The 144,179-nt window shown below is 41.7% G+C and overlaps 3 protein-coding genes across 14 annotated transcripts; 1 reads left to right on the top strand and 2 right to left on the bottom strand.

Moving 5' to 3' along the window:
* Positions 1-28,583: 28,583 nt before the first annotated feature.
* LOC114232845 (uncharacterized) lies at positions 28,584-70,461 on the bottom strand. Of its 4 annotated transcripts, XR_008557529.1 has the most exons (7): positions 69,649-69,811; positions 61,322-61,471; positions 40,885-41,008; positions 40,539-40,622; positions 39,923-39,975; positions 29,406-29,491; positions 28,584-28,821 (listed from the first exon to the last, which is right to left on the bottom strand). XR_008557529.1 is itself a non-coding variant. In XM_054723476.1 (3 exons), exons 1-2 carry the CDS (start codon positions 70,441-70,443, stop codon positions 61,372-61,374), a joined length of 714 nt encoding a protein of 237 aa, XP_054579451.1. In that variant the 5' UTR covers positions 70,444-70,461; the 3' UTR covers positions 48,969-49,003; positions 61,322-61,371. The 4 variants fall into 4 exon arrangements, 1 of the variants encoding a protein (XP_054579451.1); XR_003618962.2 differs by lacking the exons at positions 39,923-39,975; positions 40,539-40,622; positions 40,885-41,008; XR_008557530.1 differs by lacking the exons at positions 39,923-39,975; positions 40,539-40,622; positions 40,885-41,008; positions 61,322-61,471; positions 69,649-69,811 and adding an exon at positions 54,365-54,444.
* Positions 69,996-128,299, top strand: CREB1 (cAMP responsive element binding protein 1). 7 transcript variants are annotated; one of them, XR_008557528.1, is made up of 10 exons: positions 70,135-70,196; positions 92,198-92,319; positions 99,294-99,440; positions 100,176-100,217; positions 108,872-108,972; positions 111,546-111,688; positions 115,924-116,106; positions 117,973-118,123; positions 123,304-123,865; positions 128,051-128,299. XR_008557528.1 is itself a non-coding variant. In XM_054723471.1 (10 exons), the coding sequence occupies exons 2-10, from the start codon at positions 92,206-92,208 to the stop codon at positions 123,325-123,327; spliced, it is 981 nt and encodes a 326-aa protein (XP_054579446.1). In that variant the 5' UTR covers positions 70,135-70,196; positions 92,198-92,205; the 3' UTR covers positions 123,328-123,397. The 7 variants fall into 7 exon arrangements, 6 of the variants coding, with proteins under 6 accessions (XP_028006949.1, XP_054579444.1, XP_054579446.1 ...); XM_054723471.1 differs by lacking the exon at positions 128,051-128,299 and adding an exon at positions 122,723-122,798 and having other exon boundaries at positions 123,304-123,397; XM_028151148.2 differs by lacking the exons at positions 70,135-70,196; positions 128,051-128,299 and adding an exon at positions 69,996-70,080 and having other exon boundaries at positions 123,304-124,212.
* Positions 100,964-141,278, bottom strand: METTL21A (methyltransferase 21A, HSPA lysine). Of its 3 annotated transcripts, XM_054723474.1 has the most exons (5): positions 141,262-141,278; positions 140,265-140,441; positions 138,504-138,615; positions 132,349-132,665; positions 100,964-101,154 (listed from the first exon to the last, which is right to left on the bottom strand). In XM_054723474.1, exons 2-5 carry the CDS (start codon positions 140,409-140,411, stop codon positions 101,005-101,007), a joined length of 726 nt encoding a protein of 241 aa, XP_054579449.1. In that variant the 5' UTR covers positions 140,412-140,441; positions 141,262-141,278; the 3' UTR covers positions 100,964-101,004. The 3 variants fall into 3 exon arrangements, with proteins under 3 accessions (XP_054579449.1, XP_054579448.1, XP_054579450.1); XM_054723473.1 differs by lacking the exon at positions 141,262-141,278 and having other exon boundaries at positions 140,265-140,544; XM_054723475.1 differs by lacking the exons at positions 100,964-101,154; positions 141,262-141,278 and adding an exon at positions 118,134-118,200 and having other exon boundaries at positions 140,265-140,544.
* Positions 141,279-144,179: the final 2,901 nt, after the last annotated feature.

Here is a 144,179-nt window from a genome sequence, read left to right as displayed (position 1 = left end):
GTAGAGAGGAAGTGGGTTGGCACAGTTTTGAGTAGTGTGTTCATGTACCCTCTACCTTCTCTTCCTCGGTATATCTATATCCTTTCTCCACACCCATGATCTTCTGAAGGCCCTCTAGTGGAGAATAGTAGGGGTGAAGGAGAGCATGAAAAAGATAGAGCAAAATAAACTAGAATAAATAAAATGGTTGCTCTCCTTACAGCTGCTAAAAGAGATCAAAACAGAAACTTGCTCTGGTTTTGTTGTTGTTGATGTGTCTATTTTTACCATCAAATTGGTATGTCATGGGGAAACATTAGTAAAACTTCAAGCAGTATGCAATAAATATCATTTCCCTGACATTAGCCTGCCTTGATATAGAGGCAAATTCCTAAAAACCTGCAAACTCTTCTCTCAAGATTAATATTCTGGGACTCTCCTACTGGGAAACAAAGCCATTCCCTTGTCCTCAATCTTACAAAATATGCACATAGGCATGTTGCCACTGACAGTCTCAAGTGGACTGACCCGCTGGCTTTCTTTTTATCCGTTGCTTCCTTATAAAAATGACATGACCCCTAGTATCAGCATGAACACAATTGTGAATGGGACATACCCCTGGGATTCTGGATCCTCCAGGAGTGTCCCATAATGCCCCTGTCAGTTGTTTTGCCCTTGGGTGTCTAATTTAACTGACAAATCTAAAGAATCACAAGGAGGCAGCCATGTCCCCAGTGACTTCACAGATGGGAACCCTGCCGTGAGTAAGTTATTCCAGCAAGTTTGACATTAGCTTATGTTGAACATTCTCCTGACAGATCTGCTCATTTCTTAATAGCATAAAACAACTCACTGTTAGGAGGCATGAGTCTCCCTTGACTTGACAAATACCATGTCCCCATTTCTAGCTGTTTTTATAGATGTCCTAAAGGCATCTGAGTATGGCATTTTATATTTGGCAGACACTGATCAACAACAATTTTTTCTATTAGTCTTGGAAGCCTCAGCCTTAAATGCACAGGATCGGATTCCAACAAGTGACGGATATCCAACTCTGTAGACAAGTGCATTTTTAGGGTGAATTGAGGGAGGGAGAGCTTCCATACTGCCCGAGCACATGTGGGCACATTTTGCAAAATCAACTTAGCTGCAAATTTAACCTGAAATCAAATCATGTCTTGGCATTATGCCTAGCAGGCATTATATAGTTGTTAGTTTCAATCACAAGAACAATTACTTCTAGTTATGGTGCAGATCAGTTTTAAAAGTCCTCAGGCCAGCAAAGTCTTCCTAGGATGCAGCCTGCTGCAAAAAATAAAAATCTGTTGATGAAAGAAGTGTAATATTTTATACTTTCAGCTTTTATTCATATTTTGTCAGTCAATTGGTAACAGGCACAGAGCCCTGACACTACACCACGTGCATGGTTCCGGTGAGAGTACAGATGAATGAGGATGATATGTCCCACAGAGTCAGAAAGTGTGAAGTCTACAGGACAGTCAGACTGTACTGAATAAGCATATCCAAAACTGGAGAGAAAATACAGACCTCTATGTAAAGATGAGCTAATGAATGCAAAGGACTTAGTTCCGTGCCAAGCAGGCTTGCAGGAAACATTAAGTGAGGGGTTGTTATCATTCATGTTATTTTATTAGAAAACTTAAAGTCATATGTACATAAATACTGAGAGAGAGCAAACTCATGTTAGAAAGGGGTGAGTTCTGATTAGATTATAAAGATTTGAAGAGTCAGGTTGGGGCAGAGAAAGCTATCTAAGAAAATAATCCAAGAAAAAACACACAGCTGTGCATGTGAACACACACCCCATCACAGAATTCAAAGGACAAGGACAGTGAAGCTCCAGGTAGGTCATTCAAATACCAACTGTTATCTGTAAGATGTAATGAAATGTAAACATCTGGCTCTTTGCATAATTTTGATCAAAGGAGCATAATATGTTTTGCATACATATGGAGGAAAACCAACTGCATTAGGATTTTCACCAGGGAAGAACTATGCAGGTGTCAAACTAGGACACTGCACCATTCCCTACCTTCTAATGACAAGGAGGTGGAGGTACAAATTTAATTTGGGTGAGTAAGTGAGCCGTCATGGGGTGCCCAGCAGAAGGTAGAGGCCACCTCAATCAACATACTGGGTGGGAACCGAAGTGAAGTCAAAAGAAAGAGGAAAGAGAGAAGGACTTCTCTCTGGGCCCACGTTTTATGCTCATCACTCACCTTCTGTTGACACATTTTTGCTGGCACTCACTCTTGGCTCCAGGGTTGGGCATATGATCCAGGTCTGGCCCATCCATGTATTTTTTTCTCACTTGGTTCAAGATGTGGTCAAGACACAGACCAAAGAGCACCAAGACTTTTTCTGGGACAGTGAGCGGTGCTGATCTCTTTCTGCTGGCGTCACTTAGCTGAATGCTGACGTCTTTTGTGTTCCTCCAGCCACTATGTGGGGAGGGCATATCTGGGAATAAAGTCAGCACAGACAAAGCAGAACTGAGAAGATGGAGCAAGACAGACAGATACCTGACACCATTGTTTGAGCAACTAAGCCCAGCTGAGCGTCTGGACTTTACCGTGGACTATTCAGTTGCTTGGTTCAAAATAAGTTGAGGTGGATTTTTGTCCCTTGACATAGAGTCTAATAAAATGGTTTAAGTTACCATGTCAATGCAAATGACTTGCAATCTCTTTACCTCTCTGTTAACCCATTTCTAGTTGCCTTTACTTTTTAAAATTATGTTAATTAAACCTTCATTGTTAGAAGTATTACATATGTCCCTTTTTTCCCCCATTGACCTCTTCTAGCCTGCTCCCGCCCCCTATCCCAGGCCTTCACCACCCTATTGTCTGTGTCCATGGGTTATGCATATATGTATACAAGTTCTTTGGTTGATTTCTTCCCCCCCACCTTCCCTCTGTGAATTAACAGTCTGTTCCATGCTTCTATTCTCTGGATCTATTTTGTTCATCAGTTTATTTATTTTTTTGTTCATTAGATTCCACTATGAGTGAGATTTTGTGATACTGTACTTAACTTTTTCTGACTGGCTTACTTGAAATAAGCCAATCAGAGAAAGATAAGTATCCAGTTGCCTTGAGAGCATCTAAACTGGAGACAACTTCTCACACCACGGCTTGCATGTGTTTAAAACTGAGCTCATTGTGATTTTGACTCTTTCTCCAACTGTACTTTATCTCCCCCATGCTCCTCCACCATGCCTCTTTTTCTCTGAGGCATGTGATCCAGGGTTGGAGACATGGTAAGAAAGCCTGTTTTGACTAGTAAGCATTTCTTTACTCCTTCTGTTAGCAGCCTCTCCTCTCCTTTGGGTATTAGCCTCTCCCACGCTCCACATGGATTTGGTGGCTCTTCCACTCTGAGTCGGGGCACCAGCCTCCTGAAAATTATAATTGGCCCAGGGGTGGGCACATGACCCAAGCTAGTTGCTGTCACGTGTGACCTAAATAGTCTTTATAAGTAAAGTTTCTGCCATCTCCTCCTCTGCCTACCTATAACCATCCTGCTCCACTTTCAGGTCCTATAGTTTTGGGAATTATTTTCTATCCACCCCCCCTTTTTTTACATCTAAATTCGCAACATTTTTTCCTAATCATAAAGAATAAATTTTCAATGTTGAAATGTAAAAAAATAAATACAAGTTACTACTTCTAAGGGTTCATGTGATTAGATTGGGCCCACCTAGATAATCCGCATCTATAACCTTAATCGCATCTGCAAAGTCCCTTTTGCCATGTAAGGAAACACATTCACAGGTTCCAGGGATCGGGGCTTGGACATTTAGGGGGCCACATATAGCTTCTCAATTTTGTTCCTCATCACTTTCTCCACTCCAAAATAATTCATACTTTTGATGGTAAAAGGCTACTACTGAATTTGGGGATTCTTTGATTTGGTCACCAAGCAGTGTATTTGGTTATGAAGTGGAAATATTTCATCAGGTTTTCCCAGACGTTTAACATAAAACATCCTCCAAGGCAATTTTTACTCTCTGCTCACCAATCAGCATTCTGATTAAAATTAATCTCCCAGGGAATTTGATATCAGGAAGGGACTTCACAGGATAGAGAATACAAATAATTAAGTCAATAGAAATTAAAATGCATATTAAATATAAGTATAAATTAATACTTAAATGTAAATTATAAATACCTATTAAGATAAATTAAATATAAATTTAGATGATGGCATTATGATGCCAACTGGAATTGGTAATATGAGTCAATAACCCAAAGAAGGATTATGTCTAGGAGCACGTAAGTCATCCAGAGACCTAAATCCTGCCCCTTTTGTATCTATACTATCTTGGTTTTCAAGCAGCCATACTTTTGACATTACCATTTGACACTGTAGGGACTCCAGAATGTCCCCCTCTTACCTTCTAGGTTCTTTGGCTGGTCTAATAATTATATCAACATAAAATAGATTAACAGAAGAAAAACAAATTTAATTTCTTTTGTATAGGAGCCCCCAAAATATGAGACTCAAAGACATCGGGCAATTGAGGCTTAGACGCCACCCTTAGCTAAGGAGCTTCAAAGGGGGAGGAGGGCAACTCACAGAACAAGAAGAGCAGATGTTTGGTAATTAGATGCTACCCCTGCCACGCAGGTAAGTGTTTCAGATTAGGTTACCTGTGGTAATAGCTCTCTTCCTGGGCCAGTCCCCCTATCGAAATTCTTTTAGGCAGTTCAAAGAGTCTGTTGGAACTTGATTGCCTTCAGTGCAAAGTAATCCACATGCCAAAGTGGCACCTTTAGGGACAGCCTAGCCAGCTCCCCTTCAACGCCAAAAACTACTTGTTCTTACTTATCACGGCGAAACTTCTGCAATGGGTATCCCCCAGCCGCTGCTTCCTCGCCTCCTATCAGAAGTCTTGGAATTGTGATACTTTTATTACGGTATTATTTTCTTCTTTTTTTTCCCTTCCCTTTTCTGTATTTTTTGTTTGTTTGTTTATGGCTATTTATCACCGTATTACTTTTATCACTCTGCTAAAATTTGTGCACTCTGTGTAGATTCTTAAATCAGCAGATTAGGAAGAGAAGCAGGAGGTCAACAAGGAAAGAAGACTCAGTCACCAAAACTCAGCCGCAGCTGGACCCACGAACACATCCTAGAACAGGTCAATGCCCAGGCCTTTCATCAAAGCTTGATTTTCATTAGATTCCCCTCCAAGTTTTTCTTAATCTAGGCTTCCTGCCCCGTGTTAATTATATTTCTGACCCCAAACCAACACATGAAGAGGCTGCCTGTTGTGATGGAAAGTGTGCTGGACTAGATGCCAAAAGCTGGGAGGTTTAGGGCCAGCTTGGAGCTAACCAGCTGTGTGACCTTGAACAAGTCATTTCATCTCAGAACTGTTGTCCCCTCAATTCTTTAATGAACAGTTAACAAAATTATGTCTATGATTTCTTCCCAGTCAAAGCAATGCCATCCTTTGATCCTGATTCCCTTTTTTCTTGCTATTAATATAAACCATATATATAACAACACAGTCTACAATTTTTATAAACCAGGCTAAGTTTTTGCTACTATTTATTACTAAACATAAATTACTATTCATGAGCTATGTAACACTAAAAACTGTACTCTATGCAATTTCAAAAACAATTTGGTTCCATTTATTTGGGATATGATTCCGTAAATGAGGTATGTCACATACCACTGTGAGCGTGAACGTTGGTTTTAAAATCCAGCAAATAGAAACTGGATCTGAAAACCGGAGCTAAGATTGGCTGGGTCCATCATCTTTATGAGAGTAGAGGGACTTAGAAGACACCATTTGCCTAACAACTGGGCAGATAATCTGGAGCCACAGGGCAGGGGGTGGTAAATTGGTGGGAAAATTAAAGATACATTTTCCCCAGCTGTTTGATTTTTCACGCTGTTGAGTTTTGAGGTTACAGTATGTAACTCAAATATGAAACATCATGGGGAGAAAGAGAACTCATTTAATATTACGTTAGTTGTGGAATTATAACTAGGTATAAAGCAAAGAAAGTAGTTATCTATTATTCATTCCTTCTGAATAGACATTTCCTGTCTGTGAACACAAAGCATGATTAGAATTCACTTTCTGAAACTCGGAGATGCTACAAGATGATCTGACCTTGTGTATGATAATGGAGCTTCTTTAAACATTGACGCTTGTCTGTCCTCCTTATATTGCACCCCTGAGAATTAGACCTACCCTGGCCCCATGGTGGGGGGGGGGGAGAATTAACCTACCCTGGCCCCATGGGGGGGGGGGGGGGGTTCAATGACTTGCCCAAGTCATCAGAGGTTCTGTCTCATTAGGCAATCCTGAACAGACCTTACCACAGGCACCAGTCAGGTTAGCTATCTATGTATCTATATGTGATTACCTATATTACATGAAGGATTTCTCTCACTGTTATCAGAGCCCACCAAACCAGCATGTCAGATTGACTGGAAACTAACATACTTCCTTGTTCATTCCAAGTGTCTCTAGCTGCTGAGTGAAACTGAAGATGGCTTCTCTTGAACAAGGTGACACAAAAGAGTTGTCCTGGCTAGAGACGCTGTACAGAACATAGGTGTGCCAGACATAGGTAAGCCTCAGGCTCAACTGCTAAGTCAAGAACTGTGTCTCGTGACCAAGGCCTTTGAAAGGTTAGCCTCTGGGGTACACAGGCAGGCTAAATAGCCATCTCAGACAGCGGATAAAGAAAATTTGAATTTATTGGAGAAAAAGGGGGTGGGAGATGGAGATATCCAAAGGGAAGGACTACACAGAGAAAAGGGGGTCTTGGAGACAGGTTCAGGAGGTTAGCCCAGGACAAGCTGCCACTGCCCATTGCTCCCCTGGTTGCCAGATCCGTGGGGTCCCTGAGAGGTTGGGGGATATGTGCCTGTGGGGGAATGGCGCCGGTGTGTGTGCTGCTTGGCAGGAGAGCACGCACTGGGTCCTTTGTCCTGACCATATTTATCTCTCTCTTGCAAGTAGAAAACTTAGGGGAGGTCTCATGGGAGGTCTTAATAGAATATTCATCAGCTTTCCAGGTGTGCTCTTTCAGGGTCATGGTCTCCACTGATTGGTCAGTGCCAGGGCAGGGGGTCATTAGTCAATGTAGCTGGTCCTGAGACAGCCATTGTCTGGTTTTGCTGCCTTTCTGGGCCTGGAGCTGAAATACAACTGAGGCCTAGATCTTACCTTTAGGAAGGAAAAGGTCAGGGGGTATAAAGTGCATGACCAGTATCATGCTAGGGGAGGATAGGTTACCCTGGGGGTGAGGTTCTTGTTTTCCCAGTGTTGCCCCTTGCTAGGCATTGGGCCTTTCTGCCCTGGTGAGTTTCTGTACCTGGCCCATCGTCCTTGCTCTAGGGGCCTAACAGCCTTTATCTGAATTGAAACATAAAAACCTACGCTGCTAAGAACCTCAATAAAGAGATAATACTCCCATTGGTTTTCTTCTTTTGTTTGTTTTCTCCAATTAAATTATGCACGAAATCAACTTTAAAATTCAGTCAAATTTGACTTAGAATCTAATATACTCATTTTCTAAAAACTATTAAATAAGAACATCATTTCATTGAATTGCTGTGTCATCCAGTTCAAGCTTTCCAAAAATTAATGGCTAGATAGACAGCTAGATGGGTAGATAGATGGATAGGTGGGAGGATGAATGGATAGGTGGATAATGGATGGATGATAGATGAATAGACTAAATGGATGAATTCCCTTTCCTGGACTATAGTTATTGGATCCAACCTCTAAGAGTACAAAATGTAGCTGCTCACTTGTTAAAATCCTGCACTGATTAAAAAGTGAATGCAAATTGTCTCTGATGAGCTTTTTATCATGTTCATAAGAAGGAGAAGTCTGATATAAAGTAGTAAAACAAGAATAAACAAACCTATAATTTGGAGCAGCAGCTCTGGGGACAATAACAAGGTTTTCCAATCTCCCAGATCATAATTAACAGTGTAAAGAATTAAAGGGAAGTTCAGGAAGGAGTACTTAAACCTTTTTGTAAATTTAAAAACAAGTAATGATCTCCATTGCTGTTCTCCAGGTTTATTCAAATTTGGACAATTAGGACAATTAAATATAAAACAGAGACAGTTCTAAAGAGGGAGCTGCAACAAAGCAGAATAATTGCTGGTACCGGCTATCAAATTTACATAAAAAAAGATTAAAAAGCTGATTTACATTTAAAAAACAAGATCAGGCAACATCTAAAATAGATAACACAACCCGCTGAGAAAAGCTCTTTTCATCAATAAAGGAGAAGCAAAGGTGATTATCCATAACAAAACTAATCTTCTATATTGCTTTAACCACCTAAAACCACTTTAACTGTTTATTTGGGAACCGTTATGTAGGGTGGGGGTGGGGGTGGAATTACATGTAAAAGTGCCTAATCTCCAGGTTGCAAGAAAACATAGACACCCTCAAGATCCTGCTCACACACTCTCTGTTCATCATTTGCCCTCTCCTCTAGATTCTGGTTTCTCTTGGTTATCAAATTCTTCACCAATTGCAAATCCAACCATTCTAGAACTTGAAAATTAGCCAGGTAATTGGTTTAACAGATGCTTCCAGAATATCAGTTTTGTTTATTGTTACAGCATCTCGTGAACAAAGTAGATAGTAAAGCCCTTTCCTTCCTGGACTGAGCATCTACATGGCAGATTGAGCTTTAATATTAACAGAAAGAACATAATTACTTCAGTTTTAATATGTGCTATCACCAGCACATTATTAATATTTACTATTATGTGATTTTTCAAGAATAGTTATTTATTTATTAGTTCATGATTTGATCTTGAGGAATCAAAAACACTTTAAATTTAATGACAGACTTTAACCAAGATAGGAATCACAGGGACCTGTAGGAGGAGCTCTTGTGCACTATTTTCGTCTAGAAAGCCCTACAGGAAGAACTCTATGATCATAACGGCCCTCTGCCCCCCAAATTCCCATTTCCCTTTAGAAAAGAACTTCCTTTCCTTTATTTTCAGAGGGACTTGCAATGGCTCACCCTGGCTGTACCTACCAGTTTGCAATCCTTTCATTTTTCACAAATAAATGTGTTTGTGGTTTTTTGGGTTTTGTTTTATGTGGGTTTTTTGTGTGTTTTTTTTTTTTTTGCTCAAAGAACACATGGCTGACTTTTTGTTTGAGGTCAACAACACTTAACACAGATCTCAAAATTGGGGAACCAATTGCCATATATATATATATATATATATATATATATATATATATATAGTTGTTCTTAAAACTTCTTGTTAAACCACCCCAGAAATTAAGAAAATTACAATTATCCTAATCATGAATTTGGGTTGATTAAGAAAACTAGAAAGAAGCTAAAAACTGGGAGAAAGTCCCATTCAGTCCATTAATAAAGAAGCAATGAAATGCTGATGATATTAAGAGCTGTCATGATAACAAATGACAGGGATCAGAACACACTACCCTAAGTATGCCTCCTTGTTATAATGAACACAGGCCTCCCTTAGAGATACTGTGGATTCGGTTCCAGACCACTGCAAGAAAGTGAGTAGTAACCCTTTTGCTGTAACCTGCAACCATTATACCCATTCTTATTCCTTTTGCCCACTTCCCCAGGTAATCTTTGTCCTTCTACCCAATATAAGCAGCTGGTTATGGAGGGGAGAGGGGATTGAGCAGACAGACTTTCATGGATGACTTACTACTCTCCCATACTGCCAGCATTATTGGAATAAATGCTCATATATAATTCAACCTGTCTCTGCTTAATTGGCTCAAATAGTGACGAGCAGCCTGGACCCATTGGTTGTCTTGTTTCAAACTGAGAGGTGCCCTCCCTATATCCAGAGGAAAGAAGCAACCTTATCTCCGAATACAGAAGGATGCTAAGAGGAATCTGAATAGGCCTTGCTAACTTTCCCTCAGTTTACACCCTTAGCCCTTGTCCTAGCACATCTGCCCACAACTTTCCACTTTTCATTAAATCTAGTATAAACACTCAGGTTTAACTATTTCTTCAGATCTTCATTTACTCATGAAGGCTCCTGTGTCACATAAAACTTATATTACAATATTAAACAAATATGTATGCTTTCCTCTTGTTCATCTGTCTTTTGTTACAGATGAAAGCCTAGAAGAAGAAAAAATATTTTTCTTTCCCACACAACAAACCAAAGATCAAGCAACATGACTAAAAAACAAAATCCAAACTTAGGACAAGAAAAGAGAAGATAGATTGTTTTACAAATTCTCTCAAAATTTGTCAATACACTTCTCTTGCCCCCATGTCTTAAAATTATGCAGAGAGGAAGTACAGTCAATAATATTGTAATAGCTATGTATCAAGTCAGATGGGTATGAGATTTATCGGGATGATTGTTTTGTAAGTTATATAATATCTAATCACTTGGGTGTACACCTGAAACTAACATAATAATGTATGTCAACTGTAATTGAAAAAAAATTTTTTTGAAAAGTGTCTACTGTATGATATCTACATGAAATAGTTCCAATTGCATGTATTTGTGAATCTAATAGAAAGTATTTGTATGTCTTAAAAGACTTCAAATATCTGGCCAAGCTGGGCATCACTTCTTGTTCTATCAAATAAATACTTGTTCCCATTCATTTCTATTATAAATAGAAAATATAGTCCCACATGAAACAACAAAAGAGAGCTTATGGCCAAAAAAGAAAAACAAAAAGTCATGATAAGAAGGTGATCAGCACTATGGCCTCTCCTGAATTGTGGGCCCCAATGTATTGAACTCCCCAGAAAATAAGAACATCTTGTACTTTTACAGTGGAAAGGCATTGGTTAACACCTCCCCCTATCATGTCTGTAAATTGGTAACTTCCTACATCTGATTTATTTAAAAGTAACATCTACTCAAAGTACCACAAAAGGTAGAGGACAAAATAAATTGAAAGATAGGCCATCAACCCTCGAACACACAGAATGAAACAGCATAACAAGAACTCATGTAATAATAATACAACTCCAAAACTTTAACTCTCTCCTAATATCCGTGGTTGTACTAATGCATCGCCTTCCATGGGAATAGTCCTAAAACACTCCCCATGGATGAGAGAAGCCTGGAATTGAATCCAAGAGAGCCAGTGAGCTAAACTGGATTATACTTTCAGTTGTGCCGCTAATGTTCTCTAGGACTTGGGGTCAGTGGCTTAACCTCAGAGCATCTTCGCTCATCCATCGGCAAAAGAGCATCGATGGCTTTCCTGCCAAGCTGTAAGAGAAAATGAAAAAAAAAAGGAACTAGAAACTGCAGGTTGCGCTGAATCCCTTGGATAAAGGTTCTATAAATATTTACTACTGTTGTTGTTATTTCAGTAAAGCATGCTTCAGCCCAGACACAACTATTTTGACTACACATGCAGTGCAACCAGGGAGAGAAGACAAAGATTGCTTTCATTAAGTAGCAATATGAACTTGCATCTAGTCAGCATTCGCCCATGTAATAGTTTTAAATGCCCACAGTATCCTAATATGTATAATGTATAAAGGACAGCCTGCACTTTAAGAGGTGTGTAAGGTAAAAGGGAAGGAAGGACACAAACATACAGAATAAGAGATAAAAACATAACAAGAAATGCTATCAACAAAAGAACAATGTGGATGAGCTCACTGACAATGAGTGGAAGAGGCCAAATACACATACATACTGTATGATTCTATTTATATGAAGCTCAAGAATAGGGATGACTATTCTGCTGTTAAAAGTCAGAACAGCGGTTGCCTCTTACTAGTGGGTGGATGATGATGAACTAAGAAGGACCATGGGGTGCTGGAAATGTTCTAGATCCAGGTGAAGATACATATGTAAAAATTCATCAAACTGCACACTTAAGATGCATGCCCTTTATGTACGTTATTCCACATACATAGGTTGATTGAGTATAGCTCTGCAGAATTAGAACAAGAGGATGTCAGAGAGGCACAGGAGTGACTGCAGTGGTTAGAGGTGGGGCAGGGTCCCTCAGAGAATGTTCTAGGAGTATGGTTTCTATGCCACGAGGGACTTGATTTGGCAAAGAGGAAGGGAGAGGACATTCCCCTCAAAGGAATAGCAGGAGCTTCCCAGATAGTCCAAGACCATCTTCCCAAGTCATTAAAAACACCACAGACCGGGGCAGGCTAGAAAAGGTCAATGGGGGGAGGGGGGAGGAATGTGTGTGAAGGGGACATATGTAATACTTTCAACAATAAAGATTTTTTAAAAAATACCACAGACCTACAACTACAACAAAAGTTCAAGGATAAAATTTCTTTTTTTCCTTTTTTTTTTTTTGTTAATCCTCACCTGAGGATATTTTTTTCCATTGTTTTTTTGAGAGAGTGGAAGGGTGGGGGAGAGACAAAGAAAGAGAAACATCGATGTGCGAGAGACACATCGATTGGTTGCCTCCCACACTCGTCCGGACAGGGGCAGGGATGGTGTGCCAGCCTCACAGAGGATCTAGGCTGGGCAGAGTCCGCCACGGTAGCTATTTGAGCATCACTCCCATCTTTAAATCAGCAGTTAGTTCCTGTTGGCAGTTAGACCAGCCCATTACCTTCACACTGTCCTCATGATTTTCACAGCCAACATCTAAAAAATACCGTTTGGTTTTCCTACAAAAGAAACTTCATCTTATATGTATGGCATCAGGTGGGTACTAGATTTACCAGGGTGGTCACTTTGTAAGTTACATAAATGTCTAATCACTATGTTGTACGTCTGAAACTAATATAATTTTGTATGTTAACTGTAATTGAAAAAAACATCTTTGCCATTCATGACAAGGAAACACTAGTCGCCTATTAAACCTGGTGTTTAAAAAAAAAAGAAATCTCATGTTAATACTAAAGGTACAGATTGGTTTTGGTGATACTTCTTATCCCCTGTATTAGAGGCAATAATAAAACAATGTGATTGTAACGCTAATTACACGGCAATAGGCTCAAGTTTGTCTTCAGAAATGAATCTCCTTCAGATCCCAGGAAATTTGGGGGTAAGAGAGACACAGAATGAACGTTCAGGAGGGAGACAGAAAGTGTCTTCTCTCAAGCCATAAATCATGGAAATTGAATTAGATCATCTCAAATTGAGGGACAAAAAGCCAGTTACAGATCCATTTCACGACACCGGCTGACATGGATTCCATTTGTGACTCACTGAGTAGCATTACTTATTCTGAGTGCTACTGTGACAACGCAGGCTCTTCACATGAAGACAGGTAACGCTGCAGGGGGAGGAAGGAGAGAACCAAGTCCCACGGTTTGCTAGAAAGCAGACCTGTTAAATTCTGCTTTTTGCACGGCTCAACATTTAGACGATCCTATTCTTTCCGGATGCAATCAACACCATCAAGTCATTTTTATCTCAGCCTTAGGGCAAGAGATCAACACTGAAAGACTGTAAGATAACTGGATAGTGAGGGATCTAGCCAGGGTGATGGAAGAGACTTAAAGAGTTCATTTGTGGGTGTGGGTAGGATTCAAAGAAACCAGCAAGCATGGTGGAGCACCCTGTGGCTAGCCACAGCAGAGCTGTCACCAGCCCTAGGTGAAGGGGGGAGCAGGGGAGCAGAAGTATGTGCTGGTACCTGAGAGCTGTGGCCTCCAGAGAGGGCTGCATCCTCTCGAAAGGCAAGCAGAGAGAACAGACACGCCAACCATTGGCTTCTCCAACCTTCCGATCACCTTGGTCTGAATCCAGCCAGGAGCCAGGAAACCAGGGTCTGCCCAGTGCAATCCACACAGGACACAGAGCAGATCTGGGGCAGCAAACAGATACATCAGTACAGTATCCAACTATCCCAAGCTGAATTTGGTATCTTTAATAAACAGGTGGGAAGTTATAGTTTTAAGAAGAAAAAAAAAAGTAGTTCCCTTCCATTTATTCCTTGTGGGAAGTGCTTCATGTATTATTGATAACAACTGCCATATGTCAGGCACGGAACCAGATGCTTTACTCTTAGTTATTTTATGTAATTTAATCCTCATAATAACCGTGTCGTAGATGAAATTAACTTCATTTTGTAAATGCTCGACTTGAGGCTTAGAGGGGCCAAGTACCTGGCTTCACGTTACATGGGGAGGAAGCACAGGAATGGAAGCGGCACGGAGAACTCTCTCTGTCACAGCCCACGTGCTCTCCTCTGTCCGGCTTCCCTGTAACAGAGATTCTGCCATTGTTCAAACACCTGAGAAGCCCTCCTCAGCGTTGCCTTTATTGTACTTTTAGGAGCCTCCACCCTCCCCAAACCAGTCCCATAACTTTATAGTCACACATTTTTAACAACAACAAACGATGGTGATGATTCATCCTCATCATGGTCACCAGATGTAAGGCCAGATGATGCTTGACTGTTTCTAAAAGTCAACTTAGATTCACCCTCACAGGACTGAGGATATTAAAAATAAGCTTTGAACAATAACTCTCAGAGAGAAGGCTCCAAAACAACACCTGTACTGCCGGACATCAAGACTCAGAAAGTGGCCCTGACCAGTTTGGCTCGGTGGATAGAGCGTCGGCCTGCAGACTGAAGGGTCCCAGGTTCGATTCTGGTCAAGGGCATGTACCTTGGTTGCGGGCACATCCCCCAGTAGGGGGTGTGCAGGAGGCAGCTGATCCATGTTTCTCTCTCAGCGATGTTTCTAACTCTCTATCCCTCTCACTTCCTCTCTGTAAAAAATCAATAAAATATATATTTTTTTTAAAAGAAGGGGACTTCTTCAATGCTTAAAAAAAAAAAAAAAAGACTCTGAAAGTGGTGCCTTTCAAACCAGCGGCGGTTTCCCTACAGATTAACCCCAGGCCTCCAAAAGGGGCCCCCGGCTTGTCTCTAGGAGCAGGAACATTGGAAACAGCCCAAATCTTCAAAAATAGGGCAACTAGTAAATAATGTGTTTGTGTACTGCCTGCCTCCACCTCACCCTGCCCTTTATCCGATGGAGACCAACCTGGGAGCGGGAACTGGCTGCCCTGCCCAACTCCTCTGTGCACCCAGCCCGGCACAGCATAGACCTTCAGTGGGTACCTGATGAATGAATGAATGAATGAATGAATGAATGGAATTCCTCTTTCTTCCTAGAGCAGTGGTCGGCAAACTCATTAGTCAACAGAGCCAAATATCAACAGTACAACGATTGAAATTTCTTTTGAGAGCCAAATTTTTAAAACTTAAACTTCTTCTAACGCCACTTCTTCAAAATAGACTCGCCCAGGCCGTGGTATTTTGTGGAAGAGCCACACTCAAGGGGCCAAAGAGCCGCATGTGGCTCGCGAGCCGCAGTTTGCCGACCACGGTCCTAGAGCATAATCTTTATGTAAATATCACATACCCTTTAGTGTCATTCTTCATAAAGAAGAACTGATAACGATGAACATAAAGTGTTTTGTTCCCTCACATATGAGGCCAGCAAATCACCTGCAGAACTATCTGTGGGTAAGTAGGAAAAGAAATAACCCCCTACTCCTCTCATCCTCGACACCACGCCCCCTTGTCAGCTTCCCCCTCCCGCTCACACAAGTCAAGTGTCAAAACAATCACCAACTCTGTCTGGCAGACATCAAGCCTTCTTTTCTTGCAAGGCCGTCCAAAATATAATGAGTATTATTTTTGCATCCCTTCTATGGCCATGTAATCGGCTAATACTAAAAGTGCCAAGAGAGATGGCGTTTTGCTGGTTCACATCTAAAATTTAGACAATCAACCATGAATGCCTCGGGCTGATCACACGCTGGGAGAAGCAATAATAATATGTCTGGCCAGATTTCCCTGCCAACTGGAAGGCCCAGCTTGGGGAGCAGATGTGCCATGGAGGTGATACATTTGGTTTTCAGTGGGGAAGGCCTGTGGGTCTCATCTGTCTTCCGCACCCCCACTGGTCAGCTCCGAGCTCAGCGCTAACGCCAGCTGCTTAGGGACCTGCTCTGCTGCGTGTCCTCCGGCCACGGGGAAAGGAGACAGCCCCACAGCGTCTGTGACCCAGTGGCTCTGCACACTTCGCTCACAGCCTCCTCTTTTTAATGTGGAACCAGCCCTTCCTTTGCCCACAGCATTCTTTCCGGTGACTGCAGCGTCCCCCTGTTACGCAAGGCAAGTCCAGCTCCTGCGGTGGATCAGCCTGCAGATCGGAGGTCGGCTGGAGGCCACAGATGACCAAGTGCAGAATCAATAGGCCTCTGTCGCTGCCACTTGAGAGGGACCCCAAGCTTATCAGCAGCATCATGATAAGTACCTATTTGCCTGACATCTCCTCAATCAATAACTTTGTTATTGTTTGCATTATCTGACTATAAGTTTGGTCAATATACCCAGCTAATGGGTAACATGAGCCGGGATTGCATTTCAAATCTTTTTTAAGGTTAACTCTCTCAGCGCCAGGGGGAAGGAGTCACGAAGTGAACTTCGCCAGCTTGACTTGTGCCCTTGCTGAATAGGGTTTATAGGACCCCTCGAAGGGATGGGCAGTCTTCAGACAGGAACATTAACGTTTCCCAGGCCCATACCAAATTGAATAAACCCTGCCTCTCTTTGCTATTATTTTTATTAGGTTTTCCCAAGGATAGGCAGATGGTGTGTGCGTGTGTGTGTGTGTGTGTGTTTCCTTTACTTAATACACTGGAGAGAGAAGAGAATAAACCTGCTAGTGGATGGATTGAGATAGGCAATATGAATGGCAAGAGCTGGGTGGGAAAATGCGGATGGGTCTAAAGAGGTTTTGAAGCCCTCTAGATTGCTGGCCTAAGATTTATATGGTAACACCACAACAAAAACACATGTTCTTGGCTCGTGCCAAAAGTCAGCTCTCTGCACCGTATCAGAAGGGCCTTGACCATGGTCGAGCGACTTACTAGCCGTCAGCCCAGCGCGTGGCGATAGCTCCAGGTGCCTCCCACCCTGCTGGGGACTGCATGGGGCTCTTATATGAGATCGGGCACAAAATATTATGGCTAATAATAAAAAAAGAGATAAAACGTGTAGTGACAACAGTGTGCAGTGCACAGAATGCTTTGATTTTCTTGTCACAGTGAAAATATTTACTGGTTTCTCCAGTCCAGATTGAGTGGCAACTCCAAGGACACAGGAAATAAACAATTACTCGCCAGAAAAAGCCTGGCATCATCACCTGCTTCGTAATTCCGCCTTTTTGGTGCTTTTTTTAAAATTGGCTTTAATAAGTCCTTCAAATATGACTGCATTGGTAATGAGGTTAAATATACAGATCGGAGGAAGTTCCCTTTTTAACAAACTAACTTAAAAAGTGTGCTGCAGGGTTTTCACACTGCACACTGCTGCTTCTTAGTGTATGAGCCCCAAAGCCAGCCTTAGAGCACATCCAGCCTGGCCCCCCAATTTCTGAGCTGAGGCCCAGAGAAGCGAGTGACGGCTCAAGTCACACGTCTCGCCATCTCAGCACTGGGTCTTAGCTCCTACCTCAGTCCCCTGCTCTGGGGCCTGCCCCACCCACACTTTCTTTCTTGCTGTTCGTTCTTCCCCACTTCTCATCATTCATCCGTTCATTTCTTGGCTGTTCGTTAGAGAGGGTAGGGGGACAGGGGCAACGGCGAACTGTGAGGGAAACGGGACCTCTATCATAAACGCTGACCCTGTTGCTTAGACCCTCCTTGTCACCTGTGAGTATAAGAACATGAAGAAGAGGGGTGAAGAGCGAGCAAGTTTGAGAGAGGACGGGATAAGAAAAAGGGGGAGGACTCTGACACAGCAGGTGTGAATAAATGCCTCCCCGAAAGCTCTCCTCCCCTCCGGCCCTGACTACTCACCTCCAGTCCTAACAAGAATGGGTCCAGCTAACAAACAGATCTGAAGGGGCTAACGGGGTTGATATGGATGTATCCTGGGAAATAATGAGTCATGGAAAATTATGAATGGAAAGCGAGTGTAATCGATACATGGCTACAATGTGAGGAGGATGGTAACAATTCCCAGGCACCGAGTCCTTTGTTTGACATCATGACTGGTGGGGCCTGGGACATACTAACCTTGGTGTATTGAGAATTTAAGCTGAGGGAGACAGCAGGTGCAGCAAGTCCTCTCTGACCTTCCCCCGTACCCACTCCACCCTCTTCCCTGACGCAGGTCATAAGAGCCTCGTGTGAGAGGTGCGCTCCCTGCACCCAGAGGAGAGGAGCCTCCTTATCTCCAAGATGGAGGGACACGGGGAAGGATCTGGACCAACAGGCCTTGCTAAGTGTAGCTGGGGTTCCCACCCTTAGCTCAGACCCCTCTGTCCTATCATTTTCCCATGAACCTCTGCTCTCCATCAAACCCAGTATGAACACACTCAGGTCTAACCATCTCTTCGGGTCTTCATTTCCTTATGAAGGCTCCCAGGTCACCTAAAACTGATAGTAAATACACGTGAGTGCTCTTCTCCTGTTTATCTTTCCTTGTCAGTTAAATTTTCAGACCCAGCCGAAACCGGTTTTGCTCAGTGGATAGAGCGTCGGCCTGCGGACTCAAGGGTCCCAGGTTCGATTCCGGTCAAGGGCATGTACCTTGGTTGCGGGCACATCCTCAGTAGGGGGTGTGCAAGAGGCAGCTGATCGATGTTTCTCTCTCATCGATGTTTCTAACTCTCTATCCCTATCTCTTCCTCTCTGTAAAAAATCAATAAAATATATTTTAAAAAAATTTTCAGACCCAGCCAGGGACCCCGTGAGGCTGCAGGAAAACGTTTCCCTCCCGTCCATTCCACGCATGGCCAGAGCCTGTGTGCTCTGGACAGGGCCCTACCACTATGACCAGGGTTCCAGCACCTTGGCTGACTGGCTGACGGAATTAGTTACGTCTTCGGCCTTCTTGCCTTCTGGCTAAACCAAATGCTGTGATTTCATGTTTGTGTCCTGGTCTCTCTCTTTCAGTCATGTGATCCTACCTTTAAATTTGGGAAGGCGTGGAGAGGCGGAGCTATTGAGAGATGTCACGTGAACAGTGGCCGTGTAAACCGTGAACCCCAGAGAGAGATCAGTGAGAGAGGAGGGACCGTCTGGGTCGCAGGGGCCTTCCTGAGTGTGGCACGCTGGGGTGTGACATGCTTGGTACCCCAGCCTTGCTAACGCCTGCTATTCTCCCTGCTGTGTAGACGTGCTTTCTTTGTTGCCTACTCCAAGGTCTAGGATCCCAAATTCCACTCAGGTTTCTCCATTCATGAACTGGTGGGTTTCGGTTAACGATTTACCCTTTCAAACAGAGTCCAAATTCAGGCTGCCCAAGTCCCTGCTGGCAAACAACAGGATTCTGCAGCAATAAGTTCTTTTAGGAGAGTCTGTCCTTTGCACTATCATCTGAAACACAGCAATTCGGCCTCCCGGGCCAATTTTTGCACGTGTGTTCCTTGCGCACAGCATGGAGCTGGAAGGTCAGGGCCCTTGTCCATCTCCACATCTGACTTCTAGCTCGCTAGGCTGGCAGAGAAGCGCCTGGTTCTGGTTTATCTGCATGAGCCCTGCCAATGTGCTTCCAAATCCCCCAGCTGCCGCGTTGCTTGAACCAGGTCAAGTCTGGGAGGGAGAGGCTTGCTCTTCCTTCCTGTAACTCCGGCCTGATTTAATTAAGCATCTCCTCCAGCCCCAATTTATAGTCTGAAAAGTGTTCTCGCACAGCCCTCCGATGTGCTGTGTATCCCAATGAGCTGAGCTGCAGTCCGCTGAATTGAAACACCACTCTGAGTGTCTGCTGCCACCCCGAGAGCAGTTCCAACAAGCACACCCGCCTCTGAATGGGCAACTGCAAAGGGTCAGGTGAATGAGGGGGGTTCCTTCGGTAACTTAGCCCAGTTCTAGAAGTCAGAGGAGAGGCCCACGCTCCTGGGGAAGCTCCATCCCTAGCCTCCTGCTTGGAGGAAATAATCTTTTAAATCTTATTTTATACATTACAAATTCTTTTCTTCTCCAAGTTTAAGACTAAAATTAAGAAAAGGAAAGGAAAGAGGGAGGGGAGGAGAAAGGACATGACAGCGTAACTGCCCTAAGTCTGTCCCTGGTGACTTTTTTGTTCTGCCATCGGGCCCCAGATGTCCTCCCCAGCTTGACAATTCCTGACACCCCCCCAACCTGCGACCTAAAATGAATGAAGCCAAATTTCCAATAAGAAATGCCCTTTCCTAGTCTCTCAAAGGCTTTAACCTCAAAATGAAAACTGACAAAAGGAACAAATTAGATTGAATTGCAGCGCTAAGGACTACGGATTGCTCACACTAAAGAACCTGTACAGGTGTTAGGACTGAGCAAATCATCTGCGAAACCTGGGGGGGATACAAAGTTGTCCTCCCCTCGCTGACCTTGCTGGCCCGGCGCAGTGTTTATCGTCACCTGAAGACAATGCCTAGACAGTGGGAGACAGAAGGACTTGGGGAGGGACATCAACCCTCGTGCCCACAGAAGCCAGGCAAGCATCATGCGTGAGTGAAACTGGATCAGTGAGAAATATGATGGTATTGCTCCAGATTTTTAAATGTTATTACCTTCCATTTGCCAATGGGGAAAAGCAAGTCTCTAAGTGGTAGAACCAACACCTGGCCACAGCTAAGGCCATGTTTCATCCACTGCATAACTGCCTAGGAGTTTTATAGATAAAGAATCCTCATTCACCTCCCTGGAGTTAACTCATGTGACCAGGAAAAGAACAGAGTGTTGTTGTGTTTTGTTTTGTTTTTAAATAAATCATCAAACTACAGAAACCAAGAGTAGAATGTGAAAGAGACACGCTGGAAAAGAAAAGAGAAAGAAATAAATATATATATATATATATATATATATATATACACATATATATGTATATATATGTTTGTGTGTGTGTGTGTTAACAAATATATATACATTGTTAGGCGATAACAGCCTCCTAAACCAAGAGGTAAAGATGTTTTATTGGGAAAAAATGCACATTTTAAGTATAAATAATGCTGCTTCTAGAATTACTCCTGTGTTTGAATCCAAATGGTGGAAGAACCTAAAGAGAGCCGAGGTTCCAAACGCTTTCGTCGCTATTCTGTGATTTATGTAGGCAATGCTGCCCTCCCATGGCCAACTTCTTCATAACATAATTCTGTGTTTAAAATTTAGAACTTTTATGTTCCTTTTTCTTCCCAAGTACTTTGAAGAATTTTGCATCCACTTAGCATCATGATATGTGCATGTAACATATTATGAGCATAGCACAATACCCTCTCCAATGTTAATCTCTAACCTGGGATTGGGCTTGGGCCATTTCCCCATGTGTTTTATAGGGCACTGGGGGAAACAAATGGAAAATAAATCAGGGTGCTCCTGGGCTCCTGAACTTTCAGAATTCAGTTCCTCGGGGAAGAAATGTCTTCCTTGTGACAGGAAACTTAGAAGAGCTCTAGAACAGAGTATGTTTGAGTGTCTCCAATTTGAACACGATCTGACAGAAAGGACTATCCCCTTCATTCTAAAGAAAAGCGTTCGTTATAGTTGAAGGAAACAACAGATCTGTTCATAAGTATACCTCTAAGTAAAAACAACTGCTCAAGGCTGTGACTACGAAGTCACCTTCTGGTTCCTGCAAGGACACGTCATCTATAATTAGAGAGACTGCACCGGGAAGATGGTCAGATAAGAGTTACCATACCAAGGTCAGACACTGTGAAAAGATTTTCTTAACCTGAGTGACAGCTCTCAGGACCACTAACTGGTCGCCTGCGGCCACCCAGACTATGCCATGAGCCTTGTCCTATGAGAGGACACACCTACGTAGGAGCTATGATGGGGATGGCCACCCTAAGGAGGGGATATGCCTTTTATGGAAACAAAGTTAGGGAGCCTTTTGTGAAGTGGAAGGAATCAGGCACCATCAAGGTTCCTCGGAATGAGGAAATTTTTCACCTGCCAGATCAATTGCTATTCTTTGTTTATTTGTTTTTAATTTATCTTTATTGATGCCCCCCCCTTTTTTTTTTTCTCCATTCCCTCCACCCCGCACCCATCCAGTTGCTATTCTTTTTGGAACTCTAAATCTGAAAGTCAAAAATCAAATATACCAAGAGTAGATTGAGCCCTGAAAGACATATTTCACTTGCTAATAGAGTAGTGTGACCTCCACTTTTTTTTATCAAAATGTTTTACATACAATTCTAATTTTTGGTTTTTCAGTAACATCATAAGCCTGGCACCCCTGGACCCATTTTTTCACAAGAGTTGAGGAGCGGCTGTCCCTTTACATCAAGCATGTCAAACCCAAAGGCTAACACAGGCCAAATAAACAAGGTTTAAGTTGTGTGGGCTGCAAAAAAATAAAAGCTTCAATTTTCATAGAAACGTAGGTTTATTTCGATAGAGACATGCTGAATACAAAAGGCTGAAATAAATGAGTAATTGTTAACAAAAAAATAGAACATTTTAATAAAAACTAATATTTTTTCTTGAACATTATATCAGACACTGAATAACTACACAAATTAATAAGCATAACACAAATAAACCTATTTTTCTTGTTCTCCAAAAGCGAAATATTTCCTGTGGCGCATACCAAACAAGTCAGTCCAAGACTAATGACGTGGTAATCTGCTGCTAAAATATTCACTGCTGGTATTAGTGGAGAGAAATGGTGCGCCTGCACATAAGGGAAATGAATGCAACACGATTATAGTAATCAGTCATTATCGGACGTTGTAGTTCGTTACTAATAACTATGTATAACAGGATATTGTAAAAATTAAGTTACGAAATTTTTATTAAAACATTTCTTACATACCGTTACATTGGCTGGGCTGCAAAGATATTCGTTGTGGGCCGCATGTGGCCCGCGGGCCCCGGGTTTGACATGCTTGCTTTACATGGAGCATGTACACTCTGGTTTACCACAGTTCCCACCACTCCCTAACACACACCCAGCCCATTTCATTGATTTACAATACTTGTCTAAGCTTCATAGGCCTTTAAGTCATATATCTTTCTGCTCTAGCGCAGAGAATTGTGATGCACACATTAATTCTTTAGCAATCACAGACCTCAGCACATTTAAATAGCACTTCAGCTTAAGGATGGGGAGGGCAAAGTTTGCAAAGCACTAATTCTGATTTATCTCTTTTCATTTTGCTTACACTTTTCCTCCATTGTCTCCATCATTAATAACTTTCCATAAGGATCTTAGCGATTATTTGAGTTAAAGCACCTAAAGTTTTGGTAAAGGATATATTTATTTATTTATATATATATATAATTAAAACAGACTAATGGAAATCACATTGAATTAGGAAGCAGAAAACCTGGAATCTTGTTCAAACCTTTTCCCCTGATAAACTCTATGGCATTAAATAATCCACTTAAACCCTCTTTACCTTTTAATACTCCATAAATAAGAGATAATAATACTTGTTACTTCTACCTCACTGGGATATTGTAACAATAACCGTAAATCAGAAGACATCTGAGTCTACAAGAAGAAATGTATCCTATAAAGACTAAGACAGCATTACCATGATGTAGTATTAGATTTAAAGTAAATATTAGAGTATTATTCAAAGTGTACTTTCTGAACAAGGAAGCTGTTGCTATGTAATCATATCTTTTAAAAATATACATCAAAATGTTAATAGTTACATCCAGCTATGGGATTTGGGATGATTCCCCCTTTTGGTTTATAGCTATTTATTTTCTCTCCCCCCTCCCCCATAATGAACATGTGTTAGCTGTGTAATAAAAAATATAACAAATAATAACCAAAAGACAGAGATTGGGAGAAAGAAAATACAACTTCTACATTTTCCATGTTAATAGACTCAAATGGTCACTGATTCTTACTACAACCATTCCTAAAATTCCTTCTTACACTTAGAACACTGAAGATTAGAAAACCCCTGGGAAATGCACTGCTGGCTAGCGTACAACTGGCCGCGTTAGAGTGAAGCCTGATTCGATGCTTTGTGCCTCCCCCTTCCTGGTACTCACCTGATCAGAATCAATTGGGCAGACCGATCCAAGCACTGCAGGAAGTCTAACTTTCCAATTCCCCGTTCATCACAGACGAGATGTGTGTAAACTCCGTGCCTGTGTTCCCACATCAGCAATGTGGGGGTTCTTGTCCCTAACAACCTCAGTAATGTCGCTATACCCCCAGATGGAAGGTCACGGAGACGCTTACCTGAAGGTGCTATTGCTCCCCAGGGGACACCTGGCCATGTCTGGACACACTTTGGGTTGTCACACTGGAGGAGGATGCCACCGGCATCTGGTGGGTAGAGACCAAGGATGCTGCTCCCTGTCCAGGTGTCCACAGGACAGAAAGAATTCCGAGTAAAGGGGTGAAAGTCTTGTTAAATGAAAAATGCTCTAAGTTCATATATATAGTAAATATCGTGAGGGTCTTTCTGGAATCATAGGGGTGAAGGTTATCAGCGCTGTGGCTAATAATCAAAACTGGGGGGTGTGTGTAGGGGAGGGGGCACCATCTAGCAGATTTAAATTATATGATAATTTGGTATTTAAAAAAATACTCGCCAGTCCCCTTCTCATTATAGTCCTGCTTACTATCAAATGAGGTTCCTTCTTCCTAAAATCGCATGCATTTGAACTCTGTGGAAGGTGACCCTACCAGGAAAACTCAGGGAAGGAGTTGTTAAGAGCTCCCTTTGTCACTGCTGACATCTCTCTCTCTCCAGCCAGGGAGATGAGAGAGAGAATGAGCTGTTAAATGCGTTGCTGGAATAAAACAAAGCCCACACCCTCAGCAGCAGATACGCTGACAAGACATCACTCCCTTCAAACTCAGAGTGAAAAAATACTCTCATCGAGGAATGTGGAAGCTCAAGGTTGTACAAATAAAAAATGGAACTTACCCAAACAGTATTTCTAACAAAGGAAGATCATCTCTACACAAGAATTTCCAAAACACTCAGGTTGAAGTAGAACAAAAACATGAAGATATATTTAGACACAAATGCTGTAACTGTTTTCCTTTGAAAATCACTCTCCAGAAATGTCTTTAATTAGGAGAATAAATGGAATTTAAATGCATTTTCAGATTTGTTTATTAGTGTGGATTATTGTTCTGTTTTTTGTTTGCAAACGGTACAAGACAAAATGGGGCTTCATCAGTCAGGGAATTTTTCAGGATCAAAATTAGCAAGCTGTTTTTAGGGGTAAAAAATGTTTCTCGTTTAAAAAAATCCTATCCCCATTCTCTCTAGAGATAAGTTATGAAATCAGAACTGGAAAATGGAGAGAGGAGGCTCATGGAGCCTTTGCCTTTATTGCTTTATTGTCTTTGAGCTGAATCCTTGATATTTGTTATTAATATGTTATGTTCATAATAGTCATAATCAAAATTCATTTACCTGATCATTCCCTTTTTGACCCCTAGGTCACATGACCCAGACCCCTAGGTCACAGAGCATCCAATTTCTAATTCTGGTGCAGGAAGAAATTGAAGAAGAAAAAGAACACCAAAGAGTCTCCTTGCTTTGTTGATTAACGAGCGGAGTTAAGCCTCCAACCCCTGCCCTCACTCTTTGGCTTTGGTGCAACAGAGAGAGGGAGCTGGACATTCAGAATATTGTCCTCATGTGGTACTGGCTCTCATGTCGCTATGATACCAGATACTGAGAGAGAAACATAGATGTGAGGATTCATGAAAGCCTAATGAAATTCATTTCAAACCGCTGCCGGGCAGGGTCAAGAGACCCAAGGAGAGTCCCAAGTGGAACGCATGTGACAGCTGAAATCAACATCTGTGCTGGCAGGTCCCATTGCTTTACTGTGACTGGCCCTCAGCTCAAGAGTTGACACAACGGCTCATGGCATTCAGCCTTTAGGGCTGCTTCTCCCGGTCCCAGAAGCCTCCTTGGCAGCTCCTCTTGTCCCCTCTGGCCCATGCAAAGATGTGCAAGCAGACACAGGCACTATATGTGAGGAGGAGGGGAAGGGACAGGAGGGAGAGCAGGGGAAAGGGGGGGATGACTACGGACACACTCAGGAAAACATGCATGGCAGAAAAAGAAGCCTGTACTGCTCAACTGATCCTATTTTACTTCTAAGTAAACAACTGGAAATACTATATGATACAGCTAGCTTTTATTGAGTACTTACTATGTGCCAAGTTCTTTCTAAACCTTTGCATATATAACTCAGTCTCCACATCAGCCCTCCGTAGTTTGTACCACCATCACCGCACTGGACAGGTAGGGCAACAGAGGCACGTACTTCTGGTTGAACAGCTGGTAAATGACAGACCCGGAAGAGAAATCCATGCTGTCTGATTCCAAGCCCACGGATGCTCCTCACTGTCTTATGTAGCCTCTCACCTACCCAATACCTACGCTGCATGGCTATTGCTACATCCTGTATTTTATGGAGAAACTAAGAAGCAGAAAGGATGTGTGACCATTCAACAAACCACGTTGCAATGAGAATCCAAGTGTCTAACGCCCCATTATGTTTTTCTGCACGACTAGTCACATTTAACCAAATAACTTGATGAAAACCCCTGGAATCAAGTCCAGTTCACTAGGCACATTAACATCATGAATCAATAGAAAACAAAGCATAAATGAAGATGATGTACCCTTTATACCTGTCAGATTGTTGCCTAATCATCTTACAGATATGAATGCCTGAAATTGCAACCAAAGCCCCTCAAAGGCAGGAGCATGTGTTTCATTAGTAACTATCTTAGTATATTGACGTGTGTATGCTTAAAAATTACTGGCAACATGAGTCAATCGATCTGTCAATCCAGCCACTTTGTTGAATGCCTACTATTAAGTGCAGCAGGGGTGAAAGGTCATAAGAAAACGAGATTAATCCTAACTCCCATTTAATGGCAAACAGAATAAATGAAATACTTTTAAAATCAAGAATGAAAGCATTCTCCCCTTCTTCCTTATCAAGAGAACTTGACTCTATTTGGGGCAATAGTACTGAGTTAGAAATCCTCCCTTCTCTGAGATGTCCTTATGGTTAGAGGTGGCCATGGGAATCAGTGCTGGCTGATTACTACAAATGGAAACAAAAACCACAGGGTGGAGAGTCCAGGAAACCAACTCCACAGGCCTCTGCCGTTCACCTGCGCACCAATATGACCCTGTTTTGTTGCCTGGAGCATAAACACAATGCCTGGCATTGAGCCAAGATAACAGGACAACAGCAGGAAGGAGCCCAGGTCCTCGGTGACACCTGCTCTGGACTGCCCAGCCCAGACCCCTGGACACAAGAGGAAAACATCCCCTTCCTTCTCGGAGTCAGAGGCGCGAGGTTGCTCATCCTTACAGCTGAACATAACCCTGACTGAGGGTCACTGCTTGCTGGGTCTGTCCTTTCTCTCCCCTTACTGGTTTTGAGAAGCACATGTCTTCTAATTCTGTCTCTATGGCCACAGGCAGAGATGTGAGGGGGGGAAAATGGAAAGAAAAACTAAAAGAGATGCAATAAAACATTATTAATTGCACATTATGTAACTTTTACAAGTTTATTATTTTTGGAAATTATTTAGAAAGAAAACAGTTGATATGTTGTCACATTTTTTCCCGCATTGTCCCCCATCTGTTTATTTTGACACCACATTTTGATGAAATCACTGTTCGTGTTCTTTTCCTCCCACCGTTTGTTTAATATGAGGTTTTTGAATGATCTCCCAATGGACTTTTCCAGTCGATGTTAATTACTATTTCTTGCTCCATAACTGAACTCTACCATGACACCTAGGTATTTTGGACCATAATAGATATGAAAGATTATGCAGTTTATTCTTACAGTTGAAAACTTTTATCACTCCTAAATTACAGCTGTTCCACCAAAAAGTTTTCATATAACTTTTAAGGAGTTTATTGACATGACCACTTAAAAAGTATTGCTAAAGGAATCAACACATTCTTTCAGATGTTCAAATAGTATTCTAGGCATCACTTAGGTACGCTTAGACTCATGTTGTAGAAACAAAAGTATTTAAATCAAACTCCACTATATTATTTTTTTTATTGATTTCAGAAAGAAAGAGAAAGGGTGAGAGAGATAGAACATCAATGATGAGAGAGAATCATTGACTGGCTGCCTCCTGCACATCCCCTACTGAGGATCAAGCCCAAAACCAGGGCATGTTCCCTGACCGGAAATCCAGCAGTGAACTCCTGGTTCATAGGTCGCTAAACCACCGAGCCACACCAGCTGGGCTAAATCATCCTCTTTTTAAAAAAAACAAACAAAAACAAAAACTTTATATATTTCTTAACTAAACAGAAGTTTGAAAAGTTAGAAGGTTAAAGAGCTGTTTTTAAAAACCTTACAAAGTTGACATGTCAATATATCATCTGCTAAACCTACAGTGACAGTTATTCATATATCTCAAGTAAAAACACCAGCTCACTTTGTTTAATCGCTTCATTATTGAGCAAAAAAAAAAAAAAATGGTTTGAGATTAGGAGTTATCCTAACCATGGCCTTAATTGCCCAAACTCTTCACCTTTTAATGTGTGGACCTAACTTTTAACTTGGTCATGGGAAAAAATGTTCCAAAATAAACTTACTAAATGAAGAACCAAACTCAGAAAACACTTGGCGGGTGTTTATTCGAGTTACATACACTCACAAACAACCAGGAGAGGAGGCTCGGGGTTGATGAATTGCTGTGCAGCATGGGAAATTTATTTTCTAGGACCGTCTCTGGCTTTCAGATGCCTAAATTACATGCATGTCTTAAATACAGATGACAATGCCGGCCAGGTAGCTCCCAACACTCTCTCCTCTCCTCTCCGCTGTCATTACTTGGTTTCTTTCTTCTGTCTCTTCTTTCCCCCTCCCCTCCCCAACTATAACCCTTGTAGGCTATTGCAGGAATCTCTGTAGGGGCAGTAGAGGAGGAAACAAAAGAAGATGTGAGGGAGAAAAGAGTAAACCTTCATCATCCATTTCTTCTTCCTTACAACTTCCTACATCACCTGCGGGGATGAGAGAGCCTCCTATCACAGCACACGAGGTCCCCCAGGACCTGGCTCCTGAGTATCTTTCCTAATGTCTCCGTCTAACAAGTTGACTATTCCTAGGAAGAGCCTCCCCAGCTCAGCTTGAGCGTCAGCCCAGCGTGTGTTAGGCTCCTCCCTGAGCTCCTAGGGTGTGCATCTCTCCCCTGTATTTAACATCTCCCTCTCTGCACAGCGAGCAACTTGAGAGCAGAAAACGTCTTTCATTTGTATTTTCAGGCCCTAGCAGCCTTGCTTAGTGAATGGCTCAGGGAAGGGGGAAAAAAGGTGTTGCTGGAAAAATACCCGTTGTAGCACAAATGAATGAGAATGAATGGCCCTTGGACCTCTGCAAACGCCTCATCTGTTCTAGCCCCACTCCCCCATCGAAAGTTATTCTTTAGTGGAAGAAGGAAGATGACGTTAATTGAGTTACTGAGATCCAGAGTTATCAACTATGCTTACCTTTGTCTCCCGGTGGATAAAAAGCAGTGGCAGGTGTCACTGGAGAGGCCCAGACTTTCAGACTTTTATTAAAGGGGTGGGGTTTCCTAAAAGAACACATGTGAAGATATGGCTATAGATAATAACAGCCAACACTTAGTCAGCCTTTATTCTGTCTAGGTACTATTACAACTATGCTATAACTATTGTAACTTTTTATTCTTGACTCAACTCCAAGAGGTCTTCATGGTCTCCCTGAATTAGAACAAAGAACACTTTCTCTAACTCATTAATATGCACTCAACAGACTATTGCCATGCATTAGAAAATACGTGTGTACATGTAGAATATAAAAAAACAGACTCGCCCTGGCCAGTGTGGCTAAATGGTTAGAGTGTCGGCCCACAAACGCAAGGGTCTCGGGTTCGATTACGGTCAAAGGCATATACCTGGGTTGCAGGTTCCCTGCCCCAGTTAGGGAGCATTCCGCAGGCAACCAATTGATGTGGCTCTCTCACACCAATGTTTCTCTCTCTCTCTCTCTTCTCTCCCCCTCCTTCATACCCCCTCCCTTCCACTCTCTAAAATCAATAGAAAACAATATCTTCCAGTGAGGATTAACAACAACAACAACAAAAACCAAAAAACTCATAGAAACAGAGACCACATTGGTAGCTACCAGAGGCAGAGGCAGAAGGTGAGGGGGTTGGCTGGAGGTGGTCAAAAAGTATAACTTTCCAGTTATACGACGAATAAGTTCTGGGGATATAAGGTACAGTCTCGTAACTATAGTTAACAATACTGTATTGTTGTGTGTTTGAAAGTTGCTAAGAGAATAATTATTAAAAGTTTTCATCACAAGAAAAAGATTGGAACTCTGTGAGATGATGGTCATTAGCTAAACTGATCATTGCAATCATTTTATTGCAATATATATATATATATATATATATATATATATGTATCAAGTTATTATATGGTCTGCCTGAAACTTACACAATGTTATATGTCAATAATATCTCAATAAAACTGGAAAAAATAGAGCTGCTTCCAAAAGAAAAAAAAAAGTATGAGGACTAGGAAGGAGCATAGAGAAATGTGTAGTGCAAATAGTGAGATAAAAAGCATATGCCCTCATCATCCACAGCCATATAAACATGTCAGTGTAATAAAGCCTGAAAAGGAATGTCCAAAAAGGAGCGCATTTGGGTTGGAATGATGAGTAGTGTCTTTTTATCAATTCAATTCCTGGTCAGGGCACATGCAGGGTTGCAGTTTCGATCCCTGGTAGGAGGCGCGCAGGAGGCAGCCGATCCATGATTCTCTCTCATCATTGAGGTTTTATCTCTCTCCCTCTCCCTTTCTCTCTGAAGTCAATAAAAATACATTTTTTTAAAAATTTGTAATATAACTTAAAATGTGCTTTTAAGTCATTGAACCTGTTTCTTTTCTTTTTCTTTCTTGCTTTCTTTCTTTTTTTTTTTTTTTTAAGGCACATTTATTCAGCGTCATGATCAGACTATTACATTTAGAATCCACAGCATGGGTGCCAAAAAAAATCTACATGAAAACCCTTTGTTAGAATGCTTTACACTTTCCACAGAACAGAAACCAAAATAACCTGTTATACAATTAGTCACAAACACAGCCCCTGGAGGCTTTCGCTCATTCACATGAGTATTGTCTGAAACACGTCTTTGCAGCAGCGCGGCCCTGCCACCACTGAGCTTGGCTGGGGCCACACATCTGTCGTAACCTGTAGCTGCCCTGTCACTTCTGTGGCTCTCCTCTCCTGCTGAACAGTTTCCTGGCGGTAATTAAAACCTGCTGCCACTGCCACAGCTGCTGCTGCTGCTGGAACCGCCACACCCACCTTGGTTTCGTGGTTTGGCAAAGTATTGGCCTCCACCACCACGGGGGCCAGCGCTTCTGCCTCCAAAGTGCCCTCCTTTCGTGGGCCCCAAACTTGAAGATCGTGTGTTGCGATTGCCAAATTCATTGCAGCCTCTGCCACCTCCAAAATCGCTTCCCTGATGACCAAATCCATTACAGCCATCCCCACTGCCACCAAAGCCCCCTCAACCACTGAAGTGTCCTCCACGACCGAAGCTGTCATTTCCACCACGACCACCTCCGTGACCACACCCTCAGAAACATTTGATGTAGTCAGACTAAATTCTGCTCCCGTGATGGAGGAGAGATGCAGTCTCGTTTGGGGCCTGGTCTTCATTCACAAATGGAAAAGGCTCTGTTTTTGTGTTTCTCAAAATGACCTTACCGGTGGATGGTTCTCTAAGTGTGGTCTGGGGAACCCTGGAGGATCCCTGAGACTCCTGCAGGCGGTCACTGAGGCCCCGACTGTTTCACAATAGCACCCAGACACCATTTGCCTGTTTAACTCTCCTTCTCTCACAAGTGTGCAGTGGCGCTTTTCGGAGGCTACTCAGCATAATGCTGCCACAGACCGCGTGGCCGTCCAGCCATCTTCAGTTAAGCACACATTAAGGCGATCTACGGCAAACGTCAACCATGCCACTCTTCCAAACACTTTTGGAAAAACATGATTATTTTCCCTTTTATGGTGCAACCACTTTATTAGACATGACCAAACTTCTCTTTAAAATAAAAAATGTCCAGCCTGGCTGGCGTGGCTCAGCGATTGAGCATCATCCCAGGAACCAAGGGGTCACTGGTTAAATTCCCCTTCAGGTTATATACTAGTACTTGGGTCGAGCCCCAGTAGGGGGCGTGCAGGAGGCAGCCTATTGATGTTTCTATCTCTCTATCCCTCCTCCTTTCTCTCTCTCTCTCTCTCTCTCTCTCTCTCTCTCTCTCTCTCAAAATCAATAAAAATATTTTTAAAATAGTGAAAAATTTCCATACCTACCACCCAGCTCTTCCACTCCTCAGGAGAATTATAATGTTTACATAATAGAATACTACAATTAGAAAATGTGTCAACATATAATGGGTTTTTATTGTTCTGCTATGAATTAATAGATATTTTTAAATACTGAGTTTTAATTTATAATGTGGTAAATATCACCAGGTAAACATAAAAAGTTCTTTGGGGTACTCAATAATATGAGTGTAAAGGAGCCCTCCTGACACCAAAAAATGTGGAAGTCTCTGGCGTAGGGCATACCTTTTTGTGGTCACTTCTCAAATGAATGACAGCTGACTTTTCAGGGTGCTTCCTGCCCTGGGCATTATGCTCAGTGCCTGAGAGCCACTCTCCCTTTGGCTGGAAATAACGGGGCCTGGAATTAGCAAAGGACAAGAATACTCCTGTAAAGCAGGTACTGCTGTGATTGGCCCCACCAGAGGGGAGTGAGCCGGGCTGGGGGGGGGGGGGTGGGGGCAGGGGGAGGGGGATTGGTGGTGCTAAGGTCAAGCACTGGGACTGAAGTCTGGCCTTGCTGCCTCCAGAGGTCCTCCTGCCCTTCAAGGTCCAGGCATTGTCCTCCCTCCAGATTTCTTCTCTTAGTCATTCTCTGAGTCAGTCACCTTGAAACCATCTATTCATCTTTGAATCACCCTCCCCTTTTTCCTTGAAATGATGTGAATTCTCTTCCCAAGGCTGCAGACTGGCGGGGAGAGGGAGGGAGGTCTCTGAGGCTGGCTTCCTGGCACTGGGACTGCAGTGAATGTGACCAGGCCCAGGGCTTCCGGCAGCAGGGCTGGGAGGCAATGAAGATGCACAGGACGGAGGCCTGGAAACCGACCCTCCAAAGGGCAGCGCTAAGAGGAAGAATACCTGCTAGACAGGTTCTAGAAGGAAAGACTGCCAGGCCCAGGAACGGGGTTCTTTGCCTCAGGCCTATAGGTGGGGAGGAAGTGTTAAAACCAAACATCGGCCTATTAATCACATCCATCGCTTAATCTCTAGTCCTGTTCACTGACTTTCTTCATTCAATGGTTTAATAAGTGGGTTGTGACGAGGTAATAACAACAGCCAACATTTACTGGTGTGAAAGGACTCAGATGCCTAGAGATGGGGCTGGAGAGGACAAGGGCAGGAAGGTCCTTTAACCTGAGTTTGGATTTTACGTGGAAGATTTAATCAAGAGAGTGACATGCTCCAACTTGTTCTTTACAAAGATCCTCTGGCCGCAGAGAGGAGAATGGATTGCAAGGGAACAACATAGGAGGCAGAAAATAACGGGGCCTGGAATTAGCAAAGGACAAGAAGGGATGGATAAAATCCAGTGATGGGAAGGCAGGAAGCGAAGATTAAAATGGTTTCTGGTATGTGCAGAACTACTGCCATAGCTTCCTAACTACATTTCTCATCATCGAGGCTTTTTTCCTTCTCATCAACCCTGAGCAACACCACCAGACTAACCTTCCTTTATTTTTTTTTAATATACTTTTATTGATTTCATAGAGGAAGGGAGAGAGGGAGATAGAAACATCAATGATGAGAGAGAGAGAGAGAGTCATTAATTAGCTGCCTCCTGCATGCCCTGGGGATCGAGCCCACAACCCACGCATGTGCCCCCGACCAGATTCGAACCCGGGACCCTTCAGTCTGCAGGCCAATGCTCTATCCAAGCCAGCTAGGGTCAGACTAACCTTCCTTCAATACCACTCAGCACGTTGAGGAGTACTAGATAGATGGCTGATTAAGTGTTTTGGCTTGAGCTGAACTGCCTGGGTTCAAATCCTACCTCAGCGACTTTACTGTGCCCAGTTTCTTTATCTAAAAAACGAGATACTGCCCTGACCAGTTTGGCTCAGTGGATAGAGCATCTGGCCGTGGACTAAAAGGTCCCGGGTTCAATTCCGGTCGAGGGCATGTACCTTGGTTGCAGGCTCGATCCCCAGTAGGGGGCATGCAGGAGGCAGCTGACTGATGTTTCTCATCGATGTTTCTAACTATCCCTCTCCCTTCCTCTCTGTAAAAAATCAAGAAAAGATCTTTTAAAAAAATAATAATAAAATAAATAAAAAACGAGATACTGAAAATAGTTACAGGGGATTGGACCTGCAACTCAGGATGTGAGTCCAAGTATGTAAGAGCACTCATATCATTACCTCTGTGTGGTGATCCTTCTAACAAAAAATTACTATTATGGCATTCCTCCATTCTGAAACCTTCAATGGAAAGAAACCCTGCTATTTCCATTTGATAGAATTCCAAGACCTGCCTCTCCACATCCCTCATAATCCGGGCCTACCGCACTACTCGACCTCATTTCATTCTATTCCCCCACGTATGTCCCATAAATATACCAGATCCAGTACCTTGGTGTCTTGGTCATGCTGTTTCCCTCCTTGCAAATGCCTTTCTTTCCCCCATCTATCCTCCCCAGTCCTCCTGTCCCTTAAATGCTCATCACTACGTGTAGAAAAATGACTCCTAACGCAGTGACTGGTGACCATACCCTGTATAATCATTTTCCCCCAAGCAGGACATCATGTCATTCCTACGAGGAGGCTATCAGTCCAAATAACTCACAAAGCCGCTCATGCTCGTCCCTGTCACGGCTATCTAAATGCTAAGCACTCACTAAGAAGGCCTAGAGCATAAACTTGTCTTTTCCACGCTTCATGGAGCACTGTGGATGCCCCAGAAGCCCATAAATAAAAAATAGCTTTGGTACGAGTTACGTCTCATCAGGACAATCAGCCATGAAATATTTAAAGGCTCTCTTGGGTTATTAAAGCAAACCAATGTTGTGTATTAAAAATAGGACCGCCCGGCTGATGTGGCTCAGTGGTTGAGCATCAACCTATGAACCAGGAGGTTCATAGGTTGGATTCCCAGTCAGGGCACATGCCAGGATTTTGGGCTCGATCTCTAGTGTGGGGCGTGCAGGAGGCAGCCGATCAATGTCTCTCTCTCATCATTGATATTGCTATCTCTCTCTCCCTCTCCCTTCCTCTCTGAAATAAAAAAATATATATTTTAAATAAAGAGATAGGACCAAAAAATATACAAACCAATTGACCAAACTATATTTTAGGGGAAGCAAAGTCTCACCTTAAGCGGGACTTCATAAAGCACGTGTGTCTTTCTGTGCTTTATGTCCCTTTGTTTGTACAGCTTTCCTTAAACCATAAAGCTTTATAATAATTAACACTTATACTGGACTACTTAAAATTCTCTTCCATGTTCAAAAATTCTCTTCCATGGTGTAGCCCTGGCCAGTGTGGTTTTGTGGTTAGGGCGTAGGCCCTTGCACCAAAGGGTCACAGGTTCAATTCTGGTCAAGGGCGTGTACCTGGGTTGCAGGTTCAATCCCCAGCCCTAGACAGGGAGCATGAGGGAGGCAACCAATCGATGTATCTCTCGGACACTGGTGTTTTTCTCTCTCTTTCTCTCCTCCCTCCCTCCTTTCCACTCTCTCTCTAAAAAAAAAAAAAAAAAAAAAAAAAAATCAATGGACTTTCAATAATAAAGATTTAAAAGTAAATAATCAATGGAAAATATATCCTTGGGTGAGGATTAAAAAAGAAATGATAGTGTAATGATAAAATCCAAATTTGTCTACAATGAGGCTTCCCACACCTGTAACTTACTAGAAATCCCCCTTGGTTGGGAAAATGTGTTCCAGAACTTGAGATTCAGAAACCAAAAGAATTTCTATTTTTAATAAAAAATGGGCCAGTGTCCTAGTTGCTAGATGGGATGCTGTCTGACTCACAAATCGATAAAGCCAGTTAGATCTCCAAATAAATAGCAAATGGACGGTCGGATGAGTGAACGAATGAATGGATGGATAAATAAATAAATAAATAAATAGATAAATAAATAAATAAATGTAGCTTTGCATGTTAAACCAATACATGAGAGGCGTTTAATTTGCTTTTGGCTAGTAATAAAAGATTTTCTCTAAATTAAATTGTAATACCTCTGCAGAGTGCACTGGGCTCAGGAGGGAGTGCTGAGAGACAGAGGAGAGCTGCTCTCCACGCTCTCAGGGAGGCTACGAGGGGGAGAGTGCATCAGAGTGGCACCAAGCACCAGACCCTGTTAACCTCTTACTCATTTACTTCTTCAACCAACACTCACTGAGCCCCTGCTCTGTACTGGACTGGGTGGCTCTGCCCCATCCACAGCTTACAAACTAGGAACCCAGCTTCTGGGGCTGGGAAGGAAGTGGAAGGACAGAGGGAGGGGCGCGGACCCAGAATACTAGATAACATACTTCCCCTACTCTGCCATGGCAGCCCGGTCTATATGGTTTGGTTTCCAACTTGGTTTCCCAGGTTATTCTTAACTTCCTAATATTTTCTCCCTCAGAATATTTCTTCTGGAACTGAAATATTTCCCTGAATTCTAGCATGCTTAGGTGAGTCCAATCATCAATGCCAAGAACTGGCTCTTACTTCCTGAGCCCATAGCTGCTGGATAATGTCCACTTAGGAATGGACTCGTCATGAAAAGTGCCTGATCATGAAGCGTCACCGTGGGTACTTGCCAAAATTCCAGATTCCTAGGCCCTGACCCCAGGCTGTTTGAGTGAGAAACTCTGGGGGAAGAGGAAACTGAGGCTCAGAAAGCCTCATGTGTGTGTGAGCCAGGTGCAGAACCCAGACCTACTCAATCCCACCTTCTTTTGTGTTATAATTAGACAAATGAGAGGGTATGAGGTCCTATTTGCTTCCGCCCCACCCCCTATCTTCAATCACAGCCTCCTGTTCCATGTCTCAGTTTCTTCAAGAAAGCAATCCTGGGTCACAGACTCAAATACCCGTGACAGACAGAAGGGCACAGTAAGTGGCTGACTCATTGACAGGGGCGGGGGTGGGGGGGTTTGGGGGGGTGTGCGTGCGCAGTCCCACTGTCCAAGCTGCTCAGCTGCTGCTGCTCCTCAGCTCCCACCAGCTCTTTCCCAGTGAGAAAGTGGGCCCAGATTCCCTGAAAGATCTAGATTTCCAGGTGAAACCTCAAAATGCCGCTCCCATGATTATGCTACACCACACTGCAACTTAGAGACGCGCGAGAGAAAACCCGTGGCTGGCCCTGAGCAAGCACGTTGCTGTGATGTGAACCGCCTACAGAGAGGGCCTGTGGCCGGGACTGAACATGCCCCCGGGAGCCTTCAGTCCTGTAACCACAAGGAACCAAGTCCTGCCAACACCATGTGAGCTGGAACAAGAGCCAAGTTCCACAAAGGAATGCAGCCCAGCAGCATTTTTTTTTCATCTTTATTATTCAGATTATTACAGATCCCCCCCCCCCCCATAGCTCCCCTCCACCTGGTTCCCACCCCACCCCAGGCCCTCACCATCCCACGGTCCCTGTCCATAGGTACTGCATACGTGCATATAAGATCTTTGTCTAATCTCTTCCCACATCCTCCCCACATCCCCTTTACCCTTCCCCCTCCGAGAATTGTCAGTCCGCTCCACTTCCATGCCCCAGATTCTATTACATTCACCAGTTTATTTTGTTAGTCAGATTTTTTATTCATTTGATTTTTAGATTCACATGTTGATAGATATTTATTTGTTGTCACTTTGTTGTTCATAATTTTTTATCTTTACCTTTTTCTTCTTCCTCCTCCTCTTAAAGAATACCTTTAGGCATTTCATATAATACTGGTTTGGTTGTGATGAACTCCTTTAGCTTTTTCTTCTCTGTGAAGCTCTTTATCTGACCTTCAATTCTAAATTATATCTTTGCTGGGTAGAGTAATTTTGGTTGTAGGTTCTTGATATTCATCACTTTGAATATTTCTTGCTACTCCCGTCTGGCCTGCATAGTTTCTGTTAAGAAATCAGCTGACAGTCGTATGGGCGCTCCCTTGTAGGTAACTAACTGCTTTTCTCTTGCTGCTTTTAAGATTCTCTCTTTGTCTTTTGCCCTTGGCATTTTAATTATGATGTGTCTCGGTGTGGTCCTCTTTGGATTCCTCTTGTGTTCTCTGTGCTTCCTAGACTTGTAAGTCTGTTTCTTTCACCAGGTAGGGGACGTTTTCTATCATTATTTCTTCAAATAGGTCTTCAATATCTTGCTCTCTCTCTTCTTCTGGCACCCCCATAATTCGGATGTTGGTGCACTTGAAGTTGTCCCAGAGGCTCCTTACACTATCTTCATATTTTTGGATTCTTTTTTCTTTTTTGCTCTTCAGGTTGGGTATTTGTTACTTCCTCATATTTCAACTCTTTGACTTGATTCTTGGGATCCTTTAGTCTACTGTTGAATCTCTGTATATTATTCTTTATTTCAGTCAATGTATGCTTAATTTCTGACTGGTCCTTTTCCTTTTTTTTTTTTTTTTGGCATTCTCACTAAGATCCTTAAAGGTCTCACTAAGTTCCTCAGTGGTTTCTAGAAGAAACCATCAACAAAACAACAAGAAAGCCTACTGCATGGGAGAACATATTTGCCAAAGTTATCTCTGATAAGGGTTTAATCTCCGACATCCATAGGGAACTCATACAACTTAACAAAAGGAAGATAAACAATTCAATCAAAAAATGGGCAAAGGACCTAAATAGACACTTTTCAAAAGAAGACATACAGAAGGCCAAAAGACATATGAAAATATGCTCAAAGTCACTAATCATCCGAGAGATGCAAATCAAAACACCAATGAGGTATCATCTCACACCTGTCAGAATGGCTATCATCAACAAATCAATAAACAACAAGTGCTGGCGAGGATGTGGAGAAAAAGGAACCCTCTTGCTCTGCTGGTGGGAATGCAGACTGGTGCAGCCACTGTGGAGAACGGTATGGAGTTTCCTCAAAAAATTAAAAAATGGCCCGTCTCACATTCAGTTCTCATAAGTATATATCTAGTGACATATGATCTTGCTCATCTAGGGGAAATGATGAACAACATAGACTGAGGAACAAGAACAGAACCAGAAGCAAGGAGACATCGATCGGACTATCGGGCCTCAGAGGGAGGATAGGGGAGGGTGGGGGGAGGGGGAGAGTTCAACCAAAGGACTTGTGTGCATGCATATGAGCCTATCCAACGCTTAAGTTCAACAGGGGGTTGGGACATGCGTGGGGAGGGGGGAGAGGGGAATGGGGGAATGAGGACAAATATGTGACACCTTAATCAATAAAGAAATTTAAAAAAAAAAATTAAAAAATGGAACTTCCATTTGACCCAGTAACCTCACTTCTAGGAATATATCCCAAGAAAACAGAAACACCAATCAGAAAGGATATATGCACTCCTATGTTCATAGCAGCACAATTTACCATAGCTAAGATTTGGAAACAGCCCAAGTGCCCATCAGCAGGTGAGTGGATTAGAAAACTGTGGTACATCTACACAATGGAATACTACACTGCTATAAAAAAGAAGGAATTCTTTTTTTTTTTTTTTTTAAATATATTTTTTTATTTTATTGATTTTCTTACAGAGAGGAAGAGAGAGGGATAGAGAGCCAGAAATATCGATGAGAGAGAAACATCGATCAGCTGCCTCCTGCACAACCCCCACCGGGGATGTGCCCGCAACCAAGGCACATGCCCTTGACCGGAATCGAACCCGGGACCCTTGAGTCCGCAAGCCGACGCTCTATCCACTGAGCCAAACCGGTTTCGGCAAAGAAGGAATTCTTACCGTTTGCAATAGCTTGGATGGGACTGGAGATTGTTATGCTAAGCAAAATAAGCCTGTCAGAGAAAGATAGATATCACATGATCTCACTCATTTGTGGAATATAATGAACAACATAAACTGATGAACAAAAACAGATCCAGAGACATAGAAGCATCAAACAGACTGTCCAACCTATGGGGAGTGGGGGTAGGGGGGCGGCCAGGGAGAAGTCAGTGGGGGGAAAAGGAGATTTATGTAATACTTTAAACAATAAAGAATTTAAATTAAAAAAAAAAAAACTGTTCTGAGGACCATGCCAGTAGGTGTGTATGTTTAAGATAGTAATAGAAAATAGAATATACTGGTCTCTGCCCCCCAGTTACTGGCACAGAGCTCCTGAAACCCTGGTAATCTCCTGGGTGGCAGAATGTCTTTTGTTCTAATGAGGCAACTCTGCGTGGGCTCCTGGCTGGGGCTGGTCACCGAAAGATCAAGCATGATTAGAAGATTGGAGCTTTCATCTGTTCCCCCATCCTCTTGAGAAGGGAGAAGGACTGGAAATGGAGTTGATAATTGATCACACCCATGTGGTGAAGACTCCCTAAAACCCCAATAGCACGGGTTGCATCACACTCACCTCAACACCTGCGCTTGGGACCCTCCCAGACCTCGCCTGACGCGTCTCTCCATCTGGCTTGTCATCTGTATCCTGTTTCATGTCCTTTAAGAAAATGGTAAACGTGCTTCCTTGAGTTCTGTGAGCAAATTAATAGAACCCGAGGAAGGGGTGGCGGGAACCTCTACTTTATAGCCCAGTTGGGCAGACATTGTGGGTAACCTGGGGACCCACTACTTGTGAAGTGGGGGTAGTCTCCTGGGATTGAGCCCTTCACCTGTGGGATCCGACACTATCTTCAGGTAGAGAGTGTCAGAACTGGGTTGAATTATAGGACTTTTTTTCCTTGGTGTGGGGGGGAGAATACCTTCACATCCGGTGACCAGAGTATCAGAGGTGCTGTGCAAGCGATAGTCTTGTGAGAGTAAAGGAAAGGAAAGACATGGGGTGGTGGGGGGAGAGACAGTTTTTCTACTCAATGTGAAAGTAACCTGTAAGCAAAAAAAAAATACATATTCACAAAAATAGATTGAAGTGATGGAGCAACCACAGATAACGTGGGCCAGAGATCCGGCACTCACGTCCTGCCTTGATCTCTGCAGCTTTGGCGCTGACCTTGCCCGCGTCGGCTGTCAGGCTCCCGTTTCCTGACACCTTTCAGTGTCTGCCAGAGGCTGGCATTCACCCTCCCAGCTTCCACGCAGCTGCCAAAAGCCAAGGGCTGAGACGGCGCCCCTCTCCCATCCCAGCACGTGACTAACCGGGAGGAGGAGGCCTCCGGGAAGGTCGCACAGATGCATGGGGAGTCCCCGGACATCAGACCAAAAACAGCTCCATCCAGCTCCCCTGGCTTTTCCCCTGGGAGACCGAAAGCCTGAGTCCTCCCAGCCCAGCAGTCAAGCCCCGGAGAGCTCTAGAACTCCCAGCAGGGCCCCGCCATGTCCAACTCCACTATTTCACATGGAGGAGGGAGCAACCACTTTCCTCTGCCATCTGGATGGTATAGAGTGAAACTACGTTAGGCAAGAAGTTTTACTGGATTTAAATGGACAAGAAAAAAAAGAAAGAGGATGACTTATCTTCCTTAGAGTCAAAAAAACATAAACACATAAGAAATAATGGTTTTTTAAATCTTTTTTTTTTTTTGTCTAAAGTTTTACATAAGTCTCCTTTTTTCCCAATTGACACTCCCCTCCTCAGCCATTCTCACCCCGGCAAGCCCCCACCGCCCCAGTGTCTGTGTCCATTGGTTATGCTCATATGCATGCATACAAGTCCTTTGGTTGCTTTCTAATCACCCTCTCCCCTACCATTTGTCTCTAGATCGATCTATTGTTGTTCATCAAATTATGTTGATCATTATATCCCACATCTGAGTGAGATCATGTGATATTTATCTTTCTCCGACTGGCTTATTTCGCTTATCATAATGCTCTACAGTTCCATCCATGTTGTTGCAAATGTTAAAAGTTCCTTCTTTTTTTAGCAGCATAGTATTCCATTGTGTAAATGTACCACAGTTTTATAATCCACTCATCTGCTGATGGGCACTTAGGCTGTTTCCAAATCTTAGCTATTGTAAATTGTGCTGCTATGAACATAGGGGTGCATATATCCTTTCTGAATGGAAAAACAAATAAAGAAAAAGAATACTTTAGCCCTGAAAAAAAAGAAATAATGGCTTTTTATCTTATTTTTAATATATATATTGTTTTATTTCATAGAGGAAAGGAAAGGGAGAGATAGAAACATCAATGGTTGGTGACTGAGCCCGCAACCAGGGCATGTGTCCTGATTAGGGAATCGAACCAAGACCTCCTGGTTCATAAGTCGATGCTCAACCACTGAGCCATACCAGTTGGGCATGGCTTCTCATTTTAAAGCCAGGGGTTGAAGTCAAGAATCGCATGACTGCAAGAGTGAAAACACCCTTACTCTTCAACTAAACTATTAAATTATAGAATTTAATAATAGTAAAACAGTCATAACAATGCTCAGGCACCAGGCCTTTCAGAAGCCTTCGCCGCGCCGGAGGCTTCTGAAAGGCCTGGTGCACCAGCGGACAGGCACCCAGCTCCCCCGTGATCGAAAGCGAAAGCGTTTAGGGGACCCTACATGTGCATGATTCAATCATGCACTGGGCCTCTAGTTAATTTATAATAGCATTACATTGTAATCAACTAGTCAATTTATAATTGTATTACATTGTAATCAACTAACATTGTAATCAACCACCTATATGATATTTTAAAATGTTTAGCCTGGCCGGCATGGCTCAGTGGTTGAGCATCGACCTATGAACCGTGAGGTCATGGTTTAATTCTCAGTCAGGGCACATGCCTGGGTTGCAGGCTCAATCCCCAGCGTGGGGCATGCAGAAGGCAGCCAATCAGTGATTTTCTCTCATCATTGATGTTTCTATCTCTCTCTCTCTCTCTTTCTCTCTGAAATCAATAAAAAATATATTTTTTTAAATGTTTAACTTGTTGAAATTTCTTTGGCCTGTTTTTCCCCCCTCTATATTTATCTTACTCTCTAACACAAGGTGTAGAGTAACCTAAGGAGCTTTTACCAAAAAAACTCAGCCAAATGCTTCTTCAGACGACTGAGTCAGAGTCCCCAGGGGCAGGTCCAGGCATTGTATTTTTACCTGCCCCTTCACACCCCACAGCGAAGACTTTCACTTACATCACTGGTTGAAAACCTCGGCTCCTCAACTATTTTGTGGATTTGAAGTCTGAGGAATTGGGAGGCTAGGAAAAAATGGCAGGAGCAGCAGATGGGGCACAGTGGAGATGAAGAATTCTGCTTGGTCGTATTAAGTAAGTGCGCCTTTTTCATCTCTGTACCTCACTTATCTTTGTATGCGCAATGCCTGGCAGTGAGAAGCCACTAATAAATGTGGATGAGTAGATGAAATCAGTAGTTACCTATGCAACTATGAGCATCACATGTTGCTGGCTAAAGGTCTGTGTAATAGAAATAAAACCCTAGTTTATGTTCTGAAATATCAGTGGTTGTGAGGTGTGACATCATTAATACTACTTTTGTATCTTTTCCCCATGTACAATGTTGAGCATATAGTAAACACTTCATAAATACGTCTTAAATGTAATTTATGACCATGTGTATTGTTTCCTACCGCAACTAGAGCAAATTATCACAAATTTAGTGACTTGAAACAATGCAAATGTATCATCTCATAGTCCTGTAAGCCAGAAGTTCAAAGTGGGTCTCACTGGGCTAGTCGAGGTGCTGGCAGGGCTGCACCCCATTCTGGGGGCTCAGGGAGAGAACCTGTGGTCTGGTCTTTTCCAGCTTCAAGAGGCTACCACGGCTCCTTTCCATGGTCAGAGCCATCGACGGCAGGTCTTTCTCACAAGGCCATTTCTCCATGTCTAACTTGTCTCTGCCTTGCTCATTTAAGGACCCTTGTGATTACATGTGACTAACTGAATATTCCAAGATAATCTTACTTTAAAGCCGGCTGATGAATGACTTTAATTCCCCTTGCCAGGTAACATAACATAGTCACAGGTTGGCGGGAGGGTGGGGGTGGGGGTGGGGGGCGTATTCTGTCCACCACAGCATGGAAAGCAAACAGAAAGAAGAATAGAGGAAGAAATGACAATGAATGGACAAAATGAGGTGGTAATATTAATAACAGTAATAAGGTTAGAGAGTATAAGGGTTGGCACATTAGACTACAACATTTTGGAACAAAGCAAAAAAAAATTTCTCTATTCAAAGAGATCAGCTAAGTTCAAGTGCACACACACACACACACACACACACACACAGTAATATCCTGGTTAGCTGATGCCACAGCTGGGATAATACTGTTTACTAATCAGACAAACTAAACAAGAAATGACTGACAACTTTTGTAGCAAATATTCTCAAATTCCTTTCGTCCTGGAGAAGAATTATTTTCTTGCCCCTTCCAGTCTAGCGCGCCTCTAATATTTCTGGAAAATGCCTGGGAGGCTGGATAAACGTCTCAGCATTTGTCTGCCCTGCTTAGCCTGTCCCTGTAAAAGGACAGCTAGGGACTGTCCAAGCGCCCTGCAGAGATGCAGCAGGGCTGGCTGAGTCAGAGGGAAGGCTGAGCCACATCGCCCTCTGGTGCCGGGAAGCGGAGAAACCGTCCCCTGTGGCTACCCCACCCGGAAGGAATCCCTTGACTTTGGAAAACAGTTTATTTAGAGTGAGGTTCCCCGGGGCTTTTAGAATCTACTTTTCTCGTTATTTTAAACCTATATATTGGGAAATTCTCTAAAATATATTACACAAAAAGAATAACCATACCGAGTTAATACTGCATAAGAGGACATAATAGCATGAAATAAATTATTCATTTCCTTGCCTTGTAAAGAGTACTCTAAAGGCAATGTTAACAATTCTTTCTGGCTGTGAGTCTCAGTTCTTTTACTGTTCCACAGAGTAGACAGAATACCAATATTCCTTTTTTAAAGGGGGAGGGGGGTGTTTTTTTGTCACTGCTGCTGTTTTGGTCTCTTGCCTCCTCTGTTGCTGTCAGTGGTCACGTCTTGATTTTGAGTTGGCCAGTGTGGCTTCCTTTAAAAGCTTCCTTCCCTTTCTCGTTTGCTGTGGAAACAGTAACTAGGATACCAAGCTAGTAAGTTTAAGTAACAATGAGGTTTAAAAGGCCCCTATTAAGCTCTCTCTTACAAGGGTGTGAGATTTAAGACAAAACCCGAGTGACTTTGCGCACAGGACCTCCGGTTCCATCTGGAATTTGTGACAGTTTGACATCTATTTGGCTATTTAGAAGCTATTTTTACCTCGTTTCTATTTTTGCTCTGAATAGGTTAGTGTGAAATAGTTGTTTTGGCAAGACGGACTACTGCTGTATTTTTCCAATTTGCCGAAGATTTGAAAAGGGATAAAAGTTCCTCAGTCCTGGGATCAGGAAAAGAGGAAAAGGATGACCATCCAATGCTTAGGGCAATTTGATATGAAACCAGGGCTGCATGCGCATTAACAGACTATACAAAGGATGGCTTGTCTGCTAACGGAAAACCATACACTATGAGCTGTGTATACCATGCATACACTAACTGGAAAATATGTTCATGGTTGTGGGGGAAGTACACTTATGTTTTTTCAATGCTGGTCTCTTTACCCCCAGGGGACAGTTCTGAGATACACGTCACAAGATCCCTCGGGAGGTGCCAGCAGGACCTAGACATCACCACAGCACTGCCCCACTCCTGGTGTGTTTATATGAGCTCTCTCTCTCTCTCTCTCTCTCTCTCTCTCTCTCTCTCTCTCTCTCTCTCTCTCCTTCCTCCTCAGTCCTTTCTTCTGCTCCCTGTGATCACTTCCCCAAGTCGCTGCACACAAGCCTGGGTCTCAGGCTTTTGCCTTTGACAGACGCCACCTAAAGACACTGTCGAGTGAGAAAATGGTGTTTAAAGCTGCTGCACCCACCTTGCAACCATGGGGGGAAGACCAAGAGAATTGCAAACAATTTGCCCCCAAACCATGGCATCGTTGGGTTACAGAACCAACTGCCTCTATACATCTTGTCCCATGAGAAGAACCCTCTGATAAGTCACCTGCAGTTGGGTTTTGTGTTATTTGCAGCCCAAAGTCCTTCAGGGGAACGTTGTATTTAGAGCTGAAGGCAGAGGGCTACGTCCTCTGTGTGGGGAAGCCGGGGGGCGGGAGCCGGAGGTCCAGCGTGGGGACAGTGCTGGTCTGAGAGAAGCGGAACACAGAGACATCCTGGGGTTTAACTTCTCCTGCCAGTGAATTCCTCTTTTTGCCTGAAACGGTTAATGCAGAGTTTCTATCACTTGCAAACAAAAGTCCTAATTTAAGTGAGCTCATTCTTGTTAAAAAAAAAAAATGTTGGTGCATGTGTGTATGTATGTTCATGTAAACATGGATAAAATATAAGTAAATGGACTAAGTGGCTACCAGTAGTTAGTTATTCCCTGGGAGCGTAGGACTAGAGGGGAGTAAGAAGGACATATGTATCATTTTCACTTTATAAGGTTATTGATGCTCAAATTGGTTCTAACCAGCTTGTATCCTTTGTAATTTTAAGGCTAAAAACTGCAGAGAAGCCTGGCTGCTGTGGCCCAGTGGTTGAGCATAAACCAGGTCACCAGTTCGATTCCCAGTCGGGGCACATGCCCGGGGTTGTGGGCTCAATCCCCAGTGTGAGGCGTGCAGGAGGCAGTCGATCCATGATTCTCTCTCATCATTGAAATGTCTATCTCTCCCTCTCCCTTCCTCTCTGAAATCAATACAAGTATATCTATTTTGTAAAAAACTGCAGAAACTCTGAGATAAAAGTGTTATTTTATGCATTTAAGTTTGACGTATAATGGCAATTAAAAACTAATACACACGAGTCATTACACACCGGAGAACCACTGCTAACCAACACCCAGCCAAGCTCAGACAACCGCAAACGCAGCGTCCACATGAGCCCAGTAACAGTGTGCCAGAGCGGGGACTGGTCCTTGGAAGTTGTATCCAAACTGCTGGGGACCACAGCCCCCCAACTACCTCCATACACATCATTCCCATTTTTTCTCCCAAAATCCAACCCAAATAAGCCCACGGTCTGAGTTAAAAACCAACATAAAAGTGTGCTTGCCATGCACATGCGGCTCCAAAGAAAGCTCATCCACTCACCCCTTCCCACCCCAACCCATTTCCAGGCAGGAAAATCCTCAAGTCTGTGCAAATGGCCTGGAGAGCGGAAGCGGGTGGGACGTATACCAGGCCAACCCAAGCACACAGGCTGAGGGATGGAGCCAGGACCGAAGATGGGGTCATAGAAAAGGAACACAGCTGGGCTGACCATGAACCACGTGGAAGATGGAACAAAGCACACAGCAGTAGGGACACGACATCCTCAGGGTAGGAAGGGGTCAGCATGTGGAGGCCCAGGCGGCTAAAATAAAAGCAGGGGACAGTTCTGCGTGATGGCAGCAGGACCCCAATAGTGGCTGGAGGATGCCAGGAGGAGAATACGGAGAGAGGACCAGCAACACCTCGTGTGAGGCTGGGGGTGGGAGGCAGCATCTGACGATAGGTGAGACCTGTCTTCCGGGCAGGGATCCTGAGGCAGAAATTCAGGGGTACAAACCACATGTGCATGCTTACTACCTGCCGAGTGCTTTAAACTCATGCTTCAAATAATTCTCTCAAAAACCTTGTGAGAAGGCAAGTTCTATCATTGCCATTTCCCAGACGAGCAAACTAATGTAGGTAGATGGTATGTGATTTGCTCAGCCAAGTCAAGCTGCTGTAACAGAATCCACAGGCGGGTGCTTTAAACCAAGGAAACGTATTTCCTCAGCGTCTGGAGACTCGAAGTCCAGGATCGGGGTGCTGGCAGGGTTGGTTTCCGGCGAGGCTCTCCTGGTGGGCAGCAGGCTGCCGTCTTGCTTTGTCCTGGAACAGCCGTTCTTAAGTGCACAGGAGGAGAGAGATCTCTGCTTTCCCTTATTCTTGTAAGAACACCAGTAGAATTGGATTAGGGCACCACCCTTATTCACTTAACCTTTCACCTTCTTAGAGGCCTTATCTCCAAATGCAGCACATTGGGAGTTGGGCTTCCACATATGAATGGAGGGCGGGGGTAGGAACACGTCTCAGTCCCTAAAAGCTAGTTGGTAGCAAACACAGACAGTATGACTCCAGAGCCTCTTTTTTTTTTTTTAATTAAATCTTGATTGTTGAAAGTATTACATATGTCCCCCTTTCCCCCCCCCATTAACCCATACTAGCCCACCCCTGGCCCCCACCCCAGGCCTTCACCACCCTATTGTGTGTCCATGGGTTATGCATGTATGCATACAAGTTCTTTGGTTGATCTCTTCCCACCCACCCTCTCCCCGCCTTCCCTCTGAGATTCATCAGTCTGTTCTATGCTTCTATGTCTCTGGATCTATTTTGTTCATCAGTTTATTTTGCTCATTAGATTCCACGTATGAGTGAGATCATGTGATACTTGCCTTTCTCTGACTGGCTTATTTCGTTTAGCATAATGCTCTCCAGGTCCCTCCATGCTGTCTCAAAGGGTAAGAGATCCTTCTTTTTAATGCAGAGCCTAACTCTTTTTGTGTGTGTATTTTTTATATTTTATTGAGGTAAAATTTAAATTTTACAGTTCAATAAGGTTTGAATAAACGCATATTATCTATGTGACCCACATTCCTGGCAAGAACGATAGTGTACTCCTAACCATTGCTCTCTGCCAGACCATGTGCTGGCAGGAGGTAAGGCCACTGAGTCACCCTGGCCCCGGAGATACAGCCCAGATTAGGAGCTATCTCCCCCACACCCCACGTGGGGCTCCCGCCTGCGCCAGGTCTCCTCCAGTCTGGTCAGAAAGCACCTCCTCTCTGTTCCCCTCCAGTTTAGAAGCAGCATCTTCCTGCTGCTGCCATTCTTTAGGTTACCTCGCCATCCACTGTTTGGCTTCTCAGCTCTTCCAGCTCCTGTATAAAGTTATTTGCATTAAATTCCCCATTTCAAATATTCAGCCTGATGTCTCTCTTCCTGGTCACACTTTCATAGTGCATTGATATCTGCCCACTGCTCAGGACTGGCTCAGAAACTGGCGGGGGGGCGGGTAGGGGGGTCGTCCCGGGATTGGAGGGGGCCCCTCACAGAGGTTGGGAGGTGGCAGACTCGGAGGCAGAGATTTCTCCAAGAGGATGCGAGATCACATGACAGTTGTTCTCCACACCTTGTTGACATCTTGGCGGCCCATCTTGCTAGCAAGTTAGCACTCTCCTCCAGTTCATTCATTGCCCGTGGCTCACCTGGTTTTCAGGGGGACCTCTGAAAGCTGTCAAGACTAGAGATGCTATTTAGCACACGATTCTTCAGCTAATGTCACGACACTAAGCTACTAATTGGATCTGTCAAATTGCCACATGTTTTCAAAAAACACGTTTGTCCGAATGAGGTGGTTGGGGAGATTAACAGGGACCAAGGAGGGCAAGACGGGGCACTCCGACCCTGAGGAAACGTCAACAGCCTGTGGGTATCCCCTGGGATGCTGCCAACCAGCTGGGGTCAAGGAGCAAGCGGCCGCAGAGGCTGAAAAGAGGCCAAATGCCTGGTCAGCTGTCAGTCCAGTTTCCAGCAGGCTCGGCTAGCTGTGCAAGCCGTATGGCTCAGGCCCCGGGACTCCCGCAGGAGGACGCCCCCCTCTAGCTCAGCTGCACAACTATCTTGTCTTCCAAGAGCCTGTGGCTTTCGGAGGGAGGACCAGGAGGCGGACTGCACCCTGGCTCGCTGCCCCACGACTGGGACTTCTCCAGAACTGCAATGGGCGTGAGTCAAGCCTCCTGGCCTCAGCTCACACCACCTGAGCAGCCAGCTACTGGCCAGTCCTGATTGCAGGCCTAGAAGCCCCTCCTCGGGGGGTTAAAGGGCACCAGACAGTCCCCACTTCTCCTTCGCTCTGTAAGTATAGATCACTTCAGCCAGGTGTGTCATGAAAGGACCAGGCTGCTAATGGGAGAAATGAAATACACACCCCTCCCCCCACACACACAAAAAAAAAAAAAAAGGAAAAAGAAAGGAAGAAAGAATCCTGTTAGTCACAGAGCTTTTCATCTGAACCGCAGAACAGGCTCTTGCTCTCTGAGAAGAATAAAATCGAGTCTTTGCTCTATATTGGCTCCTCAAACAAAAGCAGCTTCCCGGAATGTAACTCTTGGGAATGTGTGAGCTGGATTTAGTTTTCGCTGGGGAAAGGCGTACATTCAAAGGAGAGACAGAGTGGCCTTAAGCCAGTCAAAGAAGTAAATAGCTTCTATTCAAAAGAGGAAAACCCAGGCTGTGGGCAGGTCCCCTCGCGCTGATTCACACCTGCTGAACAAATAGTACCTCCGCCCAAGCGGAACTTTCCCACAGTGGACCTTGGAAAAGGGGGTGAGAAGAGATACTGCAAAGAAAGAATCACAGAAGTTAAAAATTATTATAAGAGAATGACCTCAGATAATATAAAATAAAATAAAATAAAACAAAATAAAATACCGCCCAGCCGGTGTGACTCGGTGGTTGAGGGTCAACCAGGAGGCCATGGTCAAGGCACACGCCCAGGTTGTGGGCTCAATCCCCAGTGGGAGGGTGTGCAGGAGGCAGCCAATCAATGATTCTCTCTCATCACTGATGTTTCTATCTCCCTCTACCTTCCTCTCTGAAATCAATAAAAAATATATTTAATAATAAAAAAAGGAGAGAGAAGGACCTCAAAGCAGGTTGTTGGAGCTATTTTAAGGGTAAAGAAATACTCTTTGTGGAAAAACGTTTAAGAAAAAACACACACAATGAGTGCATGAGTATCATATGATAGGAACAGAATGTTCTCTTCAAAACAAAAAGCCGTTATGAAATTTATTGTTTCAACATCACGTAAGCCTAATGCATGCCACCTAAGCAGCAGTCCGTGTGATGTAAAAAAATGTGGGCTCCGGCCCAGCTGGCGTGACTCAGTGGTTCAGCGCCAACCTATGAACCAGGAGGTCATGGTTTGATTCCCCATCAGGGCATCTGTCCGGGTTTTGGCTCGATTCCCAGTGTGGGGTGTGCAGGCGGCAGCCAATCAGTGATCCTCTCTCATCATTAGTGTTTCTAACTCTCACTCTCTCTCCCTTCCTCTCTGACATCAATAGTAAAATAAAATAAAATGTGGGCTCAGTACCTGACTCTGTCTACTCTTCATCCACCCCATCCCATCTCACCCAGCTCCTGCCTTCAGCACCCCCTTCCTCCATAGTCATCCAGGACTCTTAGGCATCTCTGAGAGAAGAGTGTTCCTCTAAATTATTCATAGTACAGTGCAACTGACTTCCTACCCGTCCCTTCCCAGAAGTATCTGCTATGTAAGAATCCAGTGAAAATGAGCAAGGCTTGAAACAATGAATCACTCCTGGTAAAACTTCAGGCGCTTGTAAAGATTTCCTTGGGGGCAAGGGGTGAGTCTCTTACGCACGCCCTAAATGATACCACTTATTAAAATATTCTATAAACTTGACCTCTTTTAGAGCATTAATTCACATTGTATCGGTGTGAGACCATTATTTTTAAAATGCTGACTTTCCAAAGTTGAGATCGCAACTTTCAATCAAAATAGCCACGTGGTCACAACTTTCAATCAAAATAGCCACGTGTCTAAAGAAGGCCAGCAGAAAAATATGTATGAATTTATTTTTGAATCTGTGTTCTCCTCCTCATGTTTGAACTTGTATATCAATAAAGGCATGAGAAAGCCTTTCTAAAACCCTGTTTGATCTTGCCACGCGTCTTTTCTACTGTGTGGGAAATGTTTTCCCCAGATCACACTCTGGTCCTAATAGGGGTAAAATCCCCTGAATGATAGATCTTATGTCCACACTTACAATGATAAGGGACTGCTACTGTAATATTGACGTTCTCACTCCTGACTGTGGTAGATACTGCCAGAGACAGCACGATACAACTGCGTGCTGTTTCTTCCATGTGACTTTGCCACTCCTCCCATCAATAGATGGCGTCCACTTCCTCCCCCCTGGAATCTGAGCTGGCTTTGTGACTCACTTTGACCAAGAGAATCTGGAAGAAGGGACTGAGTGTGGCTTCTAGGCTTAGGCCTTAAGAAGCCTTTGAACTTCCCTTTAGCTCTCGTGGGGCCCCAGGACTTCACTTAAGGAAGTCCAGGTGGCGGAGCAAAGAGGTGCCCCAGCTGACAGCCCCAGACACGTGAGGCCATCCTGCATCCTCCATCCCTAGTCATGACCAGGCAGTACAGGTAGAGCACACGCAAGCCTTCTCCACTGAGTCTTGCCCAAATTGCAGATCTATAGAATCATGAGCAAATGACTGCTTTAAGCTACTTTGTTTGGGGGTTATTTGCAACCCAGCAGCAGATAACCAAAACATTGACCTCCTACAAAAATTACCAAATTGTGTAAAAGTATCTAGATTTGACACGTAAAAGGTGAGATACTTGACCTCAGAAAGCATAACATGTCTCAATACAAAAATGTAAATGATTAAAGTCTAAATCATGCTCTGAATCAGACTGCTCCCCCAATAGCCATGCTCCCCTTCTTCTATGGTGTGGTCCTGGACCAACATTGTCAACAAAACATGGGAATTTGACCCTGACCGGTTTGGCTCAGTGGATAGAGCGTCGGCCTGCAGACTGAAAGGTCCCAGGTTCGATTCCGGTCAAGGGCATGTACCTTGGTTGCGGGCACATCCCCAGTAGGGGGTGTGCAGGAGGCAGCTGATCAATGTTTCTCTCTCATTGATGTTTCTAACTCTATCCTTCTCCCTTCCTCTCTGTAAAAACTCATTAACATATATTTGAAATTGGGACTCAAAAGAACTGTTGGCCCAGAAAGAAACTCACTACAGACTGATTCATTTGCCTCTCAGCATAACCATTATGGCTTGTCTCATTTTCGGTTCTTATAAGTGTATTTCTTGTATCACATGATCTCACACATCTAGGGGAAATAATGAACAACATAAACTGATGAACAAAAACAGACCCGGAGACAGGGGAGCATCGATCAGACTGTCAAACCTCAGAGGGAAGGTAGGGGAGGGTGGGTAGAAGGGGGAGAGATCAACCAAAGGACTTGTATGCATGCATATAAGCCTAACCAGTGGTCACGGACAGCAGGGGGGTGGGGGCATACGTGGGGAGGGGTTTGGGATGGGAATGGGGGGATGAGGACAATTATGTGATACCATAATCAATAAAGAAATTTAAAAAATAAATAAAGAGCACCCAGAATTGAAAAAAATAAATAAAAATAAAATATATTTTTTAAAAACAAAACAAAAAAACATGGGAATTTGTTTACAATGCAAATTCTTGGCCTACTATTGAATGAGAAACTCTAGGGGTGGAGCCCAGCAATCTGTATTTCAACGAGTCTTGCAGATGATTCTGGTGCATGCTGAATTTTGAGAAGCACTGTTCTATAGCAATCCAAGTTCTGATGTTTAACTGGTACACCTGGCCACCTGGATAAAGACTAGTTAAGGTGGCTAGTAAAGGCCATGACTAAGTTCTAGCCACATAGAAGCAGAAATGGGAAAATAGTTGCTCCTTTCCCTGTCCCTTTCACTAGAATTCAGATGTGATGGCTAGAGCTCCAGAAACTGAGATCATGAGATGATCCTGGGAAATAAATGTGTGCATAGCTGAGCAACAAGATGGAAGGAGCCTGGGACCCTAACACTATGGACATGCTACATTAGCTCTAGTCTGACTCCTTAACTTTCCCAACGTGGGAGAGACACTTGTATTTGTTTAAACCCCTGATTTTTAAAGTCCTGCCCCTCACTGTTAAATATGATCCTAACTTCTACACCATCCTAATAAAGTAGTCCCCCTTCCCCTCACCTGAGATATTTTAAAAATTAAGAATAAACTTCTTTTCTTTGCTTGTCACAAGATATCTTTTAGATTATTTCCTAGTTACTTCTTTTAACTGTCTCCCTATTTGACTGGAGGCTCCGTGAGGGTGGTTTTGCTTTATCATTCAATCCCCAGCATCCAACATTCTTGTGCCCTCCCAGTACAGCCTTGGTGAATATTTACTGGATCAAATGGACAAATGGAAAGAGAAATGTAAGCAAACAAAATTTTGTCCAGACAGTCTTTCAGCACTGATAACTCGACCAAGCCTCAAAATAAATCTTTCTTTTACATATTGAACATGCAGCAAAACTATCCCTCCCTTTTTTAATCTGAATATGAAGCAATAATAACAAGAATAACCAATAGTTTTATATGCCTTAACCTGCGCCAAGTACAAATTCCAGTTGAGGGGCATCTTAAAATATACCTGACCAGTACTCCTCAGAACTGTCAAGGTCATCAAAAACAGGGGAGTCTTGGAAACTATCACAGCCAAGGAAGCCTAAGAAGACAAGATACTAAATATAACGTAGCATCCTGGATGGGATCCTAGAACAGAAAAGGACATAAGGTTGAAACTCAGGAAACCCAAATAAACTACAGACTTGAATTAGCAGTAATAAGTCAATATTGGTTCATTACTTGTAACGAATGTACCATATTAATGTAAGATGTTAATAATAGGGAAACTGGGCATGGGGTGGGGTAGAAGATATAAGTAGTATATGTTCTCTGTACCACCTGCTCACTTTTCCTGTACATCTAATACTGTTCTGAAAAATAAAGTCTATTAATAAAAGAAATATGCCAAAGACTTACATATATTAACTTCTATTACATATATTCTCATAAAGACTAAGATAGATACCATGATGAGCCCTTTGTTACAGACATAAAAGAGTATACAAAGTTCAGTTTCCCCAAGTCCTGAGGCTTAGAGTTGTTGTTTTTTTCCTGGATCAAAATTCATTTGATCCAGTCATTTAAATAATGTGTATTGGTTACTGTGCTATCCAGAGACTGAGCTTAGGGGATTCTATGAAAAGAGTCAAAACTGGGAAGGCAGAAAGGGGTGTGTATCTGCCTACTGAAATTTAAAGGGCACAGGCAAACATTGTAGAGTACACAACTCTAAAATGTGTTATATTTATATATTGACAGCACATACATTCCTCCAACAGCTATAAACAACTAAGCTTGACATCTAATTACCAAGAACAGTTATTTAAATAGGAAGCCACCAGATGGCACATGTTGTTAAGAACACATAAATCATACATCATAAGTGACATAGCTGATTCGAGAGTGGATTTGTGTCTGATCCCAGGTACCAAAATAGCTAAGGCTCTATCTCTGAGGGTAATCCCTGGTCCAAACTGAAAGAACACCTCGAAGGAGAAAGATCTCCATGTCACTGCATTCCTTTCTAAAGATACATACTGTAAACTTCCTTAGCCACTATTTTGGCTAGCAGGCCTGAACATTTTCCTTACTGACCACTATTTGGGCTGGTCAAGCTGACATTCCTGGCCCATGCAGTCTGATCACGGAATGTTATGAGTGCTCACTGATAATGTGGTACACCTGGACATAAATAAGCCATGAAATTTTTTTTGCAGAGTGTATTATCTATGGGCTTTAGGACTTCCATACCCTGAACAGCAATGAGGTTCAATTTAATAAGCTATCTGAAACAATACCCTATGGTTCCTTCAGCTGCCTCACTACTTATCCTTAAAAGTTCAGCTGACCTTTTTTATAGGAAGACTAGAGGCCCGGTGCACGAAATTCGTGCATGGGGGGGAGGGAGTCCCTCACCCCAGCCTGCACCATCTCCTATCTGGGACCCCTTGAGGGCAGTTGGACATCCCTCTCACAATCCAGGACTGCTGGCTCCCAACTGCTCGCCTGCCTGCCTTCCTGATTGTCCCTAAGCACTTCTGCCTGCCAGCCTGATCACCCCCTAATCACTCCCCTGCCAGCCTGATTGATGCCTAACTGCTCCCCTGCCAGACTGGTCACCCCTAACTGTCCTCCCCTGATGACCTGGTCACCCCTAACTGCCCTCCCCTGCAGGCCTGGTACCCCCCAACTGCTCTCCCCTGCAGGCCTGGGTCCCCCCCAACTGCCCTTCCCTGCAGGCCCGGTCGCCCCCAACTTCCCTCCTCTGCTGGCTTGGTCACCCCTAACTGCCTTCCTCTGCAGGCTTGATTGCCCCCAACTGCCCTCCCTTGCAGGCCTGGTCCCTCCAACTGCCCTCCCTTGCTGGCTAGCTTGTGGCGGCCATCTTGTGTCCACATGGGGGCAGTCATCTTTGACCACATGGGGGCAGCCATCTTGTGTGTTGGAGTGATGGTCAATTTGCATATTACTCTTTTATTAGACAGGATAGATGGTGCTGAAAGCAATGATGGGAACCCCTGCCCCTCCCAAAACTGAAGCCAAAGCAAAGGCTTTGATGGCAAAGAAGGCAGTGCTGAAAGGTGTCCACAACTTCCAAGAAAAAAGATACCCATGTCACCCACCTTCTGATGGCCAAAGACACTGCGGCTCTGAAGGCCTAAATATCCTCGGAAGATACCAAAAAAAATAAATAAATAAAAATAAATAAATAAATAAATATCCTCAGAAGATCAATTCTGGGAGAAACAAGCTTGACTACTGTGCCATCAGCAAGTTCCCCTTGACTACTGAGTCGGCCATGAAGCAGATAGAAGATAATACACTGTGTTCATTGTACATGTCAAGGCCCAATAGACACCAGGTCAAACAGGCTTTGAAGAAGCTCTGTGACACTGACGTATCCAAGGTCAACACCCTGATCAGGCCTGATGAACAGAAGAAGGCATATGTTCGACTGGCCCCTGACTATGATGCTTTGGATATTGCCAACAAAACTGGGATCATCTAAACTGAGTCCAGCTGCCTAATTCTAAATATAAAAAATTTACACTGTTTTAAAAAAAAAGTTCAGTGTCCTTGGCTGTCCCGGATCTGTCTCTCCCTTCCACAGTGTTTGGACGGAACAGACCCAGGGACGCCCCTTCTTCCAGCCTCCGGCCACCCTCCAACCTGATCCAGTCACCACCTCCAGAACCACCTCTGGGACCAGCCAACACACCGGGTTTTTTTCCACCTTAACTCCTTATTGCCGAACAACCATGAGCTTCCAAACTCCTCAGAACTATCCCACCGACGTGGAGGCTGCGGTCAGCCGCCTGGCCAGCCTGCATCTGCGGCCTCCACACCTACCTCTGTCTGGGCTTCTCTTTCCACCGTGAAGATGTGGCTCTCGGGGGCCTGGGCACTAGTTCCACGAGTTGGCGGAGAAGCAGCACGAGGGTGCCCATCGTCTCTTATTATGAAGTTGCAAAACCAGCTCCGTGACCGCATTCTCTCCAAGATGTGCCGGAGCCTCCCCAGGGTGAGTGGGCAACACGCAGGGCGCCATGGAGGCCGCCCTGGCCTTGGAGAGGAGCCTGACCCAGGCCCTTTTGGAGCTGCCTGCCCTGGTTCTACCGCAGACCCTCAGCTCCGTGACTTCCTGGAGAACCACTTCCGGGGTGAGGAGGTGAAACTCATCAAGAAGATGGGCGACACCTGCCTCACCTCCGCAGGGGGCCGGCCCCCAGGCTGGGCTGGGCGAGTATCTCTTCCAGAGGCTCACCCTCAAGCACAACTAGGAGCCTGTGGAGCCCAGGGGCCTTTGAGGGGCCCCTCTGCATCCCCTGGTGTCTGGCTTTTACCTGAGCCTCTTCCCGAAACTGCTAGCCATTCTTTTAACCACCCTGAAGCCCTCTCCCATGCACTGGACCAAATGAAACAATAAAGCTTTTTACAGAAAAAAAAAAAAAAAAGTTCAGATGAAGCATTAGCTCCTTCACAAAGTCTTAACCTGCTCAGTGGGGGCCATTTCTATACACGCCCATGCACCTGTGCTGACATCAGTCATAGGATTTGTCACAATTGAGTATAATTCAATAAGCACTGAGTGAATGCTAATAAAGCACTGCTCTAGGCACTTGGGAATCATCAGTGAACAAATCCAAGGTTCCTGCCTGCCCTGTCCACGTGGCTCAGTTGGTTGATGCGTTGTCCCATACACGAAAAGGTCAAGGGTTTGATTCCCAGTCAGGATACATACCTTGGTTGTGGGTTCGACCCCTGGTTGGGGCAGGTACGGGAGGCATCTGATTGATGTTTCTCTCTCACATCGATGTTTTCTCTCTCTCTCCCCCCCCCTTCCTCTATCTCTAAAAATTCAATATAAATATATCCTTGGGTGAGGATTAAAAAAAATGCCTACCCTTGTGAGGAAAAACAGATACCAAACTATAATAAATAAGTACATTTTATAGTAGTTATACTGGTAAGTGCTATGGAAAAAGAAAACGTGGAGTTGATTAAGGGGGATTGAATGGACTGGGGTACAGAAGGAGGTTCAGGTGGCTATATTAATTAGGATGGCCAAGGTAGGTAGGTTTCAGTGAGTACATGAGATTTCAGCAAAGACTTGAAAGAGGTGAGAGAGTTAACTTTATAAATCCCGAAGAAGGAGGCTTTCAGGCAGAGGGAAGACCAAAGACTCTCAGGCAGGAGCAGGTCTAGTGAGACGAGAAACAGCCTGGAAGCCAGTGAGTGGAAAGCAGAATACTCCAGAGGGCAGAGGAGGGGCCAGTATAAAGACTCTGCCTTTTACTCCTGGGGAGCCATGCTGGCTTTTGAATAGAGGAGACTTACTTTTGAAAGATTCACTGGGGACACTGTGTTGAGAAGAGGATTGTAGGGGGGCCAAGACAGAAGCAGAAAAACCTGTCAGGAGGTAATTATAGGTGAGGTTTGAGGAGGCCTCAGGCTAGAGAAGTAGCAGTCGAGGAGGGCAGATGGAGCCAGATCCAGAGTCGCAGTCTTATGGACGGCATGTGGGTGGAACAGACGGAGGGGAGCCGAGGACTCCAGGGATGCTGCCCTGAGAAACGGCTGCAATCGTGACCTAACGTGGGGATGGCCCTGGAAGGAGCAGGGTAGGGTGTGAGGAGCAGGAATTCAGAACAGAATATGGATGTGGCGGTTGTCTGAAAATATTCTGCTGGCACCTCCTGGGGAGAAGGGACAAGCATGAGGAGAGTGGGTGTCGGCAGTTTGAAAGAAAATCTGGGATTTAGCAGAAGACATTTTAAAAGTGCTGCGTTTCTCATTTCTCACAATTGATATCACAGGCAACATTATGAGAAAAAAAAAACCATACAGAAATCAAAAAGGGATTCTGAAGAACTAGACTCAGTGATTTTAAAAAGCCATCTATTAAATAAGTCTAAACGTTTTTCAATAAATAAAAATAATTTTGGCCCTAGCCAGTTTGGCTCAGTGGATAGAGTGTGGGCCTGAGAACCAAAAAGTCCCGGGTTTGGGTTCGATTCCAGTCAAGGGCATGCATGTACCTCAGTTGCAGGCTCCTCCCCGGCCTAGGCCCTGGTTGGGGCTCATGCAGGAGGCAACCAATCAATGTGTTTCTCTCACATGGATATTTCCCTCTCTCTTCCGCTCTAAAGAAAAAAAGGAAAAATATTCTTGGGTGAGGATTAAAAATAAAATAAAATAAATAATTTTGATGATAAGAAATCATTGTGCAATAGTTTACTAGACCATTTTTTCTTAGTGACACAAAATTGTCACTAATTGGATGTAATGAAATAGAATAAAAATATCAGATACTTACTAATCACTTACCATCAGCCAGGGACAGTGCTAAGTCACATATATGAAACTTTCCATTTCATCCCCATAACAATCTTAGGACATAGTTCCCACGCCCGCCCCCACCCCCAATCCCTTTTCCAGAGAAAGCTCAAAACAGCAAAGAAAACTCATGTGTCTTCTGCATGTCCCCAAAACTTTTTGCACTTTGCTATTTTTCCCCCCCTGGAAAAAAAATGATCAGCCTCTTATTGAGTAATTCCTCGCCTGTAAGAATTTTAAGAAAGAAATCCTTAGCACGGTCTTCCATGCCTGCTACAAGCCAGGCTGCTCTCTCTCATTCCAGTCTTTTCCGTCCCGTGTTTTCGATGTTGTTTGATTCCCTCCGTTCAGGTCAATAAACAGGCATAGAAGGAGGTGCTGAGCTAAAGGGATCAGTAAAACTTTATCCCTGGCCTTGAGGCACCTGAAGTCTAATGGGCTGGACAAGTACATGAATGGGCGATATATTTCATAACACCCGACGGGCGCTCTGCCTGTGGGTGCAGCAAGCGCCGACAGGGAACCGACAGCGTAGGGCAAGCCCTAATGGAAAGAAAGAGAGGATGTTTTTTTTAAACCCCTTTGGCTTCGGGGCAGCTCTAGTCAACATTCTTGAGCTGCAGCAAGCCACTTAGGCAGTGTTTTGATGACAGCCTTTTCATGCCTTCCGGCACACAGGCCACAAGGGCATGTGCTACTGGACTAAAGACGATAGGCTATAAGCCCTAAAAATGATTCCGTTCTGGCTACCCGGAAAAAGCACAAGAAACTCTGACACACCATTACAGAAGCATTCTCCGGTTCCACTCAAAACCACAATTACAAAAACTACTTAGCACTGTGCCATGGACCAGATAGCAGACAGTGACATTTACAGAGTATTGCACGGGGACGTATTGGACAGTAACATTGACGGATTCATTGCAGGAATCTCTACAGGGCAGTTGTGCTGGGGAGGAGGGGATAGGAGGAAGAAAAGGGTGTACTCAGTCCTGGAAAAAGACAAGTCTGGAGAGACTGTGTGAACCCGGAGGAAAAAGCCACCCTGCTAAGAGCCAGGGCTGTGAGCAAACCAAAACCCAGCAAACTCCATTCCATTTCACTGCTGTCTGTAACCCTCACTCCCAGTTTGAGAACATGGGTACGCAGGGACCTCTTATCCTATGAGGATCTCAGAAGCAGTTTTCTTCCTGATCTACAGACGCAAGACCCGAATGCTATAAAATGTGCTGGGGCAGGGGTGGCGTGGACATGTGTGTGCCCTCTGAGTTCTGTTGGCAAGGAAATGCTTCCTGGAAGAAGCAACACTGGAGCTAATGCAGCACACAGAAACCTATACCAAATCACTGTCATTTCTGGCAGGTCCCTTTTTTAAAAGCATGTCCAATACCAGGCAGCAAGAATTTAGCTGACAGGGCGAGATCTCTTGCTAGAAAAGTCTATACAGAAAAGGGCCACTGGCAATCATGACATTGGGTTCTTCTTCTCATGTGCTGACTAGGGATGGGTACAGATGAAAAGATTTCTTCTCTCCTTCCCCATCACCCAAACAAGTCACCTCTTTCTCAATTCCTTGTAGAAGGAGGACGAGGAGGGGATAAAAGTCTGGGTGGGAGGAGCTTTTGAAAACAGACAGGGTCCTTACCCCCACGCCGTCTTTGGATGTTAGTAATGTAAATGTGTTCGTTGTAGGAGCTACAGTGACTCCGACCTCAGACGCCACCCATGTGTGGAGAGCCTTTCATGATGCAGAAACGGGGGATGCTTGCTGGGACGTGGTTGGAACCGCTGTATCCTGCGGTAACAAGAAGGGCATGAGTCAGCTGTGTTGTTTCCAGTGTCACCAAGACAACACACATGACTGAACAACTAAACAGAGACCAGAAAAGTTTAATCAAGATGCATGTGAGTCCTGGCCAGTGTGACTCAATTGGTTTTTCGTCCATGTACCAGAAAGTCACGGGTCGGTTCCGGTTAGGGCACATGCCCGGTTGCAGGTTCAATCCCCAATAGGGGTTGTACAGAAGGCAGCCAATCCGATGTTTCTCTCTCTCTCTCTCTCTCTCTCTCTATCTATATATCTATCTCTATATCCGCCCCCCCCCGCCCCCGTGCTCTCTTTCTAAAAGATTACTAAAAACTTAAAAAAAAAAAAAAAAAAGATGCACATGAACCTCGGCCTTAGGATTGACAGTTAATGACAACTTCCTACTTTTTACTCATACATTGAAAGAAATGTCACTCTTCTGGAGAAGAACTGTGCTTGGGTACTTCTGAAATACCCCCCTGACAAACTGTATTCTACTTTATCACAGTAAAGCATCAGTTTTTAAGCCCCAAAGACATTCAGTATAAGTGTTTTGTTTCCTTTGAATAAGTACAGGGTAGCATGGGCATAAAGCTTGAAGGAAAAGGAGTAAGAAACTAATAAGACAGTTTGAAAGGCGAGAGAATTCCTGTCTTTTTTTATATTATTGTTACTATTTGACTAGCAACACTCGCCTAAGAGTAATGCAGTCAAAAAAATAAGAATTTGGACAGGACTGCAAGAATGAAAGCTTGCTAACCTTACAAAGTCTTGGAAAATGCCCATATTTCCTTTGGGTTCTTTCCAGATATTTTATTGAGAGGGCAAGCAAAATGGAGGATGAGGAGAATGTTATGAACATGGGGAATGCTGGCCTCAATATGCTTTTGTTCGTTCTATATAAAATTCTCAAAATATAATTGTGGAGGAAAATGTAGCATTGGTCATTTACTGATTGTTCTAGCACAATAATGCCCCAAATATATTCAGCCCAAAGCCTTACTTTTATATCCCAAATCAGTGCTTCTAAAATTATCTGTGGCAAAGGACCATTTTTAAAATCCTCAACAGAGGATATTCATTGATTTTTAGAGAGAGGGAGAGGCATGGCCTCTAATTCCCTGAACTGCTCTGGGTTTCTAAAGGGCAAATTGACTTCCTTCTTAGTGATATCCCTCCTGCAGGCACTTAGGTATCCACTTCCTCTTCCTGCAAGTCAGTTGCCTTTCCTCCATCCATCCCATCTTCTAAACATGCATTGAATTCTCTCAACTATTTTATCTCCTTTCCTATTTTGCTCCATGAGGGGCTGCTGTACTGGAATCTTATTGCCACTGTAACAAATTGCCACAGACTTCATGGCTTAAGACAACACCAATTTATATGATCTTATAGTTCTGGAGGTCTGAAGTTCAACATCAGTCCAGGGGGCTAAAATCAAGCTGTTGGCAGGAATGCAATACTTGAGGCCATTCCAGGGAAGAAACTGTTTCTTTGCCTTTTTGAGCTCCTAGAGGCTGTCTGCATCCCTTGGCTCATGACCTCATGTTCTGTCTTCAAAGCCAACACTGAAGCATCTTCCAATTTCCCTCTTCCTGCCTCCCTTTTCCCTTATAAGAATCTTTGTGATGACATTGAACCCACCCAAATAATCCAGGATAATCGACTATCTCAAAGTCTTTATCTTAATTATATCTGCAAAGTCCCTTTTACCAAGTAAAATAACATATTTGCAGGTTCCAGGAATTAGAACAGGAGTATCTATGGGGAACCACACTCTATCTACCAAAAAGGTTTATACTTGTCTTATTCCTTTACTGTGAGGTGTCAGGAATGAGCAAAGCAAAAAGCATGTGTTCAATCACATTGCTTAACCAGAAGCCCAAATAGTATGTGTCCTGGTTCCAATCCTGCCACATTGCTTCACCCGCTGTGCTTCAGCCTACTCACCTATAAAATGCTTCTAAAAGTACTATTTTCCTCATTGAGTCATTATGAGGATTAAATTAGTTAACACATCAGAAATGTTTAGAACAGTACCTGGCACAAAGCAAGCACTCAGTAAATCTTCACTGGTTCCTGCTCCTGGATTTACTGCCAACCACTGGCCTTTTTGAAATTTCTAGACGGAGAAGAGGCCGGCTTTGTTTACATGGCATTGCTTTCAGTCACAAGAAAGATGAGACTGCAGCTTACCATTTGGTCATCATCAAAATAGAAATTAAAAGCAACCAGAATCTTGCTGATTGGTTCTTCAATTCTCACCCTGAGACGTGGGGAGATCTGAAAGCTTCAAAGAAGTCCTCATCTCTTTCAGCTTACGGTAGTCCCCCTTCTCCACAGGGGTTGTATGCCAAGACCCCCAGTGGAGGCCTCAAACCACAGAGAGTACCAAACCCCATGTGTACTGTTTTTTTTTCCTATATATAAATACCTATGATAAAGTTTAGTTTATAAAATAGGCAGAAAAAGAGATTAACAACAACAAATAATAATAAAATGAAACAATTATAACAATACACTGTAATGTAAGTTATGTGAATGTGGCAGTAAGTAAAATAAAGGTTACTTGAACACTTGCAAGATCTGTTTGGTTAAGCTAACCAAATGCCAGGAGATCAGAGAGGAGATGGGGTCTTGCAGGCCTAACGTAAGAATTGTGGCTTTTTCTAAATGAGATAGGGAGTTTCTAGAGGTTTTGAACAGAATCATGGGGTGGTTGGCTTCATGTGTTGAAAGGATCAGGCTAACCGCTGTACTGAGAACAGAATGAAGGTTAAGGGTGGCTGATATAAAATCCTAGTCAAAGGTGACAGTGGCTGGAACCAAGGTGGGGTCAGTGGAGAAGGGAAGAACAGGATTTGACGACAGATTGGGTGTGGGGAGTAAAAGAGTTGCTGAGATGGCCTCTGCAGTGGGAATGATGAAGTTGCCATAAACTGAGATAGGCAAGGTTGTAGGTAGAGAAGGTTTTTGAGGGGAGGGCAATTAGGAGTTTAGTTTTGGACATAATAAACTATTACTCAACATCCAAGTAGAGATGCTGAGGTACTTGGGTATACAAGTGTGGATCTGAGACCAGGGGCTTGTGAGCATGTTTATCATATCGAATGCCCTTGACTGAATGCCCTTGACTGAATGAGATCACTAAGGGAGAGAGTACAGAACAGGTCCAGGAATCCGGGGACACGCAATATTAAGAGGTCAGTGAGCAAAGGAGATTGAGAACAGTGACAGGAGTGTAGGACAAAGACCAGGAGAGGGAAGTGTCCTGAAACACAGAAGAAACAAATGTAACAAGTGAAGGAAGCCTTCCAGGGAGGAGGGAGTGATCAACTGTGTCAAATGCTGCTCACAGGACAAGTGAGAGGAAGACTGAGATCAAGCCATTGGATTAAGTAACATGGAGAGTTTTGGTGGAATGCTGGGGGCAAGAGCTAGTTAGAACATGAAAGAAAAGGAATTGGGGAAGTAAATAGAGTACTCTTTCAAAGATATTTATTGTAAGGAGAGCAAAAATTAATGGGGCAGTAGCTAGAAGAGGAAGTGGAAGTAAAGGTGGGTTTTGTTGTGGTTCTTATGTGTAAGATTAACTTTAAGAAGCAAATACACTGAGTGATCAGATTATTTTATATATATATATTGGAGGCCTGGTGCATGAATTCGTACATGGGTGGGGATCGGCCAGCCTGGCCAGGGGGAGGGGACATGGGCGGTTGGCCGGCCTGCCTGCTGGTCGAACTCCAGGTCGAGGGGACAATTTGCATATTAGCCTTTTATTATATAGGATATACACTGAGTGGCCAGATTATTATGCATTCAGAGATCATAATAATCTGGCCACTCAGTGTATATTAACCTACGTGGGAACTATAACTGGTAAACAGATCAGGAATAGTTGTAACAGATCGGTGCTTCCCTCTTCTCCTTTGAAAAACTATTCGAAAAGTACAATTCAAATCACAAGATTATTTCATGAGCATTGATAACACTGATGCCCAGTTTCTGAGGGTACATGGCACAAAGCAGGTGCTCAACAGATATTTTTAGAATTAAAGAGAAAGGTCACCATGGCCTTGGGGTTAGATAGGAAAGCAAACTGAGTCATGAGAGGTGATGCACCAGAGAAGGCAGGGTTTGTGGAACTTGAGATTGTAGTGAGAGTGAAAGTTAGGTTCAACAGTGGAAGCAAGAGAGAAAAATAACAGGAAAAGGAAGCCATGGTTAGAGGAAAGCTCTCAAATGTCACTTTCTCCTTGAAGCCTTTTATAATCATCTCATGAGACCGCCACCTTTTCTGGACCTCTCTCAGGCACTTATCTTATACTATGTCAAGTTATATCCACGTGCTGTTCTCTACTTTCATCTCCCCAATATTGACCATATTTTTCGACTGAAAAACAGAGTAAAAAAATAAGGTAATTTCTAAGTCCCAGAGACAAAAAATAGATGCTAAAAGTTTGGCATTTCTAGTTCATTTCTATGGTTTATGGAGATGCTAGAGTAGAATATATGAAATTGGGAGACTAGGTTTCAAATCTGAAGTATATCCAAAATGTTTAATAAGATCAATTGCATTTGAGTGCCTGGATGATTAAATGAACAAGTGAATGAACAAAGTGAAGCGAAAACTGAGGCCAGGAGAGAAGTCAAGGAGAATACGTGATTTAATAACTGAGGCCCGCTGGTCTGATAGGTGGGGCACAGGTGAATGCGAAAGTGGGTCTGGAGTCAGAAAGCTCCTAGGAAGTTAGCAAAGTCACTAAGACATGAAAAGATGGGACCTAAAGAAAGGTCAGTATGAGTAGAAAGGAAGAATATGAAGAAATTTTAAACTGAAAAATTACCATATTTGGTGGGTGATAAATATAGGCTATGAGTAGATAATTCCAAGGTTTTGGTATCATGTATAGGGCCAGCATAAGAACAGGGAAATGATAAACTCAATTTTGAAATGTACTTGACACAAAGATGAGTTATGCATGTAAAAGCTAGTAATAGTTCCTGGGTTTCGGCACCAAAAAACAAAACAAAACAAAAAACCAAAAAAATAAAAAATAAAAGCTAGTAATAGGCAACATTTCAATTAACACTTAGTATGTGCCAAACATTGTGTCAAGTATGCTTTCCATGAATGAATTTAATTATCACAATAATTATCACCTATGGTGTAGGTGCTATTATCATCTTTATATTACAGATGGGAAAATCGAGGCACAAGAATGAACAATTTGCTCAAACTCACATAGCTAGTAAGTGGATGAGCCAGGATTTGATTCCAAAAATATTAAGGAACTTATCCTGGGACCACACACATATTATTTATTCATTAAATATTGAATGAGTACCACTGCATTCTAGACATTGTGCTGGTGCTAGGGAAGGAAGGGAAAAGCTGGAGTCAAATATGACAGACTTGGTCCCCACCTGCACAGACCTTACATGGGCATTAAGTAATAACAATATGATATATCAGAAAAGAAAATGTTGTTGCAATTAGGTAAGAGTAGGTGACTGAATTCCAGGGGAAGGGAATGGTGTGTGTCAATGACTTGAGGTGAGAGCCTACAGTAGGAGAGAGAGAGAGAGAGAGAGAGAGAGAGAGAGAGAGAGAGAGAGAGAGAGAGAGAAAGAGCCCAGAAAAAAAGAAAAAAGACTAATATAAAAAAGATTAATATGGCTGGAGTGCAGATAGGGAGGCTGGAGAATGACAAGCCCAGATGGTGGAGGGCCTGGTCTCCATGATAAGGAGCTGACTGTGTTCAGTAAGCAAAGGGAAGCCACTGAAGAAATTCAAGCAGGGTAGTGACTTGATCAGATTTGTATTTTTAAAATTACTGTGGCTGCAGCATGGCAACTGAATTGGAGTGAAAGAAGTTTTGTAGGACCTGGATGGTAGTTATGTGCAGTACTTCAAGCAAGAGATGTAGGTGGCTAGACTGGAGCGGGGTGTGGAAAAGTGGCCATAGGAATGGAGAGTGGCCACAATCCCATTTTTTAAGGCACAGGGGTCTAGGTCAGTGGTCGGCAAACTCATTAGTCAACAGAGCCAAATATCAACAGTACAACGATTGAAATTTTTTTCGAGAGCCAAATTTTTTAAACTTCTTCTAACGCCACTTCTTCAAAATAGACTCGCCCAGGCCGTGGTATTTTGTGGAAGAGCCACACTCGAGGGGCCAAAGAGCCGCATGTGGCTCTCGAGCCGCAGTTTGCCAACCACGGGTCTAGGTGATTCTGATGTGTGTCAGAGGCATGCTAGGTTTCTGGCTTGAACTCAGTAGATGAACAGGATGCCCTTTACTGACCCCAGGGCTAAGGGAGGAAGGTTTTGGAGGGACTGTACTATACAGGTTGAGTTTGACATGCCCCAGTCATCCAAATGAAACTGTAACAATGGCAGCTAGAAATATGAACCTAGAGTTCAAGAGCAAGATCTAGATTTGAGTTACGGGATGGACAGTCTTTGGCAGAGGGTATGTGAAGCTGCTGGAAGAGGATGAGTTCACCTAAGAGAGTATTCAGGGTGGGACTCAGGAAGAGCACTCAGCTCAGCAGAATGCCGATATTTAAGAGTTGGACAAAGGAGGAGAAGCAGAGGGAAGAGCCTATTGGGTTGAAGGTGTGGTCAGTAGTGCCAAATGCTAGAATCAGGTCTTGTAATACGATGACTGAAGCCTGTCCGTGAAGCTGCTTCTGGTGAATGATTGGAATAGAAGCTAGACAGGAAAGGGTTAAGTAGTGGGGCATGAGACAATGTCCACAGGGTAAGAGACCATTGGAATTACCCGTTGGAGAGGGATTTAAGGAGATAAACCTTATTTATTTTTAGAAATCTTTATTGTTTAAACTATTACATAGGTCCTCCCCCCGGCCCCCATTAATATCTTCCAGCCCCCTCCTGCCCCTCAAGGCCCTCACCACCCCATTGTCTGTGTACATGGTTATGCATATATCTTTTTAAAGAAATGAGAGACTTAAGCATGTTTATTGATTTATTTTAAAAATATATTTTTACTGATTTTAGAAAGGGAGAGAGACACACACACACAAACACCAATGATGAGAGAGAATCATCCATTGGCTGCCTCCTACATGTCCCACACTGGGGATGGAGCCTACAACCAGGGCATGTGCCCTAACCAGGGAATCGAACCCGTGACCTTCTGGTTCACAGGTCGATGCTCAACCACTCAGCCAGGCAAGCATGTTTATATGCTAGGCGGGGAAGCCGGTAGACTAGAAAAGGTTGAGTAACAGAAGGAAAGGTGGCTTATTCTTTGGCCCAAAGTCCCCCTGAGGAAGCAGCAGGTGATGGATCAAGAGAACCAAGAAGGGCAACTGTTTCTAACAGGAAGCCAGTAAGGGGCGGAGCTCAGACTTGTACCATGTAGATGAACGGGATGGCGCTGCTTCCTAAAGGCAGGTTTGCTTTTCAAAGGGCAGAAAGACAATTATGAAAGAGGACTGCAGAGTTCAATGCAAAGGAGAAGGAGAAATCAGTCTCGTGGCCTTGGGTGACCTCTGAAAGCGCGATTTCAGTAGCTTTGAGGCAACGGAAGTCACCCTGGCGGGTTCGGAGGGGAGTGGGTGGTGAAGGAAAGGGTGCAGCGGGTGCAAACCATGCTGTAGAAAACCGGCTGCGAAAAGAAAGCGACACAGGAAGGTGCCAGAAAAAAAAAAGGCGGGCAGGTGGGGGCGGGGGGTGGGGGGGGTGAGAAGACATTTCGAAAAATAGTGGAAGAGCAACCTGGGTCAGGGCAGGTCATTGCTCAGAGGCCCTGGATGACCCTGGCTGCCCACGCAGCCGGGGTGAACCCCGCGAGCTGCCACAGGTCCCAGAGCCTCCCCAGCCCCAGCCCACCCCCGAAATAGAACAGTGCGGCCGGCGGCCGCCAGCTTTCTCAACTGATTCTTGGAGCCGAGACGGAAAACCCTCCCCGCGGGGGCTCCCGAGCCGCGCCGGGGCAGCTCTGCGGCACCGCGTCCCAGCCAGGCCCTGCCCCGGGCCTTGGGGGCGTTGGCAGCTGCCTTCCTCCCCCGCTCGCCTGACTCCCGCACTCGGATGCGGTCCAGACTCAGCGGTGCGTCTCCCGCGTCCCCACAGCGTTTTGAAAGTTCCCGGGCCGAGGCCGCCCGCAGCCGCCCTAGAGCCCGCCGCTTACCGCCGCAGGGCCAGAGCCGCGCGGGAGTTTCCATCCAGCCGTCCACACCCCCCTGGATTTCCCCAGCCGGCCGCACACAAGCCCCACTTCCTCCTTCACGTTTCCGCCGCCGGGTTTTTAGCCACCGAAACGCGGCGATGGGGCTTAGATCACTCCCCGCTACGCGCGGGTCCCAGCCCACCTTCGCCTTCCCACTCCCGGGAGAACCCCTGCGCCTCGCCCGAAGGAAACCGAAGAGCTTCGGCAAGTTCCGCCTCCAGCGCGGGGGGGGCGGGGCCGCTCGAACTCCTCCGGGCCGACTCGGCTGTTTCCGTGCGCGGCCGCTGCGCACTCGGCACTGGGCGGCGCTGGCTGGCTCCCTGGCTGCGGCTCCTCAGTCCGCGGCGGCTGCTGCTGCCTGTGGCCCGGGCGGCTGGGAGAAGCGGAGTGTTGGTGAGTGACGCGGCGGAGGTGTAGTTTGACGCGGTGTGTTACGTGGGGGAGAGAATAAAACTCCAGCGAGATCCGGGCCGCGAACGAAAGCAGTGACGGAGGAGCTTGTACCACCGGTAAGAGGAGCAGGAGGAGGAGGCAGGAGCCCGAGAGAGCCGGGGGGACCGAGGGGGGACGGGGAGGCGCCGGACACCCGCGCTCCGGGCCTTCCCCTCGCAGGAGGGGCCGCGGTAAAGATGGAGCCTCCGCCCGAGCCCCACAACCTCGCCGCCGCTCGCAGCGAACAAAGAATAATGGCGGCGGACTGGAGCCAGCGGCGGCCGGGCGGCAGCGACTCTGCCTGCAGCCAGCGGCGGCGCTCATGGCGGGGGGCGGCGGGCGGCGGGCTGCGGGCGGGGTGGCAGCCGGGGACCGGGCTGCGTGCGGGCGGCCGGCCGGCCGCAGCGAGCTGGCGCCCGCGTTCCCGCCACCGCCGCCGCCACCACCGGTCCGGGCCGGGCGCGGAGCCGGGAACCGGGAGCCGCCCCGAGGGAGGCCGCCCGCCCGCCCGCCTGCCCGGCCGGCCCGATCTGGGCTGGCGCTGCTGCCCCCCGCGCCGCCCGCCTCGCCTCGCCCCCGGCCCGGCCGTCCTCCCGGCTGCGCCGCCGGGTGCCCGCGGGGGGTGGCGGCGGAGGAAGGCGGCCGCGGAGGGCAGGAGAGGTGAAGGTGCCTGCCTTCCCGGGAGCCTCCGTGCCCGCCGTGCCCGCTGCGCGCCGAGAAGCGCGGCAACGTCCGACCCGCTCTTCCCCGCTCTCTTTGTGCAATAAAGTTCGAAACCCAAGGTTTCTCCTCGTTCTGTATTTCATTCGTGCCCTTTCCCCCCGCTCCACGCCATGGGGGGAACACTGTTCTTTTCTGCTCTGGGGAAGCGAGGAGAGGGCTTGTGCATTTTTAGATCGTTTTGACTCTTTTTTCCCCCCTCACCTCTTTTTTTTTTTTTTTTTTTTTAAGGCAGTAGTCATGGAAATGCATTCTTTTTGGGAGGAAGGGGTTGCTAAGAAAAACATTTCTAATAAGTTTGAAACAGTTGGGATCTTGTAAAAGGGAAGCTGGTGTTTGAAAAACAGTTTCGCTTTTAACCCTTTTCAATAAGGTAATCACTGGAGATCTATCATTGTGAAACACTTCGTTTTTAGTCGGTGTACTTTTGCTTTACATCACTTTTTTATGTTTTGTTTTGTTTTTTTTTGCCAACCATGCCAACGCGTTTGGGTCCTCTGGATCTCTCCACCCCGCCTCCTGCTGCCATGTTTCCCACACATGTCTGTCTAAACTTAAACGTATTGATGAATACTAATTCTAAAAATAGGTATTTTAAAATACCCATTATTTGTCTCCCATGCGGTGGGTAACCCCAACCGGAGACTGACAGTTTAAGCCACAAGGCTTATTTTTTTCTTTGTTAGGAAAAGGCATGGCAGAAAAGTCATTGACACATTAAAGATTAAAAGATAATTTTTAGAGGACCTGCAGTCTGACCTATTTAGGTTTGTCATACCCTCTTTTAGAAGTTAGAATTTCACTCTGGCCTTAGCTTACAGCAGTTCTACCTCCTAAAGGTTTAGTATAAAAGAGACTTGGTTGCCAGCTATTGAAATCTTTTACACTCACTGCTTATTTCTAGATTTACAAGTATTTAAAAAAACGAACACGGAAGTCTTTTAAAAAAACAAAACACATTAGCAATTTGTCATTGTTGAAAAAAATTAAGAAAATGCAATAAAGAGTTTTTCCATAAGGACTGAGAAGATGATTTTATTGACAAACACTGAGGAAATTATAGTATTGATGATGTTATAGATTACTGTTTTTCCTTAAGAAAGATCTTCTGAAACCCAGCATCAGTTGAGTAATGTTTTTCTCCTACAGAGAATATAGGATAACAACTCTTCCTTTGTGCAAATTTAAACATGATTTATAAATTCATAATCTGTTAATTCTTAGCAATTCCAGGTGAAACTTTTCAAACTTTTGTATTAATTAAATATGTGAACATTCACATGGAGCATGGTACTAAAAATTATACTTCTACCCCCTCTCACGGACCAGTAAAAAAATCTCAGTTAAATTTGATTAATTTATTAATGGACATATGTATTCAGAAAATGAATGAATCTTTGACACAAATTGACTGAAAAATGTTAAAAGGCACTTATGGGATTTAAAGCTAGTACCCCTTTTGAATGATTTTTTTTTTTCAAGTAAGAGCCTAAGGAAACTTAGAAACCTAATCTATAAAATGGCAACTTCCTTTTTCTGCTTTCTAAAATTTATATTCTTGATTAGATCTGATAAATAGAAAATTTTCTTCAAAGAGAAGTAGCTTTATTTTGTCACATTCTAAGACATTGTGTTTTGTTGTTTTGGAATATAATATGGTTATATTAAAACCAAGTACAAGGTGGGGCAAAAATAGGCTTACAGTTGTGAGGTTATAGTAAAACCAAGTATATGGTGGGCAAAAATAGGTTTACAGTTGTGAGTACAAGAGTTTATTCTTGTATTATAATTTATTAATTATTGTATTATATAATTTTCCATATGAGTAACAACTTACTTTTGTCCCACATGTATGTATGCCCCACTTCATGTCAATTTAAAAATATTTTTCCTCTTCTACAGAAGAAAAAATATTCTTGTAACTTAATGCTTACAATGTATCACTGAAATTTATAATTTCATTTATTCTATAAGTACCTTACTAGATTCACTTATATGCACTTGTTTATATTAGCCTGTAACAGTCTTATAAGCATCTTTCTTGATGTACAGTGTCACAGTGATTGCTTTTTAATTGAGTAGTTAAGAGCTCAAATCTGAATGTAAGGATATAGTAGATAGGGAATAGAAAAAAGTCAAGGATTTTCATTTTATGTGTGAACTCATTTCTACTGCAGTATCACTTGAGACAACAGTTTGTGGTAATTCAGGTATTTAGTTAGCATTCACTGTGACAGAATGTAGTTAGTGGAAAGAGCATTAGGTGTTAGAATCCCTGCTGACACTATTGTCATGTGCCTACCCTCAAGGGAATTTGTGACTTACCCGTAAATTTCTTGATCTTCCTCAGCCTCAGTTTATTTGTTAAATTAGAATAATACCACCTTTTTAATAGGGTCATGAGATAAAGTACTTCCTTAGAGACTCAGGGATACTCATTTTTAGGCTTTATTTTAACTTCCTGGCTGTGGGACATTGAGCAGGTTTCTTCTCCATACCTCAATTTGCTTGGTCATAAAGGTACAATATCCACCTCATAGAAATGTGGGAATTAAATAAATTAACACATGTAAACTGTTTAAATAAGTTAATACATATTAAATGCCAGGCATTTCACAAGTGCCCAACAAATGTTTTCTATTTTTAAATTATTCATTATTAATATTACTATGTTTAATACACTGGAGTAGAAGCTGCAGCAAATCCAAAGATGAATTACACTGTTTTGTCGCTACCCTAAAGGAACTTTGAGGACGCCGTGACTAAGGCAGAATATCAAAAGAAGGAGGGATCATACTTGGTGAAATAATGGAAAAGAGGAATATTACAGTTTTATATTTTCAGTTTTATTTTTTAATGTCATTCAGATTATTCATAATTCAAAACAAAATTTATAGAAAAGGTCTCTCTGTGTGTGTGTGTGTGTGTGTGTGTGTCTGTCACCCCCAGCCAATTGCTAATTATTCTCTCAGAGGTATATATTCATACACAAGCAAATAAGTACATACTCTCCCCTCCTTTTATACAAATGATAGTCTACTATATACACTGTCATATATCTTGCTTTTTTCCACTTAATACTGCTTAGCAAAAAGAGCTTCATTTTTGTTTTTAACAGTGAGGCATTTCATCATATGAATGTACCTGTATTTATTAACCAGTTAGTGAGCTGATTTTATTTTTAGGTCTTACCTGATCCTTTAAACTAAAGGAATCTATCATTATGCATTTATTTCTTTAAATGGAAGAGAATTCATTTGACTGATAACAATTTCTGACAGGAAATTGTCATTTGGACTTCCTCATTACCTTGTTAGCTATTAGTGCATGAAAAGGCAAGTAAGCTGTGTAAGAGTTAACTGTGAAAGTGAATTTAGTCAAGAGAGAGATGGATAGAAACAAACATCAGTGAGAAAGAAACATTGATAGGCTGCCTCTTGCTCACCCCCTACTGGGAATCGAGCCTCAATCCAGGCATGTGCTCTGACAGGGAATGGAACCTGTGACCTCTTGGTTCCTGGGTTGGTGCTCAATTGCTGAGCCACACCAGCCGGCTCAGCTGGACAGTCTTCTTTTTTTAAGCAGACTGTTTTCATGGGAAATTATGACCCAGTAATGCTGATTAGGATACTAGCTTTCTTCCTGTACTTATTTTTTACATAGTCATTAACTTATTCTTCTGTGATTTTCTAAATTTTTTAGTGTAATTGTCAGTTTTATATTTGACTAGAGGCCCAATCACGAAATTTGTGCAAGAGTAGACCTTCTTTCCCCCGGCTGCCCGCACCGGCTTCCCTCTGGCACCCGGGACCCGGGCTTCCCTCACAGCCCCGGCTTCATCCATAAGGTCGTCTGGAAGGACGTCCGGTCTAATTAGCATATTACACTTTTACTAGATAGAATATAGATGCCTAAATAAACAGTTTCACCTATATGATTCTGTACTGAGATTTTGCTGCTTAGATGATCCCACCTCACCCCCAGAAGTCTTTGGTCAACCAATTAGACCAAGTAATACTTCAAATAGAGCACAAAATTAAGTTTCAGCATCTCTGTCCTTTTTTTTTTTTTTTGGCTCTTCTAAGCAGCATTTAACCATAGTACATTTTAAATAAACATGCTGTTTATCTTTGAAATACATATGCTATACATTTTTTAGTTGATTAAAGTTAGAAAGAAAATGATAACTAATAATCTAGCAGAAGAGACATAGATAAGCTCCCTGTCTTCCAAAAAACAAATCATTAATTGATGCTGTCTTGGTGCATCTCATTCTTTGTTTACTCAAGTTGACAATTGCACATGCTGAAGTTTTTAATGTAAAAATATTGCCTTACTATTATTTTGAGGATTTATTGGTGTTTTATGTAAAATACTAATATGTGCTTTTTTTAAAGCGTTTTTTTTTTTTATTATTGATTTCAGAGAGAAAGGGGGAGAGAGACACATCAATGATGAGTGAGAATCATTGATTGGCTGCCTCCTGCATGCCCCCTACTGGGAATCGAGCCTGCAACCCGGGCATGTGCCCTTGGCTGGAATTGAACCTGGGAACCTTCAGTCTGCAGGCCGATGCTCTATCCACTGAGCAGCTTGGTCTAGGGCTGATATGTGCTGTTTTTATCTGAAACATTTACAAAGCACTTTTAAAGATTTGGGGGGCTAATTAAAGTTTGTAAAGGCAAAACATTTTTCTTCTGGAACATATATCTGTGTGTTGCCAGGGAATTAAATAATTTCTCAGAATATGGAATCATTGAATTGCCTTTTGGAGAGGAGGTAAAGATAATGAATTAAAGTAACAAAATGATAAGGAGAAAATGGCTGTTTTCCTCTGCCATTTGATGTATATGCTAAATCAGTCATTGTATAGAGGTTGCCCTGGTCAACTTTCTGAAGTCTTAAGAAGAAAGTATGGTTTTAAACTTATTCTACACAATTATATCTATAAATGTAGGTTTCTGAGACATTTGAAACTTAGATAAGAAGAGCCATTTATTTTTCTTATTCAGAATGCTTTTCTCCTCTTAATATACAATACACTGAGTGGCCAGATTATTATGCTCTCTGAACGCATAATAATCTGGCCACTCAGTGTGTGAGTGTGTGTGTGTGTGTGTTTGTGTGTGTGTGTATTAAATGCCCAGTGCATGAATTCGTGCATGGATGAGGTTCGGCAAGCCTGGCCAGGGGGAGGGGCCATGGGCAGTTGGCCGGCCTGCCTGCTGGTCGAACTCCTGGTCGAGGGGACAATTTGCATATTAGCCTTTTATTATATAGGATATACACTGAGTGGCCAGATTATTATGCATTCAGAGATCATAATAATCTGGCCACTCAGTGTATATATGCCCAGGAGAAATAACTCATGTCTTGTGTCCTGTTTGCTTTGTTTTGCATTCTTTGAGATCTGCCAGACATGGATCTGTAAAGATGTGTTGTTATAATTTACCCAGAGTTTTGTTCACTTGTCTACTAGGTTACCAACAGGAAGAGGGGACAAGATTAATCATTCATATTCTGGTGTTTATCCTAACAGAGAAGGAGAAGACAGTTGTCCAGTGATGAAAAATTACCTTTATATATTTAATCTATTCTTGAAGCTAGTTACATGAATATCAACTTTAAAAGAAAACAAACAAACAAAAAAACACCACAGTAGTACTCCTTGAAAAACTTTTAAATGCCTGAGTTGCTTTTTCTCAGGGTTGAGGTAAGGTAATAAAGGAGTTTACCATAAATGAGATGAGCTGCCTAAACCAAGATGAAAAGCACACTAAGAGTTTTCTTCCTGTTGCTGAATTTATCTAGGATCTCTGAAGAATCTAACAAGGGGCAAAGATTTGGAGTGTAAGAGATGGATGTTGAGTGTGTGTGTGTGTGTGTGTGTGTGTGTGTGTGTGTGTGTGTGTTTTCCCAAAAAGAAAGAAGCAAAGGCTGACATTTGGTTGGAGAAGAGAGAATTTAGCAGAAGTTAAAATAGCTAGGTAGTGACCTGGATAGGAGTGGGGGTGATCCTGAAAGTTGACTTCTGCCAGTAGTAATAGAAAATGTTTTTCGCAAATATTAATGAATCTTCTCTAAAACTAAGATTTAGTTTTTTAATTTTAAGTGTATTCCTAATGAACTAGTTATCTGCATGTGAGTTTCTGGTTATAACTATCTAATCTAATAAAAGGGTAATATGCTAATTAGACCAGGAGACCTTCCAGACAAAGCTATGGTGGCGGGGCCAAGGCAGAGGTGGTTAGGGGCAATCAGACCAGGATGGGAGGGTGGATGGGGGTGATCAGGCCAGCAAGGGGGGGAGTTGGGGGTGAGAAGGCTGGTGGGGGGGTCATTGGGGTCAAGCAAGCTGGCAGGCAGGCAGGTGAGCGGTTAGGAGGCAGTGGTCCCAGATTGCGAGAGGAATGTCTTGACTGCTGGTTTAGGCCCGATCCCTAAACTAGCAGTAGGACATCCCCCAAGGGGTCCCAGATTGGAGAGGGTACAGGCCGGGATGAGGAACACGCCCCCCCCCCCCCCCCCGCACGAATTTCATGCACCGGGCCACTAGTATGACAATATTAGATATAGCTAAAAATGTTTGTAGTTTAGCCAAAGCTGAATAAACATTATTTTTTAGGGTCGTTATCTCTGTTTGTATAAGTGATTGGCAGTAGGAGACTGAGAAGTATCTTGTGTGTGTTTTTTAATCACTGAAGCAAAAATTATTGCTTGTTCTCACTTTGTATTCTTAAACGGGTATTTTTTTTATATAATATCAGCAGCTTTATTGTTTGCTCTGACCAGTAATAGTAATTACTGGTATTACTTTTATCAATCTAGTCCTTTATTCAATGAACATTTTTTGTTTTGATTTTTTTACAGAGAGGAAGGGAGAGGGTTAGAGAGAAACATCGATCAGCTGCCTACTGCACACTGCTTACTGGGTATGTGCCCGCAACCAAGGTACATGCCCTTGACCAGAATCGAACCTGGGACCCTTGAGTCCGCAGGCCAACGCTCTATCCACTGAGCCAAACCGGTTAGGGCTCAATGAACATTTATTAAAAAACTTTTTGTAGTTGGTGAAATAATCACAAGAAAATTTATTCAGTTAAGTATTTTTATAGATATTAAATGAAGGATTGCTCTAGTTGCTATTAAATACTAAAGCCTGATTATGTGCCTCCCACCCTCAAGGAACTTAGGTGTAATGGAAATGATGAAAATAGTGTAAGAGGGAATGATTTATACAGGGCAGAATATCAGTTTTCACTATTGTGTTGAAGGGCTATAGGAGCTTAAAAGAGAAACAGTTTAGTGAGGAAAAGTTTTGTGAGAAAGAATTTAAATAATACTGAATAACTTAGATAAATAGAGATAAAAGGGTGTGTATTCTAGGCTGTAGCATGGACAACAAAATTGAAGACATGAAAGTAGAATAAACCTAACCTGCTCACAAGTTGGTGAAGAAAGTATTCCATTAACTATAAATCTCTCATTATGAGGAACCTTGAGTGTGAGGCAGGAAGCTTTAAATTTCATATAAGAGGAGGAACAATATAAACAGGAATGACATGATAAATTGGGCTACAACATAGATTTCCTGACTCATAATTCACTCTCCTTCATGGTAGATTATATTGCTGTGTAAACATTGCACATCATAGTTTTTATTAGTTTTATTTAAATATTCACATACCATACAATCTACCAATTTCAAATATACAATGTATTGGTTTTTAGCATGTTCAAAAAGTTGTGCATCTACCACCACAGTCAGTTTTAGGTTATTTTCATTACTCCCAAAAGAAACCTAGCATCTCATAGCCATCACCCTTCAATCTCTTCATACCCCCAGCACCAGGCAACCACTAAATCTATTTTCTGTCTCTATAGATTTACTTATTCTGGACATTGCATATAAATGGACTTATACAGTAAGTTTTTCATTGTGATAACCATTTTCACTTAGCATAATGCTTTCAAAGTTCATCCAAGTTGTATGTATTAGTACTTCATTTCTTTATATTGCTAAAAATTCCAATTTATGGATACACATTTTATCAATAAATTCATGACATTTAGACTTTGGGGCTATTTATGAATAAAACTGCCATGAAAATTCATACACTGGAAGGGGGCAGTCCCTCAGCCCGGCATGCCCCTTCTCACAGTCCAAGAGCCCTCAGGAGCAGGAGGCAACCCAGCAATCGGGAAGGCAATGCTCCCATCACACCTCTGCTGCCACTACCTGCAGCGCAAGCCTCGGCTGGCCCTGGTTACCTGTGTCTCGGGTGTTGGCTGGGCAGCCGCCATCCGCAGCTTGCCTGCACCTCGGGCCGGCCCTGGGCGGCTGGGGGGCTAAGGGCACCTGCCTGCCAACCCTCAACCCCCAGACTCCGGCAGGGCTGAGGGGACTGGGCACTGCCATCTTGTGGCTATGGGCACCGCCATCTTTGTGATGGTGTAATGGTCAGTTTGCATATTCCCTCTTTATTAGGATGTTTTTATTTCTCCTGGATACTAGTATATACTTAGGAGTTGTTGTTGAATTATATGGTGACTGTTTAACCATTTGAGGAACTGCCACACTTTGCCAAAGCTACTGTACCTTTTTACATTCCTATCGGCTATGAGGGTCTAAGTTCTTCACATCCACACCAACACTTGTTATTCTTTTTCATTATAGCCATCTTGGTGGGTGAGAAGTGGTATCTCTGTAGTTTGGATTTCTCTAATGACTAATGATGTCTAGAATCTTTTCATATACTTATTGGCCATTTGTATATATTTGAAGAAATGTCTATTCAGATCCTTTGCCCATTTTTTTAAAAATACATTTTATTGATTTTTTACAGAGAGGAAGGGAATGGGATAGAGAGAGAAACATGAGAGAGAAACATCGATCAGCTGCCTCCTGCACTTCCCCCACTAGGGATGTGCCTGCAACCAAGGTACATGCCCTTGTACCGGAATCGAACCTGGGACCCTTCAGTCTGCAGACGGACGCTCTATCCACTGAGCCAAACCGATTAGGGCCCTTTGCCCATTTTTAAATTGGGTTAGTTGTCTTTTTATTGAGTTGTAGTTCTTACTATTCTAGAAACAAGATATATGATTTACAAAATATTCTTTCATTCTGTGGATTGTCTTCTTACTTTTTTCTTTTCCCAGGTGAGGAAGTAAAGGTTTATCAATTAAGGAAATGGTGCCACACACAGAGTCACAGGTGAGCTCATGCTCAGACACCTGGCTTCCTGGTGGCTTCCATGTGGTGGGTGATACAGAGGACTAAAGGAGTTAGGGTCCTGGTTGGGGTCACACACTATTGATTGGTCAGTCTTTTCACTTTCTTTTTTTTTTTTTGTTTGTTTGTTTGTTAATCCTCAATGGATATGTTTTCTGTTGATTTTTAGAGAGTGGAGGAGGGAGGGGAAGAATGAAACATCGATGTGAGAGAGATCTGTTGGTTGCTTCCTGCACATGCCCCAACCAGGCTGGGCATCAAACCTACAACCCAGGTACATGCCCTTGACCAGGAATTGAAACCAGGACCCTTCAGTGCACAGGCCAAGGCTCTGACCAGTGAGCCACACTGACCAGGTCCTCACCTCCTTTATGATGCCTTTTGAGGCACAAAAGTTTGTAATGTTGATGGTTTCCAGATCATATATTTTTCCTTGTGTTGCTTGTGCTTATGGTGTCCCTATCTTGGGACATCATAAATTCTTATTTAATTATTACAATATTTTCTAAATATCCCTGAAAGCCCAGACAAACAGGACACCATTATTTGATGAAAATAACTAAAGTCACTAATGCATATTTGCCCCAGTAGTCCCTTGGCATATAGCTGTCCCTCAACTCACAAATAAACACCCGCCCTGCGACCACACACTCTTCTTTCGTTCTCTCACACACTATCTTGCAGTCTGCCTTCCCATCGCAGCCATCTTCAACTCCGCCACTAATGCATGGTTGGGCTTGTACCATGTCTCCTCTGGGCTTCCATTTATTCTGTGTCCAGATCCCTTAGTTGGAGTAACTGACGATGTTTCTTTTCATCAGAAACAAAAATCAAGAAATGACAACTTTAAGTGAAACATTTTACGTACTACATTTGAAAATTATTTGTTATGAGAGAATTTATTATGACACTTGTGTGGGTGTAGTGTATGACTCATAAATTCTACTGCATTTGGGGAATTCATTCTTTACAAACTTTTACCATGAAGAGGGTAGTAACTCCTTTGTTTTTACATATAGCTAAATTGAGCCCTGGAGAATTTTAATAATTTATTGCTGCCCTAGCTTGTTTTGTGCAGTGGTTAGAGCATTGGTCCCCGGACTGAGGGGTTGTAGGTTCGATTCTGGTTAAGGGCACATACCTCGGTTGCAGACTTGATGGAAAAATATCTTTGGGTGAGGGTTAACAAAAAAATAAAAATAAAATAATACCAGAATAAACTGTTTTTCCATGCTCAAAACTGTAAACCTTTTGTTCCACCCTATATTTTATTCATTGTTAGCTTGTAAGCTCAATGAGAGAAAGGTTCTTGTCTGCTTCTTTTTAGTTCCCATAGTTTTTAGCAGAACACTTACATATGTAACAGGCACAGAACATGTATTTGTTTAATGAATGATTCCCTCTTGCAGGGTCACAAATTTAAAAGGATTAAAAACAGTGTCCCTTTAGAGTTGCACAGATTAAAGGAAGTAGAAATATAAATTTCATATAATTAAAATGTACTGAAATTACAGATTTATTTTTTTTTCAGACAAGGAAGTTAGGTTTACTTTCCATTGCTTAAAAAGTTTTCATACTTTGAATTTTTATTAACTCTGATGCTTTATTAACTCATCCTGTCCCATCTCTGAGACATGAGAAATAACATGAGATTGTATTAATCAAAATGACCTTACCAGAAATCACTACCAGGCTGGTAAAAAATGGTACACTTACCTGAAAGTTTAGACTTGATGCTGATTCTTTTTTTTTTTTTTAATTTCTTTATTGATTAAGGTATCACATATTTGTCCTCATCCCCCCATTCCCATCTCACACCCCTTCCCACACATGCCCCACTCCCTGTTGTCCCCAACTGCTGGTTAGGCGCATATGCATGCACCCAAGTCCTTTGGTTGATCTCTCCCCTTACCCCCACCCTCCCCTACCCTCCCTCTGAGGCCCGACAGTCTGATCCGTGCCTCCTTGTTTCTGGGTCTGTTCTTGTTCATCAGTCTATGTTGTTCATTATTTCCACTAGATGAGTGAGATCATGTGCTATTAGAAATACACTTATAAGAACCGAAAATGAGATAAGCAATAATGGTTATGGTGACAGGAAATGAATCAGTCTGTAGTGAGTTTCTTTCTGGGCCAACAGTTCTTTTGAGACCCAATTACAATGTCCAACAGTTCCTTATGTGTACATGTCAGCACTGACATTACAGTTCTGGATGGTGGACAAACGGTGGTAATGCAGGTCCGACTCTCTCTGGTTTGGTCCTGGGCAACCTGCAGTGATGCACAGCTGCTAACTGCTAGTATGGGAAGACCAAGTCAGCGTCTTCCATCTCTGGACTGCTTCTCTTCTGTCTTCATGGCTGGAGTAGTCCTGTTGATTCCTCTCTGTTGCTGGAATCCACATGGTCTCGGAGTTGTTTTCTGAAAATATACAAACATATTCTCGACCAAAAGTTAATAAAGGAATATTTTCTATAAATTCGACTTGGGATCCTATTTCATTTTTTGCCCAAATGATTTTCCTCTGGCTTGTTTTGACACCTTGTGTGTTTTTCATGGGTGTCTTGCTTTTAGCCTTACAATTAATTTTCTAAAGTATTAATTTTCTAGATATAATTTACTTACAGGTTATTTTTCCTTACATGATATTCTTCTACTATACCCTCCTTTTTTGATTTAAATGTTAGGAGGCTTTTGAAAATTTTATAATGTAGTCTTGATGGCTTTTACATTTTAATTTTTTGCTCTATAGTATTACTGTTTTAGGTTCATTACATGGTGCACAATTTTATCATGAGATGAAGTACCAATAAAAATTTTAGTTAACACTTTAGGAACACCTTTTTGTCCAGTACAATTAATTTTTCTAGAATATTCGCTTGTTTCAACTAGCCAATTTAAATTTGCCTGAAAACTTGACTACTATTTTACTGTCAAATTTGTTACTCTAACAACAATCTTATTTTACCCTGTAAATATTAGTTGAAGGGATTATTTGCCTTCTTGAGTAGGTCCTGAGCATTCCTGGTGGTAGGCTGGATTTAGATATCGTAAACCCACTTCCCCACACCATGGGTATAAGACAACTCAAACAATTCTTGTTGGAGTAAGAGGGCAGCTGCTGTCGGCCTAGTCTCTGTCGGTCACCTGGGTCCTGATCTGAGCTGGGCATGGGAAGCACGAAGCAGCCATGGGGGCAGGAGACCTCCCTCAGGAGGGGATAGGGTTCAGGCCCCTGCAATGTTGGGGCGGGGGGTGAGGGTGATGCTGATACTTTTAGCATTAAAAATAAAGTACCTAAATTTGAAGTGAGCCTTTTATCAAAACTGTACATAAACACTTTGCTATTATCTGCATGCCATCTATCATCTTTATATATTAACCATGGCTAATTTTTAAATATAGTCTCAATATATCCTTGGTTCCATGAATGCTTGGGTTTTTTCTAGTAAGAAAGAAATAGTTAAAATGATTAGGATGTTGCTTAATAGTCCATGCAGTTCTATTGCCAAATGCAAAGAACTCTTAACTTTTTTTAATATTGGAGGCTATGTGGTATAGCCCTGAACAGTATTGTAAATTCCTTACAAATCTTTTAACATCTCTAATTCTTTATCTAAAGTCAGAGCTAAAACCAAAATTCTTGTCTTACGACTCCTACTATAATGTGCTGACTCACTTCAGGAGAACTGAATTTTTAATCTTCCATGTCTAATTTGTAAATAATTAGCCATAGCATTTTAAATTAGTTTAAAACAGAACTATTAAAATAATAAATTGTTGATTTTATAAACTTATTTTTCAAAAGCACTTGGACATTGATTCCCATTTGAATCATGATTTTCACAAAGTCCCTCTGGTTTTGTTGAGTAAGTGGAATAGGTCACAACTTCTGTGGGTCTTTACAGTTTCAGCATTGAGGTAGTTTATGAAGCAGAATTTAAAATTTGAAGACAGTTTCACTCTTTAGTCAACACAAAAATTGCTTTTCTAAAAGTAACTGTATGTAGGAGGTGTATCTTTCCTTGAAAAACAGTTCAGCTCCAGAAATCCATTTAGTTGAATTTCATATGTAGAAGTTTATATAGGATCACTTCTTTGAAAGGCTTATGGTGTAACAATCTGGAAACATAGTTTCAGGTGGGTGTTTGGAAAGAAAGGAGAATGGGAAGAAATGGGATAAAAGGTTATCTAAAATAATTGGGATAAAAGGTTATCTGAAATAATGCACAGTCATGGTTGCAGTAGTCTTACCTGCAGGAAAACAAAGCATATACATTTTGCCAATACTTAAAAAATAACAACTTTGTTTTAAGATAGTACTAAAGTTTTCTTATTGAAAGGTACTATAGATTAATTAATTAGCCACATATTCTAGGTGGTTGTCATAAATTGTGCAGTACATTTCTATAAATCAAATAACATTTTTCTAATTCACTTATATTAAATACTTTCTTTGAGGGGACAGTATCTTTCCTATAGTGCATGCTATATATTTAAAAAATAACTTGGTTTATTAAAAATAGCATTCAAATAATTTGATATTCACAAAATTGCAATAAATTAGAAAATATAAACATTGAACTTAAAGCAGTTTCTCTGAGTTCAATTCAGTAAATGTACATAGGTAATTAATATCCTATCTAATAAAAGAGTAATGTGCAAATTGACTGTCACTCCAACACACAAGATGGCTGCTCCCATGTGGTCAAAAATGGCTGCCACCATGTGGACACAAGATGGCTGCCACAAGATGGCCAGCAGGGGAGGGCAGTTGGGAGGGACCAGGCCTGCAAGGAAGGGCAGTTGTGGGTGATCAGGCCAGCAGGGGAGGGCAGTTTGGGGGGGATCAGGCCTGGAAGGGAGGGCAGTTGGGGGTGATCAAGCCTGCAGGAGAGGGCAGTTAAGGGTGACCAGGCTGGCAGAGGAGGGAAGTTGGGGGTGACCGGGCCTGCAGGGAAGGGCAGTTGGGGGGAACCCTGGCCTGCAGGGGAGAGCAGTTGGGGGGGGACCAGGCCTGTAGGAGAGGGTAGTTAGGGGTGACCAGGCCTGCAGGGGAGGGCAGTTGTGGGCTAACAGGCTGGCCGGGGAGCAGTTAGGCATCAATCAGGCTGGCAGGGGAGTGGTTAGGGGGTGATCAGGCTGGCAGGCAGAAGCGGTTAGGGGCAATCAGGAAGGCAGGCAGGCAGACGAGCAGTTGGGAGCCAGCAGTTCTGAATTGTGAGAGGGATATGCGACTGCCAGTTTAGGCCCGATGGGATCGGGCCTAAACGGGCAGTTGGACACCCCTTGAGGGTTCCCAGATTTTAGAGGGTGCAGGCTGGCCTGAGGGATTCCCCCCCCCCCCCGTGCACGAATTTCGTGCACCGGGCCTCTAGTTATTAAATAACATTGAAAAGATTCCCCTTTGCTATATGCTGCCTTCGTTTTTGGTAGCATTGGTACAGGCATTTTAAAAAATATATATTTTATTGATTTTTTACAGGGAGAAAGGGAGAGGGAGAGAGAGCCAGAAACATTGAGAGAGAAATATCAATCAGCTGCCTCCCGCACACCCCCTACTGGGGATGTTCCCGCAACCAAGGTACATGCCCTTGACTGGAATTGAACCTGGGACCCTTGAGTCCGCGGGCCGACGCTCTATCCACTGAGCCAAACCAGTCAGGACGGCATTTTATATTAATACAAAGAATTTATAAAAATACATAAACACATTTTCAGATTTTATTTGTCTTATAAATGATTAAATCTTACCAATTCAAGTAATAGAGAATTAACTTCATATATAACTTTTCTTGCCTTCCTTTAATACAAGCATGTCAAACTCGCAGCCCACAACGAATATTTTTGCTGCCCAGTCAATATAACGGTATGTAAGAAATGTCTTAATAAAAATTTCGTAACTTAATTTTTACAATATCCTGTTACACATAATTATTAATAACAAACAAACTACTATGTTCGCTAATGACTGATTACTATAATCGTGTTGCAATTCATTTCCCTTACTGGCTTTATGTGCAGGCGTGCCATTTCTCTCCACCAATACTAGCAATGAATATTTTAACAGCCAATTGCCACGTCTTTAGTCTTGTACTGACTTATTTGGTGTGTGCCACAGGAAATATTTCGCTTCCGGAGATCAAGAAAAATAGGTTTATTTGCATTACGCTTATTAATTTGTGCAGTTATTCAGTGTCTGGTAAGTTAATGTTCAAGAAAAAATATTTTTATTAAAATGTTCTATTACTTTATGTTAACGATTACTCATTCAGCCCTTTGTATTCAGCATGTCTCTATCGAAATAAACCTACATTTCTATAAACATTAAAGCTTTTGTTTTTTTGTGGCCCATATAAACTTAAACCTTGTTTATTTGGCCCGTGTTATCCTTTGAGTTTGACATGCTTGCTCTAATATCTAGACTAGAGACTGAGGTATGGGTTTGTTCTTCAATTAAAGGAGAAAGCCCTTGGTAAGAGCACAGAGAAAATTATTTCTGAAAATTATGTCAGAATACTTAGCTTGATAAAGACACCAAGTTTATTTTATTTATTACATTGCCTGTTCTTTTACTGTTTTCCTAAAAATGTATATAAGCTCATTTTGTTAAGGTGTGATCAGTATAATCTAATAAAGTTTTTATAGTTGAAGTTGATATGTGTATTGAGTGTGTGTACATTATATAAATACTGATATGTATGTGTATACATAATTTGAATATGTGGTATAACTACCTGATTTCAGTGAAGATACATTGTATTTAATACCAAAAGACTATTATTAGCATCAGAAACCTGGAGCATTATTAAATTTCCAGTATTGACTTTATAAATCTCCTTGTGCTAGATTGGACATCCTATATAATAAAGAGCTAATATGCAAATGGTCATCACACCATAATGGCTCAGACACTCAACACTGGGGAGAGGGGAATGGGGACCAGCCAGGCACAAATGAGCTCATGAGAGAGGAATGGGGACCAGCCAGGCTGCAGCCCGGGAGAGGGACAAGCCACCCACCCCACAGTCCCAGGCGCCAGCGGCTGCACCTGCAGCCCAGGAGAGGGACAAGCCGCCTGACCTGTAGTCCCGGGTGCCAGCGCCTGTGGCCTGGGTGAAGCCGCCTGCCCACGGTCCCCTGCAGCTGCGGCCGGCCCGAACGAAGCCAACCTGGGTCCCAGGTGCCTGTGACCGGCCAGAGGAGGGAATCCTGGGTCCCGGATGCGGGGCGAGGCAGAGGTGGTTAGGGGTGATCAGGCAGGCAGAGGGGTTGGGGCGATCAGGCAGGCAGGCAGGCGAGTGGTTAGGAGCCAGCGGTCCCGGATTGCGAGAGGCAGTTGGACGTCCCCCGAGGTTCTTCCAGATTAGAGAGGGTGCAGGCTGGGCTGAGGGACTCCTCCCCTGCCCCCCCCCATGCACGAATTTTGTGCACCGGGCCTCTAGTATCCTATATAATAAAATCCTAATATGAAAATCACCAGAACGGAGGAATGACTGGTCACTATGATGTGCTCTGACCACCAGGGGGCAGACGCTCAATGCAGGAGCTGCCCCCTGGTGGTCAGTGCGCTCCCACAGGGGGAGCGCTGCTCAGCCAGAAGCCGGGCTCATGGCTGGCGAGTGCAGCGGCGGTGGCGGGAGCCTCTCCTGCCTCTGCTGCAGGCAGGTGGACATCCCCTGAGGGATCCTGGACTGTGAGAGGGTGCAGGCTAGGCTGAAGGGACCCTCCCCCTCCCCCCCAGTGCATGAATCCATGCACCGGGCCTCTAGCGATAAAGGTAAATGACAAGTATTTAAGGTTAACAACCAAAAGAAAAATTGTACAAGGAAAAAAGTAATGGCAAAGGCAGTGCAACGTAGTTATTGATTAGTGGAAAGCTGAAGTCTGTTGTTTAGCACCTCAACGTTTTACCACTTTCTTTAGTAAGTTAATCTTAACACTTTAGAAAATTAATAAAGACATGTTGAAGGTGTTAAGAATGTGTTAGCAAGGCTTTCAAACAGTTATGATACCATAAAAATGAAATAATAAGTACCAAATAACTGTAGAGAGTATTATGTGTTGCTCATAAGTGTTTCTAGGTATACTTCTGCAAAATATTTTTGGTGCTACATTTGAGTATGACAAAATAGTTATTTAAGTTTTAAAGTCATGTGCTCAAATGTGCCTTTTGCTATGGTTACCGTGGATATTCTAAACTAATGCTTATATGATTTCCTTAAATCCTTGGACTTTTGAGTTGGTAAGAGTTCAGGAGGAATGTATAGTACACTATGGAATATTATGCAGCTGTAAAAAAGAGGGATCTCACCCACCCTTTGGGACAGCATGGATGGACCTGGAAAGTATTATGCTAAGTGAAATAAGCCAATCAGAGAAAGACAAATATCACATGATTTCGCTTATTTGTGGAATCTAATGAACAAAATGAATTGACCAACAAAATAAGACCCAAAGCATGGAGGCGTGGAACAGACTGACATACCTTGATGTGGTGGTGGGGGGACGGGAAGAGATAACCAAAGAACATATACTTATATGCATAGCCCATGGACACGGGCAATAGGGAAGTGAAGGCCTGGGGGAGGAGTGGTGAGAAGCTGGGAGGAGGAGGGTAAAAGGGGGGAAATGGGAGATATCTGTAATACTATCAACAATAAAAGGTATTTTAAAAATAAAACTTTGCTCCTACCATTTTTCTTATCAGAAAAATTATCCTTTCCCCCCACAGTTATCAGTACTATATTGCAGAGCACATTCTCTTATTTTAAATGTCATGGAAGTGCTTGTTTGACATTTATTGGGATGTTTAATTAAACTACATTTTAAACTTTTAAATATCTACTGTCTTTACTGTGTAAAGTGATACAGCCCTATTCATAAATTTCTTGAAGGCTTCTAAGATGGAAAGGAAAAACTGCTTTATCTACTCTGAAAATTAGGAGAAGGGGCTATTAAACTATTTAATAACTATAACAGCAGTTAAGAGGAGAGCTATGTAATGAGTAAAAGACCATCTCCAGGTATTCTGGCCTTTTATCATTTTTTTTTATTGATTTCTGAAAAAGAAAGGGAGAGCGAGAGAGGGATAGAAACACCAATGGTGAGAATCATTGATCTGCTGCCTTCTGCACGCCCCCTGCTGGGAATCAAACCTGGCTGCCGGCCAGTGGTGGTAAGCGCATGTCATAGCAAGCGGTTGAATTTCTGGTCAGTCGAACTCTTGAGGGGACAATTTGCATATTAGCCTTTTATTATATAGGATTGCTTTTAATCAAATGGTTGAGTGAAAGTATAATGAATGATAGCATAGGCAAAAAAAAAAAAAAGAAGAAGAAGAAAGAAAGAAGGAGGAGGGGCTTGAAATAAAGTCTTAAAAATGGTTGCTGCCAGGCTGGCATTGCTCAGTGCTTGCGCATGGACCTATGAGCCAGGAGGTCACAGTTTGATTCCCAGTCAGGGCACATGCTTAGGTTGTAGGCTCTATCCCCAGTGTGGGGCATTCAGGAGGCAGTTGATCAATAATTCTCTCTCATCATTGATGTTTCTATCTCTCCCTCTCCCTTCCTCTCTCTGAAACCAATAAAAATGTATTAAAATAAATAAAAATGGTTACTTACACTCTGTCTACAAAGGAAGTACTGTGATGATAAATTTTATTTATCTTCATTTTCATTAAAATGATGGGAAAAGATGGAGAAAAGTTTGTGGATTTCTGCTTTTATTTGGCTTGACTTAGTATTAATTTCAAATGAACTCATTTACCTATTATTATTAAATTGTTATAATATTGTTATTACTTTCACTTCCATTTTCTCCCAGACCAAAAGTATGTGCAACATTTAAAGCACGTAAATTGTTTTGTTGTTACTGTTGCTTTCTATTACTTTTGATGTCTTTCTTAAATTCCTTAGTATAAAAGAGAACAGATCATTAAGTATACAACTCAATAACTATCACAAATGATAAAATTATTTGATAACTTTAAAAAAGAATTATTTTTACTCTTTGGAAATATAGGGTAAACAGGCAAAATTTAAACAAAAATAGTAATTTCGTGTAAAAAGTATCTGGGATTTTTTTAAAAATTGTCAACCGGTATCTCAAAATTATTGAAATACAGTTTTTGGTTCATAGTTTCAAAATGTTATCCATGATTTCTGCTACTAATTTTTTTTTACATTGTACAAGTATTCCTGAATCTTTGATCATGGGAAGAGAAAAGTAATATAAAAAGAGGTAAAAGTCAGCATCCTATACATATCTACCAAATCTTCCTCTGTTTAGTGCTACCACTTATAGTATACTAGAGGCCCGATGCACGAAATTCGAAGCCCTGCCCACCTGCCTCAGCCGGCCCTTGCAGCCCCAGCTTCGTTTTCCGGACAGTTGTTCTGCTGTTCGGTCTAATTAGCATATTAACTCTTTATTACATAGGATAACTTCCCATACCTTTTTCTGTGCATATACCTTTACGACAATATTTTTCCTTGTTTTAAACATAAATCAGGGGTCTATTTTATAGTATGTTCCATGGCTCACTGTTTCACTCTGTTTGGAAAGTTTTATGTCAACACATTATAGATTTTATTTGTATTTACTGCTATAATTTTTTTAAAGGTCCTCCTAATGATAATACTTGTTTCCAGTTCTTTGCTATTATAAAAAATGTCTACAGTGAATATCCTTGAACATATATTTTTGTGAACTAGTCAATACAGTACGATTTTTTAATTGATTAGTACTTTCTCTGTATTCTAGATGTTACTGTGTTAATTATATGTGGCAGATATTTTCTCCCTGTGCACTTGTCTTGATGGCTTTTGCCATGTTTTAAGTAATTATGTAGTTAAGTCAGTTGACCTTTTTCTTTTTTTATCTGTTTTATGGATTCTGAATTTCTAAATTACTTTTATTCCTTCCCAGAGATATTTTCACTTTAATTTTTAACTATCACTTGTAAAACATTTTTTTATAGAACCCTGTAAATGATGGCAAAATGTATTAGTATGTGATACATTCTGATGGCATGTAGTAAACACTTAAGGAACAGTGACAATTTTGATTTATCAGTTTCAGAGTTACAAAATAAATGTAATGAAGTCTGGAAAAGCATTTTGGGTTTTATGTTATTTATACAATCATTGTAGGTAATTTTTACTATTAATAAATTCATTTTGACAAGTAATATGCTAGGCACTGAATGATAACAGTAGTCCAGAGGTAAGAAAGAATCCCTTTCATTGTGAATCCTTTATACATGATGGCTTCCCCAGTTATCAGAAACTTCTCTCATCTCTAGGTAGCTGCTGTTGCCATCCAGTTCTGATAACCCAACAAATATACTAAGCCTTTAGCAAAGCAGGGCTCAAAACTAAAAAACAAACAAACCAAAAACATTAGCCTAATTAAGTTATCCACAATTTTGTAATTTAAAATTTCAAAAAATTTTTATTTTGTGTGTGTGAGTGTGTGTGTATGCATGGTGTTGCATACTATACATAGTGAGAGGAATCAGAACATTAACATTTTCACTGTTTGGAACCTCCAATTTGGCTGTGTGGCTAATTATTCCACCTCTCTATCTTGATAACCCACAACTTGGGCTCTTGAAACTTGGGCTGATTTTGCCCTACACCAGTAATTTCACATGGGAGTAGCTTATAATTTTTCTGTGTTCCCCCTCCCCCTATAATAAGAGGGAATACTCTTATAGGAGGTACCATGAAGCCAGTATCTCATAGACCCTATCATCAGCTCATTTCTCTCTACTCTCTCTTCATACCTGATTGGTACAGTTTGAACAATTACAACTTCGCTCTTCTCCCTCCCCTTGTCAGTAGGGGAGATTCATGGAAGAGAGGAATAGTCTAGTTAGAGTAATCTCTCATTGGGAAGAAATGGCAAGGAAAAAGTGTTTTTCTTTTTTGAAGGGACTGAAACATTTACAGCTCAGCAAATTTGGACAAGTTTTATAATAATTAAGCTACATTATATTTTAACTAGATTTTTTTAGTATATTTGCTAACCTAACCACCACATAATACCTATTAACTTGAAATTTGCCTTTAAAAGCACAAAGCACTGTAGTGCTTGTAACAGTCTTCCATATTATTGTAGGTGGCTAAATGACCATGGAATCTGGAGCAGAGAACCAGCAGAGTGGAGATGCAGCTGTAACAGAAGCTGAAAACCAGCAAATGACCGTTCAAGCCCAGCCACAGATTGCCACATTAGCCCAGGTATTAAATACATGGAGAGATTCCAAGTTGCTTCTCGTCTAAGAGGAATATGTTTCAGACAAGAGAATTTCGTTTTTATTACAGAGATATGCATAGAATAAGCACAGACATTCTTAGAATATCACAATTCCTATTTTAGTATTAGACCAATTTTAGAAATGATAGTATTAATTCAGTTGCATCTCAGAAAAAAAGTGATTTGTTAAACACTGATACCCTATTTGTAACAACATGATTCAGAAAATTACATTTTAGTGGGCAGATTAATTGTCTCTCTTAAACAAGGGAAGAAAACCTTATAACTGCTTTTTTTCATATCACGCAAATTTATTTTGAGACATAGGAACGCAGATAATCTGAAAGGCTAAGTTTATATGTGCTTAAACTAAAATTATAGGATAAGTAAATAAATTGACACACAAGTAAATTTCAAGGATGATAGTTTTTATTTCCTGTATATTTTAAATATAATTCGTGATTCTTTTTAAAAAATATATATTTTATTGATTTTTTACAGAGAGGAAGGGAGAGGGATAGAGAGTTAGAAACATCGATGAGAGAGAAACATCAATCAGCTGCCTCCTGCACACACACACACCCCCCCCCCCCCCCACTGGGGATGTGCCTGCAACCAAGGTACATGCCCTTGACCGGAATTGAACATGGGACCCTTCAGTCCGAAGGCTGACGCTCTATCCACTGAGCCAAACCAGTCAGGGCCATGATTCTTTCATTTTGTCTTTGTCTGAAAGTCTGTCTCTAAGGTTGTATTCTCTCATCCTGATTTTTTGTTCTTAGATATTTTTCCTTAAATAATTTATTTTATTAACAACTGTTTGAACATATAGGAGAAAGATTGCTAATATAAATACCAAATAGCAAAAATAAAAATGCTAGGTAAGAGTATGATATTGCCTGTTTCATGTGAAGTCTCCAGGAGAAAATAATCCTGGCAGAGGCTTTGGGATATCGTACCTCAGCTTCCCAAAGAATTTTAAAGCTTTCCCAGAGGAGTCACTGAGCAAGAATAGCGTTTTGGGAAATAGATGGCTAACCATAGATGGTTACCACACTGAGTTAAAGCGTGAGGCAAAAACTGGACTTCCAGCAGGAATATAATTGGGTTGATCTGTGTTCTCCTGAGAGCACCCAGGCCCACTTCCGGCCTTTAGGAATAGAAGACACTTGAGGATTAAGTAAATGTACTCAGATGAGGCAGGTGCAGGAACAAACCAGGAGAACCAGGGCTTTCTCAGTACATGGTTGAAAAACATGCACAGATAAGAATCTGGGCTCATACAAGCATTTGGCCCTCTAGTAAGAAGATACAATGCCACCGGGGATCTTGATGGTGACAGCACTCAACATGTCTCTCTCACATCACACTATTCTTTCAGGCCTGATGTCATTCTGGAAATTCCTTCCCCTTACTGACTTTCTTGAGAAGTTCGTGTTCTTACCAGTAAGATAGTAAAGCATGATTTCCAGTGGTTTCTTGAGCAAGTTTGGGTAAAGAATTCTTGGTAAAGAAATCATTTTTCTTTCAAATTTTGAAAACAAGTCAACTTCTAGTGTTGCTGTTTGAAAGACTAAATGCATTTCTTATTTTGTAACTCTGGTATCTTAAAAAATCTCATCTCTGTTCCTAGTGCTTCATTATTTCATTAATCGGTTATTAGGACCTTGATTTGGACACTTTTTCATCCATTGTTCTATGTATTCAGTGGGCCCTTTTGTAGTGGGAACTCATGCTTTCAATTTTTTAAATTATATGGTTGATGGCTTTTTCGCTCTAGGATCCTTGTGATACAGATGTTATACCTATAGAACTGTTTCTCTAATTTTCTCATCTCTTTCCTGTTTTATATCTCTTTGTTCTGTTTTCTGAGAGATTTCCTCAAACTCACATTCTAACCCATCTGTTGAATTTTTTTATTTCTTCTGTCATGTTTCTAAGAGTTCCTTTTGTTCTCTGAATAGTCCTTTTGTGTTTTAATAGCATCCTGTTTATGTTTCACAAAGGAAATATTTTTTCTTATATCAGAATATTAATTAGGTTTTATTTTAAGTTTTCATCTCTGCACATAGATTTTCCTTTATAGCTTTTCCTCCCTTCCATTTGTTCTGCTCTTCATCTTTCATATTAGAATGTGATTTTTGGTCATCTGTTCAGATTTAAAAGTAGGAAACCAAAAAGCTGCATTGGAAGCTCTGTGGATATGTTTGGGGCTTATCATAATGAGTTGTGAGCTTCACTTAGGGTGACTGGCAGTATATTTTAGGTCTTTTTTCTGCCCCGTGGCATTGGTCAGGTTCCCCAGAGAAAGCTTCACTAATATTCTGCTTGTATGCTAAAGGCCTACAAGCCAAGTGAGAGAAGACTGAGGTTTGGTACTCCACCTTCAGCAATGCCTGGTATTAGGCCGTCAAGTCTAGAGACACTCTCTATCCAGGAAATCTCCACTTCTCTGGCAAAGTGGGATACCTTAGTTGTTCTCTCCACAGGGGGTGAGGAGGGAATTCAATTGCTTCTGAAACAGCCTTCCTTATCCTTAGCCTCTCCTTTCACTCCACCTTCCAGGGTGTCTTAGATACCGAGCCCTTAAGGATTTTTTTTTTTTTTTTTTTTTTAATATATTTTATTGATTTTTTTACAGAGAGAAAGAGAGAGGGATAGAGTTAGAAACATCAATCAGCTGCCCCCTGCGCACCCCCCACTGCGGATGTGCCCGCAACCAAGGTACATGCCCTTGACCGGAATCGAACCCGGGACCCTTGAGTCCGCAGGCCGACGCTCTATCCACTGAGCCAAACCGGTTTCGGCCGAGCCCTTAAGGATTTTATGGTGCAAACCATGCTTTCCCTGCCTCCACCCTATGAGTTGGCTTTCTGAAGCCTTCTAAGTGTAATACCATTCATCCATCTGCTTTCCAGCCTCCAAATTTCTTCTCTTTTTTAATCCTCACCTGAGGGTATTTTTTCCCATTGATTTTCAGAGAGAGTGGAAGGGAGGGGAGAGACAGAGAGAGAGAAACATTGATGTGTGAGAGACACATTGATTGGTTGCCCATCCCCACCCCACCTGACTGGGCTGGGGATCCAGCCTGCAAATGAGGTATGTACCTGTAACCCTTCAATCCACAGGCCGATTCTCCAACCCCTGAGCCAAACCAGCTAGGGCCAGCCTCCAAATTTCTTATTCTTTTCCATTCTCATGCTTGCAAGATTATGCCTGTAGAAACAAAATCAGTTTCATGAAATTTAATTGGAGATTCAGGAAGGAGCAAAATTATTATACACATGTTCAATATGTCATTCTTAGCAAGCAGTCCTCTAGCACTTAAGACTTTTGAAAACAGAGTGGCATGATATTTGAGTTTTAGAAAAGCTAATTCCCATTTGTATATTTTTTTGTCCTTTTTATCCCTAATTACAGTTGTTTTCACTTGCTCATCCAAGTCTGTAACACATACATCATACATTGTCAACATGATTTCCTCTTGTCATTCCCATATCTGCTTTTGTTTCCATTGTTAGTTGTTGTTTTTTTTAAGATTTTTTAATTGATTTTGAGAGAGAGCGGAAGGGAGAGGGGGGAGAGAAACATTGATGTGAGAACAAAACATTGATCGGCTGCCTCCTGCACACCCCCTGCCGAGGATCAGGAATTGAACCAGCAACCTTTCTGTGCACGGGACGACTCCAAACCAACTGAGTCACTCCGGCCAGTACTTATTGTCAGTCTTTAACCCTTTGCACTCGCTTGCTTTTTTCTCGATTTCTTTATTCTACTCAGGATTTAATTTTTTAAATACCCCAGATTTTACAAAGCGCGGCAGTAGAATAAAAAACTGGAGTTTCTTTTCATACAAACTTATTTATTTGGATTTTTTTATATTTCAAATTATTGATACATTCAAAGAGTATAAAAAGAGCTGCTACCAATGCTAACCGTGTCGAGTCACACTCGACATCCGAGTGCAAAAGGTTAATACTAGAAAAATATAATAAAATAGTCAAATCCAAGATCATTGAACAGGAAAAAACATTTCAGCCTAACTAATGAAGGAAGAAAATCTAAAACAATAATGAGATATCTTAGTTTACTTTTGGAATTTGCAGAAATTTTTTTAAGTGAAAAAGAACATATTGTTGGTTTTGATTATGAGAATGTAAATTTTTATGAACTTAAGAGTTGGATAAAAGGGTAATTGTTGTAGCTTCTTGAAATAGGCAAATTTGAAAACCTAAATATGGCCCTAGCTGGTTTGGTTCAGTGGATAGAGCGTCAGCCTGCGGACTGAAGGATCCTGGTTTTGATTCTGGTCAAGGGCACATGCCTGGGGTTGTGGGCTTGATCCCCAGTAGGGGACGTGCAGGAGGCAGCAAATCAGTGATTTTCTCTCAGAATTGATGTTTCTATCTTTCTTTCCCTCTCCCTTCCTCTCTGAAATCAATAATATATGTATGTATATATATATGTATAAAATCTAAATATGTAATAATAAGGAATTTATTGAATAAATTATATACTTTAACTATTATGCAGCCATTAAAACAAAGGAGACTGTTAATGGAATGGAAAAATATTTATAGTGGATTCATATGATAAAGTAGATTCCATGATAATGTATTATAAAAATTGAGTGTATGTGTACCTTTAAAATCACCTAGATCTACAGAAAAATTATAAAAAGTGATTCGCTCTGAGTGGTAGGAATGTAAGTGTCTTATATTTTATTTTTGTGTATCTGTATTTTATAAACTTAAAATGAGAGGAGCCATTATGTAGAATGGTCAAGGTAGAAAAAATTATTCACTGAGTTACTTAGCATGTTATATTCGCCCTAGAGAATAGTCAGAAGAGAACATAATTCAAATATTAGAAGAGCTTTCATATGGAATTGAATTATTCTGAATATCTTAAGACTGTTGTGGTTCAGTGTAGGGAAACGTGTCTTTGTGTCCGTGAGTGTTTATAAACACGTCTCTATGTAACTAGTGGAGGGGTAGTCCATGGACCACATTTTGAGAACCAGATAAAACTGAACAAGAGAGAAAAATGACTAATTAGCAAGGACTTCTAACTGTCCAAAGATGGTTTTAGCCTCTACCTTCAATAGAGATCTCCTCCACAGGCTTCACAGTCAAATATCAGATCAATTCTTCCATCATCCACCACCACCCCAACCACCCAGAAGTTTCTCCTTACTTCTTGTGTTCTCTGGTTCAGTTGATAGCAGAATCTACCATTTCTTACCCAAACATGAAATATATGGATCATCTTTGATTCCTCTCACCTCCTTCAACCAATCATTCATAAAGCCCTTACTGGTCTGCCTCCTAATTTGTATTAAATTGCTTCTCTCATTCCCTACCACATCTAGTACCTTCTTTCTGCCTTCATCATCTCACTTTAACTACTATTTAGGCTTTCTCAATTGGTCTCCTAGCCTCACTTTTTTCTTCCTGTGACATAAATATTTTTCACACCGCACAAGAGAGATCTATCTAAAATTTAGCAAACCTCACCATAATGTTCAGGAGTTCAAAACCCTTCAATTGCCTTTCCCAATCTCCTCAAGATAAAGTGCAAGTTCTTTAATATGACATATATAAGAGTTTTCATGACTAGCGTATTCACTCCTGCCTGCCTCTGTTATTTCATCTCCTCACTTCCTACATTTTAGAGTAAACACGTCTCCAGTAGTACTGACTGCTTGTCATCCCTCTCTGCCATGTACAGATGGTGCCGTTTCTCTGCTTTTGCCAGGGCTAGCCTCTGCCTGGAATTCTATACTTATAGCAACATGTCTAACTTGTTTTCTTTGTTTCAAATTTATATTCTTCCCTGGTAGCCTCCTCTCTTAGGTGGGATGGGATAGCTCTCAATGTGTTGATTTTTATCTTTTACAAACCTCATTATTTCACTGAATTATGTTTATTTGTGTCCTTTTCCCCATTTCTTCACACACATACCCCAATCTATATCTTTCTCATTTTTGTAGCTTCAGTTCTAACATTGTTCTTGGCATATAGGTCCCCAGTAACTGTTTACCAAATGAGCAAATAAAATTCCTACCCCCAAATTTGTGCTAGCATAGGAATAGTTAAGTACCATCTGATAGACATCGAATAAGAGCCCTTTGTACCTACATATTGACTGATTAATAGTGCCTTCTTTTGTGCCTCAGGGGGAAAAATGGTTTCTCTTATATTTTCTAAACTCTGCTCATTTATTCCTACAAGAGGAAAATAAATCTTAACATATCAACTATTACCAGTTTAGTGATTTATTTGGGGGGGGTGTAGAAATTTTTAGATTATTATAACTATTAATACTTTCTCAGTAATGAAAGGCATACTTATAATTAGTTTAAGGTAAAACTATGCTGTGTATTATAAAATGTGTATTTGTTATAGACTAGTAACTAAGTTTTACCCAAGCTTGAAAGCAATTATACTTGAGAACATGATTTATTTAATACATGATATTAAGAAGACTTTTATGTTTAAGTCTAACATATTGCTTGACTTTTGTTAAATTACTTAATCTCTTTGAGTGCTTGATCTCTTTCTAAAATAAATAGGATCCTGATTACCCAGGCTTGATATTTTTGAAGAACAAAATGAGAAATTGGGTATGAAAGCAGGTGGGAAAATGTAAAGCACCATACAAATAAAGTAGTATTTAGTTTTTAAAGGAAGTCTATTATATATTTTGATATTACATTAAAATAGTATTTTGGTTTTTGTCATTTGGGAGGAATTGAAAAGTGGGGATGGGGAAGGTATTTGAAGTCTTTTTATTTTTTAATAATATTAAATTTAATCATTAGTTTCTTTCACACCAGTGAAATACTTACGTAGCAAAAAGGTCATCATTTTGCTGCTAAATTTTGCTTTATATTGAACATGAGTACTCCCAAGAAGGTATCTGTGATGGTAATTTTTTTCCATGTTCAACACAATAGGTATCTATGCCAGCAGCTCATGCAACATCATCTGCTCCCACCGTAACATTAGTACAACTGCCCAATGGACAGACAGTTCAAGTCCATGGAGTTATTCAGGCGGCCCAGCCATCAGTTATTCAGTCTCCACAAGTCCAAACAGTTCAGGTATGTGTATAAAAAGTTCTGCATCTATTTTTATAACTGTGATTTATAGTCATATCTCTCTTTCATTAGTTATGAAAATAGGGGCATTATGTAGTTCAGAATTTATTTTACTTTACAATAAAGGAATATGCTGCATCTGTATAGTCACCTTTATAGGAATGCATATACCCAAGAATAGACATAGAAGAAAAAGACTTTCTTAAGCTATAAAGAAAGAGAATTAATTGGGGGAAATCTTTAATAAGTACATGGGATAAAATGAAAATGTTTGGGAGAGACTGTAAGGCTCATGTACCTCAATTAAGGAAAATTGAGAAATAAACATTAATATCTTTGTAACTATTTTCTAAACATGCAACAAAAAATAAACCCTTGCCAAAAATTAACTAATAACCTTACCTAAGATATTATTTTAATTTAGAGATTACATAAAGCATATGTTTAGGGTTCTAAGTTACAGAATATAACTTTGAAATAATGATATTTCAGAAAGTGCACCTTAAGAGTCAGGGATTATACTACACATTATCTCATTCTTTAGAGAGATTGTTCCTTTGAGTTGGATCCAAAGGAAATAGAGGCATGTAGACCTCTGAAGGTGACTACTCAATTGTAGGGAAAACTTAGAGCAGTATACATCTTTGCGGTGAGCTTATTGAGGAAAAAAAAAAACTTGAACATTCATTCAAGTAGGCCATAACCCCAGCCTCCCATTTCATATTTTTTGCTTCACAGTCTTCCTGTAAGGACTTAAAAAGACTTTTCTCCGGAACTCAGGTGAGTCCTAGGTCCTAGATTTGGAGAGAACTATTTTTAGAAAGGAAGGTGAGAAATTTTTCTTTATGTCTTTGTCCTTCTCTGTAAACACGGGATTCAGCTTTGAATAAAAAACTTAGAGATCTTCTAAGTCTAGGCCAAACTTGTTACTTATCCAGCTCTTAGTCTGTGGCTTAATTTCCCTATATGTCTTTTCTTCCTTCCTCTAAATTGAACCCAGCATTGCTTTCAAAGGAAGGAAGGTCATATTATCTCCTGAGGTAACCGATTTATAATTAGGGATAATTGCTAAAATATTGTTCCATGTGATGAACTAGGTATGCCTTTCTTTTTCTTTTTCTTTTTTTTTTTTTTTTTAATCCTCACCGAGGATATTTTCTCCATTGATTTTCAGACAGAGACCAGGTATGCCTTTTACCAGGTGATCTCAGTTAAGCAAGTTTTTGTTTTTTTTAAATATATTTTATTGATTTTTTTACAGGGAGGAAGGGAGAGGGATAGAGAGCTAGAAACATCGATGATAGAGAAACATCAATCAGCTGCCTCCTGCACACTCCCTACTGGGTATGTGTCCACAACCAAGGTACATGCCCTTGACTGGAATCGAACCTGGGACCCTTCTGTCCACAGGCCAACGCTCTATCCACTGAGCCAAACTGGTTAGGGCCAGTTAAGCAAGTTTTAACTCCTTTCTGTTAGACTGCTTCCTATTCCCCATTTCCCACCCCTTTCCCATTTAAAAAAAAAAAAAAAAAAAAGATCAGACCAAACAATTGCCTATTTTTCTTCAGTCATTTCTTATATGGTGTAGCTTTGATTCCTCATCACCATCCTCGTTGTCTTCTTGTGGGTGAGCTTTGGGTTTTCCTTGGGCATAGTAGCCAGACTGATGGGTGTTTATAGAGGGGAGAAGTGCCTCCTTTGTCCTGGGAGCATTCTGTTAACGTTGAAAGGACTTGTTAGATCTTGTCTGTCATATTATACTTTTGTGTATTGAGCTGCTAATAAACCCCCCCCCCCCCCCCCCCCCTCGTGCCCTCCCACCCCTCCGGCTTCACCCCCCAACCATGTTTCATTATGTCCTTGTGCTTTTAACTTGCTTCAACACTTAGTGGGGGGAAAAGGGTGTTTTTCTATGAAATCATTAAATTGTGGGAATTTCCATACTGAAAGATACCTGGAAGGGAATTTTTTACCAAGTAGGAGTCAGTATTGCCCAGTTAAAAATGGAAGAATTTGATATTTCTGTGGAATCACAGTGGATGAGTTATAGTCTCTTATACTTTGCCTCCATTTTTATTTCATTAATGTTACCTTACATTCTCCATCCTATGCCATTACTAATTCCCTACTCATATCTTCTTCTTGATAATAGTAGAAAGATTCCAAGGATCACATTAATCTTTTTCTTTTTCACTTAATAGTAGGAGATCTTTCTATAAAGAAACCAAAAAATTACCAAAATTATACCCACAAAATTGTTAAGATCACAGTTTTTGGTAATAATATGCGATATTTGTTTATTCTTGTTTTTAATCTTTACTTTGTGACAACAATAATAATAATAGTTTAAACCTGGGGGTCATGGCCATTAACTGTAGAAATGGGTTCATATTTTCAAGAACACATTTTTTTCCATTAAGGTGAGTTATGCCTATAATTGAAAGCCTGAATTCTAGGAACAGGGACATAAATATAGTATTTTTAAAAAAGGGCCTAAACCGTGGAGAATTTGTTACATTTTAATAGTCACTTCAGCTGGTTAATAGTAAGTAGTATTAATCACTGGGAAATAGTTTACCTCAAAAAAGGTGATCCAACAGGAGAGAAATGGTTTCTCAAACTTCTAGATGGGAGAATAGTATTATTCTAGAACAGCATTTCCAAAATATACAAGGCACATTTCTCAGGTGTGAGAATAACATATTAGGACTTCTGTTTATACTTTTTAATCTAAGAATATCAGAAACTAAGCTGTAGTAATATTCCATTTATTACTTGACGTTGGTATCCTAACTTTATCTTATGTATAAATAAGAGTCAAATCTCACATATTATGGGAGTGACATAAATGTATAGAAGTTAACAGTGGCGTCCTCACTTTTTATTTATTGGTTTTGGATGCATTTTAAATACAGTGTAATTTAAACATGTCAGAGGATTTGTGAATTACCTTAAATTATTACATTCATTCCTTCAACCAATTTTTATTGATCAGATGTTATGTGCCAGTCACTATTCTAGGTGCTTTGAAAGACAGCAGTGAACAAATAATACTTCCCTATTCTTATGAAGATCACATTTGAGCGAAGAGAAACAATGAAAAAATAAAATATGTCAGGTGAGGATAAGTACTGGGAAGATGATTAAAGCAAGTGAAAGTGGTGGAGAATGACTTGGTGAAAAGGGTATTCTGTTTTATGTCGGGTGGTCAGGGAACATGGTAAGCAGAAGGCAGTGAAGGAGGCTAGCCCATCTATATACTGTATATAAAAGGCAAATATGCAGTGTCCCCTCGGGAATTCAACTGGAGACCAGGAGTTCGATTGCTCGCTATGACATGCACTGACCACCAGGGGGCGGCATGGAATAAGGAAGGCCCTGGCCAGCAGCTGGAAGGAAGGCCCTGATTGGCCCTGATCACTGGCCAGGCCTAGGGACCCTACTTGTGCATGAATTTCGTGCACCAGGCCTCTAGTACAATAATAAAAGGAAGTCCAGAGGCTCAGAAGTGAGAGTATGGAATAGCGAGGAATAGTGAGAAGATATAACTCAGAGTGAGCAAGGGGGAGAGTAGTTGGAGATGGAATTTTTGGTAGAATCTTTACAATACTGTGTAATGTGATGGGAGCAATGATAAAAATCTCTTGTGCAACATAGAAGTTTAGTGGTTATATAGCAAAGTGTGTTGGAGTTATCTAATGAAAGGATGAATTACATTTTTTTTTTTACTTAAGACACATGTTCTAAAGTTTCTGGTATTTTTAATAATGGCAAGCAAGGATGTGTAAGGGACATATTACCTAATATATTTTTGGAAAGAAAATCTCTTAACTATCCTTTCTGGGAGAAAGTAACATATTAATGCATGAGATAGTAACTAGTTTTTGAAAGAAACTTGTGCTATGACAGGAGCATTTTGAAAATAAAAGTTTGGAAATATTTTCATACCTTTTTTTAAAAAAAACTGCAAACAAAAATTTACTGTAAAACTACATTTGGCACCTAAAAAGTCAAATCTATATACTTTTAAAACCTGGAAATAGAATTTTTCAGACTATTTAGAAGTCCTCTAGAGTTTCAGTAGGTGTTGAACTTACTGGTTAAAATATGAAACCATAATACCTTTTATTAGCATATAGTAACTGAGAACCAGCAAAATGAAAATATACTAGATTAATCTCATAAAAAGTTTGTATAACTTATAAATAAAAAGAAAAATGATTGTTTTATTAAGTAAGCGCAGCCAAAAATTCACTTATTTTATAACTACATCTCAAGAGGTCTCTTTTTTCAACAATAGCAGATTTTAAATCATATTTCAAAAGCCCAAGCTTAGAATCATATTTTTGAGTCACTGTTACAAATTATTAAATGACTTTTGACAAAGCACATTAAAGCAAATCATTGACTATTAAAAACTGAAATGATTTAAGAAATTTACAGATACATTTTAATATTTACACTTGCTCTATCTCTTTAAAATATTGTTTTATATGTAAAATAACACTTAAAATTTACAAATAAGAAATATATGCTTATGTAAATTTTTCTTATTTATAAGGGAGATCTGCAGATCAAAAGTGCTTGGAAGTTATTGTTCTAGATTTTTATTAAATGTCTTGATCCACTGAATAAAAAACTACCTGAGCCATGAGTGTGAACTCTCCCCAGGAAAAGTATTTAAGTTTCCAGGGGACTATGTATAGTCTGAGAAAGCATATAATATTATCAGTGCTTTGATTTTCACTGATATTTTATTTTGAAATTTAAAAAAACATCAAAATAGGAAGTTTTCCCCCTCCATATGAATAGGAGGTAAAAGTTTTTAACAAAGTAAAAGAGAGTTGAGAAACTTTATATCTACAAGTGATAGTTTGGCTTTTGAACATGTATCTATCTAACAAAGGGGGAATATGCTAATTGACCATCACACCCCCACAAGATGGCGCCGCCCATAGCCAATAAAGCTAGAATATGCTAATTGACTGCCACACCCTCACAAGATGGCGGCACCCAGTCCCCTCAGCCCAGCCTCATCCAGCCGGAGTCCACCAGTCCCCTCAGGCCCGCCTCATCTAGCTTCAGTCCCCCAGTCCACTCAGCCCCACCTCATCCAGCCAGAGTCCTCCAGTCCCCTCAGCTCCTCAGGGGAAGGCAATTGAGGACCATCAGGCTGGCAGGGGAAGGCAGTTGGGGATGATCATGCCAGCAGGGGAGCAGTTAGGCGTCAATCAGGCTGGAAGGGGAGCTGTTAGGGGGCTGTCAGGCAGAGTGTTTAAGAGCCAGCAGTCCCAGATTGTGAGAGGGATGTCCCAAATTAGAGAGGGTGCAGGCTGAGCTGAGGGACAACCCTGCCCCCCCCCCCCCCGTGCATGAATTTCTTGCACCGGGCCTCTAGTTGACTTATAAGTGGCAAAGGTTAAAGACTTATTTAAGGAGCTCCAGAAGGGGTTTATAAGTGGGGTGATACAGGGTGAGGCTCAAAGGAGGTGGTCTATCATTGGAATGAAGTAGTCTATGATACTTAAAATTGGGATGTAATTTTTCATGTGGTTATTTTTAATAGCCTGTTAAGTATATTCAACTATAATTACTAATCCTATCTAATAAAAGGGTAATATGCAAATTGACCATCACTCCAACACACAATATGGCTGCCCCCATGTGGACACAAGATGGCCACCAGAAGATGGCCAGCAGGGGAGGGCAGTTGTGGGCAATCAGGCCAGCAGGGGAGGGCAGTTGGGAGGGACCAGGCCTGCAGGGGAGGACAGTTGGGAGGGACCAGGCCTGCAGGGGAGGGCAGTTGGAAGGGACCAGGCCTGCAGGGGAGGGCAGTTGGGAGGGACCAGGCCTGCAGGGGAGGGCAGGCAGTTGGGAGGGACCAGGCCTGCAGGGGAGGGCAGTTAGGGGGCGACTAGGCCAGCAGGGGAGAGCAGTTAGGCACGACCAGGTCTGCAGGGGAGGGCAGTTAGGGTCGACCAGGCTGGCAGGGGAGGGCAGTTAGGGGCGACCAGGCTGGCAGGGGAGGGTAGTTGGGGGTGACCAGGCCTGCAGGGGAGGGCAGTTGGGAGGGACCAGGCCTGCAGGGGAGGGCAGTTAGGGGCAATCAGGAGGCAGGCAGGCGAGCAGTTGGGAGCCAGCAGTCCTGGATTGTGAGAGGGATGTCCCAGATTGGAGAGGGTGCAAGATGGGCTGAGGGACACATATACCACTACCACCACCACCTCTCCTCATGCCCGAATTTCGTGCACTGGGCCTCTAGTTTTTATTTATAAAAAGGATTTTTTAAAGTATTTTTATTGATTTTTAGAAAGAGAGGAAGGGAGAGGGGGAGAGAGAAAGAAACATCGATGTGAGTGCAGAACATCAATCGGCTTCCTCTTGCATGTCCCCCCACCAGGGATTGAGCCCACAACCTGGGCATGTGTTCTGACTGGGAAATGAACCTTGAGGTTCACGGGACAATGCCCAAACAACTGAGCTACACCAGCCAGGGCTCATAAAAAGGACTTTTTGACATGATTTTTATTAGTCTCAGAAAGTGGGTCCACTGGGTGGGGTTTTTTTTGTTTGGTTGGGGTTTTTTTTTGTTTTTTTAAAAATATATTTTATTGATTTTTTTACAGAGAGGAAGAGAGAGGGATAGAGAGTTAGAAACATCGATGAGAGAGAAACATCGATCAGCTGCCTCTTGCACACCCCCTACTGGGGACGTGCCCACAACCAAGGTACATGTCCTTGACCGGAATCGAACCTGGGACCCTTGAGTCCGCAGGCCGACACTCTATCCACTGAGCCAGACCGGTTTCAGCGGTTTTTTATTTTGAGTAGATGATTCATAGGAATTGGCCTCATAGTTCTAAGTAATTACAATATGGTAAGTTAATTCCTTCTGTCTAAATTTACAAAATCTTTTAGATCAGAGGAAGAGTTGTTTTTTTCCTCCTACAAAGAGCAATAGATCCACTGAGTTTGAAAAAATTAAAGGCTACATATAAAAAGTAACATTAATTTATTTCATTTTGAAACTGTCACATGGGTGGTTTACGTAACATGTTTTGAAGTTGTTTTCATGACATTCAACCTGGGAGAGTGTGCCTAAGTCACTGTATATCCTTAAAAAAAGGTTGTAAGGATGAGAGTCAAACAAGGCAGAAAGAATAATAGAAGACCTAAGATTCTGAGAAATATTAATGAAGGTAAACACTTTTGATACAAAATACTGTCCAGTATGAGTTCTGTGTTGTTATTTCTTGAAATTCTGACCTTCTGTTAAAGCCTTTTCACAGCTCCTCATCTGCTCTATTTATGTGAGAAAGTCTGTGCAGGCTACACTGAGTGGGCTAGTTACAGCAGGTCCAGATTAGTGAGAAATTGTTCTGTGTGCTCCTGTGGCAGTAACTGTAGTGTTATTACTCTGCAGAGAATCACAGAGTAAATTCAGCCTTGCCCATCTTTTTATCTGTCATTCTGGATTCCTTAAATGTTCCTGTTATATTTTAGGTCTTAAGGACTATACTTATATTTTAAAGTGAGTGCATATCACAAAGCCCTGTCAAAACGAGTGCCTGCACTCTAACTCTTAGGCTCAGACCCTGTATATCAAGCATGTTAAACTCGCAGCCCACAACGAATATTTTTGCAGCCTAGCCAATATAACGGTATGTAAGAAACATTTTAATAAAAATTTCGCAACTTAATTTTCACAATATCCTGTTATTCATAATTATTAGTAACGAACTACAACGTTCGATAATGACTGATTACTATAATAGTGTTGCATTCATTTCCCTTACACGCTTTACGCATAGGCGCACCATTTCTCTCCACTAATACTAGCAGTGAATATTTTAGCAGCCGATTGCCACGTCATTAGTCTTGGACTGACTTGTTTGGAGTGCGCAACAGGAAATATTTTGCTTTTGGAGAACAAGAAAAATAGGCTTTTTTGCGTTACACTTATTAGTTTGTGCTGTTATTCAGTGTCTGGTAAATTAATGTTCAAGAAAAATATTAACTTTTATTAAAATGTTCTATTATTTTGTTAATGATAACTCATTTATTTCAGCCCTTTGTATTCAGCATGTCTTTATCAAAATAAATCTTCATTTTTATGAAAATTGAAGCTTTTGTTTTTTGTGGCCCATATAAACTTAAACCTTGTTTATTTGGTCCGTGTTAGCCTTGAGTTTGACATGCTTGATGTACATAGTACTTTTGGGATTTCTCTGGTTCCTCTGAATATGTTTTTTTCTTATTGTTATTGCCATAAATTTTGACTGAGAGCTAACCCACATAGACCCTTTTGCCCTGTTTAAATCTAAATCTCACTCTGACAGCATTGTGCACACCTAGTTCAGGAGAGAGCAGGAGGCTCCTGTTGGAGCAGACTAGGGAAACTTGGCAGTGTAAATCTGACAGAAAGCTTGCCTAGGTGAATGAACTTTTAGTCTGAAAATGGCCTAAAAACACCTCTGGGTTGCTGCTTCTGAAAAAACTGGTTTGATATTGGAACCAATAGGATTTTGGTCCAGTAAGGATGTCTAAAGCTGAGATGACAAATACTGACAGTGACTCCACTACTTCCTAGCTTTGTGGCTTGGGTGAGTTACTTCTTTGTGCCTTAGCTTTTCTGTCTATAAAATACATACAATAATCATACTTATTCAGCACCCAATGTTACTGTTTTAGTGAGTATTAAATAATATATGTATTTAGCAGAGCACTTGGCACATAGTAAGGAATACTAGTTGCTACTTTAAATCCCATGTAAAATCTTTATTCAACTTCATTACTCTTCAGTTCAGGGATACTTTCCAGAAATGCACAGTTCTTTAATTTTGAGTTTGCTTAATAAAAATTGTAGATTACCAATTTTGAACCATATCTATATGTAACAGAGCTTCTTCCTAATTTACTAGCTAGCCATCTGGAATGTGTTGGGGTATCACTAATCTTATTTGTACACTTGTAAATATATTTATAAGTGTTTACACAGTAGTTAAAGGAAAGTATTTGTATAGTCACTATATAGACTTATATGACCAAATATTTAGTCATTTTTTCTTACCTTCATGTCAGACACTTTATTTTACTTGGTAAACTTTTTCTGACTGTAAGAAAACAACTGACAGGTACTATTGATGCATTCAGGATTGATTACATGAAGTCCTAGAAGAGATTAAGTTGAATTTGGATATCACAGAAGTGTGGTTTTGACAATTTTTTTTAGGTCTTCCGACTTCTATAAAATAAGTAAATGGGAGGGGAAGGTGATCGGTGTAGGTCTCTCAAAAAGGGATTTTGTTAATCTACTGAAGCATGTATAAGGCTTATGTATGTCCTTTTTTATTTGACTTTTTCTTGAAATTCATAAATATTTTATGGGAATGAAATTTGATTATCAAGATAAAGTTCTTTATTTTCAGATTTCAACTATTGCAGAAAGTGAAGATTCACAGGAGTCAGTGGATAGTGTAACTGATTCCCAAAAACGAAGAGAGATTCTTTCAAGGAGGCCTTCCTACAGGTATGGAATTTAATAGTCATAAGAACTTAAAATCAGAGATGTCGGGAAAACAATTAGCTGCTCAGCTCAGGATCCAGTAGCTTACTTTCCTTCATCTTGAGTAAAAGAAGTTGGAAGCTTATCGTACAGGATAAGAGCACTTCTTACTCTGAACAGTCCTGGATAAACACTGATTATTTTTTTTCTGCTTCTGTTTTTGTAGATTATGCTGGCTACTGCTTTTCTGTTTAAAAGTTGGAAATACACTTAATAAGGTTATAGTATTTTTTAGTTACATATCACTTCTGACACTGTACTATTCATCTACTTAGCAACACATTTGCCAGCCATTTTCTTGTGCAGTGGTACTTGGCAGATAACTGTTAACCCTTTGCACTCGCTTTTTTTTCTCGATTCCTTTATTCTACTCGGGATTTAATTTTTTAAATACCCCAGATTTTACAAAGCGCAGCAGTAGAATAAAAACTGGAGTTTCTTTTCATACAAACTTATTTATTTGGATTATTTTATATTTCAAATTATTGATACATTCAAAGAGTATAAAAAGAGCTGCTACCGATACTAACCGTGTCGAGTCACATTCGACATCCGAGTGCAAAAAGTTAATAGTTGTTTCAGGGGGATGCTTTGCTGATATCCCCTAATTTTAGGGGCACCTTACTGTAGTTTTAATATTCAGTTAGAGAAGTTACCTGGTCCATGCCTTGCCTCCAAGATAGACCAAACCATTTTTTTTTCTATTTAGACTAGAGGCCCGGTGCACGAAATTTGTGCACGGGAAGGGGGTGGGTGTCCCTCAGCCCAGCCTGCACCCTCTCCAATCTGAGACTAATGCAGACTGATTCGTTAGAAATTTAAGATGTCAAAAATTACTTGGGTTAGGGTTTTTTTCTCTCTTCTGTCATTATGTTATTAATTTGAAATATGGTAAAATTCATTTGTTTTTGTTTATATTCCATTTTTAGAATTTCCCCCATCCTTGTTGATATTATTTTCATTTCTTTTGAATATGTGAAACATTGGCATGATTCTGAAAGTTTTTTGTACCAAAAATATATACATATACTCATAAGTGCCCCTGCTCACTCATTTCTTCTACACTTTTTTCCCCAACCATCTCCAGTAGATACTAATTTCATCAAACTCTGTCCTCCCCCCCCCCCCGCCCCCCCCCCTCTCTTTCTCGAACAGACAGGGAGATACGTGTATATTTTCTTATTTCACTTTCATATACTAAAGATACCATGTGTATCCATTATTGGGATGAACCATAATTATTCAACCATACTCCTATGTGTGGACATATAGATTGTTTCCAGTATATGCTGTTACAAACAGTACTACCATGAATACCCTTATGCATACATATTTTCATGCTGTTGGAAGTATATCTTAAGGGTAAATTCCTAGGAGACTGCTATATAAACATATAGATTTGTTAGATGTTAACAAATTCCTTCCATAACGGTTATTCTGATTTTATACTCCCAGCATTAGTGTATGAGTGTCTGTTTTCTCACAGCTTTGATCTCCCCCCCCACATATCAATGTTTAAGAGTTCTTTATATATCAGGGATATTGACCCTTTTGTATGTAATATATGTAAACATTTTCTCCTAGTATTGATGATATCTCTTGACTTAATTTTTTATATTCTTTGCCACACAAAATGATTTTTAATTAATTTCATTAATTATTTTTATTAGTCTCTTCTTATACCTGGATTTTTGAATCACAGTGTTTACATTCGGGTTTAAGAAAAATTCATCTGGCCCTAGCTGGTTTGGCTCAGTGGATAGAGCGTCCACCTGCGGACTAAAGGGTCCTGGGTTCGATTCCAGTTAAGGGCACATGCCCAGGTTGCGGGCTCCATCCCCAGTAGGGGGCGTGCAGGAGGCAGCCAATCCATGATTCTTGCTCATCATGATTCTCTCTCATCGTTGATGTTTCTATCTCTCTCTCTCTCCCTTTCTCTCTGAAATAAATAAAAATATATTGGGGGGGAAAAGAAAAATTCATCTGTGTTTATCTGGTCCTTGTCTGGTTTCATTTTGACATATAGATCCCTGATCCTTTGTTAGGTTATTCTTTTTTTTTTTTTTAATATATTTTTATTGATTTCACAGAGGAAGGGAGAGGGAGAGAGGGACAGAAACATCAATGATGAGAATCATCGATCAGCTGCCTCCTGCATGCCCCCCATTGGGGATCGAGCCCGCAATCCAAGCATGTGCCCCCGACCAGAATCGAACCCGGGACCCTTCAGTCCACAGGCCGACACTCTATCCACTGAGACAAACCGGGGCTTTAGTTTACTTTCATAAATTTTTATATTTTAAACTTTAGTCCTATGCACTAGCACAGTGGTTCTCAACCATTCTAATGCCGTGACCCCACATATGGTTGGGGGTCACCACAACATGAGGAACTGTATTAAAGGGTTGCGGCATTAGAATGGTTGAGAACCACTGCACTAGCCGCCTCTTCCCAGTTTTCTGACCTTTTCCTATTACTGTATTTAGCTAATACTAGTAAATGTCACTTTTAATTAATATAATTCTCTATTTTTCTAGGAAAATTTTGAATGACTTATCTTCTGATGCACCAGGAGTGCCAAGAATTGAAGAAGAGAAGTCTGAAGAGGAGACTTCAGCACCCGCCATCACCACTGTAACGGTGCCAACGCCGATTTACCAAACTAGCAGTGGACAGTATAGTGAGTAATAGATATTTCTGTTTCGGAAAGTGAGATGAAAAACTAATGTCTGCATTTTCCTTTAAGGAATTATAAAAATGCCAATTCTTTTCTCAGTCTCGCTGTCATTATTATATTTCCTTTACTATTCAATATGCAAAGTTCTATAACGGCAGTATTTTCTTTTCTTCAGGGTTTTAATTTGGATTGCTCAAGTATGTAAGCCCTTTAGATGGCTCTATGTTTTATGCCGATGCATGGAGAGTCTTAGAAGTTTTTTGAACCACTACTTCAGGTTTTTAAAATATTTTAAAATATATTTTTACTGATTTCAGAGAGGAAGGAAGAGGGAGAGATAGAAACATCAATGATGAGAGAGAATCACTGATCAACTGCCTCCTGCATGCCCCCACAGGGGATCGAGCCCACAACCCAGGCTTGTGCCCTGAATGGAATCGAACCAAATTGTGACCTCCTGGTTCATAGGTTGGCACTTGACCACTGAGACACCGCGGTGGGGCTATTATTTCTTTTAATATGAAAGGAAGTGTAGTGAATTATGATAATGAAAGCATAAGGGTTGCTGAATTACATCCTTTTTGGCTTATAAAAAGCAAAGGTTTTTTTTTTTTTTGCAAAATTCAAAGTTTCCATTTCTATTATAATACTTATCTTTCACCTAAATCTGTTATAAAGTACTTTTGAGTTCTGCTTTTGTTTGATCAAAGGCATTTGTGTGAGTGGTACTTTTTGTTCTTTTTTCCTCAATGTGCCTCATATTGATGATATCTTCCTTTTGATAAGTTCATTAACTTCAGTACTGCCCGTTATGTTTTCTCCCATCCCTTCCTTAATTATAAATTAAATGTACACCTTGAAACTCCTTTCCTGCATTAATTTTCTAATGCCCTGGGGAAGCCTATGTCAGGAATATGTATAAAAGTTTGACTCCCAAGTTAATAGTTTTCCAGTTATAACTCAAACTTGGTTTGCATTTCAGCTGGATTAACAACAAATTTGCAAGTAGCAGACTTTTTAGCTCTCTCAAAGCTGAAACTTTTCATAGTAAGTAGAAGGAAGGCATTTTTTTATTAAGTTTCTTGTCCACTCTGTAAATTTAATAAGAGTTCAGTTATCTTTTTCCTCCTTAAGTTCTTTGTTGGCAGAGATAAACAGGTGCTATCTATGTACATGTACGTGTAATTTGTGTTATTTAAGATGTGTATTCTAAGACATAGATACAGACCTTTATTTTTCTCCTGCTTGAGCACACCTGGGGGAGATAGCATGCTCCTCTTAGTGACAGTGATTTGCTTAGTGAAGCGAGTCTGACTTGAACTGGGAAGCATGCTCTTTAGGAAAGAGGGATATCAGAATCTCGAATAGGAAAGCAAAGTTCAGAAAAGTCAATGTTTATGTTTAATTGGGCAAACTGCTCTCCTCCAGCAACTGAGATTACTAGTTTTTAAAGGTTAATGCTTTGAGGTTTTTAAATCTTCATCATTATCTTTATTATTCTGAGTGTATGTATACACATGGCCTTGATGGAACTGATTTAACGTTATGTTCTTGATTGTCATTAAGAACCAATATAATGCCTGCTTACATACACAACATTTATTTGTATTTCTTAACTTATAAAACAAACACATGTTGTGAGAATTCAAGTGGTATAGGTTCATAGTATTAATAAGAAGTAAAATTCTTTTCATCCCTTCCCATTAGTAAGAATTTGGTATATATTCTTTCATTCTTTTTCCTTCTATTTATACAGACACTTGTTATCATGTATTTTTATACAAGTGAGAACTACATTATTTATATAGACATTATATACACTAGTTATGTGTATTGTGTCTTTAACAGCTATATTGTGTTTTATTGTATAAATAGAATATTTATTTAAACAGTCTCCCACACACACATACTGATGAACATACAGAACATCTCTAGTGTTTCAAATAATGCTACATGAACATTCTTATATATGTTGTAATGTCTTGGTGAAGTAGCATCCAAAGAGTAGAATTGTTGAATCCTTCCCAGTTGCCCTTCCCAGTGGCTGCACCAATTTTTGTTCCTTCCATAAATTGGTTATGGTTTTTATTCTGTTACTAATTTAATTCATACTTGGTTCACTGTCTCTGGTAATAAAGTCTTGAAAGATTCTATTTTTAGTTAGAAAACATGTGTTTATCATTTTGAACTTGAATTTTTTGTTTCACTGAATAAAACTATAACCCATATTGTTTTCCTCTTTATTTTGGCTACTGAGAATCTCAGCTAAGTTTATGTTTAATTACATTCTTTCCATCTAGATTTTCTGGTAGGGTTATTATATACACCTAGAGACACATCAGTCACTTGACTTCTATCTTTTTCTTCTTGTTTTAATGAATTTAGTTTTATTGAAAGCTATCTGAAATCCTTTTGGAATAATTAAGAAATAATTATTGTATGATAAATATTGAGAAAAACCATGTTTGGTAGAATCAGACTTCAGTTTTCAGAGTACTTTCATATACATTATCTCATTTGATTTTTACAACAATTTTACTTTAGTGGCTAGAACCAGATATTTTTATTTTTACAGAAGAGATAACAGATTCAAATAACAGTTTAGTGATGGAAGTTGGACTAGACCCCAGATCTCCTGATATCTAGTTTCCTACTTCTTTCTCCCACCTTGAGTTCATTGGTAGGTAGCCAAGAAAGCTGTATGTGTTAAATACAATAGAATTTGCTTATTAATAAACTATATGAAAAATTGTGTTTTGGTTCTCTTAACCTTCTGATTCTTTCAAGTTATCTTGCTATATTAATCTCAGAATAGTTCTTACATATGCCTTTTTTTTTATCATTGTCAGAAATAAGTAAAACTTATAGGATTAGCTAAAGTGAATGGGCTGTATTTGCCAGTATCTTAATTTCCACAGGTATCATTTGTAAACCAGATGAAAGCCATTAACTGTTATTATTTCTTGATTGAACAATGGATAATCAATTTTCCATATTCAGATGACTCAGGATATTAGTTACTAGAGCTAGCTGACAGTTAATACCAAGTTAATTCCTTTCTAACACACAAAAAGTAACGTGCTTAAGTCAGACATACTGACTTATTTAGTTAAAAATCTGTTACGCAATTTTATATGTAATGTAATTTTTAGTCTCTTTGGAAAACTTGAACTCAAACAGGGAGAGAGTCTAGAAAAGAATCCAACTATCTCAATGCTGGCATCCAAAGGATTGTTTTTTCCAAATAAAATAATGATCTATTTCTTTTCGTTAACTTTATCTACCATAAAGGTGAATTCATCTATAATAATAAAAGCATAATATGCTAATTAGACCGGATGAAGCCGCCGAGAGAGAGGCTGGCGGCCACCACGGAGGTGTTGGGGGGGGGGCGGCCTTCCCCCTTGCACGAATTTTGTGCATTGGGCCTCTAGTTGTTTTTATAAAGTGAAACATCTAATAGCATGAGCCAAAGTTGATTACTTTGTAATAGATGAATGATGTGTGGTTAGTTAGTAAATAATATTTTTAAAAATCCTTTATGAGAATATGGATAAGTAACTTAGAAATAGCAGTCAAGTTATTTTTCTCTAGACGATGATCTTAAGCTCTGATTTTAAAATCCTTGAGAGACTCTGATAATTAAGTTCCATGGGACATTTCAGTTGTTTCACTGAGTGGACTTTTGTTATGATTGTGCATTGCTAGCAGGTTAGAGAATAGAATGTACTACTGAGCTACATTATTAATTATGCATTAAGACAACCATTTACTGGGTGCCTACTACATGCCCATTATTGCACTAAGAATATGAAAATAGAGAAGAAAAACCACATTTCCTATCCTCAAGAAATTTAGTGAGATAGCAAATACTAAACAGAATATTAGGTAGTTAGTGCTAGAATAAAGGAAGTATGGATCACAAAATGGTACCTCCTCTAAACCAAAAAACTTCAAAAGGAATTCTAATATTTTCTCATTTAACTACTTTTTAAAAAATTAACAGACATTATTATAAATTATAATGTGGTACATAGAGTGCATTTATATTATAGAAATTGATTGTGGGTTTCCTGAGCAGAAAGGTACTTCATAGTACCAAATCCTTCTTACCAGTGTTATTTGCTGTTATAATTTTTCCGAGTTTATGTCTCACAAATTACTTTGAATTTAGTGTGTTGTAAAAGTCCTATATGGTATTAATTAAACTTGTAACAATAAAATTCATTGGGTTTTAGTTGCCATTACCCAGGGAGGAGCAATACAACTGGCTAACAATGGTACCGATGGGGTACAGGGCCTGCAAACATTAACCATGACCAACGCAGCTGCCACTCAGCCGGGTACTACCATTCTACAGTATGCACAGACCACTGATGGACAGCAGATCTTAGTGCCCAGCAACCAAGTTGTTGTTCAAGGTAAGTGAATTCAGATTTCACAGGTATGGTACATTCTTTGAAAGCTTGAAATTTTATAAGCTCAGAAAAAGTAAGTATGATACTGTAAAACACTGTTGAAATGTAAATTTTTCTTCATTATAAATAAATTTTCCACTAACTCTTCCATAATTCTAATTAGACCAAAATGTCATGGCATAAAAACAACTATTTTCAGTTTTAAAAATATAACTTCTATTTTTAACACCTCTAGAATTTGGGGATAGGAGAAACAGGGTAGGTTAAATGGAAAGACAATGAAGTCAGGAGTTAGGAAAGCTAGATTGTAGCTTAGATTCTGCATAGATTTGCTATGTGACCTTGAATAAGACTCAGCTTCTCTGGGCTCATTTTTTTTCATGTGTCAAATGAGAGAGTTGTACTGATAAGAAATTGGAGATTCAAATTTCTGATTCTCTGCTGTTTTATTCAAAAGAAATTTACATCATCATTTTCTAAGATTATCATTTTTTGTTTTAATGAAAGCATTGTCTTCTGAAAAAGCTTATACCGGTATGTAACTATGCTGGTTTTTGTAGAAAAGTAGTAGTTAAATCCTTGATGAATTATAGAAATATCTTTTTTCTGTTTAACTTAATTTTGTTTTGTTTTCTTCCAATTTGTTTCAGGAATCTTTATGGATAAGAGTTGATCATTTTTCTTTTAAACTATTTTAATATTTTAATATATGTATACCAGATTGGAAATTTGCATATTGAGGAAATAAAACATGTTTCTAAAAATGTTTTTATTAATAATATGTTTTGCCTCTGTTAGGTAATGACAGTTGTGCCCCATCCCCTCATCATGGAAGATAATTTTTGAATAATTCTAAAACCTCAACTAGAGAGAGTCATAATTTACTTAAAGGGCCCTAATGTATTTACAGAATATATTCTGTTACTAAAAAATAATATTTGAAGAAGATAATACTTTGCTTGTTAATGGGAGTAAAACACCTTTTCACTTTACATGCAGGTACTCAAAAATTGTAAAGCAGGATGTCAGTGAATTTGAATTCTGAACGTCAGTTTGAAGATGGTAACATGTTTAGTATATAAATCTTTTCCACTCAAACTACACATTTTAATTGATATTAACAAATATGGATAATTTTATAAAGACCTTCAAATTCTCTCAGATAATGTTAGGTTCCTTATTCTTAGGAGGGCATATTACTAAGCTGTTTTTACAAGCAGTTTGACCAGTAGTGATTGTATTTCTTTTCACAAGTAATAGATCATTTAGTTAGAAGAATAACTAATACATTAAGCGATGTTTACAGATGATATAATCGTCATCACTTGGTATATTTTTTCATACTTAGTTTTGTGTCAATTAGAAATTTATAATAGTTGACCATAATGCTTTATTTTTTCTTCTATTTTGCTATTTGATGAAAAAATCATGGTCGTTTTTATGTCGTGGCAAGAGTCTACTTGAAATTTTTTAATATGAATTTACCATATCAAAGGAAGACATTGAGGACTATATCTAGGAAGATGAACCAAGCTGTGCCCTGCTTACCTTTTAGACTTAAGGTTGGTAAGCATGTTAACAGAATAGAACTGCATTCCAATGAAATATAAATTAAAAATCCAGCAGATGTAGGTTAAGACCTCTTTCCCCCAAGGGTCTATACTAATAAATACATTAAGTTGGGAATTATTTCTCAGTAATTATTTCTCAGTAATGCTGATTCTTTCACCATTTTAGTCAGAATCATCTGTTCCTCCCCACCCCCCCTTTTAATCCAAAATGTATGTTTAGATTGATGATTGCATACCTAGTTTTACCAGGGCACAGTGCTTCAGTGTCTTACACCACATTCACCTGTTTTCTTTTCAGCGGCCTCTGGAGATGTACAAACATACCAGATTCGCACAGCACCCACTAGCACCATCGCCCCTGGAGTTGTTATGGCTTCCTCTCCAGCGCTTCCTACACAGCCTGCTGAAGAAGCCGCACGAAAGAGAGAGGTTCGTCTAATGAAGAACAGGTACATATGTTGTATTTACTGAGATTGTTGTAAGTCGGCTATGTCTTCACATTCTTCCAGATGTGTGTCTTTTACATCTGCTGACAATAAGATATTTGTGCTGAATTTTTTTCTGGTAGAATTGATGGATCTTGCTAAAACTTCTTTGTTTAATAAACTGCACTTACGAAATGGCTAGCAGTATTATGGATTAATCTTTGATCATAAAGTAGTTTTCTCTCCTGCAATTTCCCATGAAAGGTTTAGTGCACAATTTGCTATATATTCATTATGCTTTAACCAACTGGCTAGTTTATTTAAAAATTGTTTGTTTTTGCCTTAGATGGTTTGGCTCAGTGGATAGAGCATCAGCCTGGGGACTGAAGGGTCCCGGGTTCAATTCTGGTCAAGGGCACATGTTTGGGTTATGGCTCGACCCCCAACAGGGGGTGTGCAAAAGGCAACTGATCAATGATTCTCTCTCATCATGGATGTTTCTGTCTTCCTTTTCCTTCCTCTCTGAAATCAATAAAATATATATATATTCCTATTGATTTCAGAGAGGAAGGGAGGGAGAAGGGGAGATAGAAACATCCATGATGAGAGAGAATCATGGATCGGCTGCCCCTGCAAGTCCCCCACTGGGGATCAAGCCCACAACCCAGGCATGTGCCCTTGACCAGAATTGAACCTGGGACCTTTCTTTCAGTTTACAGGCCAACGCTCTATTCACTGAGCCAGACGGGCTAGGGCTAGAAATATATATTTTTTTAAATTTGTTTCTTTTCATGAGCAGTATGTTTCAAGATCAATAGTTTCATGTATGTTATTAAAATTAAATGTTAAATTTTTTTTGTAATACAGTAAATATATGGTGGCTAATCCATGGCTTAATGACTATTACCTTTACTCAAAATAGTAATATTTTAATACTTAAATATTCTTTGAAAATAGATTGTCTAAGAATACCTTGTAATTGACAAAATCTTAGAATTAGTCATCAACAATAAAAATGCTACATATCATAAAGTAAATTCATAGCTGTAAATGATTTTGTCATTAAAAAACATTTTTATTTGCTTATATTTACCTTAGGATTTTAATATTAATAAAATGAAAATGAGGTATATAAAGATAGAAGTTATAAATTGGTGAAAATATGCCTCTGTTGTTCACCCCAACTATCTTCAAATACTATGAATAAATCGAAAGAAACACAGAGATTGAACATCAATGATCTGGATTCAAGTCCTGTATCTACCCCTTTTACTGTGATTTTAGAAGAACATATTAACCTTTTAAACCTCAGTTTTCTCTTATAAAACAGGAACCCACAGCCCACCCAGGGTTGCATATTCCAGTATCTAACATAAATGGAATCATACAGTATGTAGCCTTTTGGATCTGGCTTTTTTCATTTAGCAAAATGCATTTAAGTTTCATTAACTAGTGTTGCATGAATAAATAATTGGTTTTATCTCTGATATTTCATTGTATATATGTACTGTGGTTTACCCTGAAGTTCATATTAGTTGTTTCCACCTTTGGAGGATTATGAATAAAGTTACTATAAATACTTACATACAGGTTTTATATGAACTTTCAGTTCACTTGAGTACATATCTAGGAGTGGTCTGGCTGAGTGGAATAGTAGTATATATTTAACTTTATAAGAAAACAGCCAAACTGTTTTCCAGAATGGCTGTACCATTTTGCATTCCCACCAACAATGTACGAGATCCAATTGTTCTATATCAAATGTGAAATTGTTTTACATTTAGGCCTATGATCCCTTTTGAGTTAACTTTTGTATAAGGTGTGAGGTGTGTCAAGTTTCATTTTCTGTATATGGACACTCATTTATCTAGCACTATTTATTACAAAGACTGTCCTTTCTCTATTGCCATTGCACTTTTGTAGAAAATTAACTGACTGTATTTTTGTGGGTCTGTTTCTGGACTATCTAGCTTTTTTTCATTGGTCTGTGTCTCCCCTTTCATCAATATCATGCTGTCTGGATTACTATTAGTAAGTTTTGAATTGGATAATGTGAGTCTTCCAACTTTGTTCTTTTATAGAATTGTTTTAGCCATTCTGGTTCCTTTGCATTTTCATATAAATTTTAGAATCAGTTTGTTGATGTCTATGAGAAAGTTTGCTGAGATTTTTATTAGGATTGTGTTGAGTTTATAGGTCAAATTGAGGAGCATCTTAACAATACTGATGCTTTCATTCTATGAACACAATATATACTTCATTTTCCAGCATACAGGACTTTGCTCCTTTTTGGAGATTCCAGGAGAGAGTGTCTCCTTGCCCTTCCAGCGTCTAGTGACTACCTAACATTCCTTGGCTCATGGCTCCTTCTCCATCTTCAAAGTCATCAGTGTAGCATCTTGCTATGTCTTCCTTTTATAATCATACTAGAGGCCCGGTGCACAAAATTCATGTATGGGGGGAGGGGTGTCCCTCAGCCCAGCCTGCACCCTCTCCAATCTGGGACATCCCTCTCACAATCCAAGACTGCTGGCTCCCAACTGCTTGCCTGCCTGCCTTCCTGATTGCCCCTAACCGCTTCTGTCTGCCAGCCTGATCACCCCCTAACCACTCCCCTGCCAGCCTGATTGATGCCTAACTGCTCCCCTGACAGCCTGATTGCCCTCCCCTGCAGGCCTGGTCACCCATAACTGCCCTCCCCTGCAGGCCTGTTTCCCCTCCCACAACTGCTCTGCCCTGCAGGCCTGGGTCCCCCCCCCCAACTGCCCTTCCCTGCAGGCCCGGTTGCCCCCAACTTCCCTCCTCTGCCGGCCTGGTCACCCCTAACTGCCCTCCTCTGCCGGCCTGGTCACCCCTAACTGCCCTCCCCTGCAGGCTTGATCGCCCCCAACTGCCCTCCCTTGCAGGCCTGATCCCTCCCAACTGCTCTCCCCTGCTGGCCATCTTGTGGCGGCCATCTTGTATCCTCATGGAGGCAGGATCTTTGATCACATGGGGGAAGCCATCGTCTGTGTTGGAGTGATGGTCAATTTGCATATTACTCTTCTATTACATGGAATCATCTGCCTCTTTGCCACTTTTAGAGACCCTTCTGATACATTGGCCCCACTCAGATAATAATCCAGGATAATTTTATTTTAAGATCAGCTGATTAACAACCTTAATTCTGTCTGCAACCATACTTCTCCTTTACCATGTCAGATAACATATTCACAGACTAGTGACTTAATAGCTTGCTAAAAAATATTTATTATTTTTAATATCTTAGATTTTTTTTAAAAATTATTTTTAATCTTGGTAAGAAAACATGAAGTTTGCCATCTTAGCCATTTTTTAAGTATACAGGCTTAATAGTGTTAAGTATATTCACATTATTGTGCAACAGACTTCCAGAACTGTTTCATCTTGCAAAACTTATACTTCATCATAAACAACTTCCCTTATTTCCCCCTCCTTCTCTAGTCCTTGGCAGTCACCATTCTCCTTTCTGTTTTTATGAGTTTGACTACTTTAGATACTTCATAGAAGTGCAGTCATAAAGTATTTGTCTATGACTGCTTATTTTACTTAGCATAATGTCCTCAGGATACATCCATGTTGTAGCGTGTGACAGGATTTCCTTCATTTTTAAGGCTGAATAATATTCCATTGTTTATATATACACCACATTTTTAAAATGTGTTCATCTGTGAATCAATATTTGGGTTGCTTTCCTTCTAGCTCTTGGCTATGGTGAACAATGCTGTTAGGAACATGGGTGTGCAAATGTCTCTTCAGTATCCTTCTCTAAATTCTTTTGGATATATTCCCCAAAGTGGGATTGCTGAGCCATATGATAATACTCTTTTTAATTTTTTGAGGATTTGCCATAGTGTTTTCTATACTGGCTGCGCTATCTTACCTTCTTACCAACAGTGCACAAGTTTTCAAATTTCTTCACATCCCCATCAACACTTGTTATTTGCTTTTGTTTGTTGTTTTGTTGTTGTTGTTGTTGTTTTATAGTAGTCCTAATGGCTGTGAGGGTATTCCTCATTGTAATTTTGATTTACATTTCTCTAATGATTAGATTGATATTGAGCATTTTTTTATATGCTTGTTGGCCATTTGTATATCTTTGGATAAATGTTTATTCAAATCCTTTGCCCGTTTTTTAATCCAGTTATTTTGTTGTTGAGTTGTAGGTGTCCTTTGTATATTCTGAATATTAACTCCATATGATTTGCAAATATTCCCCTATTCTATAGGAAGCTCTTTTACTCTGTCATTGTGTTCTTTGATGTGCAGAAGTTTTTAAGTTTGATGTAGTCACATTTTCATATTTGCTTTCATATTTACTTTTACTTTGTTGCCTGTGCTTTTGGTGACATAGCCAAGAAATCACTGCCTAACCCAGTTGTTTTAAAGCTTTTCCACTGTTTTCTTCTAGACGTTTTGTAGTTTTAGGTCTTAGTGTTTAGGTCTTTAATCCATTTTTATTTAAATTTAGTATATGGTATAAGATAAGGGTCCAACTGTCTTCTTTTGTGTGTTTTCTCAACATCATTTGTTGAAGAGACTTGTGTTAGATTTTTTAAAATGCCTTGAAATAATGAGTTTGTGAGATCTTTCTATTCAAAGCAGGGATGGGGAATGTCCAGCCTGCGGGCCATATAAGGCCCATGAAATCATTTGGTCTGGCCCTGCCAAGGCATTAAGGGTGAGTTAATTAATTATTTGACCAAATATAGCAGGCTAATTGTTAAGTTGATAATTTTGTGTGGCCTGCAAATGATGTTATAAAAATTATCTAAATAGCCTTTGGCAGAAAAAGGTTCCCCACCCCTGATTTAAAGGATGATTTTTTCACACTAAAATTTGCCTTAATCACTTGATAGTTACTGATATTGATAGAATTTCAAGTTTTATACGTATGATGCAGAACATTTTAATAAACATTTAAAAATCCAATTTTTAAGTGATTGTTCAGCCCTTTTGGTTGTGGAGTTTTCACATTTGGGGTGTTTTGAATCAAATTTCTGTGGTATATTAAAATTAAATGTTTTATGTAAGGCAATTTCCAATTCATTCTGTATTTCTTTCAAATGCTAAATTTATAATATATTAAAATAACATGAGCTAACTTTCTAAAAAAGAAATGTATTCCAACCCAAAATAAGTGATACAGAAATGTTACATAACATTTCCTTTTTTGTTGCTTATAGGGAAGCAGCACGAGAGTGTCGTAGAAAGAAGAAAGAATATGTGAAGTGTTTAGAAAACAGAGTGGCAGTGCTTGAAAACCAAAACAAGACACTGATTGAGGAGCTAAAAGCACTTAAGGACCTTTACTGCCACAAATCAGATTAATTTGGGATTTAAATCTCACCTGTTACATTGGACAAAGAACTGGCTTGGCCACAACCAGAAAGACAAAATAAACATTTTATTTTCTAAACATTTCTTTTTTTCTATGCGCAAAACTGCCTGAAAGCAACTACAGAGTTTCATTCGTTTGTGCTTTTGCATTAAACTGTGAATGTTCCTACACCTGCCTCCACTTCTCCCTTCAAGAAGTTTTCAGCACCAGGAATCATGAAGAAACTTTTGCAGTTCATCCCCCATCCTCAAGAAGTAATAATTGATTGACTTTGTAAATTGATGGGGGAAATGAGGAAAAGAAAAATTTTTTTAATTTCAAGGTTTGTGCTGAGCGCCTTGATTGCCTTAGGGACAGAATTACCCCAGCCTCTTGAGCTGAAGTAATGTGTGGGCCACATGCATAAAGTAAGTAAGGTGCAATGAAGAAGTGATTGCCAAATTGATGTTTCTACATTTTCATTGTGAATTATGTAAAATCATTAAAAGAAATACCCTCTAAAGAATGGTGTTGAAGAAAGTAAGAATGAATTTGGAGTGCTTTCTATGTACAATCTCTTCAATACTGAAAACATCCTTGATTCTTAAAAACATTCTGTATTAACTACAGCTCTTCTATAGGGCAGTTGTTGCTTCTTAATTTAGTTCTGTATGTGTTCAACATTTTTGAATACATTAAGAGAAGTAACCAACTGGATGAAAAGGCATGGTATTTTAATTTTAAATTAAATTGAAATAAATGTAAGTACAAATTTTGTTTTAGTTAGTTCAAAATTCTTAGTAAAAAGATGCTTTACTCAAACCAGCCCTCTGAGTTATATAGCAAGGTTTTTAAATAAATGTTTTTGTCATCGCCTTCAAAAATATTTATATTGTCACTCATTTACTTAAAAACAATTTCTAATTAAACTGTTCCCATTTGCACTTACATTATACCACCAATAGGAAAGCCTTCAAAATGTTAAGTAAAGCAAAGTGATGTTTGTTTATAAAATGTGTAGGAAAATACTTATTTTAAATCTTTTCCGTATTAACATACTTTAACAGAATATCTCTACTGAATTTTTTTAATGCAGTTGTAAGAATATAGCTCTGAAAAGTACACTATTAGATGTGACAGAAAAGTATACTATTAGATGTGACAAGGGAAGTAATTTTCTTCAGACATGTTTGAATGACTGCTGTACTCTACAACATTTAGATTATCATTCTTGCAAAGCATTTGTTTTCTTCTAAAAGGGATAATTATGCTTTTAGTTTCCAGTAGCTATACTAGTATAGTCTTTGTCATTCTATAAAGGAGATACCTTTTTTAACTCCTGACTAGAACAGTCTGTGCTTGTATGTATCATACATTGTTTCCAATACTACTTTTTGTTAATTATTCATTTGATCACTAAGCCTGATAAATCTAAAAATTATTCTTTAATAGAAAAATAAGACTAATAAAAGAAAAATAAAACTAAGGTGGATTTTAAAAATTGGAGACTGACATAATGTTAGATATCATTTCTCATTTGAGAAGGTTGTTTCTTTTAGAAGAGAGTCAAGAAAATTAGTATTTTATGTTCAGTTATGGGTTATTTTTTAAAGTTTACTTTGTTAATGTGTTAAAATATGCAGATGGGTGTTAATTATTGGGTCCATTTTTAAAAGTAAAATTTTTAATTAATATTTGTAAAAGGTATATTTTTGTTTGTAACAAACCACTGTCTTTTTTCAAGGATGAACAGAGTTTATGAAGGAGCATCATTCTAAGAATTGAGTGATGTAGTGTATTTGGACAATATTCCATATTCTCAAGAAGGCTTTCAAACAATTGTAAAGATTGATGTTTATCCTGCTGAGCTAATGGGGAATGTTATAGTATAAAAATTACTTCTATACCAGTATAGAGATGTCATTTTCCAAAACTGGTTTAACAGAAACCAAGCAAAATCACAAATTTGTTCACCAACTAGAATTCTTTCGTAATTAGTCAAAGTGAACATTTTGAATGTCATAAGCTTTATAAATGAAAATTGCCTAGTATTTAGCAAGTTGTAAATGAAAGTTATACGTTTTTCAAAAGTTAGGCTTTCCATTTAATTAGAAATTTGGTGGTCCTCTTAGTCCCTGATGAATCAAGGCAATCACTTCCATATTAGATGGTTGGATTTGTAAGTTATAAAGACCGGGTCCTTTATACCTTGAGGATGATTGCACTGGTTTGAAGTCAGTTACTTAAATGGTGAGATAACAAATGTATTCTGTTGCTAAATCTGTTTTAGACCCTTGGAGAGACTTGAAGATTTCAGTTTATAGAAATTAAGCATCTTTTGTGCAGACCTTTTTTTTTTTTTAACAAGAATTGGGGGAAAGGTTAGTTTTTATGCATGCAACTTTGAGAATTTTTATTAAGAAAATGACATAATGAAAAAAATATTGTAGCCAAGAACATAAATGGCCATCTTACCAGTAATAGTTGTTTTTTTCTCTTCATATTGGCCAAAAGGGAATGGAAATGCTATCATAGGAATTTGTACATATGCTACTGATTTGCCTAGAAAATAGTTTGGTATCACTTTGCAAACATAGGGCCATGTGGCACTTTTATCTATAGGATAGATTAACTAATAAAAATGAAGTGGGAGGGGTTTATTTTTGATATTACTTATTAGTTTTCAAGCTTTGATAGTGTTTAACTGAAAAGTGGTTTAGAAAGGGCTAGATCCAATGTGTTCACATTAAAAAATTGATATCAGATGTGATTTTAAGTTCATTCATTTTCAAACTCAAGTACCATATTGGCAACCATAATACTGTCATAGGTGCTCTGTTCTTTCGATATTCTTGGGGGGGAATGGCATTTGTATGATATATGTGTACATATATATATATATATATACATACAGTATATAATCTGAAGCTCTGAGAGCTCAAGTCAGGAATGCCGAGTATTATAGTATATTGAGGTTAGGTGAAATTTTACATTTTTGCGTGTTCTATTGCATACCTTTTGATAGTTTCTTGGACTGCATTACTCCAGCACTCATGATTGATTTTTGTCTTCTAATTTTCTTCCAAGTGTTTTTTTTTTTTTTTTTTAATTATTATTGTTCGTTTTCTTTGGCTTGATACTTTTAAACATGTTACTAGTCACTTGAAAACTCCCTCCACCCCAGAGTATTTGGTTTTTATGCTTTGTCTCTGGCAGCTATAACAGTGGTAAGAACATTTGAAGATAGCTTCTAGAAGGTACCACTCATTTCAGAAATCATCCTGGGGGAGGAATTTTGGTCTTTTCATTTGAGCAGGGATTTTGTCAGAAAATGTGTTTGGATGGAAGGTCAGCAGCAGTGCTAGTATCTGAAAGCACAATGCCAGCCAGGCAGGCTGTCCAATCAGAAGTCATCTGGCTGAAGTTTCTCTCTGTCTCTCAGGCCTAATCCCTAGTATCATTCTGACCATTCGGGTGACATGTGGAATCATACAAAGGCTTAGGAAGAAGTAAGTTTGTTTAAACCAGGATGCTTTTACTTACTTGAAGTGACTTCAATCTAGATTTCTTCTTTTCATTTTTAAGATGTTTTAAATTCTGTGATCAGATACAGTCAGCATAAATTTGTCTCTATTTTGAAGATAAAAAAGGCTGCTTCATTTTGCAGGATTAAATAAAGCTTATATCTTAAAGTTAAGATTTTTTTCATTAAAGTGTGTTTCAGAAAGTGACTGTATACATTTTTAGTTATTCTCAAGAGGCTTTATTTTATTGCCTTTGTCGCCCTGAAGACTGTTGGTATATTGTTTCCCATTGACTTAATACACAAGTTGTATATTTGTTTGGATTATGTTGACATTATATTCTTTGTAAATGTTTGGTATAACTTGCACTTTTAAAAATTACCCGGTTTGGGTATTATCAACTTGAGAAATTCCCTCATCAATTAATTGTCAACTGACTTTTTATGTCTTTCTCCTTTCTTCAAATAATGGGACTTTTTTTAAATGAAAAATTTTCATTGATTAAAATATTTTAGCACCTACAGTCTAGCCTTATAGTTGTAAAAGAAAAATACCAGTAAATTAGATTTGTCTAGCCCCATTAATTAGAAGATGAGGCCTTTATTCTTTTTCATCTTGGATAAATATAGAAAAGCAACTCAAGTGAATAAATATTTCCAATTTTAAATGAGTGTCTTATCCTCACCCCAACATTAATACTGTCTATAAGATGCCAAGATATCCATGGATTTGTCCAGAATGGTAAAAGAATTTTCAAGGCAATTATTGTCATAGTGGAGGCCACATGTAATTATTTGACTAAATTTATTTCACTTAAAATTGGCCTGGTTAACATCAAAGAGATGCTGCCTAAATTTGACTGATTTCAGATGAGGAGGGAGAAAGAAGTGTGCTTAGTAAGCCTTTAGATGAAGAGTGGTGGGATAAAATTTGCTCACTCCGTTGTACAAAGCACAACCAGAACTTGTGAGTGGCTTACTTGAAGTGACTTCATACATCTTGAATACTTTTAATGTTGATGTGTTGACTTTTTTAAGTTGACTGCACAGTCACTGTATGTACTAGGAACTGGTTTCCTTGACTTTCTAGAATCATTGGCTAAGAGAGGCACTAATCCCTGCGGGGTTGAACATATCCTGAAGCTGAGTCAGTATGGAAGAATTTCAAATAAATCCAACAGGGTGCTGCAGTTCCATCTGTCTCATGCTCATGGTAAGTTCGTACCGATTAGTGAATGTAGCTTAAGCCTTTGTATGTGTCCTCAGGGGCAGACTTCAAGAGGGACCAGATAACGTTTGAATGGAGGGATTATATTTCAGGTGTTTTAGCTTGAAATTTATTTTTTAAAAAAATAAAAATGGGGGGGGGGGATAGAACAAAGCCTGTGAAGCAAAATTGATATTATAAAACAGGCAGAGTTGTTTAGCACAGAGAAAATATTGACCTGTCTGCATTCTGGTACTGTGGGTGCAGGTCCTAGCTTGGTATAACGATACATTTTTAATTCTCACCAGCAAGAAAAAGGAAAAGGAACAGTCTTCAGAAAATGTCTTTGAAAAAGGTCAGCAGTAGGAAATTCAAATGCTACCTGCTTTATACAGGCATTATTTAATACTTGCCTACAGAAGTATAGCATTTCCAAGCTTCTGTCTGAGAAGCATTTCAGAGATGTGAAAGTCAATCTGAGATAGTTGAAAAATTGGTAAGGACGGGAGAAAATCCCTGCAGATACGATCTTACGTTATTTGGCCAAGTGAAATGATCTAGCATTGTGTTTGGGAGGTTTTATTTTCTTATGTTTTTAAAACTGAATCGGTAAATGCTTTATAGACGTATTTTTATCCAGGTGCCACTCCAATTTGTGTGTGTAATAAAATTATTTATATTAAAAGTGGGAAATAATTTGTCAGCATTTTTCTGTGAGTATAGATTAGGGGTGGCAAAGAAGAGTGCTAGTTAGCAGTTTTCCAATGTAAAGTTGCCCCTAACTGATTTGTCCACATGTTGGTTATCATCCCCACCCCAAAAAGGAATTATCCTAACCTGGATGTATCACTTGAAAATTTTTAGAAACAATAATCAGGGAAGTTTCTAGAGAGAAAGGTGTTTGCTTTTTTTTGGTTTTTCCTTTGAGGACTGGGGTAACAAATACCTCCCCCAAAAATTATCAGCACAAAACAGGGTATTGATTTTCAACTCTGATGTTGCTATTGGAGTTGAATACTAAATAAAGAACTATAATGAGGAAAATACATTTCTAATACAATTTCCTACATTCTAGAAACATCCCTGTTTTAATTTTTTTACTTAAATCTTTTTGTGCTTTATCTGTGTAAAGAAATAAAATGTACTGAATTATAAAGCATTTTATTAACACTATGTACATAGCTGCTTTGTGTTCAGAATGGTAGCATTGCTTTGTATATTAAAGTGATCCTTGTGAATTTGTGAAATATTGTCATAAAGTGCTTTTTCTTACTGTAATCTTTGTGGTAAAAACTGTCATTGCCCTTTTACACACATTTATGTGCAGTCACATAAAACTTGCTTTTAAAAACTCAAAGTCTCTTTTTTGGGGATGGGGTCTATCTTGTTTTTTGCTAGTCGTGTTAAGCTATATTTTCTTGGACTTACGTTTATTACTTTTGTTAAATGAGCAAAAGTTATGTTAGAATATATCACAAGCTTGTGTTGCAGAGCAGCAGGAAACTAATTCAAGCAACAAGAACATATCTTCAGTTAATTTTACTGTCTTCCTAATTTTTAGCACAAGATTTCTTTGTTCAGTAAGATTGAACAGTGCCTATTTGAAGATTCGGAGATGTTACTGCTCTATTGAGACAACCAATGGGAGACATGTGACCAACTATTATCTGATGTCATAAAATGCATGTTTGCATTGGAAGAACAATAATGCTAACTTCTCAGGTCCCCTTATAATTCTGAAGTTCTGTGATCATATAAAAGGAGGGAATGTGTTTAATCTGCTCCTTGCTTAAAGCATATGAATAAAAGACTCATACTATTGACTCAGTTTCTGAAAACAGCAGTTGCATTTATTCTAAGTACTTCTAAATTGTCACGATGTGTTTATGAAGCCTGTTACACCTGCCATTGTATTAAAGGAATTATCTGACTTTCTTTTTTTTCTTCTACGAAGAGTGGCCACCACATAATTTATTATACAGACAGACATTTTTTAGAGTGAAAAGGTGATGTTAATAGGGACAATGGACATGAATGAACTGAGCTACCTGGCCAGGGCTTCTAGTGCTTTATGAAAATGTAAAACAACCCTATCAGTGCTTTCTTGGTAGAGCATCTAGGCATCTTGAAGCTCTCCACCCCAAATCATTTTACATATATCATTCAAAGAGTGTGTGTGTGTGTGTATAGATATGTATATATTATTTTATTGATTTCAGAAAGGGAGAGAGAAACATCAGTGATGAATCGTTAATCATTGGTCAGCTGCCTCCTACATGCCCACATTGGGGATCAAGCCCACAATCCGGGCATATACCCTGACTAGGAATTGAACCGTCACCTTCTGGTTCATAGGTCGATGCTCAACCTGAGCCATGCTGGCCAGGCCAAAGTTTAGGGATTTTAAAGCAAAGGAGGTGAATTCCAATTAATACAATGATTTCTAATAGCATGGCTGAATGTGATTGGCCTTTCGTTAGTGCTGATATTGCAGGGCTCTTGTTTTACTTGTTTTAAAAGACCACGTTCATGTACAATACTGGCATTTTATGGATTTGGTAAACAATGGGTATTTCTATTTCTTGGGCATCTATCAGAATTGTGTTGAACTGATACATCACAGAATACTCAGAACTTTTAATTCACCTTATTTTTAAATATATTTTTATTGATTTTAGCGAGGAAGGGAGGGAGAGAGAGAAACATCAAATATGAGAATCATTGATCGGCTGCCTCCTGCATGCCCCCCACTTGGGTATCAAGCCCATAATCTGGGCATGTGCCCTGACCAGGAATCGAACCTGGGCCCCTTCAGTCCTGCAGGCCAACGCTCTATCCACTAAGCCAAACCGGCTAGGGCTTTAATTCACCTTTATTAAAATAAATCCTCTATTTACAATATGCAGAAAATAATGTAGCAGGTATTTTCATATCCAAGATACTCTTTCAAAGGTTAAAAGGAAGAAGAAGGTCTTGTTTCTGATGTTTTACAAAGAAAATCTATAACATCAAATACCATACTGAGATTATAATGTTCTTGTGGTCTACATTTGTTAAGCTTTTACATCATAAAAAAGGACGGGGGGATGTTGGTTCATTCATCAAGTCTATCAAAGATAATCATGAAACAATGTAGCAATCATTTAACCCAACGATGAATATCATCTAAATGGAATGTATCTTTTTTTCACTCAACAAATTTACTACTAGACATTGGGGAGGCAAAAGGCAGAGCATTCGTGGTCCTCAGGAAGCTGATGGAATCTAAACAAGCAATGCCAAGTACACTAAGGAAGGAACTTATCCTTGGAGACTAACCTCTCATGGAGGGGTGAGATTTAAAACTTTTTCATTGTCATCCTATGCACTCTGAGGAGGCAGAGAAAGCCTAAGAAAGAACTACAAAAACATTTGAGGAAGGGGCAAGGTGAAGGGAAAAGCTATGACTTTTGATCTGAAGACGATAACCTAGTCACAGCACATGGAGGTCCAAGATTTTACATGCTTTCAAAAGTAACTAAAATGTTATTTTTACCGATTCCTTTGTTCATATACCTACATCTGAAATTAATCCAAAAAGCATGCTATGGAGACTGTAGAAAACTTGCATCCCAATCTCAAACAACCAAAAGTATTTAAGACCAAAACGGGCAGACAAAAGGTTTCAACAGCATTAACAGCTCAGGGAATGTATGTTAAACCTTGTTTTATACTCAGAAATTAGAAAAATGAGCTAAACATATATCTCAGAATGTGCTTAAAGTGATTTGCATGATTTAGACTCTCCCTAAAGCAAAACAAGCTCACTGCTTTGAAGATGCCATTATGCCAGCCCTTCATGGTATCAGTGAAAACCGCTAATCAGGAGGGAGCGTATGGGATACAGAAACAACATGAACCAAAGTTCACACTTCCTCTTAATGTTAATTGAGTTTCAGAGTGAGTGAAATAGTAACTATAAACTCACAGTAGTTTGTTCCTCGAGAACCTTTGGTTAGACTTTTTGTACAGTAAGCCATTTCATTAAACATGGTTAGATTCCCCCGGCTATGACCTTAATTGACACATTTAATGACAACATTCCTATAAATTACAGCCAACTACAAGCCCTCCCTCTGGTTTCTCTTCTGGGCTTTGTAAACATGTACATCTTTTTCAGGATCATAGTGAACCTTACTCACGGTAAATTGCCTCTCCAGCATCGCTAGGAAGTTGTTATCCCGTTCATAGCGGATTCGGCAAGCTAAAAGAATCACGGAGTGGTTGCCACAGAGATGCACCAAAGTTTGAAGGAGGTCTGTGAATGTTTCTTCTAAATATATGATATCAGCTCCAAGTATCAAGTCAAACTCTCCAGGTGAAAAGCTCCCCAAATCCTGTCCCCAAGTCAGCTCCTTAACCACGGCTTTGGGTTGGATATGCAGAGGTAAGTTGGCTTCAACATTTGATTTAAGAAATTCTAATGCTACTTTTCGATCCGTGATAGTCACCTGAGCACCTAGAACGTGGGACAGAGAGAAAGTAATTTCACATCAGTACAACTAATAGGTCTCGGTCAAGTTAAACGGCAGGGTGGGTGTCTGTAGATATTCCACCAGATGTGCAGATCATGCCCTTCAGGGTGGTTGCCGATTAGAACAATGACCAGTGGCTCCTTCTGCACAGCCTACTGTAAAAGTGAACCTTATAAAATGCAGGGTCCCAAGTGACAGCAAGCGGGGGCTTCTCAATTCTGCAGGCAGAGCTGGCCCTCCCTCCAGAGGCGTCTACCTCTACGTTTCGTTCATTAGGGCGCAATCTCGGAGCCAGTAGGCTTCTGGGTGAAACCGAGTCCAACAATGAAAAATCTGGGAGCAAATGGTTATGAAGATGACAAGATAGCAGAAACAGGGAAGGGCTACTTTCTGGGATTAAAGCTTTAAAAAGAATCGAGATTAATTGGCTACTAAGAAATTCTAGTCTACTTCCCTTATGTTGTTATAAAGCAGCTAACCTATATGTATTTATGTTATGAGTGTGTGTGTGTGTGTGTGTATGTGTGTGCGCGGGCGCGCAAGCGCACATGTGTGATTATTGAAAAACTAGAGGCCCAGTGCATGATTAAATCATGCACGTGTAGGGTCCCCTAGGCCTAACCTGCCATCCAGGCCATATCCACTGCCCCGCAAAGCCTAGCACGCTCCGCGGACACTGCTGGCAGCCTGCTCCCCGCTTTTGATGGCAGGGGGTCCGCTGGTGCCAGAGTGGACACACAGCTCCCCGCTTTCAATTGCGAGGGAGCTGGGTGTCTGTCCGCTGGTGCCGGAGCGGACATCCAGCTCCCCACTTTTGATGGTCGGCAGTGGGATGTGGGCTTGCTGCCCCAGAGGCCCCTTCTGTGCCGCAGCACAGCCATGGCGCAGACGCTGAGCTTGCGCCGCCGCTGGCGACGCGAGCTCAGCGTCTCGCTGGCCCAATCGGCCACCCCGAGTCCTGCCCGTCCTCCCGACCCCCCCGCACCTCCTGGCCAATCGTGGGCATGGTGAAGGTACGGTCAATTTGCATATTACTCTATTATTAGGTAGGATGGTAAACTTAGAAGTTACTAGATTGTGGTGTACTCTCTGGCTCTCAGAAGCATACCCCTGACTTCCCCTTCCTCCTTTCCCTGCCTCCCCCGCCTTCCCCCAGGCCTTTTACTTTTGCCTTTCTCTTTCCTAATATCCAAGGGCCCTTCTCCTGCCTCTGTAACTTGTTTCCTGAGCCCACACAGCCCAGCTGGCTCACTTCTACTACCTCTGTAACTTTCCAAATAATCATTCTCTTGCAATCTGAAAAGAAGTTACTAGGTTGTATTGAAGTGCTGTAGGTTACAATGTGGGAGCATGTCCTCTAAGTGCTGGGTTCCCACATGCAGTGTATAAAATTAGTGAGGCAATATTTTACTAATCTCTTTCTTGTGGGTTTTCACTGTGAACAACAGATCCACCAATTTTTTGAACCAATATATGTGAGAGAGGCTGAACCCTTAAAATGAGGCACCACAAAAATTCAGCCCTGAAACAATCCTGTTCATCTACATTAGAATAACAACATGGCATGTATAATACTGTTTAATTTTGGCCCTATCAATTCTGGAATTTGAAATTCTGTCTCATTCTTTCCTAAAGTTCCCATTTGCCCCCTTCTTCAGTTTGTTATCTTCACGGGAATCCCCCCGGATTCCGGAGCTGCTGTGGTAAGCACCATTTCAGAGGCAGCTATACTTCAGGTTTCTTATCTTGAGCTGCAACACTAGGTTAGAACGGTATGTAATTCATTCTGACATTTACAATCCTGAGTGTGAGACTGTGAGAATGTTCCGGTTGTTAGATGTTACAAGCACGGACCTACCGCTTTGTCTATCCATGGCTAGGCAGCGTGCTGCCTGGGAGCGGGAGTCAGTGATCCTTCATCTCTCCTGAAATCACAGCCAGCCTTTCCCAGTTTGACTCAGAACTTTATCTCTGGATTTCTTATATACAGTATATATGCTGATTGATTTCAAAGAGGAAGACAGAGGGAGAGAGAGAGAGAAACTTCAATGATGAGAGAATCACTGATCGGCTGCCTCCTGCACGCCCCCTACTGGGTTTCGAGCCTTCAACCCATATGCCCTTGACCAGAATCGAACCCACAACCCTTCAGTCCGCAGGCTGATGCTCTATCCACTGAGCCAAGCTGGCTAGGGCTATCTCTGGATTTCATGTGTGTGTGTGTGTGTGTGTGTGTGTGTGTGTGTGTGTGTGTGTATAATTGATTTTTTTACAGAGAGAAAGGGAGAGGGAGAGAGAGTTAGAAACATCGATGAGAGAGAAACACTGATCAGCTGCCTCCTGCACACCTCCTACTGAGGATGTGCCCACAACCAAGGTACATGCCCTTGATCCGAATCGAACCTGGGACCTTTCAGTCCGCAGGCCGATGCTCTATCCACTGAGCCAAACCGGTTAGGGCTCTGGATTTCTTAACAGTCACAGAGCACTGTGCTTGCCATATGGGGCGATCTAGTCATTTGCATATCATCTCGGTGTTTATTTCAATAGTTCTTCCATGTAGGCCTCCTCTAATGCCTGTCTCGGGGATTTCTGAGGCTGCTTCTGACCTGCTCGGCGTTCCAGGAGTCTTAATAAGATCCTGAGGACAGCCGACCGTTCCCCTGGAACATCTATCAACTACACAAACATTCGAGTGGCCACCGGACAAAACCCCACCCTCCCAGAGCCTGCATTCAAATGAGGAAACACACAATAACAGGCTTTAAAAAAAGAACATCCATCCAGTACGTTAGTGAGAGATAAGCACCAAGGAAAAAAATAAATCAGGAAAGAGACGTGAAGTGTCAGGCAGTCAGGAAGCCGGGTGTGAAATGTGAGGCGGGGTGGAAGGGGAAGGCCTTGAGAAGGCTGAGGCGAGGCCTGAAGGAGGAGTCGCCGAGGGCCCGGCACAGGCACGTGGGGGAAGGATGTTCCTGGCAGGCAACAGAGCAAGGGCAAAGGCCCGGGGGGCGGGGGGAGGAGGAGGCGAGAGCGGCTGGAATGAGTGAATGAGGAACAAAGCAGAAGGAGATGAGGTCACGAAAGTAACAGGAAGGGAGGCAGATCACGCAGGGCCTCGTCGGTCCTGTTTTGAAAAGGCTTTGGGCGAAAGCGGTGAAGGGATTAAGCACAAATTGGTAGTTACAAAATAGTCACAGGGATGTAAGAACGGCATAGGAAATCCTACCTAATAAAATGGTAATATGTAAATTACCATCACTCCGCTACGCCCACGATTGGGCCAGCGGGAGGCACAGGGGGCGGGACTCGGGGTGGCCGGGGTAGCCGATTGGGCCAGCAGGACACTGAGCTCGCGTCGCCAGTGGCAGCGCAAGCTCAGCGTCTGCGCCATGGCTGTGCTGGGGCACAGAAGGGGCCTCTGGGGCAGCGAGCTCACATCCCGCTTCCGAAAGGCCTGGTGCACCAGCAGACAGGCACCCAGCTCCCCCGTGATTGAAAGCGAAAGCGTGTAGGGGACCCTACACGTGCATGATTCAATCATGCACTGGGCCTCTAGTATAGTCAGTAATACCTGCGTATATTATTGACTACAATACAGTGAGGAGGCCAACACTATATCCGGGTGGAGGCTGGTGGCCGGCATCCAGCTGCAACCACCCCAGACACCCTCAAGCCACCTGCAGACACGGCCCGCCACCAGTGAGCACTCCCCGACTCGCTCTGTGATAGTCTCTGAAGAGCCTTATCCTGGCGTTCCCGCCCCACAGGTGCAGTTTCTAGACCAGAAACAAAAATACTCCGAGAGCCAGTCACACTGGTGAAGCGTTTACTTTGTGCCAACCAGTGAGCTAACAGATTTCCACACACACCTCATCTGATCATCAGTGTGCAATGAGTGCGACTGTTTCCCTGTGTTATAGGGAAATTGCAGTTTCGAAGTTAAGCAACTTGCCCAAGGTCACTCAGCTAGTGGAAGTTAAAAGACGTGTCAAAACCGAGTATCCTTCTAAACCTGTGGGCTTCACCACACTGTGTCACTGTACCAGCCAGTGAAGTTTGTGTTTGTTTGTTTTAATATATATTTTTTTATTGATTTCAGGGAGGAAGGGGGAGAGAGAGAGAGAGAGAGAGAGAGAGAGAGAGAAACATCAATGATGAATCATTGATAGGCTGCCTCCTGGGGATCAAGCCCGCAACCTGGGCATGTGCCCTTAACCGGAATCGAACCTGGGACCCTTCAGTCCGCAGGCTGACACTCTATCCACTGATCCACACTAGCGAGGGCGGCCAGCCAGTGAAGTTTTGCATGAAGCCCTTGTTCCCCGGAGGAAACAGACGCAGCCTCAGCTCCCGCTGTGTCTAGTAGCAGAGGGACGTCCGTGTCATGGAAAAAAGAAAACTGGGGCTGCTGCGTCTGAAGAGCCTCCTTTGAGTCTCAGGGGCCCAAGGATCAGGACTTCGGAGAGTGGCTTAATCTCCTGGGACCCGTTTCATGTGAAAGATGAAACTGCAGAATAACACCTAACACCCACGGGACTGCTACCGGGCTAACCCCAGACGAACAGAAGGCAGGGGAGCAGCAGGCGCTCGTCAGTGGCCAGGCGCTGTGTCTACAGACAGAAGCCTACATCGGTTTCCATGTACTTTAACCACCACCTGCCCATGCTCCCCATTGCATTTTGGAAGGCAAAATGTGGGGTTTTTTTAATTCTTTTTTTTTCTTTTCTTTTATTTTAATTTGGAAGGAAAATTTCAACAGAGAAAGGAATACAGAAAAAGAAGATAGGAGGAGGGCAGAAATCAGTGAGGTGTCGGCATCCTCCTCACCTGCAGGCTCTCGGGCCAGACCTTCCTGTCAGAACTGCATTCTAACAGGAGCCCCAAGTGACAACATTGAAGTGTGAATATTACACATGGACTCTCAGAAGCTGGTCTATTCCATCATTGCCTAACGCAAACTATATGAGCCAGATGTTATAGAAATAGTGATGAATAATGAATAAAGAAAAATCAAATACTAATGAGGCTTAAAAATACTTCAGGCCTAAATTAATGTCTGTATACCAAACAAACAAACAAAAAATGACAAACCTTGATATTAATTCAAAACTGTATACAGTGACACAGTGTGGTGAAACCGTTAAAACAATCTTTCAGTAGCAGGGCCAACTTTGCAAGAGGGGAAAAAGACTACCTGCTCTCACCACCTCCAGGGTTAAATCCAACAGTGTATGGGAAAGCACCTAAATTGTACAAAAAAAAACTATGTACATGAATAAGACAATTCTCTTTGAAATCAAGTCACCTTCAGATCATACTATCAGCATCATGAAATTGAGGGGGCAAAGCAATCTTCATGAGAAGTGTAAATAACAAGATAAGAGCAAGGGGGGGGGGGCAGCTTGCAGGGCTCAGTGGTTGAGTGTCGACCTATGAACCAAGAGGTCACTGTTCAATTTCCGGTCAGGGCACATGCCTCAGCTGTGGGCTCGATCCCCAGTGCGAGGAGTGCAGGAGGTGGCTGATCAATGATCCTCTCTCATCACTGGCATTTCTCTCTCTCTCCCTTCCTCTCTGATCAATAAAAATATATTTTAAGAGAGAGAGAGAGGGAGGGAGGGAGGGAGAAGAATTTAGCCTTATTGGATTGGAGTTAAGAGCACCAGCGGGTAGGCCATAACTCCTAATAAAGAAATACAGGGGGCAGAAAAAGAATCCAGTCTGGGGTGACACACAGTGGGTTTTACATCAAGAAGACAGCAGACGCACCCCTCGACGAGCTCCGCTCACAAGGGCACGAGCTCGCGCGCCACACTCACCCAGCAGGGCAGCCACGATGCCCACCAGCCCCGTTCCAGCACCCAGCTCCACAGCAGAGCGGCCCCTGAGCTCCACGGCTCCCATCTCCAGGTACGTGGAGAGGACGACAGCCTGCGTCCAAACACAGGGGGGTTGTGATGAAGTCAACAAGTGCTGGAGTTTCCGGTGGGCTCTGCGCCGGCAGGAGACATCCTCGCACCCCTCTCCCTCTGCCAGGGTCCGCGCCCAGGCGAACCGCACGCACCGAAAGCAGGTGCTGCGGGAGGTGACCGCCCAGAGCAAGCGCGGCACAGCGTCCCACAGAGCGGCTGCCCCGGGCCCTGACGGGGACAGCAATGGTCCACGACACCGCCCACACAACACCGGGGGCTGCTGAATCTGGGTGTCACTTAGGTGTCACTTCCGAGACTCCCTGGCATGAACAGTCTCTGTGATTCTGCTGAAGGGCATGTCCGGTTTCTAAACCAAGCTCAAGGCAGCAAGGCCACAACGCCCCCCAGGAGGAAAGCGGAGCAGCCCCCGAGGCTCCCGGAGCCGCATGCCTCCCTCTGGTCATCCCCCGGCAGGAGCCCTCGCCACGCGTTACTGGGCATCACAGGGTGAGTGTTAGCCACATTCTGGACACTTGGCCTGGGAGTGAGCATTCGCATACAATGCTACAGGAGCACTGTACACTGCTGACATGGCTTTAAAATCGTTGGTTTTCATGGCCACTGACTATTGGTCTAGTTAGCACTTGCTCTTCTCGGTGAGCACTTAGGAGGCTCACCCATTCCTCGCTACTGTCTATCTTTACTACTCGGTCTAGGAAAACTTTTCATGTAGTTCCCTTAGACTAGGTTCCTTGAAGTATTACTCGGTTAGGACATATTGATTTTTATTTCTAAATGTGCCTCTGACTTCCTTAATACTTCCTACAGGGAAGGGCAGTTGTGGGGGACCAGGCCTGCAGGGGAGAGCAGTTGGCGGGGGGGGGGGCGGGGGGGACCAGGCCTGCAAGGAAGGGCAGTTGGGGGCGATCAAGCCTGCAGGGGAGGGCAGTTAGGGGTGACCAGGCCGGCAGAGGAGGGAAGTTGGGGGCGACTGGGCCTGCAGGGAAGGGCAGCTGCGGGGGACCCAGGCCTGCAGGGGAGAGCAGTTGGGGGACCAGGCCTGCAGGGGAGGGCAGTTGTGGGGGACCAGGACTGCAGGCTTAATAGACAGAGTATCAGCCTGTGGACTGAAGGATCCCGGGTTCGATTCCAGTCAGGGGTACATGCCTGGGTTGCGGGCTCGATCCCCAGTAGGGGATGTGTGGGAGGCAGCTGATCAGTGATTCTCATCATTGATGTTTCTCTCTCTCTCTCTCTCTCCCTCTCCCTTCCTCTCTGAAATCAATAAACAATAATTAAGAAAAAGAAAACACATGATCTTCACTTTGGGCTTTGTCATTTTACAATATCCTTTGTGCAGTATTTTAACTTCCCTCAACTTTCCTTTATCCACCCCTAAAATGCAATCTCTTTTGGGGAAGACGATCAGGAAAGTGATTCTAGTGGGTAGAGTATTTTTGGAGGGGAGGGGGTGGTGAAAATATTTAAAAATTGAGCATGGTGATGGTTGCACCACTCTGAATTTACTTTAAAAAATCAGTTCATTGTACACTTTAGGTGACATGTACAGTATATGAATTATATCTCAATAAAGCTGCTCTTTTATTTCTTTTTAAATAAGGACCAGTGTTATAATCAATTTTCAGAGGCCCCCCAGGATTTGCTTACCGCGTCCCAAACCACGGCTGCGACTCCCAGTTGCCTCCAGTCCTGGCGGATCTGGATGGTGTGGTTTGCGAAGGAGAAGGTGGCAAGAGGCTTGTGGAATTTCTGCAACCCCATTCCCCCGGTCTCCTCATAGGGCACCAGGGCCATTTCCACTGTGCCAGCTCTGCTCCCTTTAACCTGTTGGGCAAAAGAATCCTGCATGCTCTGGCCAGAAAGTGCATTCTCTCTTCGGAGGCCTGAATGCTTTCTTTAAGGTCATTTTATGGATTCAAAGGAATAAACAGAGATGTGGAAAGCTTTTGTCGAATTCCTTTTACATGGTTCTTCCAGTCTCATGGGAAGTGAGATGTGGCTCTGAATTCATCCCAAAGGGTGTCTTTGGGCAAAAGCACCCAGAACGCCACAACTCCTGCAGGATGCCCTCCACACTTCGCTGTCAGGACTCAGGGGGGCTTGAGGGTGAGCGAGGTGGCGGGGTGTTTCTGCTGTTTTGTTTTGGTCTTGCCTCCACCCCCTCCACGGTGGTGCGCTCACTGGTGACAGCCACGGACCGCGCCTGCACTGAGACCGGCTCCATGGTCCTACTTTTTGGAGGACGGTGCACGCACTCCCAACTCCCGGAGACTGGCAGGGAGACACGGGTGGCTTCCGAGTCGCTCCCGGGGAGAGCGCGGCCCTAGGTCCTGAACAGACTTGGTCGCCCGCAGCTAGGAGGCCTCCCGGGGGTCCCCCAAACCTGCCTCCGCCTGCCCCTCTACAGCGCCCACAGGCGCGCACTTCCTTCCCGCGGGCACCGGAGCTCCCGGAATCGGGGTGGAGATGGGAGGCGGTGAAGGGGTCCACAGGGCCCTTGGGGACCCCAGGCCAAGCGGGACGCCCGCCCACCCACCCCGGGGTGCCGGGAGCTGCCTGGAGAAGGGCCAAAGGTGCGCCAGGCCGCCCCGGAGCGCGGCCGGGGACACCCTGGGTCCCGAGGCGCGGCCTGGCCGCTACTCACCTCCGAGCGGCCCGCGTGGTGCGCGCTGCGCTCCCCGCCCCCAGCGGCTGCGGAGACGCCCGGGCGGGCGGGCCGGAGGGCGGAGACGCCGGCGGGGGCGGGACAGGCGGCGGCGGAGGGCGGCCCGGCCCCACACGCGTTTCCGGATTCCCAGCCGCTAGGACAGGTGCCCGCGGTTGCTGGGGGGCGCGAGGCCGGCGCGCGCGCTGCGCTGTCCGGGAGAGGCGGGGGAGGGGGGGGCGGGTTGGGGGGTTGGGACGTGGGACGCTGCCTGCGGGGTGGTCGGCCCGCACCCCGGGGCCCAGGGTATTCGGCTACCAAGTCAGGCTCCGCCGCCGAGGGCAGCGCCGGCGGAGAGCGGGGTGCACAGGGGCTGGGAACGCTCGGGCGGCCGGCGAGAGGGAAGCCCCCAGCGCGGCCCCGGCTGCGCTCGCGTGCTGCTTCCACGCTTCCTGTGTAACTGGGTGCGGGCATGCCTGGGTTGGGTAGGTGGCCGTTGGCAGGTGTGGGAGAAGGTTCGCCCCGAAGAGTCGCGGTCACCCACTCGTGCACGCGGCACCAAGGGAGGTCAGAGCGCGGACGCGTAGCCGACCCTGGGCGCCCGGCCTGGGCTGTAGAACGGGGGTGCCACAGGGACCCGGCCCCGACCTTGCCCCGGCGGAGGCTGCAGTGAGCACCCCCGGGTGTGAGCACACGGGGAGGGGGGGCAGACTCCAGCTTTCCTTTTCTGCTTCGACCCTGACCCCCGGTTCCTTCACCCCACCCGCCGACGCTCTCGGAGTCTCACCCGGGCTGAACGTTGGAGTGAATGAACGCGAGTGCTTTTCCACCCCCGGTACTCAGCTCCGGGAGCGCCTCCTGCCGTGTGTGGGGTCGCTGGGACCCCGCAGGGGTATTTTGAAGAGCTTTCCGGGTGATTCCGGTGCCGCCGCGAGGCCTCACGCACCCCCTCTCCCTTCCCGCAGGGGGCGCGCCAGGCCTCTCCCGGTTCGGGGGCGCAATTGAACTTTGAAGGTCTCCAGTGAAAGTCCTTATTTATTTTATTTTATTTTATTTTTTGCTTTGCTGAGTTTCTTTTTATTTATTTTTAATATTTTATGGGATGTCTTTTTGAGAGCTGCTTTAAGTTCACAGCAAAACTGGAGAGACGATGCTGAGATTTCCCATACACTCCCCCTGCCCCCACACGTGCATAGCCTCCCATTATCAACATCCCCACCAGAGAGGTACATTCGTTACAATCCATGGACCTAACGGACACATTAACGCGCCAAGACCAGTTTGCATTAGGGTTCATGCTTGGTGGTGTACATTTTATGAGCTTGGACAACTGTATAATGACGTATACCCACCATTATGTTATCAGGCACCGTAGTTTCGCTGCCCTAAAAATCCTCTGTGCTCTGCCTATTCAGCTCTCTCTCCTCCACAACTCCTGGCAACCGCTGGTCTTTTTACTCTTTCCATAGTTTTGCCTTTCCCAGAATGTCATATAGTTGTAATCGTATAATACATAGCCTTTTCCAATTGGCTTCGTGAACGTGGTAGTGTGCATTTAAGGTTCCTCTATGTCTTTTCATTGTTTAGTAGCTCATTTCTTTTTAGTGCTGAATAACATTTCATTGTGTGGATGTACCACGGTTTATCCACTTACCACATAAAGAGCGTATTGGTTGCTTCCAGGTTTCGGCAATTGGGAATAAAGCTGCTGTAAACATCCATGCGCAGGCTTTGGTGTGCACCTAAGTTTGTTTTTTTTACTCCTTTGGGGAGCCACCAGGGAGCATGATTGCTGGATCATGTAGTAGGAGTGTTTTTAGTTTTCTGAGAGACTGCCAAACTGTATCCCAAAGTGCTCTTACCGTGTGGCCTTCCCACCAGCATGAATGAGAGTTCCGGCTGCTCCTCAGCCCCCCCAGCATTTGGTGGTGTCAGTGTTTTGGATTTTGGCCGCCTTATTAGGTCTGTAGTGGTATTTCGTTGCTGTTTTTGTTTTGTTTTCTTAATATATTTTTATTGATTTCAGAGGGAAGGGAGAGGGAAAGAGAGATAGAAACCTCAATGATGAGAGAGAATCATTGATTGGCTGCCTCCTGCACTCCCCCCACTGGGGATCTGGGCCCGCAACCCAGGCATGTGCCCTTAATTGGAATCAAACCCCGGACCCTTCAGTCCACAGACCGATGCTCCATCCACTGAGCCAAACCGGCGAGGGCTACTTTGCAATTCCTTAATGACATATGATATGGAGCATTTTTTTTCCAGTATTTGATATGTAATTGACATATAACATTGTATTAGTTTAAGGTGTACAACACAGTGATTTGATATATGCATATGTTGCAAAATTATCACCATAATAAGTTTAGTTAACATCTATCACTCACAGTTACAATTTTTTCCTTGGGCTGAGAACTTTTAAAATCTACTCATAGCAAGTTTCAAATATACAATACAGTATTGTTAACTAGAGTCACCATTCTATACATTACACCCCAGAACTTATACCTGGAAGTTTGTACCTACACTCCTCTCCCCCACCCGCCAACCTCCAACCGCTGACAACCACTAATCTCTATTTCTGTTTGATTTTTTGTTTTGGGGTGTGTGTTTTTTAGATTCCACATATTAGTGAGATCATAAACTATTTGTCATTCTCTGTCTAACTTACTTCATTTAACATAATGCCTTCAAGATCATCCACATTGTCACAAATGGCATGATCTCCTTTTTTATGGCTGGATGTCTGTGTGGTGTGTGTGTGCATGTGCGCACGCACGCGCGCATGAGTGTGTGTGTGTGTCACACACCACATTTTCTTTTTTTTAAAATATATTTTATTGATATTTTTACAGAGAGGGATAGAGAGTTAGAAACATCGATGAGAGAGACACATCGATCAGCTGGTTCCTGCACAC

Source organism: Eptesicus fuscus, chromosome 11 (genome assembly GCF_027574615.1).
Source record: "Eptesicus fuscus isolate TK198812 chromosome 11, DD_ASM_mEF_20220401, whole genome shotgun sequence".
In the NCBI taxonomy this organism is placed as follows: Eukaryota; Metazoa; Chordata; class Mammalia; order Chiroptera; family Vespertilionidae; genus Eptesicus; species Eptesicus fuscus.
This window is presented reverse-complemented; position numbering and strand designations above follow the sequence as displayed.

Excerpts from the sequence above, each read along its gene's own strand:
- LOC114232845 (XM_054723476.1), bottom strand. The coding sequence starts at position 70,443 with ATGAGCGCCGCCGCTGGCTGCAGGCAGAGTCGCTGCCGCCCGGCCGCC. Across the intron at positions 61,472-69,829 it reads CCGGGAGTGGGAAGGCGAAG|GATACAGCGGTTCCAACCAC; the intron begins GTGGGCTGGGAC and ends TTGTTACCGCAG.
- CREB1 (XM_028151148.2), top strand. The coding sequence starts at position 92,206 with ATGACCATGGAATCTGGAGCAGAGAACCAGCAGAGTGGAGATGCAGCT. Across the intron at positions 108,973-111,545 it reads TCAAGGAGGCCTTCCTACAG|GAAAATTTTGAATGACTTAT; the intron begins GTATGGAATTTA and ends CTATTTTTCTAG. Across the intron at positions 116,107-117,972 it reads CAACCAAGTTGTTGTTCAAG|CGGCCTCTGGAGATGTACAA; the intron begins GTAAGTGAATTC and ends TTTTCTTTTCAG.
- METTL21A (XM_054723473.1), bottom strand. The coding sequence starts at position 140,465 with ATGCAGGATTCTTTTGCCCAACAGGTTAAAGGGAGCAGAGCTGGCACA. Across the intron at positions 138,616-140,264 it reads CAGCCGTGGTTTGGGACGCG|GCTGTCGTCCTCTCCACGTA; the intron begins GTAAGCAAATCC and ends GTTTGGACGCAG. Across the intron at positions 101,155-132,348 it reads TGCTGGAGAGGCAATTTACC|AATGCTCCCAGGACAAAGGA; the intron begins GTGAGTAAGGTT and ends CAACGTTAACAG.